This window comes from Nomascus leucogenys, chromosome X (genome assembly GCF_006542625.1).
Source record: "Nomascus leucogenys isolate Asia chromosome X, Asia_NLE_v1, whole genome shotgun sequence".
NCBI classification, from domain to species: Eukaryota; Metazoa; Chordata; class Mammalia; order Primates; family Hylobatidae; genus Nomascus; species Nomascus leucogenys.
In genome coordinates this window covers 96,134,781-96,278,959 of record NC_044406.1, presented here as the reverse complement: position 1 = coordinate 96,278,959, position 144,179 = coordinate 96,134,781, and the positions used below count along the sequence as shown (strand labels likewise).

The following is a 144,179-nucleotide window of genomic DNA, read 5'->3' as shown; positions in this document are numbered from 1 at the left end:
GAAAGATATTTAGAGATTTTGACCACTGATTTAGCAGAATGAGTTGGGAAGGTGGAAGAAATGCTCATGTATCAAAATAGGAAGTCACTAGATAATGCAAAAAACTGATAAAAACAGCAATATAAGCTTAGAGATTGCATATAGAAATATACAGATAAATAAAAGAAGAACCCAGCTGAAAGTGTTGAAAGTAGTTATCCCTGAGAAGTATACTGGGAGGTGAGGAGGAAAAATTACTGCTACTTTTCATTATGAACCTTTGAGTACTATTTTATATTTTTAGGTTTATTTATTTATTTATATCAGTACAGACTTATGTATTTCTATTTTGCTCATGGATTATAATCTCAACATAATTATTTATTTTTAATAAATCTTTTAATTTTGGCACACTTGTAGATTTACATGTAGTTTTAAGAAATAATACAGGCAGGCCGGGCACGGTGGCTCACGCCTGTAATCCCAGCACTTTGGAAGGCGGAGGCAGGTGGATCACGAGGTCAGGAGATGGAGACCATCCTGATTAACACAGTGAAACCCTGTTTCTACTAAAAATGCAAAAAATTAGCCGGGCATGGTGGTGGGCACCTGTAGTCCCAGCTACTCAGGAGGCTGAGGCAGGAGAATCACTTGAACCTGGGAGGCAGATGTTGCAGTGAGTCGAGATCACACAATTGCACTCCAGCCTGGGCGACAGAGTTAGACTCCATCTAAAAAAAAAAAAAAAAAAAAAAAAAAAGAAAGAATAGAGATTCCTTGCACACTGAACCCAGTTCCCACCAATAGTAACATTTTGCAAAACCACAGAACACTAGTTCCATTAGAAAATCGACATTGATACAGTCAAGATACAAAGCATTTCCATCACCACAAGGATCCTTCATGTCGCCCTTTTATACCCATACCCACTTTCTCCTCCACATCCAGCCCTTTTCTTAACCATTGGGAACCATTAAACTTCATACATACTGTATGGAATCATACAGTGTGCAACCTTTTGGGATTAGCTTTTCACATTTAGCATGATTCTTTGGAGATTCATCCAGTTTGTTGTGTGTACAAATAGTTCATTCCAGTTCATTTTTTTGTATTCCTGAGTAGTATTCCATGGAATAAATGTACCACAGATTGTTTAAACATTCACCCATTGAATGTTGTTTTCAGTATGGAGCTATTGTGAACAAAGCTGCTATAAACATTTATCTACATGTTTTTGTGTGAACAAAAGTCTTCATTTATCTGGGATAACTGCCCAGGAGTAAAATTGCTGGGTCATATGGTAGTTGCAATTTAGTTTATAAGAAAGTGTTTCCCAGTGGTTGTACCATTTTACATTCCCACTAGCAATACATGCATGATCCAGTCTCTCTATGTCCTCACCAGCATTTGGTGGTGTCACTATTTTTTGTTGTAACCATTCTGATAGGTATATAATGATATCTTATTGTGATTTTAATTTGCATTTCCCTAATGGCTAATGATGTTAAGCATCTTTTCATGTGCTTATTTACCATCTGTATAACCTACTTGGTGAAGTATCTGCTCATGTCTTTTGCTCATTTTTCAATTTTTTGATTTTTTTGCTGTTGAGATTGGAGAGTTCTTTATATATTCTAGATAGTAGGTCTTTGCCAGGTATGTGGTTTGCAACTATTTTCTCCTACTCTGTAGTTTGGTTCTACATCCTTTTCACAGAGTGTTTTACAGAATAAAAGTTTTTAGTTTTGATGAAGCCCAATTTAACAATTTTTCATTTTATGGATCATGCTTTTGGCGTGAAGTCTAACAGCTCTTTTCCTAGGCCTAGATCCCAAAGGTTTTCTCCTATGTTTTTTCCCCCTAAAAGCTTTTTTTTCCCTCCTTTAATCCTTCCCTGTCTATAGTATAATTGTCTTATATATTTTATCTACATACATTTAGAACCACATCAGAGAGTGCAAGATTTTTTGTTTCAACTGTCAAATATAATTCAGAAAACTTAACAGAAGAAAGATTTTTTTTCTATGTTAAACATACATATTATTATTATTATTGAGACAGAGTCTTGCTCTGTCACCCAGGCTAGAGTGCAATTACGTGATCTTGGCTCACTGCAAAGGGCGACACTGCAAACTCTGCCTCCTGGGTTCAAGCGATTCTCCTGTCTCAGCCTCCCAAGTAACTAAGATTACAGGGGTGCATCACCACACCCATCTAATTTTTGTATTTTTAGTAGAGATGGGGTTTCGCCATGTTGACCAGGCTGGTCTCGAACTCCTGACCTCAGGTGATCCACCTGCCTTGGCAGCCCGGAGTCCTGGGATTACAGACATGAGCCACCACACTTGGCTAATTTTTTGTATTTTTAGTAGAGAGGGGGTTTCACCGTGTTAGCCAGGATGGTCTCGATCTCCTGATCTCATGATCTGCCCGCCTCAGCCTCCCAAAGTGTTGGGATTACAGGCGTGAGCCACCGTGCCCGGCCACAAGGCAATTTTTAAAAAATCAAATTTGCCATGCCATAGCCCTCCAGGATCTTTAACTGAGCTCTTACATGGAAACTCAACTGAAAAATGTATTAAAGCAAGTTCAGTTGTATACTTGCAAATACTCTTTTGTCATATGGTTCTCAAACCAGTAAAATTTTTCTTTTTAATTTACTATCTAAGGATTCCTCATAGGAGATGATCAAAGATCAGCAGTAGTAAAGGTCAGTCTGAACAGTCTGAATTAATTTTTTGTTGTTGTTCAGAGCATTGAAATAAGTAAGCCTTAAGGATGCTGGTTCAGGTTTGTTTGTTTGTTTGCTTATTTTAAAGGCCCATCCTTCTGTCATGAGATTTGTGTGCTGAATTTGTCTCTTTCTTTCTTACTGGCTTTGAGAGCTAGCTTCTTGAGTGTGGCATGTGGTCACATTTCTATATGGAATTCTATTTAGTTTGGATTACATTTGTGCATCTTTCAGCTCTAGGAACCCAAGAAGGGCCTCATGTATTTCTTTTTTAAAAGTTTTAGTTTAGAGTCGGGGGGTACATGTGCATGTTTGTTACATGGGTATACTACGTACTGGTGGGGATTGGGCTTCCAGTGTTCCCATTACCCAAATAGTGACCATTGTGCCTGATAGGTAATTTTTCAACCCACATCCCCCATCACCTTCCTTACTGTCTATTATTTCCATCTTTATGTTTATGTGTACCCATCGTTTAGCTCTCACTTATAACTGAGAACTGAGGTACTTGATTTTCTGTTTCTGAGTTAGTTCACCCAGAACAATGGCCTCCAGCTCCATCCATGTTGCTGCAAAAGACATGATTTCATTCTTTTTTATGGCTGCAAAGAAGAAATTTTGTGTTTTCGTGTATTATTTTTGCTTACTGTATTCTTTCTTCCTTCCTGATACTTCATGCTTCCTTCTTTTGTCATTTCCTTTCTGTTCAGAGAACATCTATTAGCCATTCTTTTAGGGCATGTCTGCTAGCAACAAATTCTCTTAGTTTCCCCACATCTGAAAATGTCTTTAAAAAATTTTTTCAGAGATGGGGTCTCACTCTGTATTTTTAAGTTCTAATATTTCCATATGGTTCTGCTCTACGTTTTCTATTTTTTCTGAAATTTTCTATTTTTTCATTTGTTTCAAGCATGTTTATAATTGCATGTCACCCAGGCTGGAGTGCAGTGGCACAGTCTTAGCTCACTGCAGCCTTGAAATTCTGGCCTCAAGCGATCCTCCCACCTCAGCCTGCAGAGTGGCAGGAACTACAGGTGTGTACCACCATGCCCGGCTAATTAAAAAAAAAAATTAAAGATGGAGTCTTGCTATGTTTCCCAGTCTGGTCTCAAACTCCTGGCCTTGAGCATTCCTTTTGCCTCAACCTCCCAAGTAGCTGAGATTACAGGTGCAAGCCACCATGTCCAGTTGAAAACTTGATTCCCCTTCATTCCTAAAGGATTTTTTTTTTTTTTTTTGCTGAGTGTAGGATTCAGAGTTGACAATCCTTTTCTTTCAAAACGTGGAAAATATTGTTCCACTCTCTTCTGGTCTTTATAGTTTCTGATGAGAAACTGTCAGCTGTCATTAGAATTTTTTTTTTTTTGAGACAGAGTCTCGCTCTGTCGCCCAGGCTGGAGTGCAGCACAGTGGCGGGATCTCGGCTCACTGCAAGCTCTGCCTCCCGGGTTCACGCCATTCTCCTGCCTCAGCCTCCCGAGTAGCTGGGACTACAGGCGCCCGCCACCACGCCCGGCTAATTTTTTTGTATTTTTAGTAGAGACAGGGTTTCACCGTGGTCTCGATCTCCTGACCTCGTGATCCGCCCGCCTCGGCCTCCCAAAGTGCTGGGATTACAAGCGTGAGCCACCGCGCCCGGCCAGTTCATGCTTATTTTTATCTATCTATCTATCTATCTATCTATCTATCTATCTATCTATCTATCGAATGCCATCTAAGGAAGCTACACCTAAGATATTTTTCCCCTTTTGGAAGTGGAGATATTAGCAATCATTGCATTTACTTTAAAACTGTGCTCAACACTAAAGCAGGCACTTTGATGATAATGATGTGCTTCTCACTAAATTTAATTACTAAGGTACAAACTGACTAGTATTTCTGCTCTATATTCTCTCATGCTGTAAGATGTGGTTGGAGAAACAATAGTCCAGCTCATGTTGCTAAATGGTATCTGCAAAATACTAGACACATTGGATACGTACCTGAAGCTCTAATTTTGAAAAGAGATAGTATAAAAAGTGCACTGAAAACAATTTCTAGCTTTCATCAGATTGCACTGCTTATGTGTATACTAGTTTTGCTATAAGAAAATGATACCATTTATTTAATTGGAAAAAAAGGGACAGTCATATGTGTGGTATTTTTTACTGGGCAGCAAGTTCAAATGTTAGACTGTCTTTGTCAAAACCAGACAGCTGGCAACCCTGGAACCTCACCAGGGAGAGCCAGACCCACTGGAGCAGTGCAGGCAATCTGGGAAGGTTCCAGGAAGTTAAATTCAATACACATTTATTGTGCAAAGATAAGACATCTGGACCAGTAGATAGCACATTGGTAAAGTCTAACAACAGGCAATAGGTAAATAAATAATTGGCATCAGCAACATCTAACTAGAAATTGTAGGTGGGTCCTCAGTAGCCTGGAAGAGCTCATTGATAGAGGCATTTGGCTATACCCAAAGCACTGGAATAGATAGTGAGTATTAGGAAATAAGTAGAGGAGATTGAAGTTCAAGCAGAGACAACATCAGGACAGGTATGGCAGGGCCCCAGGCCCAGATGAATCAGGATTCTGAGATTACCAAGTCTGGTATGCAAGAATAAGGGAGCAAAGGGAGCACCAAGTTAAAAGAAACAAGGCAAGGGTCCAGTAATCAAAATCTGAGTACAAACAAAACAAAACAAGAAAAAAAACAGACTCTTCCCTCTACTCAAGCTGTTTTATATGATTTTTGTATACAAACCCACTTAAACTTGTGCTGTGGCTGGGTTAAGAAAAAATGTGGAAGGCTTCTGCACTCACTTTATCTCTGGAATTTCTTCATGTTTGATTTCATTCACCCAATTGTCCTTTGTTTATTACTTTCTGGCTGTTCTTTGTTTGTATTTACTTTGTTTTGTTTTACCCAATTCTGATTCCAGACTTTAGCTCTTGCACTCATATAATTTATTAGAATGTTGCCCCTGTGACTGTACATACTGTCCTTTTGTTCATGGGATCCTCTAGGGCACCTCGAAAGCCTGGATATGCTCTCTGGCTTTTCGCACTGTAGCCACAGAGAAATTGTACTCTGTTATGGTTCCATTAGAGTCATCCACTTGGTCCTACACTTTGTCCAGCCCCCATCTGATAGGGGAGAGGGATCCAGTACACACTAACACCACAGTTGGTTTAATGTTGAGACTCTAGAGCTACCAGCCTAGGATTCCTTGTCTCCTTGACGAGGAATACCTTTGGTCCCTGGGACTGAGATGGGATTGTCTGCAGGTAGGGTCTAAATGACCCAGTCAGGCAGGTCATTTCACTTACCTCCTATATTTGAAGCTCAATATCAAATTTAAATAAACATCTGTGGAAATAATAACTATTGTTGAATCACTCTTAAACATTTCTGACAGGATTCTATACTTCATAGAAAAACTATATATGACGATTACCAGATGGTGATGATGATGATGATGATGATGATGACGACGACTAGAGACGGAGTTTCGCTCTTGTCGCCCAGGCTGGAGTGAAATGGCACGATCTCGGCTCACTGCAACCTCCGCCGCTCAGGTTCAAATGATTCTCCTGCCTCAGCCTCCCGAGTAGCTGGGATTACAGGCACCCGCCACTAGGCCCAGCTAATTTTTGTACTTTTAGTAGAGTTGGGGTTTTGCCATGTTGGCCAGGCTGGTCTCGAACTCCTGACCTCAGGTGCTCCACCGGCCTTGGCCTCTCAAAGTGCTGGGATTACAGGCGTGAGCCAACATGCCCGGTCAATTATCAGATTATTAATGCAATGTTACAAAACGTTTCTCGTAGAATGCCCAAGACAGACATAAGACTGCATATGGGCTTTCGTCTTGGTATGTCCAAATGCTGGTAGTAAATGTTGGATGAATGAAGAAGGATAGCAAAAATTGAGGGGTGACTGTTTATTAGGAACACCAAATGAGCAAGCTAAAGTCTAAGAATCAGTGAATCAGTGAAAGGTAAATAATTAAAAGCCTGTGCTTTTAAATTCGCCTTCCTTGTCATGTTCCCTCAGCACCAAAGTGCCAGCCAGAATCTTGATTCAAGAAGCTATGCTTTATCTTGCCCACACACCCATATCTCAACTAGGGAGTCCCAAACAGCAACTCTCACCTACGGGACCTCAGTGAAATTTTCTGAGATTGATTCATGCCTTAAAAGGAATGTTAAGCTCTAAATCGCAGACATACTGGATCAGCATCAAGCTGTCATTTGTACCTTTTACCTGTTGCCAGGACCTCTTGCCTCTGTTCTAATCTTTGATCCCATGACTTCTAATCTGGTTTCTAATTCTCGTAACACACTCTTTGTCATAGTTCCAAGTTCATTCTGTCTGGTGGTGTTCCAGAACTGCTCTCTGTTCTAACCTTATACATTCCTAAACCTTCACTCTTGTCTGAATATCTTATTCTGGCCACCATCTTGCTCTGCCAACCTTGGTTATCTTGTCCTGATTCCAGACTTCCAATTTTGTCATAGCCATCTATTTCTGTGATCTTCATCAGATGTGAACCTCCTTGTGTATCCAGCTTTCCTGGACTTTGTAGCCTTGGCTTTCGTTTTCCAGTCCCAGACACTCATCCTGGTCCTTGATATTGTCAGCATTTATGTTCTTAGTTTTGACACAGGGCCAACCTGGATTTGGTTGTGCCATAGGTACATTGCATGTTTGGTACACTACTAAGCCCTTTCAGGATTCATATTGAAGACCTTTCCTCCTGTTCCAGGGAGTCTCACCTCACTCATACCTCACTGGTCCTTCCTGTGTCTGTACTCTTAGGGTATCCCTTGTTTCCAACTTTTCCAGATTGTTTTCTTCCAAAAAATTTTGTGTAGCTTCATGTCCTAATTTCTCACCTATACATTTTTATTCAATTAGTTCATATTAATAGTTACCTGACTATCCCTTTTCTCCCTGCAAATCTGTATGTAGTCTATAAGGGGACCTGATCTGGAAAATGCTTTTACTTGAAAGAGGAACTTTAATTGGATGTAGGGGGATTGTTAGGTACTAAAGTAGGTAGTTGTAGAGAGGCTGAGATGAGGCTTAGCAGATGGCTGAGGCTTTGGGGCCCCTACTTAATCATAGTAGCATATCTACTTTCTAAAAAATTAATTTAAACATTTTTAAGCTGAGCGCGGTGGCTCACGCCTGTAATCCCGGCACTTTGGGAGGCTGAGGCGGGAAAATCACTTGAGGTCAGGAGTTCGAGACCAGCCTGGCCAACATGGTGAAAGCCTGTCTCTACTAAAATACAAAAATTAGCTGGGTGTGGTGGTGCACACTTGTAATCCCAGCTACTCGGGAGGCTGAGGCAGGAGAATCACTTGAAACCGGGAGGCAGAGGTTGCAGTGAGCCGAGATCACACCACTGCACTGTAGGCTGGACAACAAGAGTGAAACTCTGTCTTAAAGAAAAAAAATGTATTGTGGTAAAAGAATACATAACAAATGTTAGCACCTTAACCATTTTAAGAGTACAGTTCAGTAGTGTTATGTATATTCACGTTGTTGTACCACACATCTCCAGAACTTTTTCATCTTGCAAAACAAACTCTGGCCAGGCGCGATGGCTCACGCCTGTAATCCCAGCACTTTGGGAGGCCAAGTCAGGCGGATCACCTGAGGTCGGGAGTTCGCGACCAGCCTGACCAACATGGAGAAACCCCGTCTCTACTAAAAATACAAAATTAGCTGGGCGTGTTGGCACATGCCTGTAATCCTGGCTACTTGGGAGGCTGAGGCAGGAGAGTTGCTTGAACCCGGAGGCAGAGGTTGTGATGAGCCAAGAATGCACCATTGCACTCCAGCCTGGGCAACAAGAGTGAAACTCTGTCTCAAAAACAACAACAACAACAACAACAACCAACAAAACAGAACTGAAACCATATAACCGTTAAACTGCAACTCCCCCTTTCCCCTTCCCCTAGCCCTGGGCAACCACCATTAGGAGTATACCTACTTTTGAATTGAGTTGGCCCTTGCTCACAAAAGGCTCAGTTGGGATATTAAAGGAAGACCACACTGTTTTTGTTGTTGTTGTTGTTGTTTTTCAACCCAAAATGATTGATAGGGTTTATGGTAGAGATCAGGGACCTGCTCTGCCAATTCTATTCCAACCGGCAGGAATGACCTAAGTAACCATGCCAGTTGGCAATAACTGAAATTTGATGAACTCTAGAGGCAAACATGAGTGCTGTGGAAGACCACTTAAAAAAAAAATGGTTCCCTTGGATCTTGCAAGTTCCATGATCTTTCTCTAAATTGTAATAATTCATGTAATTATCAACCCTGGTCTTCCTCTATTTACGTGGTTGGCATTTTCAGGATATAGATACAATAATAGGATTGACGGTGCTGAGTACATTTCAATAAGAGAAAATAACACAATTAAGTCTATTCAGTGATAGGCATTAACTTGATATAGCCTTTCTATAGGTATTTTTCAGTTGAATTAAAAAGAAGATAAATATCTCTTAATTAGTACATCAAATGCCTTCAGCATCAAGTAAAGAAGAAAATCCGAGAAGACCAGGGGAAGTTTGCTTGCCCAGAGGGCTTGGCTTTTGAAGCATTAATCTCCTGAAGGAAGCTCTGAATCACCTACCTGTGTGTTTTACCATCCCAGAGGAATGTGAGCACACCTCTAGAACCAAGAAAAGGCTTTAGGTCCATAGGTTTCACTTGCTCATACTTGCCTTGTGGTAGTCTGAAAAAAAGTCCTCTGTCAGGTGTGTTTGTTTTGTATCATTTAAAATAATACAGCTATGACTTGCCTATCATCCCAAGACAATTTTCAGCAATAAACTTCCATATATGATTCTTGTCCATATTAATTTTTCTACCAGCCCACACATTCTTCAAGAGGCTCATTCTGACTTCATCCAAAGCAAAGGCACAAGTGCACTCCAGTGTCTATTGTGTTTTCACCATGGAGTATTCAGAGACATGAAGACTGCCTCCCATGGCCTACGCTTTGGGGCATAGGTGGCATCAGGGCAGGGGTCATGCAGCAGAGCAGGAAGGTGAGGGATAAGATATTACAAGTCAACAGAGAGAATGGGTTAGAAGACCAAGAAGTTAGACAAGGTGTGAGGGCTTCAGCCATTCTTGGGGGAGAAAGTGGGGAGGGGTCCTAAATCCAGAAAGATGGAATTTAAAGAGCAGTGACTGTGGGAACTTCATGACCTTCTTGTGTCTCATTTTATTATCAGCAAAGTAAAAGAATTAATCAGTGTTATAGGTTAAGTTGTGCCCCCTCCCAAAATAATATGTTGAAGTCCTAACTACTAGCACTTCAGAATGTGACCTTATATGGGACTAAAGTCATTGCAGATGTAATTAGTTAAGATAAGGTCATACTGGAGTAGAGTGGGCCCTTAATTCAGTGTAACTGGTGTCTTTATTAGAAGAAAAGAGAAACACACAAAAAGAACTCCATGTAAAGCTAGACACAGAGATTGGAGTTACGCAGCTGCAAGCCAAGGAATGCCTGGTGTTACCAAGAGCTGGAAGAGGTAAGAAAAGATCTACCCCCAGAAGCTTCAAAAGGACTGTAGCCCGGCTGGCACCTTGATTTTGGACTTCTAGCCTCCAGAACTATGAGAGAATAAATTTCTGTTGTTTCAAGCCATCACAGTTTGTGGTGTTTTGTCATGATAGTGCTAAGAAACTAATACAGTCAACATCTAAGTTTTCTTTCTGCACTAACGCTTTCTGACCCTGATTTAGAAAAGAATTTCTGATGGATATTGCAGTTTAATTGTGCCAGGCGTATTTAATATTCAGTGAAATATAGATGACTATTCCAGGTAGCCTGATGAAATGTATGTTGACCATAAGTTCTCTTTTCTTTTCTTTTTTTTTGAGACAGAGTCTCGCTCTGTCACCCAGGCTGGAGTGCAGTGGTGTGATCTCAGCTCACTGCAACCTCCACATCCCAGGTTCAAGCAATTCTCCTGCATCAGCCTCCTGAGCAGCTGGGACTACAGGCGTGCACCACCATGCCTGGCTAATTTTTGTATTTTTAGTAGAGACAGGGTTTCACCATGTTGGCCAGGCTGGTCTCAAATTCCTGACCTCAAGTGATCTGCTCTCCTCAGCCTCCCAAAGTGCTGGGATTACAGACAATCATAAGTTTTCAAAGTTCATTCTGGAGAAAGCCACATCTTGCCTAAAAGGTGACATTTTATTTGGCTCCCTGTGGAAAAAGCAATGCTTCCAGTTGGAGATGTCATGCTGGAAGATAGCATGGTTGTTCTGGCTCCAAAAAATTAATGAGTTTTCAAAATGCCTATTGTAGTGGGGAAGAAAAAAGAGTAAAAGTCTATATGATGTCTCAGGCTGAAGTAAAATAGGAAGCAAGAGTGAGAGACGCCTCAGTCTGCAGTCAGGAAAAGGAAATCAGAAGCGGTAAGGGAAGAATAGTCTTTTTATTTGAGTCATTAGGTAATTCCTCAAAAGATCAATTCAGGGTCCAGAGAAAGAAGGTACAGCATGTAATGTGTGCAGATAGAAACAGGGACAAAAGATAAGTCATGTTTTACTCTGGTTCATAATAGTAGGTGATAATAATAACAGTTGTGAGAGGCAATCTGCCGTGGTCCCTGAACATCCCTGCACGCTTTTGTTGAGAATGCAAAGCCTTGCCTACTGTTTACCTGGGCCATTTCTTCTCTTTCCCTCTCCCCACCTGCTTCTCAAGTTTCCAAGGAAGGGCCATTTCTAAGACATTTGTTTCCAGTGTGCATCAGAGAGGAGACAAGATCTTAAGGGACAAAGAGCAGGCTTGCTAACTGCCCATTGTAAAAGCTATAAATTCTCCAAGCTCAGTGTTCTTCCACTCTGATGCAAACCCACTGTGTACTCAGCATCTACCTGGGTTCCCAAGTGTCAAGCCTCTGGAACTTGAGGGCAACGGGGAACCAATGCAAATATGCTAATGCTCATGTTACTTGCTGTGCTGTGAGTAAAATGCTTTACTCCTGAACTCTCATGTCTTCTGCCATCATCCATTAAACTGTGGAAAGCTAATTTGTTAGCTTGCCAGTGGCATAAAATCCCAGATCCTGACAACAATAAGTTGTCTTCATGTACTCTGATTAATAGTAGTAATAGGTAATAATAATTTCAAAAACAGTAATTATTCCATTTATTGAGGGCTTCCTATGTGCCAGGCACTGATTTATGCACATTACATAAATTACTCATGTCATACACAGGATAATTTTACTAAGAAGTTAGATGACTTTCCCAAGGTCACATACTCTCTTATTTATTTATTTATTTAGAGACAGAGTCATACTCTGTCACCCAGGCTGGAGTGCACTGGCATGATCTCGGCTCACTGCAACCTCCACCTCCTGGGTTCAAGCGATTCTCCTACCTCAGCCTCCCGGGTAGCTGGGACTGCAGGCGTGCACCACCACGCATGGCTAATTTTTGTATTTTTAGTAGAGACAGGGTTTCGCCATGTTGGCCAGACTGGTCTTGAGCTCCCAACCTCAGGTGATCCACCCACCTCAGCCTCCCAAAGTGTTGGGATTACAGGCGTGAGCCACCGCGCCCGAAGGTCACGTACTCTCAAGGCGTCCTGACCATTATCATTATTCTTTTTTCCTTGCCAACATCCTTTTTAATCCCTGAATTCTACCTTCTTCCTGTAATTCCTTGTTCACACAATCGAAATGATCATCATGTAAATGTAATGTAAAAATCACTGCCCCAGAGAACTCTTTTGTGTATTTCCTTTCTTCTTCTCAGCACGGTTGTTAATAGCCCAGACCCTGGAGCCAGACTTCACTCACTAGCTGGGTGACCTTGGGGCAAGTTATTTATTCTCTCTGTGTCTCAATTTCCTTATTTGTAAAATGAAGGATAATAACAGTACCTACCTTACAGGGTTCTTGCGAGGCTCAAGTGGGCCAATATATGTAAAGGTTTACAACAGTGTCAGTCACACAGTAATAATTGAATAAGAATTAGCTATTCTTCTTCTCACTTTTTTGAAGGTAGAATAGTCTTGAATCATCTTTTCTACCATATAAATGCCTGATTGATGGTGATGGTACCAATCATCTTGAACTTCATCATCATCATCTTCAATTGAGTGTGTACTATTTGCAAGGCAGGTGTTGTGTTTACAACAGAATAATCTATTTCGATCAGGTGCGGTGACTCATCACTGTAATCCTAGCACTTTGGGAGGTCAAGGCGGGTGGATTGCTTGAGCTCAGGAGTTCGAGACCAGCCTGGGCCACATGGCGAAACCCCATCTCTATAAAAAATGCAAGAAAAAAAAAGTAGCCAAGTATGGTGGCACATGCCTGTAGTTCCAGCTACTCAGGTGGCTGAGGCAAGAGGATCGCTTGAGCTCAGGAGGTTGAGGCTGCAGCGAACCGTGGTGGCGCCACTGCACCCCAGCCTGGGTAACAGAGTAAGACGTTGTCTCAAAAAGAAAAAGAAAAAAGAATAATGTTATATTTCAATCAAATAATCCCTCTTACCAGGGACCTAACATTGCCAGATATAACAAGGAATGCACGTGGTGACTCCACCTGTAATCCCAGCACCTTGGGAGGCTGTAGCCAGTGGATGATCTGAGGTCAGGAGTTCGAGACCAGCCTGGCCAACATGGCAAAACCCTGTCTCCACTAAAAATACAAAAATTAGCTGGGTGTGGTGGCAGGCACCTGTAATCCTAGCTGCTCAGGAGGCTGAGGCAGGAGAATTGCTTGAACCTGGGAGGAGGAGTTTGCAGTGAGTCGAGATTGCACCACTGCACTCCAGCCTGGGTGACAAGAGCAAAACTCTGTCTCAAACAAAACAAAACAAAACAAAAAGACAAATAACAAGGAATGCAAGGCAAGTTTAAGGCACTGCCCTAGCTCTAAAGAAGCTTATAATATACCTGAAGAGATGAAATTAACACACATGAAATCATAAATAATGATTGGTAGATATTGCTCATATAAACTTATATAAGTACAATATAAGTTCAGAGAAGGGTGACAGGAGTGTGGCTAAAGCAGGCAAATACACTTTCATATGGTAGAAGTTAAGAATGACACTGTCTTAAAGTGTGGGCAACATTTACTTCAGCAGAGGGGGAAAAGTTGAAGAGTCCACATTTGTTTAACACTTTCCAGCTTGTAGAATTCTTTTTTTTTCTTTTTTTTGAGATGGAGTTTCGCTCTTGTTGCCCAGGCTGGAATGGAGTGCAATGGCACAATCTCGGCTCATTGCAACCTCCACCTCCCGGGTTCAAGCAATTTTCCTGCCTTAGCCTCCCAATTAGCTGGGATTACAGGCATGCGCCACCATGCCCAGCTAATTTTGTATTTTTAGTAGAGATAGGGTTTCTCCATGTTGGTCAGGCTGGTCTCGAACTCCCAACCACAGGTGATCTGCGTGTCTCGGCCTACTAAAGTGCTGGGATTACAGGCGTGAGCCACCGTGCCCGGCAGCTTATAGAATTCTTTTCCATATATTTATCTTATGTCAAGCCCTTAGGGTAGACAGAGAGGGCATTATTCTAGCCCATAGGTGGACTCTGATGTACAGAATGGTTAAGTAACTTGCCCAAGGTCTACCACTCTGGCTCTGGCAAAGCCTCTGCCTGGAAGGAGCCTGCACCTGTTAATCATGACTCTGATACAGATATAAAATAAACATTTGTTAAAGATTTTATTAACTTATTATTAATGAGAGAGCTTGTAAGATGTTATAACCAGTTCAAAGGAGTAGTCAAAGGTACACATATTTATATGAGGTAATGTTGAAGTGAATTTACAAATGGATGGGAAACTGGCTTTTTCCATGGTGGGGGAGAGAAAAGTCAGATAATTGAACCCACACCAGACAGAGTTTATATGCATGTATATGGACAATAATTATTTTGCATTACTATCAGTTAACTATAACTTACAGAGTTTTAAAATAACTCAAAGAAAATAAAAGACTGGAATTGGATAACTCAGAAGAATCTGTTCTAAATAATGCATAGTTTCCACTGGGGACACTCAGTAATCTTTTTTGCTTTTTCCAAATTTCCCTATACACTTCAGTTAGACATAAACAGAATACAAACAAGGTAACAGCAAGTAGTACATAATCCCAGGGCTGAGGTGGGGGTTAGGAATACGTGACACCAAACTTTGTACTCCCAAGCTGGTCTGGAGCTTGTGAGGAACCTAATTAAGCACGAGGAAAGCAGTTTAATGTGACAAAGAGTCATTCAGAGAGAACTCCTCTAAGCCAGGCCAGTTTTGAGTTCAAGGAGGGTTCAAAGAAAGGTGAGGTTTCCAAGTTGCTAAGTGGTAGATGGTGGTGGGTGCATTTTAGGCTGGCCAATTATATACCACCCAGATTCAGATCACCATTTAATTAAATTTATATCTAGCACAGCTTTTTTTTAAAAAAAGAAAAAGAATAGGAAGAAAGTAGGCCAGGCGCGGTGGCTCTCACCTGTCATCCCAGCACTTTGGGAGGCCAAGGCAGGCAGATCACCTGAGGTCAGGAGTTCGAGACCAGCCTGACCAACATGGAGAAACCCCATCTCTACTAAAAATACAAAATTAGCTGGGCGTGGTGGTGCATACCTGTAATCCCAGCTACTTGGGAGGCTGAGGCAGGAGAATCACTTGAATCTGGGAGGTGGAGGTTGTGGTGAGCCGAGATCGTGCCATTGTACTGCAGCCTGGGCAACCAAAGTGAAACTCCATCTCAAAAAAGGAGAAAAAAAGAAAATAGTAATTAATTTTATGAGATTAACGTGGATACATTTTCCTTACTGCTAGAAACTGTAAGTACTAGGTAAGCAGAGAAGATGTTTTATTGAGGTCCTAATTAGTGGTTTGTACAAACATATACTTATGAAAATTGCATTCATATCCATATATATGAATAGGTAGCTCATCTTTTTAAATATAATTATGTACTTATATACGGTGATACAAATATTAATATATAGACTTGGCCTTCCATATAGGCAGCCAGCCACCTACATGGTGTGATCGTTAGGGTGATCAAAAGCCTCCCTACTTTCAGATGTCCCTTAGTGATCTGTTGTCATTTATGACATTCCCACCATTAATGTTACTTATTTGGGTTAAGAGTTAACTCCAGAAGGCATTTGTTAAAATGCAACAAGATTTTTTTTAAAGAAGATAACAAAAAAGTCGGGGGAAAATGTCTACAATGGGGGCAGAGAGGGCAGGCGTAAGAAGGATGCTACGTGGATAGCTCTGGAAAGCCCTGGAGGTGCCATGGGAGCCTCTAGGCACCTGGAAGGACTATCAGTGACAAGGAAGGCAGGAAATGAATGCTGGAAGCATAAGAAGAAAAACTTGAATGTACCACAAAGTTGTGATGTCCCTACAACAGTATCCAATAATACAAATACATTAAGAATTACTCCAGCCAGGCACCGTTGCTCACACCTATAATCCCAGCACCTTGGGTGGCTGAGGCAGGAGGATTGCTTGAACCCAGGAGTTCAAGACCAGCCTGGGCAAAATGACAAAACCCTGTCTCTACAAAAAATATGAAAATTAGCCAGGCCTGGTGACACATGACTGTAGTCCCAGCTACTTGGGAGGCTGAGGTGGGAGGATCTCTTGAGCCCAGGAGGTTGAGGCTGCAGTCAGGTGAGATTGCACTACTACACTGCAGCCTGGGTGACAGAGCGAGACCATGTCAAAAAAGAAAAAAAATTACTTCGTAGAATAACTGAGTTTCACAAAGCCAAGTCATGTATTGTATAAGAGACATTTAATTTTCCTAATATTAGTATGTTGTTGAAAAGCATTTGGCTGAGAACTGATGCTCTGGAACCAAAGTTGCAAATCAGGTATTACCAGAAAACAAGAGTGAAAGTGGGAAAACTGGTTTATCATCCAGGGTTAAGGAGCTAAACGCAAATAGCCAAGAGAGATGTTTTTACTGCCATTTGCATCTTCATCATCCTTGGGATTAAAGCAGTCATTAAATACCTATTGGTGCACTGAGCTGTAGCAAATGAGTAAACATGTGCACGATCTCCTGCCAACATGGGATTTATAATGGTGTAGACAATTCTGTGGTGGAAGTATAGTAAGCACATGTAGAATGTGAAAAATTAATAACTTACATTAATTTAGTAAATTACATATTTTCATTGAGTGCAAATAGGAGGGAAAGTGCATTTACTGGAGTTGAGCAAAGGAGCTAGAACAAGGAATTACTGCCACTTTTTCAAGGCTTGTCTTGTGGTGATAGATTTCAAGAGCTGTTTAAATGATGGGAGAAAAAGCTGGTAGAATTGGGTTGGGTGTGCTTTTGTAGAATATTCGGAGGTGGGAATTAAATAAATGGTTAAATGACAACTTAGGGGAACCAACATTCCCTTAGCCTTGCATGTCCTTGAGGGAATACACTAGAGGGACATAGTCTCTCTCAGTGCCCCTCCATTACATCCTACCGAGTGAAGAAAGACTTCTCTGAGTAATGAGTTTTTGAAAATAAATTGAGAATGCTCTGCCATTTTCATGTAGTCTTTCTAAGGATTTTATTGTGGTCCGCTGTTAGCTTGTGAAGCAGGCCTTAGCTTGTCTCTCTGTTTCCTAATTTTCTCAGAATCTTGTCCCAAATTTCTCAGAGATTAAATTTGGTGAATAGGTGTATGAGGCTCCCTAATTCAGAGGTGAGGGAGGTATTAGAAAGACTGTTGAGGTTGCACATTCTCAGCTATGTCCGCCAGTTCTGTTTTATAACTGACATTTTGAGCTGCTATCTGATTCTGGTGTTCTTGTCTCAGTTGCTTTTAAATTAGAAAGAGGAAAGGGGATGTTACTGATCTCTTACAGCCCAACAGAGAAATGAGTAGATTTATCAGAAAGAAGTGGAGACGGCTGATAAGAAAGACAGAAAACCCCCATGAACCTCATGAAGAAGATCAAACTTCACTATCTTCCATTTTCCTTTCTCCAATGGTCATCACTAAGATATATTATTTAGTCCAGTGCTTCCCAAACTATTTATAGTGAAGGAACAGTTTTCCTTTCTTTAAAATAAAATTCCAATCTGTCATAGACTGATACTGTATTTTAAAAATAATAAAAATAAGTTATTATAAAATATTTAATAAAAACCAAAGTTGTAAAAATACAAGCTCAATTTTTTTAAATAATTAGGTTCAACAGACAAGAATATTCTGTTACATTGCTATACATTTTTAAAAACTCTAACTCTCAGTCTCTGACTAATCTCGTCACCGATCTGCACTGGTCTGTAGCACACACTTTTAGTATGATTGATCTAGTTAATTTAAGTTCACAGAATCTTCATCACTATCCTCTAAAAATGGGACACAGTGGTTAAGAGTACAGGTTCTACTAACAGACTTTCAATTCCCAGGGAATGAGTGGTGAAGTCAATACTTGCCTCATAGGGTCGGTATAAGGATTAAATAGGAATTTGTCTAAAGCACTTGTCTATGTTGAGCCTCTTGTAAGTGTCAACAACTGTTATTATTATTCTGGACCAATATGCATATTGGGAGGTACACTTCTGCTTAATGTTTGTACCTCAATGGGTACAAATAAATATTTCCATACCCTGTTCTTTAAATGAGTCAGATAGTATTATCTTCTAATAATTGGGGCAATTGGTCTTTGTGTTTTCTTTCACCCAGAAGCTGACTAAATCTGTGCAAGTGAAGCAAGGGGCTTGAAGACTTTTGCTTTCAAGGCTCTATTGGTTCATCCTTGAGATACAAACATGACTTTTCCAGATAAGTTCTAGATCCCACATAAGCTAAATAGTCATAGTCAAAGGTCTAGCCTCAGTAAGATCACTGTCTATGTCTCTGTGAACATTTGCAAAGCTAGTGTTGCTAAATACTGCCTCCTAAAATCTCGGTTATGTTTCCTATAAGAGAAGAAGGCCTGGAAGGCATTCAAAGTACTGGAAAAACTTGGAGTTGGGAGGGGTGGGTTGGGGGTGCCCTGGAGCCCGGAATGTACCTGCTGAGTTGGATCAGGAAGCAAAGTGTGCCAAATGGCCTTGTAACAGGGTTAAGCAAAGATTTATACTTGTCAGAGACGTGGCTAACTGTTCTAACCTCCACCCCCATCTTGGCGTTTCCTATTATGCAATTTTCCAGTTCCAGCTAAATCCACTTCTTTTGATTATAAAAAAGTAATAATAAACCTACACCTGAATGGCACAGAACATTAACCGATTGTTTCCCCATATCAAGCAAACCTACTTTTCATTAAGGCAGAGCTCATAAAAATCCAATTCACTCTCACTGCTCTGGTCTGTTCAGGCTGTAGGGCCAAAACTGAGGCAGTTTGGGTCACGGGGGCTGTTTAGAGCATTGCCTCCGGCCTCACTAGGGTACTGAGTTTCATTCTCTGTGGTGAACCAAACTGACTTCATTTTTTTCCAGTTTAGTCTGGTAAAGCTACAAGTTTCATGTTCCAAATTTACTTCAAGTTGCTTCAAAGTCTATTCCTGTGTAGTTGTAAAGGGAATACTATCTATTGAGAAAGGCAAACCAAATTTCTCAGAGGTTCAATTCGGTTTTTAACAGAAGGAGTAGGCTCAACCACATTTGCAAGGGAGAGGGTGGTTGTAAATTCAGAGCATCAACCGATGATATATTATGTTCATCTCTGAATTTAACAATTATGAGGCCCCATGATTTCTCACCAGTGGTGGATGTGTGCGGGGCAGGGAAGAGGCCATAAAGGCTACTAGAACGGAAGGAGTTTTGTTAGACTGTTATATTAAAAAGTAAGCTGAGTGATGAGTAAGACATCCTTCCACCTCCAGAAACACGGCCATCTGGCAGGTCCTTGGCAGAATTGAAAATGAAACAAAGAATGTTAATTCTCAAGTCCTCGTTCAAAGTTAAAAGCTATTTTGTTCCTCATCTAATGAGTAAAAATGATGCATATTTACCTGGAATATAAACTGCAAATGCCTGTCTCACTGCCCTTGGATTTTTTGAAATGGGTAGGGAGGATTGCTATTTTAACAATTGAAATTCAATGACTCTGATGCTGCTCTGACCCTCTTGCTGTGTGGTTTATCATGCATTCACGTCGAAATGATCCACTTGTTGGTGGGAAGCCTCACCTGGGAAATTGTGCTCTCTGTAGTCACATAATCAAATGTAGTTACAGAGACAATGAGAAATGTTAGAAGATTCGTTTGAGGAGGAAGTCAGTCTATTGATAAGGCAGAACCAAAGAATGTTCCCCAGGAGGCATCACATTTCCTTGTGTCATTTTCTTTTTTTTTTTTTTTTTTTTTTGAGACTGAGTCTCGCTCTGTCACCCAGGCTGGAGTGCAGTGGCGCGATCTCGGCTCACTGCAAGCTCTGCCTCCCGGGTTCATGCCATTCTCCTGCCTCAGCCTCTGGGACTAGCTGGGACTACAGGCGCCCGCCACTAAGCCCGGCTAATTTTTTGTATTTTTAGTAGAGACGGGGTTTCACCGTGGTCTCGATCTCCTGACCTCGTGATCCGCCCGCCTCGGCCTCCCAAAGTGCTGGGATTACAAGCGTGAGCCACCGCGCCCGGCCCCTTGTGTCATTTTCTAAAACGGCACAGCGTAGCAAGCCTCTAGCGAATGAGAAAATCTTGGTTCTGATTCAGTAGTGTCCTTGGATAGCTTAGGCCGCAGTGAGAAAATACTTGGCTAAAATACCTTTGAAACCTAGAGCTGCTGAGTGCACTGTCAAAATCACTAATGCTCCCATGGCATTTAGCCCCCACCTACACCCCAAATTCCATATGCCACAGTGATGCACCTGGCTTTGTTTCTCCCACAACTTAGGTTTTTTTGCAGGGGAGATGGGGTTCATTCATTTATGCTTCGTAGTAAGTGGCATTTATTTGTGTAGGAATCCTTCTGGTTAACGTGTGACAATCCCCTGAAGTCTTTCTAGTCTTATTTATTTTTGGTTGTTTGAATCTTCTTAGTAAGGAAGAGTCAATGGTTTTAATACTCCTCTCTCTCTCTCCCTCCATACCCCCGCCGCCCCCACCCTGCCCCCTGCCTGCCACTTCTCTTTTGGGTCTGGATATTCTGAAGTTCTCTGAGAATTAATCCAAACCAAACTGCCTAGGTGCAGGGTGAGCCCTCCAGATAGGGTAACTATAGTAGAAAGTGTTCCTAAATCTAACTTGACTTCCAGAGGAAATTTAATGATTTTTTAAGCTATTCTTGGGCCCAAGGATTTGAGATGAGTATATTTAGCGCTCTAAAAACGATTGCTGGAAAACAGAGGCTAACCACCATATTACTTGGATGTAGAGAGAAAATATTTATTGTATGCAACACTTGTATAATGATTTCATTGTGTTTAAATATTGTATTATTAAATCCCCTCAACCTGTGTGGTGAGGGAGTTGATGATATTCTCACAAGGAAACTAAAGTCAGAGGATTAAATAAGTTCCTCAAATGTAGTATGCCAAACTCTTTCAACTAGAAGGGTGACTTTAGCACCAATGGGAATTTTTTCACATGACTGCATGATACCTGGCAGAACTGAACGGAGAAAGTGTTGCCAGAAACTTGGGGTTCAGAGATTTTAATAAGGATTCAAAATTGCCAGAACATTCTCTCTACTCATCTTTATTTTTTCTTGTCTCTGCTTGGATTCACTCTGTAGACAGTCTCCCTATATATGGTAAGAAAGATGGTGGGTGGTAGCCTACTCATGTACCCTTAGGATTCATGATCAAAGTGAGGGCTACCTTTACTTCAGACACTTTTGGGTAAGACTCAAATTCACTTAGCTTAGATCATGAAATCTCTCTCTTGGACCAATCACTGTTTCCCAGGAGGTGCAGTGCTACTATCACCGGAGGAGGGTGTCCAGGTTCTTGGTGTCTTGAACAAAAAATTGGACAAAACGCACAAAAAACCAAGGAAGGAATGAAGGGATTTATTGAAAATGAAAGTACACTCCACAGTGCGGGAGCTAGCCTAAGCATAGGGGCTCAAGGGCCCTGTTGCAGAATTTGTAAGAGTTTAAATACCCTCTCGAGGATTCCATTGGTTACTTGGGGTATGTCCTATGTAAATGAAGAGGATGAAGTAAAGTTACAAAGTTAACTCAGCCTACGCCCTGTGGAGAGGATATTTCCTGTCATAGCTGAAGTGTGAATTGGCCTTATGTTCCCTGCCTCCAGACCCTATTTTCCTGCCTCACTATGGTTGGGCCAGGCCTGAATCATGTGCCCACCCTTGTAGTCGGGTAAGGGCGGGTGCACCATGATTGCCAGCTTCACCTGGAAGACAACGAATGGGGAAAGAGTTCTTCAAAGGGAAAGGGATGATGTTACTGGACAAAGAAGAATGTATGTGAGGTAGACAAAAACACCAAGTATTGCAGCCCACTACACCCAAATTCTGGAAAGTCCAGGTGGCTCTTTCTAAAACACCGTGCTAAGAGAGAATGAGGTGCAACAAACTGGTCAAACACAAAGGATAGCATTTAAGGAGTTTTAGAAGTTTGTTTTAGAGGTCTTAGTCACTATTTTTGAGAAGTCACAAAGAATAGCTAGACCTAGTGAAATGAAAAGTCTGCATACAACCCATAATTGAAAAGAGTGATGTTTGGAAAACTAAGAGAGCAGTAGTTCTCAAACATTTTGGTCTAAGGAGTCCTTAGTACCCTTAAACATTATTAGAGACCCAAAAGATATTTTGTTTATGTGCTATAACTATATTTATCAAGTTAGAAATTAAAACTAAGACATTTAAAAATATTTAGTATATTATTTAAAAATGAAAAACAACCCATTGTGTGTTAAATAGCATTTTAATGAATAATAATTATAACTTCTTCTGCTTAATCAAGGACATTCTTAAGTGAGATGGCATTTCTTTTTCTGCCAATATGTGGTAATAAAGCACACAATAACCAGTAGTATAGTTTGGTACCCCTGCCTTAATCCATGCTACAGCACCAGCAGTTTTACCCACCATTGCTTTTTCACTATCAATACAATTACCAACACTCTGGAAAAGGCAAATAATATTTTAGTATTATTTTGAAAATAAGTTCGATCTCTTCAGCTCCCTAAAAGGGTCATAGGAACCCCCAGGCATTTGTGGACAACATGTCGAGAACCAGAACTGCCACAGTGGAGATCATCATGTAATTCATTTACCCATAGAGACTAGCATCAAGTACTGGATAGCAATCAGCCCAGGTTCATATAAAGCAAATAATCCTATGACTTTTTTTTTTTTTGAGATGGAGTTTCGCTTTTGTTGCCTAGGCTGGAGTTCAATGGCACGATCTCGGCTCACTGCAACCTCCGCCTCCCAGATTCAAGCGACTGTCTAGCCTCAGCCTCCCGAGTAGCTGGGATTGCAGGCGGCTGCCACCACGCCCAGCTGATTTTTGTATTTTTAGTAGAGACGGGGTTTCACCATGTTGGCCAGGCTGCTCTCAAACTCCTGACCTCAGGCGATCCGCCTGCCTTGGCCTACCAAAGTGCTGGGATTACAGGCGTGAGCCACTGCACCCGGCCCATCCTATGACATTTTAATTTTCTTCTTTGAAAGAAAAAATAGACCATGGAGTTAAGAGTGAAATAGTATCATTGTAACGAAATCAAAGCTGTTTAAAAGTCTTGTTAGGTTTTCACAATCAACATGGAAAAGCATTTGTTAATCTTGCAATTCCCCAGAAGAGTTTTCTGCCCCTTCTAAGAGTTTACAATGGGGCCGGGCGCGGTGGCTCACGCTTGTAATCCCAGCACTTTGGAGGGCCGAGGCGGGAGGATCACGAGGTCAGGAGATTGAGACCACGGTGAAACCCCGTCTCTACTAAAAAAAAATGCAAAAAAATTAGCTGGGCGTGGTGGCGGGCACCTGTAGTCCAGCTACTCGGAGAGGCTGAGGCAGGAGAATGGCGTGAACGCGGGAGGCAGAGCTTGCAGTGAGCCGAGATTGCGCCACTGCACTCCAGCCTGGGCGACAGAGCGAGACTCCGTCTCAAATAATAATAATAATAATAATCTGGCATGATGTTTTACAGGCTGAGTACTGGGGATCTTATATCAAATCCACTCATGATTGCCAAAAAGATATTGATAGAGTAATACATTTGAATGTAGTTTTATTGTTGTTGTTGCTGTTTTGTTTTTGTTTGTTTGTTTTTGAGACAGAGTTTCACTCTTGTCACCCAGGCTAGAGTGCAAGGGTGTGATCTCGGCTCACTGCAACCTCCACCTCCCGGGTTCAAGCGATTCTTCTGCCTCAGCACCCCCAGTAGCTGGGATCACAGGTGTGCGCCACCACGCCTGGCTAATTTTTGTATTATTAGTAGAGATGGGGGTTTCACCATGTTGGCCAGGCTGGCATCGAACTCCTGACCACAGGTGATCCACCCGCCTCGGCCTCCCAAAGTGCTGGGATTACAGGCATGAGCCACTGTGCCTGGCCTGAATGTGGTTCTAACGTGGGCACCTTGTTAAATTGGGACTGCATTGTGGAAACAAGCCAGGTAATTTTTTTAAAAAACAAATCAAGCCACTGGACAGAGTTTTGGGACATAAAACTTTTTTTTTTTTTTTTTTTTTTTTTTTTTTTTTTTTTTTTAACAGAGTCTTGCTCTGTCACCAGGCTGGAGTGTAGTGGTGCGATCTCAGCTCACTGCAACGTCTGCCTCCCGGGTTCAAGTGATTCTCCTGCCTCAGACTCCCGAGCAGCTGGGACTATAGGCGCCTGCCACCACACCTGGCTAATTTTTTGTATTTTTAATAGAGACATGGTTTCACCTTGTTAGTGAGGATAGTCTCAATCTCCTGACCTCGTGATCCGCCTGCCTCAGCCTCCCAAAGTGTTGGGATTACAGGCGTGAGCCACTGCGTCCAGCCAGGACATAGAACTTCTAAAGGCAGAACTTTGTAATTAAAGATTTGAGTGTTTATTTGTTTAATGTCTGCTTTTCTCATTCACCACAGTATCCACAGAGCCTGATGTAGAGTAGTGTTCAGTAAATATTTGCTGAATAAATAAAGCATTGATTGCTGCCATGGTCCTTTATAGTCTGACCTGTGCCTATCTTTCCAACCCCATCTCTCACCATACTCTGTCTGGATCTCTGGACTCCAATCATAGTGATCTTATTTTCACCCCTTGCATGCACCATCCTTTCTATTCTAAAAGAACATACGCTGTTCCCTTTGCTCCAAATAGTTATTCTATTGCCTAATAGAGCAATTTACTTGTCAGATCTCAGGTCAAGTTTTAGGTTCACATTTCTCAGGGAAGCCAACCATGAGCTCCGTAACTAGAGCCATCCTCCTCTTATAAGCTTTCGTAAGATCTAGCATAGGTACAGATTTAAGTTTGTTCGTGTGATTATTTGGCTGATGTTTATCCCTATCCCTATCTGATTAGATTGTAAGTTAGGTGAAGGCAGGGACTAGATCTGTTTTCACTCTGCATCATAGATCACAGCACAACGCCTGGGGCATAAGTGCTTCACAATTATGTGTTAAATGAAGGAGAGAATAAAGGAAGTTCACCGTTCCCTTGTCATCTAAGGCATCTACTACTATTTGGGATAGGAGAGTAAGGGCATTAAATGACCCATTGTTTATTCTTACATTTATTGAATTGTCCTCATTCCTTATATTCTCTTCCCTAATGTATTTGCTTTCTGTGATTACTCAGCCTAAGTGGCCTTTAGAATCCTGATAGACTAGGATCATCATTTGGAGCAGAGGTGGGCAAATAATGACCCACGGGCCAGCCCACTGCCTGTTTTTGTAAATAAAGTTTTATTAGCCATGCCCATTCATTTACACATTGCTGATGAGTGTTTTCGCCCCATGGCAGCAGAGTTGAGTCGTCACAACAGACATTGTCTGGTCCGTAAAGCCTAAAATATCTCCCATACGGTCCTTTATAGAAAAAGTTTGCCAACTCCTGATTTACAAAAATGTATGGGTTTTTTGAAAGCCTTGTATCTGTGTTTCCAGTATGTTTCTGGACTTCCTAGTTATAAACTTAAAATGGTCACTGTGTATGAGGGCTTGACACAAAATGATATTGAGTAACTGTTAGTCTTTCCACCATTTTCACATAAGAAGATGTTCTTTGATTTGCAGCCAGAGTTGCCTTTTTTAGACTCTGCAAATTTTGAGTCCCTTGTGCAATAATAGCTAACACTTATTGAGCATTTTCAATTCACCAGGTTCAGTTCTAAGCACCTTACATGAATTACCTCATTTATTCCTCAAAACTCCTCTGTGGTATACATTTATTATTATTGCTTTACACATGAAGACAGTAAGGAACAGAGAGGTTGTACAGCATGCCAGTGTCACACAGCTTGTGGAAGTTCCTGAGCAGGAATTTGATTTGAGCACTCTGACCTCTGACTCCAGACAAGACCTATGCTCTTAACCATTCCACTATCCAGTTTGCATGAAGCCTTTACTTCAAAAGTGCCATCTTATTTCTGATTTCTAAATACAAAGACAGTTTATGTGCCACTGTTTCCGAGTGAGACCACTTAAAGTTTTGCGGTTGGGGGTAAGATATAGAAAGGTTATTAAAATCTCAATGCTTGCCAGAGTGCCAGATACACACACAAAAAATCAATCAACAAATGTCTTTTTTGTTGTTAAAAGTGAGATGATGTCAAGGAGGAAGAGGATGAAGACAACGAAATCTCTTCCAGGAGTTTTGTCTCATCCTAGGTCATTGCCAATGAATGAGGACGTAGTTCTAGGTATTGGTTATAGTACTTAGGGATCTGGCTCCCTCTGAGCCTGGAAGAAGTAGTAGAAATATCTGAATATTTTAACTATTTATTCCTTGTAAACAAAAGAAGATAGAAGCAGGCAGTAATTAATTAACTATAGAAATAAATCAATAAGTTATACTCCATAGAGTTTAAAAAGAATAATACATTTCATGAAATGAAATGTGACTGCAAAATCTGACCTATTTTATTCAGTTTTCTGATGTAACAGACTTCATCAGAACAGTTCTATCACAACTACATCCACAACAATTGGTTAGCTCTATTTTTTTCTTTCTATGTTTTTTTCATTGTTCTTATGAGCTCTGGCTAGTTCAGTAGTATACTTATGTTCCGTCATTCTTTTATTCAACGGCTATTTATCATGTGCCTACTATGTGCCAGGCTATATTATAAGTGCTAAGTATACAGCAGAGGAACAAACCAAACAAAAATATCCTGTTCTTATAAAACTTACATTCTTGTTGGGAGGAAAACTGAAAAACAAATATTGGATGTCAGGTGGTGATTAGTGCTATGCAAAATAATAAAGCAAACCTAAGAGGAGGGCAACAGACACATGGGTGGCAAGCGTTAGGGGTATGTGCTACTTTAGATAGGAGTATTTAGGGTAGTTAAATAGGGTAGTTAGAGAAGGCCTCTGCATCGTATCTTAGGCCGCTGAGATTCAAATGAAATGAAGGATGTCAGGAGGAATTGATCGCACTCTAAGTGAATAGCAGCAATACAAAGGCCTTTGGGTAAGACAGTGCTTGGGTTATTCAAGGAACAGCAAGAAGTCCAAAAAGGCTAAAGCAGAGTGAGGGAAAGTCGAGGATGAGGTCAAAGACATAGTTGGGAACTAGATAATGTAGGGCCAAGTGGGCTAAGTCAAGACCTTTGAATTCACATTATGATAAAAAGTAATCTAGGTTTTTACATTTTTTGTTGCAGAGTTTCCATTTGTAAACTGAAACATTGATTAATATACTGCTTATTTAGACACTTTGATACTAACTTTGTAGTGGTAGAAGCAGCTAGCTAGAAAAATAGAACAGGAATTAATACATCAATCGTGTAACAAAGTTATATCAAGACAGACTAGCTCTTGGTAGATGGCTTCCTTTTTGGCATGATAATGTCGACATTTAAAAAATGCTTTCAGATCTGTGATCTCATCACACTCTCATAACAACCCCAAGAGATAGGGGGGACAGTTGGTATTACTGACATTGAAACGGAGGGAGTTTGCTGGCTTACCCAAAGGTCAATCAGCATATGAATCATTATCAGAGGCACAGACTCCTGACTCTGAATGCATTACCCCCTCATCGCCTGCTAAAAGGACTATTGGGTAATCTTTTGACTCAGAGGTCAGAAGGTTGAATCAACCAAATTATTAGCTCATTCCTCCCTTCCACTTCCCAAGGGCATAAAAGTATGCACTACAGAATGAAGTGAACAAAGGTGGAGGGGAAGCCCTTGCTTTTTTCTTTTCCTTTCTCGCTCTTTCTTCCAGAACAGCCTTTATACTTAGAAAGCATAGCTGTATTCTTAGAGAATGGCTAGGCATGCAGGACCACAACCATCTTGAAGACCATAACAGTTGAGGGGCCATCCTTCTTCCCACCACTCTAGAAGGGTACAGCAGTCACTGTGAGTCCTACTTGTTTTGCTCAATATTCTAATAAGTTAAACCTCTGTTGCCATATGCTCAATTTACAGTATATTTATGATCATCTTCCTAATGATATTTGGTAAAAAGCTAAAGTACTCCTCAAAAATGACACAGTTCCCTTTGACAACTGGAATGCTGATTTAAACAGAGGAGAGTTGTTTTTGGGGATGGTGCCAAGTAATTGAGTGGCCAAGCCAAAAAAAAAAAAAAATTCAGGGTTTCTGAATTCCAGAAGTAGAGAAATAACCCATGTATTGTTGCAACTTCTTTCCCATGACAAATGCTGGCTTTTCCTAAGGCCCAGTCCTCAGTTCTCTCCCATCTCACTCTATATTGTCTCCCTAGCAAGCTCACCCATAACCACAGTTTAACTACCACTGGCACACAGATGAGCCCAATCTATATTTCCATCTCGGACTGCTCCTCTGACCTTTAGGACTGTATATCCAACAGCCTACTTGATCTCTCCTGTAGGATGTCTTAAAGCCCCCTCAAACTCAACTCACTCCCCAAACCTGGTACTCTTCCAGCCTTCCTTATCTTAGTGGCTTGCCCTACCATTCCATCTAGTTGTGCTTAGGAGTCTTTTGATACCTCCCGTTCCTCCCCTCAACTTCACACTTGTGTTTTGCAAAATTCTGCTTATTCTACTTCCTAACAAAATTCAGAATGTATCCACTTCTTTCCATCTCCATTATCACTATTGTACTCACCTCTCACCTGGAGTACTGCAGCATTTCCTAATATCTACACAGATCTACTCTGGCTCCCCTCCAATCTATTCTGATTATAGTCAGGATGGTCTTTTTGTAAGAAATGCTTTATCATCTTCATACTTAAAACCTTTATGGCTTCCCACCACCCTTCAGTAAAACACAAAACTCCTTAATGTGGCCTACAAGGCCCTGTGTGATCTGGCACCTGTTTAGTTTCCAACGTCACCTGAAACGCCATTACTGTCCACACCACAGCTACATTTATCTCTAAGTTATTCATGTCACCATGCTTCCTCCTGATATGGGGACTTTGCATATTTTGAGTTTTCTTTTTTTTTTTCAGATGGAACCCTTTCTCCTTTTTTTCTCACCTAACATTTATTCATGCTTCAGATCACATTTTGAGCAATCTCTTCAGGGCAGCCTTCTTGATCCTCCTCACTAGGTCAATCCAGCTGTTATAAAGTATCATAGCACTGTGTGCTATGCCCTTGGCATAGCATTTGTCACAGTTGCTTTTTACATTTGTTAGTGTGATTACTTGATTATGTTTTTTCATGAAAAAAATATTTATTGATCAACACCAGGGAGTGGCAGCCTGCATGGAAAGTGCCCTAGCCCTCTTCCTTTTCAGGGGCCACAACACTGATTCCTTAGCAACCACCTCCCACCCCCACCCCCACACCCTATTTTATATAGTCAGGGTCTTGCTCTGTTGCTTACACTGGAATGCAGTGGTGCAAGCATGACTCACTGAGACTGGCTCACTGCAGCCTCTTACTCCTGGGCTCAAGTGATCCTCCTACCTCAGCCTCCTGAGCAGCTAGAACCACAGGTGCACACCACCACACCCCGCCCTTTTTTTTTTTTTTTTTTTGTAGAGGTCTCCTTATGTTGCTCAGGCAGGTCTCAAACTCCTGGCCTCAAATGATCCTCCTGCCTTAGCCTCCCAAATCACTGGAATTACAGGCATGAACCACAATGCTTAGCTTGAAGCCCTTCTTTCTATGTGGCTTTGGGCTTACTCTCTGGAAATATCCAAAGAACAGAGCAATGGGGTCCCTCTGTTATGAGGACTCCTTGCTGCCCCTCCAGCCTGCCTACCACTGAGGTCTTCTTGACTTCGGACAGTCAACCTCCCTTCGGAAGGGCTGACCTTCCAAGGGTATGCCAAGGAGCAGCTGACCTCAGAGACTGGCATCCAAGTTCCTGATTATTTGATTATCATCTGTCACTAAATTGTGAGTTCCTTGAGAGCAAGAACTCACCATGGTATTCCTAGTGTTTACCACAGTGCTCAGCACATAGTATGCTCTTTTTGTTTTTGAGATAGAGTCTCACTCTGTCGCCCAGTCTTGAGTGCAGTGGCACAATCTTGGCTCACTGCAACCTCCACCTCCTGGGTTCAAGCAATTCTCCTGCCTCAGCCTCCCGAGTAGCTGGGATTACAGGCACCTGCCACCTAACCCGGCTAATGTTTGTACTTTTAGTAGAGACGGGGTTTTGCCATGTTGGCCAGGCTGGTCTCAAACTCCTGAGCTCAGGTTACCTACCCACCTTGGCCTCCCAAAGTGCTGGAATTACAGGTGTGAGCCACCTCGCCCAGCCTGCACATAGTACACTGTTTAATAGATATATGTTGCATGAATGACTGAACATGTTTAAGGACATTAGGTCAGTAATTGTTTTCCTCTGGGAGCAAAGTACTAAACATTTTCAGTTTTCTCAACTTCTTTTTTCTTTTTCTTTCCTTCCTTCTTCCCTTCCTTCCTTCCTTCTTTCCTTTTTTTTTTTTTGACAGAGTCTCACTCTGTCACCCAGGCTGGAGAGCAGTGGTGTGATCTCGGCTCACTGCAACTCCGCCTCCCGGGTTCAAGTGATTCTCCTGCCTCAGCCTCCCAGGTTGCTGGGATTACAGGTGCCCGCCACCACACCTAGCTAATTTTTTGTATTTTTAGTAGAGATGGGTTTTTGCCATGTTGGCCAGGCTGGTCTCGAACTCCTGACCTCAAGTGATCCTTCCACCTGGGCCTCCCAAAGTGCTAGGATTACAGGCGTGAGCCATCGCGCCCAGCTATTTTCTCACCTTCTTTAAACCACTGACTGGATTCCATATCCATGCCCAAGTTCAAATAGTTGTATACATTTTATAACAGTATGTTCTATGATGGTAGAAAAATAGATCTAGTCATGGCTCCCATAAATTTAAATACCAGTTTAAAGAGAAGAATAAATAGAGTTTTGCAGCTGGAATTTCTGATGTGAATCTCTGAAACGAATGTCACCTTATAGTGCCACTAGAATAATTTAAATTTTAACATTTTTCCATTGTGTTTTGTTTTTTCCATTTTGGTTTCCTTTTTTTCTTTTTGGGAGTTTTGTTCTGTCTCCCAGGCTGGAGTGCAGTGGCTCAGTCATGGCTCAATGCAGCCTGGACCTCCCAGGCTCGAGCAATCCTCCCATCTCAGCCTCCCGAGTATCTGGGACCACAGATGCATGCCACCACGCCTGGCTAATATTTATTTGTAGAGATAGGGTCTCATTATGTTGTCTTGGCTAGGCTTAAACTCCTGGGCTCAAGCAATTCTCCTACTTCAGCCTCCCAAAGTACAGAGATTACAGGCATGAGCCACCACGTCTGGCATTTTTTTTCTGTTTTAAATAGATTTTATTGTTTAGGGCAATTTTAGGTTCTCAGAAAAATTAAGCCAGAAAGTACAGAGAGTTTCCATATCCCCCCTGACCACCCTAACCTCAGCCTCCCACTATCAACATCATGAGCCAGAGTGGTACATTCGTTACAATTGATAAAGCTATGCTGACACATCATTATCACCCAAGGTCCATAGTTTACATTAAGGTTCACTCTTGGTTTTGTACATTCTGTGAGTTTGGACAAAGGTATAATGACATGTACCCACCATTAGCATAGCATACAGAATAGCCTCACTGCTTAAAAATTCCCTGTGCTCTGCCTATTCTTTCCTTCCTCCTCACTATCCCCTGGCAACTATTGGTCTTTTTACCATGTCCATATTTTTTTTTTATTTTCCAAAATGTCATACAGTTGAAATCACACAGAATGTAACCTTTTCAGATTGGCTTCTTTCACTTAGCAATATGCATTTAAGTTTCCTCCATGCCTTTTCATGGCTTGATAGCTCATTAGTTTTTAGAGTCAAATAACATTTCATTGTCTAGATTTGCCACAATCCATTTATCCATTCACCTACTGAAGGGCATCTTGGTTGCTTTCAAGTTTTAGCAGTTGTGAATAAATCTGCTATAAACATCCATGTGCAGGTTTTATGTGGACAGAAGTTTTCAATCATTTGGGTAAAAGTCAAAGAGCACAAGTGCTGGATTTTATGGTAAGAATATGTTTAGTTTTGTAAGAAATCACCAGATTGTCTTCCAAAGTGGCTGTACAACTTAGCATTTCCATCAGCAATGATTGAGAGTTCCCGTTGCTCCACATCCTCACCAGCATTTAATGTCAGTGTTCTGGATTCTGGGGATTCCAATAGGAGTGTAGTGGTATCTCATTATTGTTTTAATTTGTATTTCCCTAATGATATAAGATGTGGAACATCTTTTCACATGCTTATTTGCCATCTGTATATCTTCTTTGACTAGGTGTCTGTTCGGGTCTTTTGCCCATTTTTCAACTGAATTGTTTGTTTTCTTATTGTTCTGTTTTGACAGTTATTTGCATATTTTGGATAACAGTTTTTAAATCAGATATGTTTTTTCCAAATATTTTCTCCTAGCCTGTGTTGTGTCTTGTCATTCTCTTAACAGTATCTTTTGAGGAGCGTATGTTTTTTATTTTAATGAAATCCCATTTATCAATTATTTCTTTCATGGACTGTACCTTTGGTATTGTATCTAAAAAGTCATCACCATACCCAAGGTCATCTTGATTTTCTCCTATGTCACCTTCTAGGAGTTTTACACTTTTGCATCTAACATTTAGCTCTATGATTCATTTTGTGTTAATCTTTGTGAAAGGTGTAAGTCGTGTCTAGATTTTGTTTTTTGCGTGTGGATGTTCAGTTGTTCAGGCACCATTTTTTTTCTTGTTTTTGTTTTTAAAGATGGGGTCTTGCTCTATTGCCCAGGCTTATCTCAAACTCCTGGGCTCAAGCAATCCTCCCTGCCATAGTGCTGGGATTACAGATGTGAGCCACCATGCCCAGCTGAAGCACCATTTGTTGAAAAGACTTTCTTTGCTCAATTGTATTGTCCTTGCTCCTTTGTGAAAGATCAGTTGACTATGTTTATCTGAATCTATTTCTATGCTCTTTAGTCTGTTTTATTCAATTAATCTATTTGTCTTTCTTTTACCAATACCATACCATCTTTTTTTTTATTTTTTATTTTATTTTTTATTTTTTGAGATGGAGTCTCTCTCTGTCGCCCAGGCTGGAGTGCAGTGGCGCGATCTCTGCTCACTGCAACCTCCGCTTCCCGGGTTGATGCCATTCTCCTGCCTCAGCCTCCTGAATAGCTGGGACTACAGGCACCCACCACCACTCCTGGCTAATTTTTTGTATTTTCAGTAGAGACGGGTTTTCACCGTGTTAACCAGGATGGTCTCGATCTCCTGACCTCATGATCCTCCTGCCTCGGCCTCCCAAAGTGCTGGGGTTACAGGCCTGAGCCACCGTGCCCAGCCTACCATACCATCTTAATTACCATTGCTTAATAGTAAGTCTTGAAGTTGGGTAGTGTCAGTACTCCAACTTTGCTCTTCTCCAATATTATGTTGGCTATTCTGGGACTTTTGTCTCTCTTTATAAACTTTAGAATCAATTTGCTAATATCCACAACATAATCTCTGGGATTTTGATTGGGATTGCATCGAATCTATTCATTAAGTTGTTGGGAAGAACTGATATCTTGACAATATTGAACATGGATTATCCCTCTTATTTAGTTCTCTGAATTTCCTTCATCAGAGTTTTTTTTTTTTTTTTTTTTTGACGGAGTCTTGCTCTGTCACCCAGGCTGAAGTGCAGTGGCACAATCTCAGCTCGCTGTAACCTCCGCCTCCTGAGTTCAAGCAATTCCCTGCCCCAGCCTCCTGAGTAGCTGGGATTACAAGCACCTGCCACCACACCCAGCTAATTTTTTTGTATTTTTGGTAGAGACGGGGTTTCACAATCTTGGCCGGGCTGGTCTGGAACTCCTGACCTCATGATCCACCTGCTTCGGCCTCCCAAAGTGCCGGGATTACAGACGTGAGCCATCGTGCCCAGCCTCATCAGAGTTCAATAGCTTTCCTCGTATAAATCTTGTACATATTTCACAAGATTTATACCTGCATATTTCATTTTTGAAAATGCTAATGTAAATGGTATTGTGTTTTTATTTCAAGCTCCACTTGTTTATTGCTGGTGTATGGGAAAGTGATTGACTCTTTTACATTAACCTCACATCCTACAACCTTGCTGTAATTGTTTATTAGTTCCAGGACTTTGTTTTGTTTTTGTAGTTTCTTAAGGATTTTCTACATAGATGATCATGTCATCTGCAAATAAAGTTTTATTTCTTCCTTTCCAACTTATGTATCTTTTATTTCTTTTTCTTGTTTTATTGCTTTAGCTAGGACTTCTGATACAATGTTGGAAATAAGTAGTGAGAAAAGATGTCTTTGTTCCATACCTTTGCAAACAAGCTTCTAGTTTCTCACCATAAACTCTGATGTTAGTTGTAGATGTTTTGTAAGATGTAGGTTTTTGTAGATGTCCTTTATCAAGCTGAGGAAGTTTTCCTCTATTCCTATTCTGCTCTGAGTTTTTTTTTTTAAATCATGAATGGGTGTTGGATTTTATTAATTGCTTTCTCTCCATTTGTTGATATAATTATGAGACTTTTCTTTTTTGCTTGTTGATGTAATGGATTATATTAATTGATTTTTCAAATGTTGAACCATCCCTGTACACCCGGTATATCCCACTTGTTTGTGGTGAATGGTTTTTCAAAAATTCTTTGTTGGATTTGATTTGGTAAAATTTTGTTGAGGATTTTTGCATCTATGTTCATGAGAGTTGTTGGTTTGTAGTTTTATTTTCTTTTAATGGCTTTGTCTGATTCTGGTATTAGGGAAGAGCTGGCTGAGTTAGGAACGAGTTAGGCAGTATTCCTTCTGCTTGTATATTCTGAAAGATATTGTAGATAATTTGTATAATTTCTTTCTTAAATGTTTGGTAGAATTCACCTTGATAGAATTTACCATCTGTGCCTGGTGCTTTCTGTTGTGGAAGGTTATTAATTATTGATTCAATTTATTTAATAGATTAAGAAATTCTCTATTCTTATTTAGATTGTCTATTTCTTCCTGTGTGAGTTTCAGCAGATTGTATCTTTCAAGGAATTGATCTGTTTCATCAAGGTTATCAAATATCTTTTTCGTAGTATTTCTTTATTATCTTTTTTTTTTTTTTTTTTGAGACAGTGTCTTACTCTTTCTGTCATTCAGGCCAGAGGGCAGTGGTGTGACCACAGCAGCCTTGAAATCCTGGGCTCAAGTGATCCTCCTGTCTTAGCCTCCTAGGTAGCTAGGACTACAGATGCATGCCACCACACCTGGCTTCTTCTTTTTTTCTTTCTTTCTCCTTTTTTTTTTTTTTTTTTTTTTTTTTTTTGTAGAAACAAGGTCTCTCTCTATTGCCCAGGCTGATCTCAAACTCCTGGCTTCAAGTGATTCTCCTGCCTTGGCCTCCCAAATGCTGTGATTACAGGTGTGAGCCACAACACTCGACCTCCTTTATTATCATTTTAATGTCCATGGGACCTTTAGTGATGGTTCCTCTTTCATTTCTGATCTTATTAATTTGTGTCATCTCTTTTTCCTTAGTTTACCTGGCAGGACGTTTATTAATTTTATTGATCTTTTCAATGAGCCAGCTTTTTGGTTTTGTTGATTTCTTTATTGATTTCCTGTTTTCAATGTTATTGATTTCTGGTCTAACTTTCATTATTTATTTTATTCTATGTACTTTGGATTTGATTTGCTCTTCATTTTCTAGTTTCCTTAGGTGGAAGCTTGGATAATTGCTTTTAGATTATTCTTTTTTTTCTTTTTTTTTTTTTTGAGACGAAGTCTCGCTCTGTCGCCCAGGCTGGAGTGCAGTGGCGCAATCTCGGCTCACTGCAAGCTCCGCTCCCCAGGTTCACGCCATTCTCCTGCCTCAGCCTCTCCGAGTAGCTGGCACTACAGGCGCCCACCACCACACCCGGCTAATTTTTTTTTTTTTTGTATTTTTAGTAGAGGCGGGGTTTCACCGAGGTCTCGATCTCCTGACCTCGTGATCCGCCCGCCTCGGCCTCCCAAAGTGCCGGGATTACAAGCGTGAGCCACCGCGCCCAGCCATCGAAGCTTTTTTTAGTGGTTGCCTTAGAGTTTTCAATATACCTTTACAATTAAATTCAAGTCACATTCAAATAACATTTCACTAATTCACATGTAGTGCAAGTACTTTATAATAAATTATCCCTAATTCTTCCCTCCTGTCCCTCGCATTATTACTATCGTTTATTTCACTAATACACAAGTGTACGTAACTATATATCTATATACACGTAAATGTGCATATGTAATCTAATCCTTGTTGCTCTTATTATTTTGAACAACTATTACCTGTTAAATCAATTAAAAATCAGTAAATAAAAGTTTTCCTTTACTTTTTTTTATTTCATCTCTAATGCTTTCTCTTTCCTTATATAGATCCAAGTTTCTGATCTATATAATTTTCCTTCCCTCTGAAGAACCTTTAAAACTTCATTTATTTATTTATTTTCTTTGAGACAGTATTGTGCTGTCACCCTGGCTGGAGTGCAGTATAGCGAGCTCGGCTCACTGCAACCTCCGCTTCCTCGGTTCAAGCAATTCTCGTGCCTCAGCCTCCCAATTAGCTGGGATTACAGCCATGAGCCACCACTCCCAGCCTAAACCTTTTTTTTTTTACAAAGCAAATCACTGTCAACAAATTTTCTCAATGTTTTCTTGTCTGCAAAAGTCATTATTTCTCCTGCACTTTTGAAGAAACTTTTTACAGGATACTTAATTCTAGCTTGGTTATTTTTTTTTTCTCTCAACACTTTAAATATTTAACTCCACTCTTCTTGCTTGCATAGTTTCTTAGAAAATCGGGCTGGGTGCGGGGGCTCACACCTGTAATCCCAGCACTTTGGGAGGCCGAGGCGGGAGGATCACGAGGTCAGGAGTTTAAGACCAGCCTGGCCAATATCGTGAAACCCCATCTCTACTAAAAAATACAAAAATTAGCTGCGCGTGGTGGTGTTCACCTGTAGTCCCAGCTACTCAGGAGGCTGAGGCAGGAGAATCACTTGAACCCAGGAGGCAGAGGTTGCAGTGAGCTGAGATCGTGCCACTGCACTGCATCCTGGGCACCAGAGTGAGACTCCATCAAAAAAAAAAAGAAAGAAAGAAAGAAAAAAGAAAATCAGATGTCATTCTTATCTTCACTCCTCTATAGGTAAGATGTTTTTCCCTCTGTCTTCTCTTAAGCATTTTTCTTTATCTTTGATTTCCTGATAATATATGCCTACATGTAGTTTTTTTTTTTTTTTTAATATTTATCCTGCCTGACGCTCTCTGAGCTTCCTGGGTCTGTGGGATGGAGTTTGACATTAATTTGGGAAAATTCTTTTTTTTTTTTTTTTTTTTTGAGATGGAGTCTCGCTCTGTCACCCAGGCTGGAGTGCAGTGGCGCGATCTCGGCTCACTGCAAGCTCTGCCTCCCGGGTTCACGCCATTCTCCCGCCTCAGCCTCCTGAGTAGCTGGGACTACAGGCGCCCGCCGCCGCGCCCAGCTAATTTTTTGTATTTTTAGTAGAGACGGGGTTTCACCGTGGTCTCGATCTCCTGACCTCGTGATCCGCCCGCCTCGGCCTCCCAAAGTGCTGGGATTACAAGCGTGAGCCACCGCGCCCAGCCCAATTTGGGAAAATTCTTAGTCATTATTCCCTCAAATATTTTCTGTTCCTTTCTCTTTTACTTCTCCTTGTTGTACAAAGGGTCTTCTAAAAGTTCATGGAAAGTGTGTATTATAAAAAACTATACATGACTTAAAAATTATTTGCACCAAAGTCACCCTAACTTGTTCTAACATGTCTGAACAGGTTCTAGTTTGAAGAACTAAGAAGCGTAAGACATCAGTTTGAAAACAGTCTTTATCAGAACAATACGAATTCTGCTAAAATTGAAGCAAGAACTAACATTACATTTGTGATGAAACTTGGGTGGAATAATGGTGATATAATTGATGTTTTATGAAAAGTTTACAGGGACAATGCCCCAAAGAAATCATCAGTTAACAAATGGATAACTCATTTTAAAAAGGGAGAAGATTATATTGAAGATGATCCTGCAGCAGCAGATCATACACATCAATTTGTGAGGAAAAAATTCATTTTTTCGTGCCCTAATTGAAGAGGACCAATGATTAACAGTAGAAACAATAGCCACACCATAGACATCTCAGTTGGTTCAACATACGCAATTCTGACTGAAAAATTAAAGGTGAGAAAACCTTCCACTTGATGAGTGTTGAAACCATTGCACCCAGATCAGCTTCAGACAAGAGCAGAGCTTTCGATGGAGATTGTATTACGTTTCTTTAAAATTATTTTTAATTATTGTAGGTACATAGTAGGTGTACATATTTCTAGGGTACATGAGATATTTTGATACAGGCATACAATGAGTAATAATCACATCATGGAGAATGGAGTATCCATCCTCTCAAGCTCAATGGAAATTTTTTTTTTGACATTTTCATCATATACTTTCATCCTTTCATTTTACTAATGAGGAGAATGCATTGCCTATGGTCTCATAGCAAAGTGAGGACTAGGTTGGGACTAGAACCAGTAAAGGTTGGGACTAGAACCAGGTGTTTCGACTAGTCTTGTATGCGTCCAAGTGCACCATACTTGGTGGTTTTGAATTCTTAGAGCTGAGTCTTGTGTGGTTAGGGGGTCATGTGCAACTTTGCTAGTAGGGAGTTCGCTTCTTAAAAAAATTTTTTTTCAGCTCCCCACACATCTAAATATTTTGTGAGGAGATACTTTGAAAGGGTAAGTCTGGCTCCATGAATGTCCCATCTGTATAGCTGTGAAGTATCCTGATTCAGAAGGGTCCTGGGCTCTGGCTCTGTTTACTTTTCTGTTTGTTTGCTTGTTTTTTTTTAAATTATACTTTAAGTTCTGGGGTACACGTGCAGAACGTGCAGTTTTGTTACATACGTATACACGTGTCATGGTGGTTTGCTGCATCCATCAACCCATCACTACATTAGGTATTTCTCCTAATGCTATCCCTCCCCTAGCCCCCCACCCCCCGACAGGCCCTGGTGTGTGATGTTCCCCTCCCTGTGTCCATGTGTTCTTATCGTTCAACTCCCACTTATGAGTGAGAACATGCATTGTTTGGTTTTCTGTTCTTGTGTTAGTTTGCTGTGAAATTTTAAATAAGTGGGATCAAGATCCTGAAGCATGTCTTTGAAGAATTGTAACAGGAGATGAAACATGGCTTTACCAGTATGATCCTGAAGACAAAGCACAATCATAGCAATGTCTACCAAGAAGTGGAAGTGGTTCAGTCAAAGCAAAAGCAGACTAGTCAAGAGCAAAGGTCATGGCAATGGGTTTTGGAGATGGTAAAAGCGTTTTGCTTGTTGACTTTTTGGAGGGCCAAAAGACAGTAACATCTACTTATTATGAGAGTGTTTTAAGAAAGTTAGCCTAAGCTTTGGCAGAAAAATTCCTGGGAAAGCTTCACCCGAGAGTCTTTCTTCACCAGAACAATGCTCCTGCTCATTCCTCTCATCAAATAAGGGCAATTTTGTGAGGGCTTTGATGGGAAATTATTAGGCATCCACCTTACAGCCCTGATTTGGCTCCTTCTGACTTCTTTTTGTTTCCTAATTTTAAAAATTCTTTAAATGGCACCTATTTTTTTCTTCCATTAGTTATATAAAAAAGACTACATTGACATAACTAAATTCCCAGGGCCCTCAGGGATAGACTAGATAGCTGGTATTATTGCTTACAAAAGTGTCTTGACATTGATGGAACTTGTATTGAGAAATAAAGTTTATGTGTTTTTATTTTTGTCTTAAAAATTGTTTTAGACAGGGTCTTGCTCTGTTGCCTAGGCTGGTGTGCAGTCGTGCATTCAAAGCTCAATTAAGCTTCAAACCCTTGGGCTCAAGCAAGTTCTCCTTCCTCAGCTTCCCGAGTAATTACTACTATAGGCATGCACCGTCACCCCTGGCTTTTTAAAAGAATTTCTTTTGTAGATATGAGTCTTGCTATGTTGCCTATTTTTATCTCTTAATTCTATTTTTTCCACAAACTTGTTGAAGTCTCCTTGTATTTATGTTATGCATGTGTTATGTCTTTGTTTCATAGTTCTTGGACATTCTGTTTCTTTTTTTCAGTGTTTTTTTTTCTCTTTGCTTTTCAGTTTTGAAAGTTTCTATTGACATATACTCAAGCTCAGAGACTCTTTTCTCAGCTGTGTGCAGTCTACAAATGTGTCCATTAAAAATATTCTTCATTTCTGTTAACAGTGTTTTGATCTTTACCATTTCTTTTTTTATTCTTTCTTAGAATTTCCATATCTCTGCTTACATTACTCAGCTGTTCTTGTGTATTATCTACTTTTTAAATTAGAGCCCTTACCACATTAACCATACATAGTTTCTTTCAATCTACCAACTGATAATTCCAACTTCCCTTCCATGTATGAGTCTGGTTCTAACGCTTGCTCTGTCTTTCAAAGTGTCTTTTTTTTTGTTTTTTAGTATGCCTTATAATTTTTTGTTGAAAGCTGGCCATGATGTACAGGTACTGCGTGAAAGAAACTGTTCAACAGGCCTTTAGTGACATGGTGCTAAGGTTTTGGGAGAGGGGAAGCATTCTATAATTTTATAATTAGGTCTCACTATTTTAGTGATGCTGTGCCCCTGGGCTGTAAACTTCCAAAGCGCCTCTCTGTGTCCTCCCTTCCCCCCACCTTAGATGGGATAGAATGGCTGGAGGGGACTGGAGCTGGAGTTGGGTATTTCCCTTCCTACAGGCAGAAGGGTAGAGCAGACTGGAGTTGGCCATTTCCCTTCAGCCAGGTCAGTTAGGCTCTGATGAAACCCCAATAGGTTAGGTTCCAGTAAAATAGATTCTCTTGATGGCAGGCCTTGTTAAGAACAGAATGCTCTGGCATATTTCAAAATAATTACTTTCCTCTCGCTACTTGAAACCCTAAGGAGTTCTTCTCTGATCTTTACTGTGAGAACCTGGTAGAACTCCCAGGAGGTAAAACAAAGAAGTTTTCAGCTCACAGGCTTGTCCACACTGAGCCTCCAGCAATTCATCAATTACATTCTAGGTTTTCCTACCCTGTGCTGGTTCCCGTGGATGTTTCTGCTCAGGTAAGTTGTGATTCTCTGGATTCCCCTGCCTGTCTCTCCAATTCTGGGGGCAGCAGTTTGCACTGTGGCCTTACTTCCCCGACAGATGTAAGAAGAGTTGTTGATTTTTCAGTTTGTTCCGTTTTTTACTCAGTTAGGATGGAATGGCAACTTTCAAGCTCCTTACATACTGGACAGGAAACCAGAAATGTCTGTTGGGTTTTTAATGCCACTTTTCAATGTAGATGTTATCTCTGCAACTCTTAGATAAACATTTAAAACACAAAAGACAGTAATCTGATCTGCGTTAAAATGTGAATTGCTTACTGAAATATTGGCAAGGTAGAAAGGTAGGCACTTAATTGTGTACTAACTGTACAATAGATTAAATAGCTATTATTCTCCACAGGCAAAGATTACATTTTTTTGTAAGAAAAGAATTTCAACCTCAATGGGTGGAGCATGCAATAGTGGTTTGCTTTCAGAATACAGAGACTACACCCCAAAACATTACTTTTTATGTTTACCCAATTTCGACATCATCATCTCTTCCTTTTGTATTATTCAAAGAGACACTATTGGCAGAGACCTCCGCATGTGAAAGAGTGACTTGAAGGGTCTCATTAGTGATGCAGCCCTCTCTATACCAGTGTGCGTAAGAACGTCTAGTAATCATTTCTGTGGTTTTTCAGGGTTTACAGCTCTGAAGTTCTATTTCAACTTGCAGACTGTCTCTCCCAAACTTCCTTATCATTCTTCCCTGACAAGAATCCTCTGCTCCTTTTAGTCTAGTTTCTGGACTCTTCCCAGTGTGCCCTCTTTATTCCCAGTCTCTATCCTTGCTCATATTGTTTCTTCTTCCAAGGATGCATTCTGCCCTACTCTGTGCCATCCAGCTCAAATCCAGACCTCTGTGAAACCCTCCACTATTCTGGCCTTTTTGGACTTATCTTGACTCTTCTAGTCTGCTCCACAGCATTCAGCCTTTTTGTTTTGTTGTATGGCTTCCTTTGTCTGATGTATTCAGAGCCTGTCTCCTCAATAAGAGATTATATCTTGTCTCTTTCATATGCCCCACAGCATTTAGTACAGTGGAAGGCACATAGCAGCTTTTGCTTGTTGATGACTTGCTTAATTGTTGTCTGACACATTGGAGTGTTTACTGCTATGGATGTCTGAAATTCTATAGTTATGAAAAAATTGTCAAAACTTTGCTTTACTTTGACTATATGGCATTTTCTTGGGAATAGGGGCTACCTGTATATAGTTACCCAGCTTGTGCTTGCTATGTGAAACCTGTTGGAATGGGTATCAAAACTATTATAATTCCACTTACCTTCATTCAAAGACTTTTCTGGTTTGTCATTTGATTTTTTTAAAATTATTTTTTATTTTTGTCGGGACATAGTAGGTGTATATACTTATGGGTTACGTGAGATATTTTGATATAGGCATGCAATCCATAATAATCACATCAGGATAAATGGGGTATCTGTAATGGTGTGAAGAGGCCTATTTTCTTTTTTTTTTTTTCTTTTTTTTTTTTGAGTCGGTGTCTCGCTCTGTTGCTCAGGCTGGAGTGCAGTGGCACGATCTCGGCTCACCGAAAGCTCCGCCTCCCAGGTTCACTTCATTTTTTTTTCTTTTTGTATTTTTAGTAGAGACAGTGTTTCACCATGTTAGCCGGGATGGTCTCGATCTCCTGACCTTGTGATCCGCCCACCTCAGCCTCCCAAAGTGCTGGGATTACAGGCATGAGCCACCGTGACCGGCCCGAAGAGGCCTATTTTTATTGAAAGAAACACTGGTTATTGAAAGGAGCATGTGGCTCCCTATAAGTGTTTTTAAAAGGATATTTAGAGGCTCCCAAGGAGGTTAAAGTAAAAATAAGCTACATTACTTTTCTGAAGGAGAAGTATCCTTGTTAACTTAGGTGACTGAGGAAGGCTAACTGTAGGGAACTTCCAGAGAATGAGACCTATAGCCAGTTACTATGCTGTTAGACAAGATTGTTCAAAGGATTCTCAGTGGAAACTATTATAGTGTGTCTTTAGACTTGGGAGGTAAATGATGGCTCAGGTATGGAGTAGTATTCTTCTAAGATGGAGACAGGTTTAAGAAATCTCAGATCTTATTAGAATTGAATCCTAGAAAACAAAAATTATATAACCTAAATATTCCAGATTTTTCCTGCTGGTAAAATGAGATCACATGTACACTTGTATCCAAATTTCATCAGCTGCAAGCCCTCACCTGCTCACAGAGGAATTTAAACCCCTTCTAAGGACTCTCTAGTTATTTCTGGCTGTTTTCAGAAGAGTTGTTTGCCACATGTGTTTGTAACAAGTTCACTTACATTCTTATACTCTAGTCTGCTAGGCAAAGCACCTTATCACTGCCTCTGCTGCAGATGCCCTTTGTGCAAACAGCATTGTCTGTGCCAAGGGTACTGGCTCCCTATTTTCACAAAGTTTCCAGTCCTTGAGGTACTGGGATCTAGGCCCCTCACCCAACTCTACAATAATTTTCTAACTTTGTACCTAAAAAGCATTATTTCAGCCCAGAATCACATAAAGTCCTTCAAGAAAATGACCTTCTCCTCTATCAAGCCTCAAATCCAAAGATTCAGCCATAGCACCAGCACTCTACCTTACCTTCTTTTCTTTCCAGCTTTCATTATCTTTTGCTGTGTGCTCCAGCAAATAACAACAAATGCAAATCAACTTATCACTCCTCCTTCAGCCCAAACCCCAGTCTCCATGCATATAAACTTATGCAAATAGATAAAAGAAGGGATGGGAGAAGTGTCATCTAATTTCTCTCAGACAAGGTTCTGGCACTACCTTCACCCCCAGCCAAGACACTGCTACACATATAATAAAACATAGGCTATGTTTCTATTAGAGCTGGGTGGGAATAGGAACAGCAATTCAGAGGAAGGAAATAGTGGTATAAAAGGAACCACCACCTCAGAAAGAGGATTACACTTTGAAAATGTTCGTGGTGGCCGGGCGCGGTGGCTCATGCCTATAATCCCTGCACTTTGGGAGGCCAAGGCGGGCTGATCACAAGGTCAGGAGTTTGAGACCAGCCTGACCAACATGGTGAAACCCTGCCTCTACTAAAAATACAAAAATTAGCCAGGCGTGGTGGTGCGTGCCTGTAATCCCAGCTACTCAGGAGGCTGAGGCAGGAGAATCGCTTGAACTCGGGAGGTGGAGGTTGCAGTGAGCTGAGATGGTGCCATTGCACTCCAGCCTGGGCGACAGAGTGAGACTCTGTCTCAAAAAATAAAAATAAAAATAAAAATAAATTACGTTAATGGCACCACCTGTCTTTCTTTTTACTGGTATCTTTAATTTTTTCAGGTTTAATTTCAATATTGGGTCAAACTCTTTTGTTTCTTCATATTTAGACCCGGAAGAAGGCAGAAATTCATATTCATGGCTGAACAACTACTAGGTAAAATTTTTTTAAAATCACAAAATGCTATGGAGAGTGACTGACAATGTTGGATTTGGCAGACCATTTTGCCTTAAAATAATTCTATTTCATATCTGCAGATGAAGCCTCTGTTCCATATATTGGTGGAATATCTTTTCAGGGCAAAGCAGTCTTAATATTAAGACAGTATCACTCTTGAACTGAAGTTTTTGCAACACTGATGAAGTGCAGGTAGCCCTTTCTAATGTAATCACAATGTGCAGATTTTCAAGCTGAAAAAAGTAGTTTAACTATTACCTTATGTCTTGAAGTAGAAGAATTTACAGACTTGATTTGTCAGATAGCATTACCTATGAGGGAAATGACATTGAACTCCACTTTAATTGGTATGTAGTGAATAGACAGACAAAAGTGGAGAGGAGGAAAGCTCTGGAAGCTGTGGGTGAGAACAAAGGAGATCTTAAAGTCATAAGAATTCTTGAATATTAAGAGTTGCTGACAACATAGAAGAGAGCTGGGAGTTAGTAAAAATATTATAAAAGGTGGAAAGTGTTATAATGATAAAGCAAATGACTAGATTGACCTAGAACAGCGATTCTTAACTGAAGGAGATTTTGCTCCCTAGGGGAAGTTTGGCAATATCTGAAGACTTTTAAAAAATAAACTTAAAAAGTTTTTACAGTAGTTTTAGAGTTACAAAAAAGGTTGCAAACATAGTACAAAGACTTGCATATATCTTCACTTAGTTTCCCCATTGTTAACGTCTTATATTGGTGTGATGTATTGTTACGACAAGAAAGAGATATTGACACATCATTATTAACTAAAGTTTATACTTTATTTCCGTGTCCTTATGAGAGGTGACAGCGTGCTGGCAGCCCTTGCAGCCCTCGCTTGCTCTCGGCGCCTCCTCTGCCTGGGCTCCCACTTTGGCGGCACTTGAGGAGCCCTTGAGCCCACTGCTGCACTGTGGGAGCCCCTTTCTAGGCTGGCCAAGGCCTGAGCCAGCTCCCTCAGCTTGTGGGGACGTGTGGAGGGAGAGGCGCAAGCGGGAACCGGGGCTGCGGGCGGCGCTTGCCGACCAGCTGGAGTTCTGGGTGGGCATGGGCTTGGCGGGCCCCACACTTGGAGCGGCTGGCCGGCCCCGGGCAATGAGGGGCTTAGCACCCGGGCCAGCGTCTGCGGAGGGTGTGCTGGGTCCCCCAGCAGTGCCAGCCCTCCGGTGCTGTGCTTGATTTCTTGTCAGGCCTTAGCTGCCTCCCCGCAGGGCAGGGCTCGGGACCTGCAGCCCACCATGTCTGAGCCTCCCCCACCTCCGTGGGCTCCTGTGCGGCCCAAGCCTCGCTGACGAGCGCCGCCCCCTGCTCCACAGTGCCCAGTCCCATCCTCACCCAGGGGCAGAGGAGTGTGGGCGCGCAGCGCGGGACTGGCAGGCAGCTCCACCTGCGGCCCCAGTGGGAGATCCACTGGGTGCAGCCAGCTGGGCTCCTGAGTCTGGTGGGGACTTGGAGAACCTTTATGTCTAGCTAGGGGATTGTAAATACACCAATCGGCACTCTGTATCTAGCTCAAGGTTTGTAAACACACCAATCAGCACCCTGTGTCTAGCTCAGGGTTTGTGAATGCACCAATCGACAGTCTGTATCTAGCTGATCTAGTGAGGAAGTGGAGAACTTTTTGTGTGGACACTCTGTATCTAGCTAATCTAGTGGGGATGTGGAGAACTTTTGTGTCTAGCTCAGGGATTGTAAACGCACCAATCACCACCACGGCCAGCTAGTTTTTGTATTTTTAGTAGAGACAGGGTTACGCCATGTTGGCCAGGCTGGTCTGGAACTCCTGACCTCAGGTGATCCGCCCGCCTCAGCCTCACAAAGTGCTGGGATTATAGGTGTGAGCCACCATGCCTGGCCAATTTATCTAATGTTATTCTGATATGGGATTTGAGGGGAGGCACCATAGAGGTGAAATGCCATTCTCATTATATCATATCTAAGACTATCAACATGACATCACTGATGATGTTAATCTTGGCCACTTATCCAAGGTAGTGTTTGTGAGATTTTTTTTTGGGGGGGAGGGACAGTGTCTTGCTGTGTCGACCAGGCTGGAGTGCAATGGTGTGATCTCGGCCCACTGCAACCTCTGTCTCCCAGGTTCAACCAATTCTCCTGTCTCAGCCTCCCCAGTAGCTGGGATTACAGATGTGTGCCACCACACCCGGCTAATTTTTGTATTTTTAGTAGAGGTGGGGTTTCACCATGTTGGCCAGGCTGGTCTCAAACTCCTGACCTCAGGTGATCTGCCCCCCTCAGCCTCCCAAAATGCTGGAATTACAGGCATGAGCCACTGCACCTGGCCGAAGTTTCTTCATTGTAAAGTTATTTTCCTGCCTTTCCATACTCCACTCTTTGAAAGCAAGTCACTATGTGCAGCCCTCACTCAAAGGGTGAGGAATTATGTACTACCTCCTTGAGGAAAGTGTATCTACATAAATTACTTAGAATTCTTCTCTGTGGGAAATTTGTATCTTCTCCCATATCTATTCATTTATCCATCATTTCTTTACATCAGTATGGACTCCTGGATATTCATTACAGTTTTTTTTTTTTTATTTTTGCAAAAGGACTGGGGTGGGTGCTTCTGGCATCCTGTGGGCAGAGACCAGGGATGCTGCTCAATATCCTATAATGTACAGGACAGATCCCCACAAAAATAATTATCTGGCCCCAAATGTCAATGGTACCGAGAATGGGAAACCCTGCCCGAGAGTCTCTGACTACTCTCTCTGCTACTCTCACAGTCTCATACTCTGTTAGGAGGTGCTGCTTATGGAAATGCAACTCTAAGTTTACAATTGAAGTCAGTGAATAAAAGTTGTGTTTTCAGAAAGCTTTGTTGGAATTTAAAAAGCAAATAATTATTTTGGTGTTCTGTAGACATCCAGTAGGAGATTTTGTCTCTTTAAGGCTCTATATAAACAAAATGAGCTGAAAAGTTGAGGCAGTTATCCAGACTACTCAAATCCAATGGTATCCTCCACCTACCACCCTGTTATTGAAGAAAAATTTTGGCTCAGTGTGTACAGATTGGCAGTCGGTATTGGCAGAATTTACTGAATATTTACTTAACACCAGCGTATGTGTTCCAGAGGCTGGGGAATCAGGAGAGGCTTTGGAATGAGGCTGGAGGTGGGAAAGGCGAAATTAAAAAGAAAATGCCGCCACCTTCAAAGTCTACCTCCCTACATGGCATCTATTCACTTTCCTGCCTTGCATTAGAACAGCTGTACCCTACCAAGATCAGTTTTGCTTCTATAAGACATTTGGCAATCTCTAGACATGTTTCTGGTGGTCACAGCCTCGGAGAGGGGTGCTACTAGTATTTAGCAGGTAGATATCAGGGATGCTCTTAAACATTCTGCAATGTACAGGGCAGCTCCTCCCAAAATTATCCAGCCCAAATGTCAATAGCGCTGAGTTTGAGAAATGCTGGGCTAGAAGGAAAAGAAAACAATCTTTCAGGTTGATCAAATTAATTTCTGACAACCAAAGGGAAGTATATGTTTTGGTATATCCCCTCTTAAATGTGTGTGTGTGTGTGTGTGTGTTGTTTGTGTTTCACCAATCCCTTTTATCTACTGCTTTGACCAGATTATTCTTGGTGTTGTAAACATTTCAGAGCATAGGTGAACTTAAATAAAATCAGACTTTTACCCTGGACTATACTACCCTGAAAAACCAGTTCCTCCTCACCTCTCTGACTTCTTTCCATGTCGCCTCTGCCCTTAGTTCTCTAGTTATCTACGATCCGTCCAGTTGTACAAGGCCCAAGCCCAGATTGCCAGATTGCCAGATTGGCTTTATGACTTTTGCTCTTGATGATGTTTTTGTTTTGTTTGTTTGTTTGTTTGTTTTTTGAGACAGAGTATCGGTCGGTCTTGCTGCTCAGGCTGGAGTGCAATGGCGTAATTTCGGCTCACTGCAACCTCTGCTTCCCAGGTTCAAGTGATTTTCCTGCCTCAGCCTCTTAAGTGGCTGGGATTATGGGCATGAGCCACCACACCTGGATAATTTTGTAATTTTAGTAGAGACAGGGTTTCACTATGTTGATCAGACTGATCTGGAACTACTGACCTCAGGTGATCCACCCACCTCAGCCTCCCAAAGTGCTGGGATTACAGGCGTGAGCCACCATGTCTGGCTCTTGATCCTTCTGACTAGACCATTCGTTCCTCGACCTGGGCCTGACTGGGTCCCTTTTATTATTCGCATCTTAGCTCAAATGTTGACTTCGCAGCTAGGCCTTTCTAAATCACCCTATTTAAAGTACACCTTAAGGCTAGGCGCAGTGGTTCATGCCTGTAATCCCAGCAGTTTGGGAGGCCGAGGCCGGTGGATCGCTTGAGGTCAGGAGGTGGAGACCAGCCTGGCCAACTTGGTGAAATCTCGTCTCTACTGAAAATACAAAAATTATCCGGGCATGGTGGCACATGCCTGTAATCCCAGCTACTTTGGAGGCTGAGGTGGGAGGATTGCTTGACCTGGGAGGTGGAGGTTGCAGTGAGCCAAGATTGCACCACTGCACTCCAGCCTGGGCGACAGAGCAAGACTGTGTCTCAAATAAATAAATAAATAAGTAAGTAAATAAAATGAATAAAAATAAAAAATATACCTTGAGGCTTGTCCAAAGGTAGTAATTTATCTCAATTGATTGTTCACAGTTAGTTACAGATCAAACTCCTTGTTCTACTCTTTCCCACCTTCTCACTACACTAGACTAAAAAAAAAAAAAAAGTACAGCTTTACACAAAAATGCACCTTTAATCTCATAGTCACGTTTTATGTTGTCTACGACACATCATTTTCTGAAGTTATCTCGTTTGGTTGTCTTATACATCAACATACAAGCTCCCTAAGGGAGGTGACCTGTCTCTTGAGTTTGGCACCATATCTGTGTTCCCCACTTCCAGTTGGTCACAAAGTCACAGTTAAATAAATATTTGTTGAATGACTGAATGACTGCATGAATGAGTTTGAGGTAAAGATTTAAAATTTCTTGAAATTCTAAATTTATGGAACACATTTTTTTGTTGTTGTTTCCTTAGCCTCTTAAAAATGGAAATTTGGGGGCCGGACACGGTGGCTCACGCCTGGCCAGAATATGGAATTTTTAAAAGAACCATTTATACTTTTAATGCCACACCATTTAGGAGCACATGACATAGTATGCAAATGTGGTTAGATCACAAAATGATGTATTTGTTTATATTGCATGTAAATAAAAATTTATTCAAATAATTATAAATTTAAAGTTGAATTAATAAAATAATTAAAATTTTATCCCTATATGTTGCCCATTAGAGAGAAGCAGAAAAACCCTTGAGGACAGATAAAAATATTGATGCTATAGTAAAACAAATTAAGATGTTATGTCTTAACACTTAGGGTTCTAAGCAGATATAGAAAATATTCATTCTGGCCTGGCGCGGTCGCTCACGCCTGTAATTCCAGCACTTTGGGAGGCCGAGGCGGGCGGATCACAAGGTCAGGAGATCAAGACCATGCTGGCTAACACGGTGAAACCCAGTCTCTACTAAAAATATAAAAAATTAGCCGGGCATGGTGGCGGGCGCCTGTAGTCCCAGCTACTCGGGAGGCTGAGGCAGGAGAATGGCGTGAACCTGGGAGGCGGAGCTTGCGGTGAGCCCAGATCGCGCCACTGCACTCCAGCCTGGGCGGCAGAGCGAGACTCCGTCTCAAAAAAAAAAAAAAATCATTCTTAGAAAATTAGTCAAGTTAAATGAGCGACAAAAACACCTCATAACTCTTCAAACCTAAATTTTACCCCAAGGGAACCTGGTCTACTCCGTTTTATTTTCTGAGATATTATTTTCTGCAGTATCTTCTCTAATGCTTCATTACATGAACTTTTGAATATTGAAAGTTTACAATCTTTTGCTTCATTCTTTCGATGCAGTTTATTTCTTTTTAATAATAATTTGAGGTGAAATTCAAATAACAAAATTAACCATTTTCAAGTGAATGATTTACTGGTATTTAGTACAGTCACAATGTTGTGCAATCACCACCTTTATCTAGTTTCAAAACATTTCTATCTCTCCAAAATGAAACTCCTTATCCACTAAGCAATGTCTTCCCTCTCCTTAGCTCCTGGCATCCACTATTCTGCGTTGTGTCTCTACGAATTTATTTTCGAGATTTTGTTTAAATGGAATAGTACAATAAGTGATGTTTTGTGTCTGACTTCTTTTACATAACATATTATTTCCTTTTTTTTTTTTTGAGAGAGAGTCTTGCTCTGTTGCTCAGGCTGGAGTGCAGTGGTGTGGTCTCAGCTCACTGCAGCCTCTGCCTCAGCCTCCTGAGTAGCTGGGATTACAGGCACGTGCCACCACACCTGGCTTTTTTTTTTTTTTTTTTTGCATTTTTAGTAGAGATGGGGTTTCGCCATGTTGGCCAGGCTGGTCTCGAACTTCTGACCTCAGGTGATCCACCTGCCTTGGCCTCCCAAAGTGCTGGGATTACAGGTGTGAGCCACTACGCCTGGCCTAATGTACTATTTTCAAGTTTCATCCATGCTGTAGCGTGTATCAGTACTTCATTCCTTTTTATGGATGAAAAATATTCCATTGTATAGATGTACCAAATTTCTTTGTCTAGTTATATGCTGATGGTCATTTGGAGTGTTCCACCTTTTGGCTTTTGTAAATAGTGCTGCTATGAACATGAGTGTACATATATTTGAGTACTTGTTTTCAATTTTTTTTTTTTTTTTGGACAGAGTCTTGCTCTGTCACCCAGGTTAGAGTGCAGTGGCACAATCTCAGCTCACTGCAACCTCTGCCTCCTGGATTCTCATGCCTCAGCCTTCTGAGCAGCTGGGATTACAGGCATGTGCCATCACACACAGCTTTTTAAAACATTTTTTTAAAAATTTTTAGTAGACATGGTGTCCGCCTTGTTGCCCAGGCTGGCCTCGAACTTCTGGTCTCAAGTAATCTACCTGCCTTGGCCTCTCAAAGTGCTGGGATTACAGGCATGATCCACCATGCCCAGCCTCAATTATTTTGGGTATATACTTAGGAGTAGAATTGTTGGGTTATTAGTAACTCTATGTTTAACTTTTTGAGGAACTGTTGAAGTGTTTTCCATAACAGCTGCACCACTCTGCATTCCCACCAGCAATGTAGGAGGATTCCAATTTCTCCATATTCTTGCTAACACTTGTTATTTTCCAGTGTTTTTTAAAAAAATTATCATTATAGCCATCTTAGTGGGTATGGAGTGATATTTGTGTTTTTGATTTGCCTTTCCCTAATGACTAGTAGTGCTGAGCATCTTTTCATGTGTTTCGTGGTCATTTTTAATGTAGCTTATTTCTTACATTTGGGTATTTCTGAACTTTTACAGCTTCTGTTATATAGTACAGAAGATGGAAAGATCAGAAGCAAACAAGAATGAGAAAGCTGTTTTTACAAAATTATATTTGTCAAATGCCCCAAATGGCTTCCTGGCCCTAACCCCTGAGAGTGTTACATTTTCTGCTACACTGGGAAGTTCCTTTCTGATATCAAGTCTACAGGCTTGGAAGATTTGCTCATATAGTTAAATGAAATAGCAAGAATGTCATAAAAGTGGCAGACAGGGGCTGGGTGCGGTGGTTCACGCCTGTAATCCCAGCACTTTAGGAGGCTGAGGCAGGTGAATCACCTGAGGTCAAGAGTTCGAAACCAGCTTGGCCAACAGGCGAAACCCCATCTCTACTAAAAATACAAAAATTAGCCAGGCATGGTGGCGCCTGTGATCCCAGCTACTCCGGAGGCTGAGGCAGGAGAATCGCTTGAACTCGAGAGGCAGAAGTTGCAGTGAGCCGAGATCACACCCTTGCACTCCAGCCTGGGCGACAGAGGGAGACTCCGTCTCAAAAAACAAACAAACAAACAAACAAAAAGTGGCAGATAGGAAATAAGAAAAGCAAGCTATCAACTCCATCAGCACGTTGTGTAAGGAGGAGTTTGCAACCTGGAGTGGACGTTTGTTGAGGGGTAGATTAAGCACATCCAGATGATAACAAATGTATTGGAAAAGTTTAGACTTTTTTCCATAACAAATTATGTAAAGGAGAAGAAATAATCTTTCTCTGCAAAAATTCCAGTTGCTTCCTCAGACATATTCCACATAAATCCAACAGATCATCTTTTTCTGTTTTCCTTAGATATTCCTGTTGATTTTTTAATCCAAGCAAATCAGGGCACTTTAGAAAGTGTGGTTATGAAATTTTGTTTATGGTTATATTGTAAAATCTCTAGGAAATAGTATGAGGTAGGCAACGTGGCAAAGTGGGGTGATCACTGAACTGAGAGTCAGGAGATCTGTATTCCAGTCCCCAGTTCTGAAATAACAAGTTTTGTAACCTTGGGTAAATTATTTAACCTCTTGGAGCCCCAGTTTCCTCATTTTTAAATAAATAAGTGACTGGACTTTTGATGATCTTTAAAGTTCTTTACTGCTCTATCATTCTATTTGAAAAGTTCTTGCGTTAGGTACTTTAAATTTCACAGGCACATGCATATCCTTTCTTTGTTTACATTTACAGAAAGTAAAACTGTTGCCTTGATCAAACCTGTATCACGAAAATAGTTTTTTTTTTTTTAAACAAACAGGCCCAAGGACACAGACTTCGAAGTGCTGAAGCCATGCACCTCTTTGTGTACTGGCCAAGTGCCTGGGTACACTTGTACGTGTGATGATCTGCCCTCTGCCCTGAGGTTTCTTAATCTAGGTTTTGCAATGTGTGTCATAGATGTTTGTTTTTCAAACATGGTGCAACGGGCTCAGACAGGACATAGCACTGTCTCCTATTCAGTAGCTAAAACACTTTTCATCTTCTGCATTTTTCCAGTCTTTCATGCTGTAAATTCTGTGATTATCTCAAATGAGGACACTTTGACTTTCACTTAATCTGATGATGCATTTTATTTTCTACAGGAAGGTACTGGGTTTTGAAACTCCCCCCCCCCTTTTTTTTTCCATTTGTAGGAAAAGTCATAAATAAATGGTGAGGTCATTCTGCCCTGCCACTATAGGGGTTTTCTTCTAACATAGGCCCCAGTGAGCTCTGGGTCATCTCATTGCCATAAGAGTACAACTGGCAACTTCAGTCTCTGATGGGGAGTCAGGAGTTTAAGATCTACCTGGGAAGGATTATGTTGCATTTAGGTACAGCACAGCATGAGTTTGTTCATAATCCTGGGATCAATACAAAACGCCAATGGAAAGGGAAAGGCTAGCAATCTCAGATGAATGTCGCTGACATGGTCAATACATTAGTATTTTTTTTTTCAATTTTAGAGGTTTTCTCATCTTGAACACTGTAGCAGATAAAGGCTCTATTAAATTTCACTGTCAGATAACTTTATCAGGGAATTGATCTGATCTGGATTATCTGAAAAAATGTTTTTGATGTTTTTATTACCCCATGGCTATTTCTTTTTTGTTAATTTACAAATGTACTTTGCATCAGTGCTTTCCTTGTGTATCTGTATGTAGTCTTTCTTTCAGCCTTAGGTTAACTTGTTTATTTTTTTAAAAAATAGCAGCTTCTGCAATGCTGGGAAACAAGGTATAGTATGGGGTGTGGGGAAGGGAGGTATGATTGAAGCTGAAGGGTCTTTTTTTTTTTCTTGAGACAGAGTCTCCCTCTGTCGCGCAGGCTGGAGTGCAATCTCGCTCACCCCAAGCTCCGCCTCCTGGGTTCACGCCATTCTCGTCTCAGCCTCCCCAGTAGCTGGGACTACAGGCGCCTGCCACCACACCTGGCTAATTTTGTTGTTGTTGTTGTTGTTTTTAAGACGGAGTCTCCCTCTGTCGCCCAGGCTGGAATGCAGTGGCGCAATCTCGGCTCACTGCAACCTCTGCCTCCCGGGTTCACGCCATTCTCCTGCCTCAGCCTCCCGAGTAGCTGGGACTACAGGCGCCGGCCACCACGCCCGGCTAATCTTTGTATTTTTAGTAGAGACGGGGTTTCACCGTGTTAGCCAGGATGGTCTCGATCTCCTGACCTCGTGATCTGCCCGCCTCGGCCTCCCAAAGTGCTGGGATTATAGGCCTGAGCCACCAAACCCGGCCAAAGCTGAAGGGTCTTTTAAGTTTAATGTGTTCTGTTCAATTAAGCTGTCTCTCCCCCCTCTTTTTTTCCCAATAGAATGTTAAAATATTGTTCTCCTGCAAAAAAAACCTCCCCAATTTCAAATACCAAACAAAAGAAATGACCTCTCTCTACCCAGAATCAAACCCAGGGTGAACTTCTCCCATGAGAAGACATTTATAGCAAATACCTTGAAGGTGAATCACAGATTTTAAGAAAATCATTTTTATCTATTATATGTATCTAATACAGACTGTCTCTATACAGACAGCTTCCAGAATCTGTGGCTAACTTCAGCTCTTTCTTTCCTTTCTTTTCTTTCTCTCTTCTCTTCTCCTCTTCTTCTCCCCCTCCCCCTCCTCCTCCTCCTCCTCTTCTTCTTCTTTTCTCTCTCTCTCTTTTGGAAAGGGTCTCACAGTGTTGCCCAGGCTGCTGCAGTGATAGGTCATTGTAACCTTGAACTCCTGGGCTCAAGGGATCTTCCTGCCTCAGCCTCCCAGAGTACCTGGGACTCCAGGTGCATGCCGCCACACCCAGTTAATAGATTTTTTTTTTTTTTTTTTTTAGAGATGACATATCACTATGTTGCCCAGGATGGTCTTGAACTCCTGGACTCAAGTGATCCTCCTGCCCCAGCCTCCCAAGTAGCTGGGATTTCAGGCATGGGCCACCACACCTGGTCTTAACCTCAACTTTTTACAAGCTTGTTTCAATGGTATCTTTGAAAGAGTTCAACAAATCTAATTTTGTTGCCAAAGGGCAAAAATTTAGGTATGATGATCTAGAACAGCTTAGGAACTGGTCCTCCCTAAGACTATACTCTCTTTATTGAGCCATGGTGTAAATAGGCCCTATGTGAAGGTTTCCAAATTCTCTGTAGCTGTACATCACTGTACATAAGCTAAACACATTCCAGAAAGGCTATTTGTAAAGCAAATTTTCATTCAGTAAGGCTCATTTTTCCACTGATTGTCTCTTTATTCTTATTTATATTACAAAAGAAGTGCCTGTTCACTTCACCTCTTTTGCTCAAATAGAAGTAAGTATATAAAGAAGTCTCTGATCCCTTTCTGTAGAGATAACAACTGTTCATTATCTGGTATAGATCTGGTATAGATCTTTCCAGATGTTTGCTCCACACACATACTGTGACATATACTTATTTTTTTCAAAATGAGAATGAATTATGTGTATCGAACTGCAAATTGCTCTTATTCACTTAATAATATATCACAAACATCATTTCATGTCATTATGTTTGCATATAGATATTTAAATAATTGTGCCTCATTCTTTTTTTTTTTTTTAACCTAACACAGTATTCCATAGTATGGATATACCATAAGGTATTAACCACATTCCTATTAATGAACACTTGGGATTTTTAATTAATTTTTCACTATTAAAATAATACTCTGGTTACTATTCCTGTGCGTATATCTTTGTGTATTTGTTCAAGTTTCTCTGTATAGTAGAGCCCTGTACATGAAAATGTCAAAGAGTATATGCATTTTAAAATTTAAAAGATACTGCCAAATTGTCTTTTAAAAAGGCCAGGCCGGGTGCAGTGGTTCACGCCTGTAATCTCAGCACTTTGGGAGGCCGAGGCAGGTGGATCACCTGAGTTCCGAGTTCGAGACCAGCCTGCCCAACGTGGTGAAACCTCATCTCTACTAAAAATACAAAAGTTAGCTGGACGTGGGGGCGGGCACCTGTAATCCCAGCTACTCAGGAGGCTGAGGCATGAGAATCTCCTGAACCTGGGAGGCAGAGGTTGCAGTGAGCTGAGGTTGTGCCACTGCACTCCAGCCTGGGTAACAGCGCAAGACTCTGTCTCAACAATAAATAAATAAAATAAAATAAAGGGGCCAAACCAATTTACACTCCTACTTAGAATATATGAGTGCAAGTTTCTTCATCTTCTTGCCAAAATTGAATATTATCAATCTAAAGATCTTACCAACTTGAAAAGAAAAATTAAAAATATTTAATAACCTTTTATATCTATTTCTAAAAGTAATAATTATTAATTCAAATGTATTGTTAAAAATGTTTTATTTGAATAACAGTAATTTGGCTTGTATCAGGTGCCATGTAGGGTCCAAGTGAAGCAGACCGTTTTATTACAGAATTTTGGTTTGAAGAGGGATGCTTTGAATAAATATCCAAAGGTTTAATCAGTCCAATAGTCCCAGTGGGGACTATTCACTCAGTTTCAGAGTGAAATAGTCCCATAATTATTTAATCATAATTATAGGGTTTGTCTATTTCATAGAAGGCATTAGCAATAGGAATATTTATAGGATTGATGGGAATGGAGATTAACTTGGAGGTCAGATAGTGATTTAGTGAATGAAGTGGCTGTAGACCACTTCTCAAGGAATTTGTCCTTAGTTGTAAAGAAAGTTACTGAATAAGTAGGAGAATCTGGAGAAAGATTGTTCTGGTTCTAGCTTCCTTTTTCTCACATGTGAAATGAAGAGGTTGAACTTGGTGATTAATAGCCATCATTTTATACACACTTGCCATAAATCAGGAATTTTATAGGCATGATTTCATTTAATCCTCCCTCAGAAGAGTCTTATGAATGAGGTACCATTATTATCCCCAATTTACAGAAGAGGCTGAGGCTCAGGAAAATGTTATATAACTTGGTCTAGGGTGGTTGGCTTAAGTCCAAACCCATATGGTTTCCATCCTGCTACTCTACATCTAAGTGGCTTCCCAGCACTAATAGTTGAAGAATTTGAGTAAGGGACACTTTAAAATTTTGTTATTTTACTGGTCTTTTAAGAATAGGACATATTGGAAGCTTTTTGTATGTTAAAGGGAAAGGATAATAAAAAGAGATTTAAGGCAAGTTATGATATTGATGACCTATCTTTTTTCGTAATATTACTGGGCTAGAATCACTACAGAGAGTGGGCAAAAATATACCAAAGGCAACTTTCTTATAGATTCAATGACAACCACAGCAGATTTTTCACATACTCATGGCCTTATGGATAATAAAAATATTTTGTTATTTTTGATTCTTTATGGGAAGGTTGCACAAACAATTTCAAGGATAACTGTGGAGGATTTTATTTAGAGGGTGTTGGAGTTATCTTTAAAAAGGACAAATAAGGAGTTTCATGAGAGAAACTGAAATTAAGTTCCATTAAAATCCTGCTGTGATTTTGATGTGGACCACACTGTCTTGATGGATTAATTTGTAAAGACTTGACTCCATACAATACTGTGTCTTCCTATCTGGGTGCACTAGATGTCTATTTGTTTTGGTGTTTCCATTAATTTAAAAACCTGAAAAATGTGCCAGAATGAAAAGAAATAGTTATTTTGAAAAAACAAATCATTTCTCAAAAATAACATTTAGATGTAGCTACTATGCCTTTGATCATTTTTGAAAGGAGTGGCTTAGGTTATTATGTATGTTCACAGTGAGATCATCTTCTACCTAGGTTTCTGATTTCACCGGTTGTTTAACACAAGCCACTAAAGACAATATTTGGCTTGGTTGTTGGGTCTGCAAAAAATAAGGTTTGTTAATGACAAAATCTAACACAACTTGTCAATGCAAATATTATTATGAAGTCCTGCTGCTTGTATTTAGACCACAGGAGAAAATTATTATTATTCCACAAACCCGTGAAGTTTAACACGCAAAGGCTTGTTCCACAGTCAATGAAGAACAGTTGTTTTCTGCCCTTCCATAAATAACTAATGCCAAGAGCAGCCTGGCTATCTGTTTCAGCTTCTTGTTACAGAATAATAAAAGAGGCAAGGCCTAAATATCAGTGCCTGTTAACAGAGCTGTCCTTTAAATTCTGTTTAGCTTCCAACAGACTAATTCTCATGATTTTAGTACTTATTACATTGTATTTTGAATCTGTTAATTGCATTGTACATTTGCCTAACTCTTCCATTTCCATACGTTTATCCATTCCATTTCTAATTGGGTTGGTAGTTCTGGGTAGGACTCATTACAGAGGCAGCTTGATGTAGCGGCAAGCACCCTGGTCTAGGAGTCATAAGCAGTGTAGTAGGAAATTCAGGCTGTTACTACTTAGTTGTGTGACTGGACAAGACACTTAACCTGCATCTATTTCTTCATCTGTGAAATAGGGATAATAATACCCTATCTTCCTAACTAATAAACAACGTTGCAAATGTTCTCTTTAAAATGTCAGACGGCTGCTTGGGAAATATTTTGCTCCTGGGCAGTAATTTCTGGAAGGTTTCTGATGACAAGAAATTAAGCAAGGTTTGTTTTGACTCCGAAAAAGGAAAGCTGGAAATAGCGTGGTTATACTTGGTTTCCTTTTTGGAGGTATAGTTCTTCTTTCCTCTTCAACTTGGGTGCAGTTAAATGTGGAAGAAGGTGAGATGTGGTAGGTGATGAAGACAGCCAGAACTGTACACACTAATGAATAGCTTAATAAGAGATCTTGAAAATCCAAGTAGTTTCTTGGTCTGATAAACATATCTATATGTATATCATACACACATTTGTATACCAAAAAACGGATAGTTTCAGGCTATAGTGATTTCTTTCCTTTATATCTTGTAGAGCTGGAGGAACTTCAGTAAGCTGAAGACTCTGTTCAGAGGAAATTACCTAATTGAAAATGTCTGGGCTAAGAGACTGACAATAAAGGAAGCTGGCAAAAGTACTCCTTAATTACAAGTTCTTTTTCATCTTCATCCAACACATTGATTTATGTGCTACACTGGGTTTGTATTATATCTATATTTTAATTCCACAACTAGACACTAAGTTTATTGAGAGCAGCGATATTCATTTCTTCAATTTCATTTGTGTTAACCCAACTGTAGGTGATAGTGCTCTGTACATCATAGTTACCCAGTGAATTACATACCTGACATATGATTGCTTATTTCTGGTATTCAAACAAGATTTCATAAAATAAACATGACAATTAAACTCGTTTGAAGTACTGAACTTTGTAGGTCAATCTTGAAAAAGGAAGCTACATGACTGTCTTAGCAATATTTATAGGTATATTATATATAAGTGGGTGGGTTTCTTGGAAATTGAATTAGTAATATGGCTTTAGTAACACAAAAACTATAGCTCTGTGCTCTCAGCTAACCACTTTTAGTGTCACCTGGGCTGTTTATTAAAAATTCAAATTTCTTATCCCTACCCAGATCAGAATCAAAATACCTGGGGGTTGTAGCTCCAGGTACCTACATTTTAACAAGCACCCCAGATAATTTTGATGCACACTGAAGTCTAAGAACTACTCTAGCCTGTAATCTCAGGTGGTAAGGCATTTTATATATACATATATATACACACACACACACATATATACACAGACAAGCACAAATGGTAATTCTATGGGAAAATGGAAATCAGCAAGTGAAGTGAAATGTCGATTACCATCAGGAACAGGAAGCTAGTTCACCATTACACATCAGGAAACTGGAAGAATTCTTGAGATTTATTTTTTTGGGTGATATATTCTTGGCAGTTTATCAGGCCTCATTTGCAATTATGATCTGTCCCTTTTGAAGCCCTCAGATAGTTCGCTGGCATTTTAATTTTAATGGCAATTTCTTGCATCTGTTGGAATAGCATTCGTATGACCGGCTTATAAGCAATGATCAGGGCTAGTAAGATGTCACAAAGCTGTGGTGACTTTTCCTTATCAGTTGGGGGTTCTTTTGCCATGAAACCATCGTGGAAATGAAAGACAACGTGAAAATCCTGCGTCCTTGTAATATTTCATCAGTGGGAGTGAGCGGGGATCTTAACGCAGTGAGAGGCAAGATAAATGGATGAGAGGCATTAGTTCAGGCTTACAGGAGCAAGATGCTTTTAGTCAAAGTGTTTAAGATAGCTCTCTAAACGAGGAGTAGTGAAACCCAAAAATGAGTGTCTTTTGAGGGCAGCCGGAAGATGACCCGAGGGGAACTTTTATCCTGGGGTGGAGTCCTGCGAAGCAAGCCGCAGGTGAGGGCGTGGGCCAATTCTGCGCCTCACTGCTGTTAGGCGCAAGGACCTTCGGAAAACACTCAACGGCTGACAGAAGCGGATCGCCAGCGGGAGCAACAACTTGAGGCGAGCCGTTAGCCGCCTCGCCTTCCCCGCAGCGCCCCTCCCGCGCCTCGGGAAGCCCGTTCGGCTCCGCCTTTTCGGCTGACGTCCCGGGCGAGCGGGGGCGGGCGCGTGGGTGGGCCGAGCAGTCTGCAGCCAGCGATTCGGCTGGCTCTGCCACACCACCGCGCGCCCCCGCTCCGCCCGCCCCTCCGGGCGCGTCTTTTCCGGGCTCGCGCTGAGCCCCGCCTCCGCCGGCTGTCCGGGTGCGCGCGCGCCGCTGCGGCTTTTTCTCTGGCCTCCGCGGCGCGCTCCTCCTCGTCCCAGCGCTAGCGGGCACGCGGTTCCTTTTTGCGAGCTTCCCGAGTGCCAGGCGCCGGCCGGCTGCGAAGACGCGGTGGGCCGCCCCTCCGGTGAGTATCCCTGGATGGGGAGGCTGCGGCCCCGGCACCCCTGCCATGTCGGTACCAGGGCCCCATTTCCAGGGGGGGACTGGCGTACCTCACCTGAGCCGGGAGGAGGTTGGGTGGGCATTCCAGCTCCTGGAGTCGGCTGGCTTTTTTCCTTGAGCCAGGGCTATCTATCCGCTCGCCTCCGCTGGGGTCGGGAAGATTCCCGAGGTCACTGTATCTGCCCCTGTGATGGAGTCTGGGGTCCTCGGAACCCCAGCCTGCCTCTTCCTGCCGCTCACCGCATCCCGAGGGCCAGAAGTCATCTTCCTGATCGGGGTACTAGGCTTTGCCACGGCCCTTTCCAGAGGAGACCATGAAGTGCTTGCTAGACCTCCAAACGACCTTTAGGGTGCCCCTAAACCTCAACTCCATTTTGTCCCCTCCCAGTCGCTCTGTAACTGAGGGCTAGGGAGCCTCTCTAGCCCTAGAGGCATCCGCCCTCTCGAATTTGAGGGATGCCCTCGCTTCCGATATCTTCCTTGCTTCCGATATCTTCCTAGCTTCCGTAGGCTTAGGTATGTTAGAAAACAGCTGGATCCTGGCGAAGCGTGCTTTCCTTCCTTCCCCCACCCCCGTTCTTTCTGTCTACATCCCTGCCTTCAGTGGGTGCTATATATTTAGTATGAGCTTTATTCACTTCCTCTTCCTCTCGTTTGAGTGCCCGAAAGAACTGTGGCTGATGTCTATAGACATAGAAAAATCTAGGAGAATATGATTCATTGTCTAACCCCATCAAGGGGTTACATATTTTAAATAAGACGTCATTTCTCCTCTTCACTCCAGCATCTCCTCCTTCAAAGGCATTTTTCACCCTCTTGAAATTAATTTGCTGTATTCGCTCTTTTCACCTAAAAAAAGGTCAATCGTCGCTCTGAGAAACAACAGTGAGATGCAGAATAAGGGTAAAATGGCATTGAAATGAATCCCTTTGAAAAAGTAAGCGGTTTGCTTTATCAGTTAATGGTCTCATCAGCGCTTCAGTTTCCTCTTCTGCAAAGATCAGTCTGTTGAACTAGAGCATATCAAAGGTTCCTTCTAGTGTTTTGATTCTAGGACCTCTAAATTCATGCAGGCTGCGTAATGCAAATTTAACCTGATTAAAGCCTTATTTCTCATAGTCGCTTGTCACCTTAGTTTTTCTTTTATTTTGTCTCTAACAAGAAAGACTTTTAAATGTTCTTGATACATAAGGCAGCAGGTGGAGATTCAATGATGGTACTGCCATTGAGCAGATCAGTCAAGATTTTAACAGTGTAAGGCCTCTTCCTTAAATTGTAAAATAGCTCATCTTTTGATTGAAACTGCTAAAGTGTAAGACATGTAAGACTCCTGTTAGAATTAACACTCTCTGCCATTTAGGTGGGGGATGAAACATTAAACCGTCAGTATACTTGTACCTTAGAATAAAGTACCTTATTGTCCTGATATAAGAAATAATTTGACAACTAAAAATCCATGGAAGGTGTAATACAGCAATTGAAAGCTTGAGTAAATTCAGTTTTGTGGGTTTTTTTTTTTTTTTTTTGGAAAACCCCCTATTTAAAAACACAAGTGATTTAGATTAAGATATTTCTTTCAGTATTTTTGATAGGGGTGAGATGGGTGAAGAAAGAAGAGTCTTGTTCAATTCAAAGACAAGAGAAATGAATTGGAACTCTGGAGAGGCTCAGGTTCTAGACCCAGCTCTAGATATATATATAACCTTGAACAAGTCACTTCACCTCTCTTAGTTTTTGCATCTGTAAAATAAGTGTCTTTATGGTTGTTGAAATGATCCACAAGTCCCCCAATTTGAATGATACATTCTTATAATGAATATATATGATAAATATGTATATACACATGTGTATATATATATGTATACACACATGTGTATATATATATATGTATACACACATGTGTATACATATATATGTATACACACGCACATATAATGCAATTTGCGTTAAGACTGTCATAAATCCTGTTATACCAGTTGACTAGAATGTTTTTCTCAAAGGTTTGTGTATAGTGGTTTCAATTTAGGTATACTTAGTTCTTAATTAATCCTGATTAAATAAATAATTATATGTGAAAATCTATAAACTCAGAAGCATTTTACAAATGTTGAGTATTATGTTAATTTCTGCTTGCAAGTGAAATGTGTGTTATACCGCACTATTTTTTAAACGTCCATGGCTTTTAGAAATTTATAAGGGAATGGCTGGGTGTGGTGGCTCACGCCTGTAATCCCAGCACTTTGGGAGGCCAAGGCTGGCGGATCATGAGGTCAGGAGATCGAGACCATCCTGGCTAACACGGTGGAACCCCGTCTCTACTAAAAATACAAAAAATTAGCCGGGCGTGGTGGTGGGTGACTGTAGTCCCAGCTACTTGGGAGGCTGAGGCAGGAGAATGGCGTGAACCCGGAAGGCGGAGCTTGCAGTGAGCCGAGATCGCGCCACTGCACTCACATACTGCCTTACAACTGTAATTGGCTAGGAACTTTAAAAGAATATGTGGACATCTCATTCATTTATTAATTCATTCAACTATCTTCTTCCTTCATCTGTCACATATGTCAGGCCCTCAGGACATGATGGTTAAGAAGACAAACCCTACTCTATGAGTTTATATTTGGGCTGATGGAGATGGTTGGGGGGCATGTGGAGAGACAGATGTACATCCAGTTTATTTTTATTAAAAACAACAACAATCAAATCAAGGACAAACAAAATTCTGGAGAAGTTAAGGCTCCATAGGGGAGGAAGAGATGATTCTATTAATTGTAGCCTGTAGACTCTTTGACATTACCTTTTTCTCCATCCTTTCACTTTCAATTGCTGGGCCTTTAGCAAAAATAAAAGCTTTGTTTTTCCACTTCTACCATTGGCTGGTCTTATATACTCTTTCTTTCCCTTATAACTTTTTATTTTGAGATAGTTGTAGATTCCACATATAGTTGTAAGAAATAATACGCTTTATCTAATTTCCCCCAATAGTAACCTCATGCATAAGTATAGTGTAACATCACAACTACAAAATTGAAATAGATACAATCCATCAACCTTACTCAGATTTCGTCAGCTTTAATGCAGTCATCTGCATGTGTGTATTTAGTTCTACATAATGTTATCACGTGTAGATTTATATAAGCACCACCACAGTCAAGATACAGAACAATTGCATCACCACAAGGATCCTTTTTGTTGTCTTTTTATAGATGTAGCCATCTCCCTTCATCCCTGACTCCTGGCAACCACTGATCTGTTTTTCATGTCTGTAATTTTGTCATTTCAAAAATGCTTATATAAATGGAATCACACAGTATATAACCTTTGGAGACTGGCTTTACTTCGCTCAGCCTAATTCCTTGGAGATTAGTGCAAGGAATATATCCTTTATCAATGGCTTGTTCCTTTCCATTGCTGAGTAGTATTCCATAATATGGATTTACTGCAGTTTGTTTAACCAGTCACCTGTTGAAGGGCATCTGATGTTTCCAGGGTTTTTTGTTTCACTTATTTATTTATTTATTTATTTATTTATTTTTTGCCTATTTTGAATAAAGCTCATATGAACAGTTGTCCACAGGATTTTGTGTGAACATAAATTTCTGTTTCTGAAATGCCCAAGAGTGTACTTCTTGGGTGGTATAGCACTTGCATGTTTAGTTTTCTAAGGAACTGCCAAACCATTTTCCAGAGTGGCTGTACCATTTTACATTCCCACCAGGAATGTGTGAATGCTCCTCATCCTTGACAGCATTTTATTTTTTATTTTAGCCATTCTCATAGGTGTGTAGTAATATATCCTCCTAGTTTTAATTTGCATTTTTCTGATGGCTAATGATGTTGATCATTTTTCCATGTGTTTATTTGCCATCTCTATCTTCAGTGAAATGTCAGTTCATGTCTTTTGTCCATTTTCTATTTGGATTTTTTTTAACCTGGTGAGTTTTAAGAGTTTTATTATTATTATTATTATTTGAGACGGAGTCTCGCTCTGTTGCCCAGGCTGGAGTACAGTGGTGCAATCTCACTGCAAGCTCCGCCTCCCAGATTCACGCCATTCTCCTGCCTCAGCCTCCCGAGTAGCTGGGACTACAGGCACCTGCCACCATGCCTGGCTAATTTTTTTTTTTTTGTATTTTTAGTAGAGACAGGGTTTCACCGTGTTAGCCAGGATGGTCTCGATCTCCTGACCTCGTGATCCACCCGCCTCGGCCTCCCAAGGTGCTGGGATTACAGGCGTGAGCCACCGCGCCCAACCTTTTTATTCTTAATACTAATCATTTGTCAGGTAGTGGTATGAAAATATGTTCTCCCAGTCTATAGCTTGTCTTTCCAACCTCTTCACAGGGAATTTCACAGAGCAAAAGGCTTTAATTTGGATGAGGTCCAGTTTATTAATTTTTCCTCTATGGACTGTGCTTTTGGTGTCAAGAAATCTTACAAACTTTTGTTATTTAATTTGATTCCTTTCTGTTCTGTATAACATCCATTATTTCTGTAAACTATTTGAGCATTTTCTCTTTCAACAATTTTAGAGCTCAAATATATTCTGTGAACAAGTGGCCTTAATGGCTTAGAATGTTAATACATATTCACATGTGCTCTCACTATATTAAAATGGCTGCCTTAAAAATATAATGTCTACCTCACCAGGCTGTCAAATGCAACATTAAAATTTGTATTTTAAAATTAAATAGACACATGATATGCTAAAGAGGTTTTTGGTTTCACTTTCCAAATTAAAAATATTTTGGCAAAACTGTATCATTTTCCATCAAGGATTTTGGTAAGTAATCCAAAAAACAAATTTGTGTTCTTATTTAAATGTACTTTGAAAGTCTACTTCTGCATTTTGAGTAGTGAAGTTATGATTCATGACCATGTATTTAGCAGACTTTTCTACTCACTGATTATGAGAATAATGAATAAAAGATCATTGTATTTGACTGTCTAGACTGCATTTTTCCTTTTATAGCAGCTACATGACACTCATTGTAACTATCTTTTGAAATAAATATTAGGTTCAAGGTGATGTTTACAGTTTTATATTTTGAAAAATGTATGTGCTCATATGAGAAGGACTTACAGGAAAAGGTTAGTGATTAATTTTGAGAATATTCATTTCTGTAAGGCAGTACTGAAATTATTATTTGTCCCTTCAGTGTTACTATATTTACTCAAATATGTGTGCAATGAGGGAAGTAGATTGTTATTTGAAAAAGATAAAACATTGGTATAAGGCAGGGGCTGGCAAAATATTGCCTGTGGCCAAATCCTGTCCACCACTGGTTTTTGTAAATAAACTTCTCTTGGAATATAGCCACATCCATTAATTTATGTGTTTTCTGGCCGCATTCACAATACAACATCAGAGCTGAAACAGAGCCCTTATGGCCCATGAAGCCAATTTTCTCTCTGGACCTTTACAGAAAAAGTTTGCTGACCCCAGAGATAAGGTAACCTTATAAATTGTTGATTACACACACACACACACACACACACACACACACACACACACACACAATTTAACAAACTACCCTGACTTTTTATACCTTCTGGTTACATTTCCAGGTGATATTGTGATTCAGGAGAGTGCATTCATTTTCTTTACTAAGTCTCCAAAGCACTGTGGTCTAGGAGCAGCAATAAGGAATGCATAGAGAGTTGAGATGGTTGATTTTGTTAAGTGTGGGTTATTTAAATGTGAATGTGAATTTACATGTGTGGCAATCAGTAAGCTGCAGATAGACTTCTATGCAGCCTATGATGTCTTTTGGAGACCCTGTTGTGAGCCGTAGCGGTAATAAGAGAGCCAGGCATGGTAGTGTTTTTGCTCCTGAAACTGCTATGTGATCTTTAAGTACATAGTAGTAAGAGCCTATCAAACTGAGCTTAGACTGTTGGTTTATTATTTTGTTTGTACAACTTCCTTTTTTATAATGAAGCAGTTGACACTTTAGTTCTTTTAAGTGTTCTAAGTGTGATGTTGAAAATGGAAATTGAGTAAAGACAGGTGGCTGTGTATTTAGAAAGTAATAAATCTCCATCTCTCATCATACCCAAAAATAAGAATACATTTTAAAAATCTAAGTATATATTTAAAAAAATCTTCTGGAAAGTGTAAGACATCATAACCCAGTTAAAAAGACAAGTGATGGCAGGGCACTGCGGCTCATGCCTATAATCCCAGCACTTTGGGAGGCCAAGGTGGGAAAATCTTCAAATAGAGTTGAGCCCAGGAGTTTGAGACCAGCCTGGACAACATAGTGAGACCCTGTCTCTACAAAAAAAAAAAAAGCCAGGCATGGTGGCATGTGCCTGTAGTCTTTGCTACTCCAAAGGCTGAAGTGGGAGGATCCCTTGAGCCTGGGAGGTTGAGGCTGCAGAGAGTTATGATTGCACCACTGCACTCTGGCCTGGGTGATAGAGTGAGACCCTGTCTCAAAAAATAAATAAATAAAATAAATAAAAATGAAAAAGCTTTTACATATGCATTAGAAGCTTTAATTGACCTCCACTTAATTGACTCACTACATTGAATAATTTTTATTTCCTTTGTAAAATACAGTGTACGCTGAATACTTGGTATTAGTTGGTTGATCTCCAGTTTTACAGTGTGCTTGTTTACCTACCAGTACAGTAAATGTTTTTTTATTACTAAACCTGTATGTGTTGGTTGTATTTTTTTTTTGTTTGTTTGTTTGTTTTCGAGATGGAGTTTTGCTCTTGTTGCCCAGGCTGGAGTGCAATGGTGCCATCTTGGCTCACTGCAACCTCTGCCTCCCGAGTTCAAGCAATTCTCCTGCCTTAGCCTCCCGAGTAGCTGGGATTATAGGTGCCCACCACCATGCCTGGCTAATTTTTTTTGTATTTTTAGTACAGACGGGGTTCTGCCATGTTGGCCAGGCTGGTCTTGAACTCCTGACCTCAGGTGATCCACGTGCCTCAGCCTCCCAAAATGCTGGGATTACAGGCATGAGCCACCGTGCCCAGCCTGGTTGGATTTGTTTTTAAAAGGTAATTTGTTTAATATGTTGTAACATGACAATATATGAGTGGGGGGAAATTGGAGTTCTTTTTACTGAAAATTTACAAATGAAATAATATGATGTCTGGGATTTGCTTAACATTATACAAGGGGTGAGGGATGGAAGTGGGTTGTGGGTAGTATGGAAGAAACACAATTCAGCACATATGAATAATTGTTGAAGCTGGGTGATGGTTACATTAGATTCATTATGATGAAACAAATTGTTTTGAGAAGAGTTAATGAAAAGTTGCAAAAAAAAATACTGTCCACTTAGATGTGGGTAAGATGACTACACAAGATATGTGGAAAAAATATAAAAATCTAAAAGGGTTTTATTTTATGTTATGTTATGTTATGTTATTTTATTAGTTTAGTTTAGTTTAGTTTTTAGTTTAGTTTAGTTTTTGAGACGGAGTCTCGCTCTGTCGCCCAGGCTGGAGTACAGTGGCGCGATCTCGGCTCACTGTAAGCTCCACCTCCCGGGTTCACACCATTCTCCTGACTACAGGTGCCCGCCACCACACCTGGCTAATTTTTTTTGTATTTTTGGTAGAGACAGGGTTTCACCGTGTTAGCCAGGATGGTCTCGATCTCCTGACCTCGTGATCTGCCTGCCTCGGCCTCCCAGAGTGCTGGGATTATAGGCGTGAGCCACTGCACTGGCCATCTAAAAGGGTTTTATACTCACATTACTTGTCAAATGTAAAATCAATGGGCCTGGAGTTAGAGAAAAAGATCTTGGCCTCTTGGCCCCATATAGAAAGTTTGAGGCTGCCATGGTGGCTCATGCCTGTAATCCCAACATTTTGGGGGGCCAAAGCAGGAGGATTGCTTGAAGCCAGTTCAAGACCAGCCTGAGCAACATAGCAAGACCCTGTCTTAAAAAAAAAAAAAAATAGCTGGGTGTGGTGGCACACACCTGTAGTCCCCAGTCACTCAGGAGGCTGAGACAGGAAGATTGCTTGAGGCCAGGAGTTCAAGGTTGCAGTGAGTCATGATCACACCACTGCATTCCAGCCTGGGAGACAGAGTGAGATCCCGTCTTTAAATAAAACAAAACAAAACAAAACAAAAAATAAACCCAGGTCAGGTACAGTGGGTCATGCCTATAATCCCAGCACTTTGGAAGGCCAAGGCAGGCAGATCTCTTGAGGCCAGGAGTTTGAGACCAGCCTGGGCAACATGGTGAAACCCCATCTCTACAGAGAATTATTATTATTATTATTATTGAGACGGAATCTCGCTCTGTCGCCCAGGCTGGAGTGCAGTGGCATGATCTTGGCTCACTACAACCTCCGCCTCACAGATTCAAGCAATTCTCCTGCCTCAGCCACCCGAGTAGCTGGGATTACAGGTGCCCACCACCACACCCGGCTAATTTTTGTATTTTTAGTAGAGATGAGGTTTCGCCATGTTGGCCAGGCTGGTCTCAAACTCCTGACCTCAAGTGATCTGCCTGCCTCAGCTTCCCAAAGTGCTGAGACTACAGGCGTGAGCCACCACGCCCAGCTCAAAAAATACAAAAAATTAGTTGGGCATGGTGGCATGTGCCTATGGTTCCAACTACTGGGGAAGCAGAGGTGGGAGGATTGCTTGAGCCCAGTAGGTGGAGGTTGTAGTGAACCATGATCACTCACGTCACTGCATTCCACCCTGGGTGACAGAGTGAGACCTTGTCTCAAAAAAACAAAAACAAAAATTAGCCAGGCATGGTAATGCACACCTGTAGTCCCAGATACTTGGGAGGCTGAGGCAGGAGGATAGCTTGTGCCTGGGAGGCAGAGGTTGTAGCGAGCCATACCAGCCTGGGCATCAGAGCAAAACCCTGTCTCAGAAACAAAAAAAATCCAAACAAAAAAGCCCCCCCAGAATAAATCAAAACCACACACACAAAAAGTTTGTTGAATGAGTATATATATACCACTGATGAAAGGAAGGTGAAATGTTTGCCGTACATATTTTTATTATCATTTACCTGAAATTAACCTTTTAAATTATGTAACCAATTGTTCCAAATCACATTAAAGGGTTTCTACTGCATAATATCCATAATATATAAAGAGCTCCTACAGATCAATAAGAGAAAGGTATCCACTACAAAAAGCAAAAAGTGGCAGAAGATTATACATGGGCATTTCCCAGGAAAAGAAGTACTGGTGAATAAAAAAGAAAAGATGTTCAAATTCACTCTGGTTATTAGGGAAATGTAAACCATTTTTCACCAGACAGATTGGCAAGAACTTAATATCCACTTTTAACAAATAGGCATTTGCATACACTGTTAATGAGAGTTCACATGTATAACTCTTTGCTGAAGAATACCAAAATCATCTCATTTTTAAATGTGCATACATTTTGACCCAATAGTTTTATTAGAAATCAATTCTAGGGAAATATTACATGTGTATAAAACTATGTATAAGTTTTCGCTGCAGTGAAACTGTTTGTAGCTGAAAATTTGGCAGTGTCCTAAATACCCATCAGTAGGGGAATGATTTAAATAATGATAAGTTATACTGTGGAATACCATTGAGTTATTACATAAAAAAAGAAGAAAAGCCTCTCGGTTAGACGTATATACACTGACATAGGAGTTCCAAAGTATGCTGTTAAGCAGGGGAAGAGAGGGGGAGGGAGTCAAAGAACAGTTGTATACCATAATTCCACTTATCTAAAAATAAACCCTTATCATGTGTATGGGTAATACAAAACAATCTGATTGATACACATCAAGAGTAATTATCCCTAGAGGAAAAGAGAGTGGTGTTAGAGGAGGACAGTATAGTTTTACTTTTTCCCTATACAATTCTATATTATATGTTATAATTTACAATTACAATTTTGATAGTAGGTATGCAGATTACTATTATAGCAAAATACAATTACTGTTTTGATCGTAGGTATGCAGATTACTCATATGAAACATTTGCACACTGGAGGATGCTTATAATAGGATTCCTTCATTCTACAACAACACTCTACTATAAATGTAATTAATGCCTTGTACTGAACACTCAGGTTTTTTAAAAATGATGTTTTCTGCTATCGATGAAGTATTATTGGTATTTTCTAAATTTTTGACACCAAAAATATAAGTATAAAAAAGAATAAGAGCAGTAATTTCATACCCAGAAACATCCATTGTCAACTTTTTGGTATATATGCTTGTGTTTATATGTATGGACACTTGCATGCACATGTGCACACATATATCACCTTTCTACAAAAATGTGTTTTTACTGTACATACTGATTTGTAACTTGCTTCTTTAACTCGACACTACATTGTGAGCATCTTGCAGGATCAGTAACTCCAAGTAAGTGAAAAAGACATCTGGTGGGAAAAGGCCAACATCGTGCCATGTAAATACAGTGTTTTAGTTAAAATAACTGGTTCCTAGGACAAACCATAATTAAAAAAAAAAAAAGTCATGGTCACCAAAGTAAATAACCAAGGAATTTTAAAGTCTTTAATGTTGAATCAGTTCAGTTCTGTTTTGAATTTAACTATGAACATGTTATTTACATTGTAGTTATCAATGACGATGTAAAAGTGCAATATATTAAAATATCATTAGGAAGCTTTTTTGGGTGGAGTTTGATTTTAATGAAGAATTAAACACTGAACCTGAATGGTTATTTTTGTTCAAAGAAAAACCAACTGCTGTGGCTAGTTTTTGGTAGAGGTGTGTGTAGTTGTGTTCTTTTACAACTTATAAAAGTAAAAATCTAGGTATCTGTGCCAACATTAACCTTTTTCTATGATATCTCAGTTTGTAGTTTATCAAATTGATTATTAGGAGAACTGTGTCAGAGAATTAAGTTTGATTTGGACAAGTATGTGTGTATGCTACTTTCTCTTGTCATCTAGAAGTATTTCTTAAACAAATTTGCTGAAGACCCATTATAATTTCCTCTGGGTTTATGCTGTAGGACTTAGAGGTGAAAATATCTTACTTTTTTTGAAGGGTTTTCAAACGTTACTTACTATTTTCCATGAATTCAACAGTGCATTTTACAAAACAAGATTCTACCTGGTAGACAATGGTGTTAATGTGAAGGCCCAACATAGCTATACTCAGGTTTTTGTTATGATTGAAGAAACAGTGTCCCTATTCTCCAAAGCCATTTAAGCCTTTTTGGAATTGATTTCACAGTACAGAGGATTTTAGGTGCTATCAGGTTAGCAGATTTTAAAGGGAATCAAGATAGATTTTCTCTATTTCTCACTTGGTTAATGAGAGGGCATGTGAGATTGAACTTTTACAGAGGCATTGAAAATGTTAATGGTGGATTCTTGTGGTAGTTAATGAGGTTAATACAGTGGGGAGGTATGGTGAAATACCTGTTTTTTCTTTTTTCTTTTCTTTTTCTTTTTTTTTTTTTTTGACTGAGTCTTACTCTGTCACCCAGGCTGGAGTGCAGTGGCGGGATCTCGCCTCACTGCAACCTCTGCCTCCCAGGTTCAAGCTATTCTCCTGCCTCAGCCTCCCAAGTAGCTGGAACTACAGGCATGCACTACCACGCCTGGCTAATTTTTGTATTTTTAGTAGAGATGGGGTTTCACCATGTTGGCCCGGCTGGTCTTGAACTCCTGACCTCAGGTGATCCTCCTGCCTTGGTCTCCCAAAGTGCTGGGATTATAGGCATGAGCCACCACGCCTGGCCCCTGTTTTTACTTAGGTATTCTGTTTTATTACCTTTAATGTGGACTTAAAGTATTTTAATACTATAAATAATGATAGGGTTTTGAAGGACCACCTCTCCTGGGGAATACCTGAATGATGTTTTATCAAAGAAAACCTGGAGAAATAGGCAGAGCTGCCCTGCTAAGATGGTGAAAATTCACTGTGCTCAGGATATGTTAGTAATTTCTGCTTTTCAGATGAACTGAAAACTGAAAACTCCCTCAGTCAGGAGACAGGAACTTGGTGAATGAGCATAAGATTCAGTCATGGTTTTGAGAAGAAGAAGAACTAGCACTAATACCACATGGGATGAATCCAAGTAAAAGATCCTATGTTCCACATGACGACTGAAGATACTAAATTGAGAAGCAGCTTCAAAGAATAGTTGAAAAATCACAACTTTACTGAAGGGTAGAACTGGGCAGAAGTAGCTGTAGCAATTGTTAGATGAATATGTTCCAGACAAACAGAGCAGAAAAGAGAAGATAAGGCCTAGGATAATGATATTTCTTCACCTGGAACCATGGAAACTTTCCTAATTTGGTCAACAGTCAATTGCAAGGTTAGTCTAGGATGGTTTAAAGTCTTTAGTGGAATATTTCGGGTTCAGAAAGTGTCAGGAACCAAGGCAAAGACCCATTTTGGAAGGCACTAGGGTCCCTTCTGTACCTAGACAATTCCTTATAGGAGTAGGTTAGAATTTCTGTGAAGCAAGTTGTTTTTCCATAACCTGGAAACTACAAAAGGCAGGGCTCAGGCACACAGTATTGGTGAATTATAGCAACCTGTAGATGGGAAGCTATGTAGTTTTTTTATTTCCTCAAGTAGAAATGTGAGTATTAGCATATTCATTCAAACAGAGTTACATGTTATAAATTTTTAAGCAAAATAACTGACCTAAGTATGTTATACAGCTCAAATTTCCCCCCAGAAAATTTTGGACTGTTTTACTAAGATTTTATTTTTTAGTGTCAAGTATTAAGGCCAGGATTTTTTTGTGGAAGCAGGTTTTTAAAAATTTATATACACATTGATTTAATTTTAATATCCTCTTGATCATCAAGAGATTAAGTATTAAAATGTTTGTAGGAAAGTAGCTTTTTTTTTTGAGTCTCGCTCTGTTGCCTAGGCAGGAGTGCAGTGGCGCGATCTCGGCTCACTGCAATCTCTGCCTCCTGGGTTCAAGGGATTCTCCTGCCTCAGCCTCCCGAGTAGCTGGGATTACAGGCCTGTGCCACCACGCCCCGCTAATTTTTGTATTTTTAGTAGAAGAGGGGTTTCACCATGTTGGCCAGGCTGGTCACAAACTCCTGACCTCAGGTGATCTACCTGCCTTGGCCTTCCAAAGTGCTGGGATTACAAGCCTGTGCCACCATGCCTGGCCAGGAAACTAGCTTTTTTGTTTTTGTTGTTTGCTTGTTTTTTGTGAGACGGATTTTTGCTCGTTTCCCAGGCTGGAGTGCAATGGCACGATCAAAGCTCATCTGAACCTCCGCCTCCCAGGTTCAAGCGATTCTCTTGCCTCAGCCTTCTTAGTAGCTGGGATTACAGGCATGAGCCATCACGCCCGGCTAATTTTGTATTTTTAGTAGAGACAGGGTTTCTCCATGTTGGTCAGGCTGGTCTCGAACTCCCGACCTCAGGTGATCCGCCCACGTCAGCCTCCCAAAGTGCTGGGATTACAGGCGTGAGCCACCATGCCTGGCGGAAAGTAGCTTTTTAAAGGAAACATTCCCCCAAAGAATTGACTTTATTATAGGTGGTATCCCTTAAAATACAGACTTGTTTCAGAAGAGACAGTAGCAGAATGAAAACTTTCATGGTGAATTCCCCACCTTTTTTTTATTCCTGTTTTGAAATGGAGTTCCCCAACATCACCATTACAGCTCAGCCATATCTTTGCATTTCTTTGTGGACTTAGTTAGAACTGAATGATTGATGATTTTCAGCGCGAGGAGTACAAAATAGGGGAGTTGACACTTGCACCAGCCCTGCCAGCTGCCTTGAATCCTAGCTCAGTAGGGGTCACTCTTAAGCTGCCACAGGCATAACAACTTTTACATAGGTGGCACTTCTGGCACTTTGGAGAACATTCTAGTGGTGGGATAGTTCCCTAACCCCTGTCTTATCTCTGTGGTACCCTGCATCTATGCCATTGTTGTTTGGTTACATAAAACGTTTCTGTGGAGTGATTGGCCTATGATTGCAGCGATAACATTTAGTAAAACAGAAGATTTGTTCCTAACACGTTTTACAGAGCTGATCTTTTTATTGAAAAGTCCCTAACCCTAAAGACCATAGTTTTTTGTTTGTTTGTTTGTTTTGTTTTGTTTGTTAGCCTCATAGGGATAAAGTGCTTCCTTATAATCTTGTTTCCAATTGTCTTCAACTGAGGAAGTCTGTTGACTGTCTCCCTGCAGCCCCTCTGATTGAAGGATCACCTTGCTTAGGGCACTGCCAGCTTAAAAGAGGAGGTGGATGCCACACTAGGACATTACCAAAGATGAGGAGGAGTGGCAGTGAACTTACAGTCTATAGCCAGAGTGTACATTGAGTTTTAAAAACCAAGAATCTGAGATCTAGTCTGTACTTAAGAGACATATTTAAACAACAAATTGTAGACTATGGGATTTCTTTTCTTTCTTTTTTTTTTTTTTTTTTCTTGAGACAGGGTTTCACTTCTATCACCCAAGTGCAGTGGTGTGACCTCGGCTCACTGCAACCTCCACCTTCTGGGCTCAAGCGATTCTCCCACATAAGCATCCTAAGTACTGGGACCACAAGCTCATGCCACCATGCCCAGTTAATTTTTGTATATTTTGTAGAGACGGGGTTTTGCCATGTTGCTCAGGCAGGTCTCCAACTCGTGAGCTCAAGCAGTTCGCCTGCCTCAGTCTCCCAAAATGTTGGGATTACAAGAGTAAGCCACTGTGCCTGGCTGACTATGGGATTTCTTAAGCTAAGTAGTATATTGAGAAGTCTGCGGTATTTCATTTGATGATCAGTCTCCAGTGAAAATCTGCAAAATTGAGTCAAAACTGAATTTGTCTTTCTTTTTCAAAGTTGAGATTATTGTTATATAATACTTACATGGTACTTAATGACTTCAGTGAGATGTAAGTAACACATTTTGAAGCAGCTGACTTCGGTTGAAAGAATTATTTTTCAACCTAGAGTTGATTTCTTCAATTTCGCATCATTCCTAGCAAATTGTAACATTAAGGTCATATTATTTGTCCAGTCTTTTCTAAATGCTGTAATGTTTTGTCATGAAATCATGGGAAAATGTTACTTTTGCATTGTGAGGAGTGAGTAGGAATTTGTTTAGGACAGAAAACCAGATCTTAGAATTGTGGACTTTGCTTATGACCTCTACCTCTTTAGTTAAAATCAAAGTTGCACAGTTACCTGTTTGAGTTGCATAAAACAGTTCTGTGGAATGATCCTCTAAACCATGGTTATCCAACCTTTTGGCTTCCCTGGACCATGTTGGAAGAAGAATTGTCTTGGGATACACATAAAATATGCTAACACTAATGATAACTCATGAGCTAAAAAAAAAATTAAAGGTGTGTACATAATTTTCATGATATCTACCACCAGACATAAGCAAAAATGTCCTCACATTCAAAGGGTTGGACACGGCTGTGAGTATAAACTATTGGAATTTGTGTTGAGTTTGATTTTTGGCCAGGACTGGGGCCATGTCCTGCTATTGCCAGACCATTTTTTTCCCTTGCTCTTACCGGCACTGCCCCATTGCTGCTGAAAGACCAGGATGCTGTCTGGGCTTGGCACAAGGCTCTGAACCTCAATGTCATTTCCTTCTACTTCAGGCATTAGCAGCCCTGAAAACCATGAGATGGGGCTGTTGAAAGCATTTTGAAATTAATCTTTTCTTGTTCTTTTTTTTTGTTTTGAGATGGAGTTTTGTTCTTGTCACCCAGGCTGGAGTGCAATGGCGCTATCTCGGCTCACTGCAACCTCCACCTCCTGAGTTCAAGCAATTCTCCTGCCTCAGCCTCCCTAGTAGGTGGGATTACAGGTGCCCACCACCACGCCCAGATAATTTTTTGTATTTTTAGTAGAGATGGGGTTTCACCATGTTGGTCAGGCTGGTCTTGAACTACTGACCTTAGGTGATCCACCCGCCTCGGCCTTCCAAAGTGCTGAGATCACAGGCGTGAGCCAATCTTTTCTTATTCTTAAAAAAAAATCTGGCTTGTAAGACACGGTCACATAGCCATCAATCAGAGTTAAAGATGTATGGTAAGAGAGAACAAGTTTGTTTTCAAAACTGTCCTCTGTGTTGGCCTTAGTTTTGGCTTTGATGAAAAAGCAAACTACCCTCTTATATTTTATTGCTATTCATATTGGTTGCAGATGCTTCAAGGAGGATTGAATTACTGCCTAGTTTAAAGGTGATATATCTTAAATAATCATAGAAATAACTGCAAAAGGATATCTTAAAGGTACATTACATTGCAGATGCAACAGAAGCTAAATGCATTAGGGATACATGGGCAATATCTACTAGTAGGAAATATCAACACTGTTAGGATTACAGCCATTTTCTTGGCTGACCTTTGTATGGGGATACGTAACTCTCCTTCCTTAAATAGTATTTCATTGAGATGGGAAAAAAGACTCCTGCTCTGCTTGGGCTTTTTTAGTGCTCTGGCTCTTCTCTTTAAATCTGTTCTTAGAGTTCTTGTTTTGGCACTGTGCAAAAGTGCCTTATACTGAGGCATTTTAAGTACTTAAAGAATGAAACCTCCATTGGCTGTGTTCCACAGTGGAACTAACCTATTCCAAACTTTACGCTTGCGGGAGTATTATAACCAGACAGCAGTGTTGTTTGTAACAGCTGGCTAGTCTGTAGATGAAATTGATCAAGATGTTTTAGTTTCTCAGTTGGTGCTTTTCGACTCTGCATTTTTCTTCCTCTATTCTTTCAGAACCTCACTTTCATCCTTTGGCTTTGCATACTTTTCCTTGCCCCAATATTTGAAGGAAGTTTTTAATAATATTCATTTTCAAAGCAAGCCAGGTGATACTTAAGTAGTAACAGGTATAACTGGTTAATTCCAGAGGGTAACTATTATTTTTAACTTTTAAAAAGCATATAATTGTCAGGCTGGGCAATTATAGGGTTGAGGATTGCCTCATGTGTGACCTTCCTTTCCTATTCTACCTACATGTCTAGTTCTCTGTGTTAGTCTGCTGTCCACTTAAAATATCAGTTGAACAGTAAGCTCCACAAAGGCAGGGCATAGTATATACTTACTGAGTATTTCTTGAACAAATGCATGCACATGTACCTGTAACTACCCAGGGTTTGGGAAACTAGGTTTTAAAAAATATTTTGAAGGAAAAGGGTTGTTACTGGCTATACTTAACTTTTAATTATCTCCCTCCTTAAATCAACATGTTATTCTTCAGCAATGATGTTTACAAAACCAAATAAAATGAGAATTAACCATTTGTTTCCCACTTCAGTGAGTCCGTACCCAGTGGGGTGACGTCACCGTCATATTTAGGAGAGGCTAGATGATATAATTGCCTTTATAACTTTCTGTTGCAATTTAAAAGAGCATAGTGACTTATTACCAGAAAAGCTTTATACCATCATATTCTTGTTTATATGTAGGGACCACTTAACCAAGTGGATACTTTTGTTTAGATTTTTAAAAGTTTTAGTTTCATGCCTTCTAGATTTTTAAAATATCATCTTATTATATGATTTATTGTTTTGATCTCTTTCTCTCTCTATATATATATTTTATTTTATTTTTTTGAGATGCAGTCGGAGTGCAGTGGCATGATCTCATCTCACTGCAACCTCCGCCTCCCGGGTTCAAGCGATCCTCCTGCCTCAGCCTCCCAAGTATCTGGGATTACAGGTGTGCACCACCATGCCTGGCTAATTTTTGTATTTTTTGTAGAGACAGGGTTTCACCTTGTTGACCAGGCTGGTCTCGAACTCCTGACCTCAGGTGATCCTCCCACCTCAGCCTCCCAAAATGCTGGGATTACAAGCATGAGCCACTGTGCCTGGCCTGTTTTATAATTTTAAATTACAGAAAATTTGTTTAAGATAGTTCAGAGGTCCTGTGTAATGTGCACCCAGCTTCCCCTAATGTTAACATTTTATATAACACTAGTGTGATACTATTAACTAAACTAAGGAATTTATTTGGATTTCCCTTGTTTTTCTACCAAAATCTTTTTCTTTGGTTTCAGAATTCAAAATTATTATACATGTTTATTTTAGAAAACGTATGTATATAAAAACATAAAACAAAATACAGTAATCTTCCTACCCAGAGACAACTACTGATATTTTTAGTATACATCCCTCATTCCTGGTCTCAAACTCCTGAGCTCAAGGGATCCCCCCTACCTCAGCCTCCCAAAGTGCTAGGATTAGAGGCATGAGCCACTGCACCTGACCCACATTTTGCTTTTTTTATACTTAATATAGCATTTACTTTTTTTGTGAACCTTTTGCCATGTTTGCTGTTTTTAATACATGTAAGTTACATAGTCATAGGTTGCTTAATGACAGGGACATGTTCTGAGAAATGGGTCGTTAGGCAATTTCATCATTGTGAACATTGTAGAGTGTACTTACAGAAACCTAGATGGTATAGCCAACTATGCACCAAGACCGTATGGTACAGCCTATTGCTCTTAGGCTACAAACCTGTACAGCATGTGACTGTGTTGAATACTGTAGGCAGTTGTAACACAGTGCTCAGTATTAATGTATCTAAATATATCTAAACTAGAAAAGGTACTGTAAAAAAAAACGGTATAAAAGATTATAAAATGGTTCAGCTGTATAGGGTGCTTACCATAAATGGAGCTTGCAGGACTGGAAGTTGCTCTGGGTGAGTCAGTGAATGAGTGGTGACTGACTGTGAATGCCTAAGACATTACTGTACACCACTGTCCACTTTATAAATACTGTACACTTAGGCTACACTAAATCTATAAAAATATTTTTATTGCTTCAGTAATAAATTAACTTTAGCTTACTATAACCTTTTTAGTTTATAAACTTTTAAAATTTTTTGGCTTTTTGATTCTTTTATAACATTTAGCTTAAAACACAAACACACTGTACAGCTGTACAAAAATATTTTTTCTTTGTCCTTATTCTATAAGCTTTTATATATATATATATATATATATTTTTTTTTTTTTTTTTTTTTTTTTTTTTTTTTTTTTTTGAGACGGAGTCTCGCTCTGTCACCCAGCCTGGAGTGCAGTGGCGCGATCTCGGCTCACTGCAAGCTCTGCCTCCCGGGTTCATGCCATTCTCCTGCCTCAGCCTCCCGAGTAGCTGGGACTACAGGCACCCGCCACTACGCCTGGCTAATTTTTTTGTGTGTTTTTAGTAGAGACGGGGTTTCACCATGTTAGCCAGGATGGTCTCGATCTCCTGACCTCGTGATCCGCCCGCCTCGGCCTCTCAAAGTGCTGGGATTACAGGCGTGAGCCACCGCGCCCGGCCGCTTTTTTATATTTTTAAAATTGATTTTTTTCTCTTTAAACTTCTGTGTTAAAACTAAGACACAGTCTCAAAACAAAAACAAAAACAAAAAACTAAGCCACAATCACAAACATTAGCCGAGGCCTACACAGGGTCAGGATCATCAGTATCGTTGTCTTTCACCTCCACATCTTGTCCCACTGGAAGGTCTTTAAGGGCAGTAACATGCATGCAGCTATCATCTCCTGTAAGAGTGTCTTCTTGGCCGGGCGCGGTGGCTCAAGCCTGTAATCCCAGCACTTTGGGAGGCCGAGGCGGGTGGATCACGAGGTCAGGAGATCGAGACCATCCTGGCTAACACAGTGAAACCCCGTCTCTACTAAAAATACAAAAAATTAGCCGGGTGTGTTGGCGGGCGCCTGTAGTCCCAGCTACTCGGGAGGCTGAGGCAGGAGAATGGCGTGAACCCGGGAGGCGGAGCTTGCAGTGAGCCGAGATCGCGCCACTGCACTCCAGCCTGGGGCACAGAGCAAGACTCCGTCTCAAAAAAAAAAAAAAAAAAAGAGTGTCTTCTTCTGGAATACCTCCTAAAGGACCTGCCTGAGGCGCTTCTTGAGAAGGTGTCATTCTTTTTAGAAATATTGATATGTCCATGGTGGTTTGCTAGTATTCATGAATAATGTGCCCTGCTGTGATTTCACTAGTCTACAGGAATTTTTCAGCTCCGTTATATTCTTATGGGACGACTGTATATGCAGTCCGTCATTGACTGAAATGTTATGTGGTTCATGACTGTAGTTTATTCCCTATTTTTAGATATTTTGTTGTTTCCATCTCTTTGCTCAGTTAATTCTTCATGATTTTAAGTAAAAGGCCAACTGTGTGTGTCTTCTCAATCTTTTCCCCCCTAACAAATGAGAAATATGACACTCTCATCATTACAGTGGCCCAATAAGCCAGTGATTCTAAATGTATGTATATTATGTTGAACCACTTCACTTGAAATTGCCTTTTTTTTTTTTGTCTATAGCAAATTTTTTACTATTGGCAATTTTATGTGGTTCAACCTAATAGCTTGAAAAAGCCTTCTAGGTTATTCTGACCACCCTGCATCCCTGTCCCATCTCTCACTTCCCTGAGAATCTGCATTTAGAATAGTGAGCTGTTTCTGAAGCCTTTGGACTAAGCAACAATGTTGACAAACTCACCTTCCAGGAGTCTCTGATAAACACAACGTCCTGAAGACATATCCTTGTGTTGATGACATATGCAGAGAACTTTAACTATAGTGACTTGCATCTGTGTGTCAATACAATAGAGATAGACTTGTGAGTTTTCACCTAAGCTCTGCAAGAGAGCCTGATGGTCCTCTATCCTGGTTCCATATCTGTAGTGACTAGCTAAGGACAGTGGTGCCACCCAGTGGCACGTTATAGACAAGCTGCTGATGTTGCTCTAGCATTCTTCACCGTATCAAATTCTTTCCCATCCCTTTCCTTTCCCCTTCCCTTCTTCCCTTCTTCCCTCCCTCCCTCCCTCCCTCCCTCCCTCCCTTCCTTCCTTCCTTCCTCTCTCCCTTTCTTCCCTTCCCTTCTCTCTTCTCTCCTCCTTCCCTCCCTCCCTTCTTCCTTTCTTTTTGTTTTCTTTCTTTTCTCAGGGTCTCACTCTGTCGCCCAGGCTGGAGTGCAGTGACGCAATCTCGGCTCACTGCACCCTCCACCTCCCAGGCTCAAGCGATCCTCCCACCTCAGCCTCTGGAGTAGCTGAGACTACAGTCGTGTGCCACCACGGCCTGCAAATTTTTGTACAGATAAGGTTTCCCCATGTTGCCCAGGCTGGTCTGAAACCCCTGGGCTCAAATGATCCGCCCACCTCAACCTCTTGAGTAGCTGGGACTACAGGCACATGCCATGGCACCTGGCTTTCTTTTTCTTTCTTGTATGCTCTTCCACATTCATGGTCTCATTTTCTTTTTATTTTCCCCACCTATGCCACTGGCACTTATGAGCTTCATTTCGGCCAGCTGATAATATTCAGGGACACTAGCCATATAATTTTGCTGTGATACCCTTATTTTAATAAAGCTTTGGAATATAGGATGTGAAATAGTAAGTGTAAACACACTGAACACACTGTCACTTACTCTGCTTATGAAGTCATGGTTCTTACCCAGAATTGGCATCAAGTTTGTACTTGGTCAGAATATGGCACTTCTTGGCCAGGCATGGTGGCTCACCTCTGTAATCCCAGCACTTTGGGAGGCTGAGGTGGGAGGGTCGCTTGAGCCCAGAAGTTTTGAGACCAGCCTGGGCAAGATGGTGAGACCCTGTCTCTACAAAATTTTTAAAAATGAACCAGGCATGATGGCGAGTGCCTGTAGTCCTATCTACTCAGGAGGCTGAGGTGGGAAGCTTGCTTGATCCCAGGAATTTGAGGCTGCAGTGAGCTGCGATTGTGCCACTGCACTACAGCTTGGGCGACAGAGCAGGACCCCATCTCTTAAAAAATGCCACTTCTCCTGTTCAATGATGAGACTCCTAATATATGAGAGGAGGCCCTCCTATGTATTTCAAATGTGGAGAGGCATATACTTCTACTCAGATTGAAAGATTTATCTTGGAAATCCTGTTTTGGTTTCCTTTCTACATAATATGATTTATTTCATTCCAACTTAATTCCAAAAATATTTATCCAGCACCTACTGTGAACCAGTACCGTGCTAGGCCCCAGGTATTACAGTGGTTATCAACACAGACATGACCTCTGCCTCTAAGGAGCTTACAGCCTAGCAGGGGAACAGAAACTTAGACAAATTTAAGTGCTGTCCTGTAGGGTACTTTGAGGTCAAATAGTAGAGGCACCTCACATAACATAGGAGGTCAAGGAAGGCTTTCTACACATTTCATTTAAATGAAAACCTAAAGGGAAGCAAGAAAAGGCAGAAGAGAATGTTACTGGCAAAGGGAAAAGCAAGTGCTAGAAGCAGAGATGAGAGATTAAGCTTGATGCTTTTGAGAAATTAAAAGAAGTTCAAGTTCGTAATGGCTACAGCTGTAAGATCAACTCTTTTAAGCCTCATGACAGTACCTGTAAATAATAATATTATCCCCTCCATTTTTATGGTTGTGGCAAATGAGGAAAAGATGTTAAATATTTTGCCCTAGGTCATCCATCTCTAGTAAGTGGCACAGCCAGGAATTGAACCCAGGTCATTTTGGCTGTAGCATATTGGCTCCTAACTACCATACTGGATTGCCTCTCAGCTGGGGCATAGTCTTCCTTAGTAAATGGAAAGGTCTGTGTCTGGTACTACCTACCATGAAAAGAGCTGGAGCTTATAGGATCTGGATTAGTTTAGAAATACAGGTTTGCTTTAGTCTTTTATTCTTGATTGGGAATGAAATGCTTCATTTGATATGCAACTCTGAGGCTGTTGACACATATTTTCCAGAAAATCAGAGATGGGAAATTATAACTGGTTACATATTTTATTACAAAAATAAAATTAGTGTGAAATATGTATTTCCTGCAAGGCCAGGGTTTTTGTTTGATTGTTAAAGTTAACTTGGCAATATCCTTTTCTCTGATTTTTAAAGTTAGGCTGAGTGCAGTGGCTCATGCCTGTAATCCCAACCCTTTGGGCAACCAAAGCCGGAGGATCACTTGAGCCCAGAAGTTTAATACCAGCCTGGTTAAGATAGCGAGATGCATACTCTACAAAAATAAAAAAATAAGTTAGCCGGATGCAGTGGTGAGTTCCTAAGTCCTAGTTATAGGAGGCTAAGGCAGGAGGATCCCCTGAGCCCAGAAGTTCAAGGCAGCAGTGAGCTATGATTGCACCACCGTACTCCAGCCTGGGTGACAAAGCAACACCCCATCTCTAAACAAAAAAAATTAAAAATTAAAAAATAAAGTTAGTTAAAGGGTGAACATAACTTATTAAATAGGACTATAATTTTTTAAAGTCACAAATTAAATACCTATACACGGAGATATTTTCTTACAATGCATCTGATTTATCCTATATGTGTTTAAGATACAAGTGTGTTTTTTGTGAGATGAGAAATTGACTTCAGTTTGAAGTCATCAGTTAAGGTGTTAATCTAGATTCTAAAAATTGGATTATAAATGTTGCACATAAACTAAGATTGTAGTGATTTGATATCATTGAAACACTTGGAATAAAGAGTCTTGTGTGTTTGTGTGATTAATGGTGTGCAGCTGGTGCTTTCATTTACTTGCCCATTGTATATGACTGTGGATCCAAACAGGAGTTTTTACTTGGAAGTGTTTTTCCAGGAGTGAAGGTTGGCTTCTGCTAATATACCCATACATTCTTGCCTTGTTCTCTGGGGGACGAAAGTTAGAATACAACTAGGGTCATCATTAGGATATTTTTGCAAAAGAAAGAGGGGTTTGATAATTATACTGGGACAACCACAGGACAGTCCTCAGAAAGCTGGGAAATGTGTTCACCTTCATTTTATTTTATTTTTTGAGACAGAGTTTCACTCTTGTTGCCCAGGCTGGAGTGCAATGGCGTGATCTTGGCTCACTGCAACCTCCGCCTCCCGGGTTCAAGCGATTCTCCTGCCTCAGCCTTCTGAGTAGAGGGGATTACAGGCATGCACCACCAGGCCCGGCTAATTTTGTGTTTTTAGTAGAGAGGTTTTCTCCGTGTTGGTCAGGTTGGTCTTGAACTACCGACCTCAGATGATCCGCCTGCTGCAGCCTCCCAAAGTGCTGGGATTACAGGTGTGAGCCACCGCACCCGGCCTTGCCTTCATTTTAACCAGTTTATCTGGGGATCAAGTTTGTGACTCTAGCTTCAGAAGTACTGGTTCAACCCAGTTTAGCGAACCATCAATGACAGAGAGATTTCCCTTTACTTTGGAGTAAAAATGTTAATTTTTGAGAAAATATTCTATTCTATTATTATACTGGAATTGTCTGTGTAGCAGCTGTATTCTTTTTATACTTTTTAGCATTGTGAACTCCATGCTGCCAGACCCTGTTGGGGTTATTGCAGGACATATTTGTAGATGTGTGGGCCTTACAGGAAGTGAAATTACTTAATGATACTTTACCACTGCTTGAAACATTTTGAAATAAAAACTTTGAGAGAAAGAAATGATTCAGCCTTTTCTGCCTCCTACTTTTTGAAGTCAGCTAGTACACATTTGTAATGTGATAGCACAGTTGTTTGGAATGTCTGAAGCTAGACAGGTAAGATGATATCCTCTGAAGTTTGAGTATTTGGTCCCAGAACCAGGTTGTAAAGAAGAAAGTACTGATGGAAAGCTCACTTCTGAAATCCCCTCCTTTCACAGGCCCTCTGATCACCCATGTGGAAAGTAGCCCTCTGGGTCTACTAATCACAGACATCAAAGGAATGATATTCATTTGGTTCCTTTTGCTTGAGTTACCTTCTCCTGGGGCAGGCTTCGTTTCCTGTAGGGGACTGATTCTGGTCAGTTGAGTTGAAAAACATTTTCATTATGGGGCAGAAGGTTGCAAGTATGGCATGGTACCTATTCTATTTCATGCAGATATAATCTGGCATTTGAGTTCCCATTTGTTTGAATAGGATAAGTAAGCAGAACTCTTAGCTTTAAAGAAATTATTTCTACTTTCATTTGTGCAGAACCCCTCATGATTGTCTGGCTTTTTGATATTGTCTGTTCACTTGCTGTTACAGGTTGAGTATCTCTTATCCAAAATGCCTGGGGCTAGAAGTGTTTGGATTTTGGAATTTTTCAGGTTTTGGAATATTTGCATTATATACTGACTGGTTGAGCATCCTTAATCCAAAAATCTGAAATATTCCAGTGAGAATGTCCTTTGTGTGTCATGTTGGTGCTCACAACGTTTCAGATTTTGGAGCATTTCAGATTTTGGATTTTCAGATTAGGGAGACTCAGCTTGTACTAGTCAATTTTTGTTAGTCACGTTTTGACATAGGAAACACCAGAAGGTTGCTTAGCTTCAGAAAACAGTTAACCATGGTAGTTATAGTAAGGAAGAAAACCCTCATTTCATTTAGCTTATAGGTTATATTACATGAGCAAAAGAAGAGTTTATTTTGCTTTAAGCCTAATTTAAAAACAGAAGATCTAACCTGCTTTCCTTAGGACAAATAAAGCCAACTTTTAGCTCCTTTTACAGTGTTACTTTGCCACTTGAGTAGGGCTAAACACCTTTTGGACCATATTCATTGTTACTATCAATACTTAGACACACATTAGAATTAATTGAAAGGCTGGTGCTATATTTTCTACTTTATTATTAAATGATAAAAGTAACATTCACTGTAGAAGTTTTAGAAAATGTAGGGAAATTGTAAGGATAAAACTAAAAATAACCTCTAGGTGGGTGCAGTGGCTCATGCCTATAATCCCAGCACTTTGGGAGGCTGAGGCAGATGGATCGCTTGAGCCCAGGAGTTGGAGACCAGCCTGGGCAATATGGCGAAACCCTGTCTCTACCAAAAATACAAAAAATTAGCCTGGTGTGGTGGCGCATGCATGTAGTCCCAGCTACTCAAGAGGCTGAGGTGGAAGGATGGCTTGAGCCCAAGAGGTCGAGGCTGCAGTGAGCCAAGATTGCACCACTGCATTCCTGCCTGGGTAACAGAGCAAGACCTTGTCTCAATTAAAAAAAAAAAATCACCTGTAATTCTACAACCTAGAGATTAACATTTTGGTTTATAGCCTACATAAATTTGAGGAAGTTGATCTTGAGTATGAAGTTTCATCTTAAACCAATTTCACTTCATATATCTTAAACATTTTCTCATACTCTTAAATACTCTGGCAATGCTGCATTTGATGGCCGCATAGTATTTGATCACATGGATACATTATTTTACCAATCTCCTATTGGGCATTTGAAGTTGTTCCTATTTTCTTTTTCTGTTATCTGTACCACCATGATGACTGTCCTCTATTTTTTTGTCTGAATCTCTAATGATTTCCTTTAAGATAGGGGTCCCCAACTCCCAGACCATGGACCACTACTGGTCCATGGCCTGTTAGGAGCTGCACTGCACAGCAGGAGGTGATCGACAAGTGAGCATTTCTGCCTGAGCTCCACCTCTGGTCTCTGGTGCCCAAAAGTTTGAGAACTGCAGCTTTAGGATATTCCCAGAAATAGAAAGTGAAATTACAAGTGCAGGAAGTATAACTGAAGGCCTGCTGTCACATATTGCCAAGTTGTTTTCTATTTAGCATGTACTAATTTCTACTTCTGTCAACAGTATATAAAGTGCCTTTTTGTATACTTTTGGCAGCACTGAATAATTTCTTTATTCTTAATTGGCACTAGTTTTTATGGACCCCCAGTGCATTGCTATCTGTTTTAGTAAATAAAAGTTATTCATGGCAGGAATGAAAGTAAGGATGCAATATTATAAGTAGTAGTACTGCAAGGAGCTGGTAACTCCAGCTGGTACTTTGAGAATTGTCTAAACGGACCATATTTTAACTCTAAGGGTCTATGTTTCTAAAAATATATTTTTCCTTTCTGAAATACCTTATCAGTCTCTAATGTAGAGGAAAGTGCTATTTTTTTATCCTAAAGTTATAATTCCAAATGTACTTTCTGCTCATTACGTTAGGCATTTCTCTGTGTGTAAGACTTATGTTTTTGCCACTTTAGAAAACAAAAACAAAACATACCTTCTGGCAAAAATTGTACAAATTTTGTGGGAAGTCTTGATCGTTACACAGAAGTACTTTCTGGTTAAGAACACTTAAGGTAACAAACACTTTCTTCAAGTATTGTTCAGGTCTCTAGTATTTTAATGAATGCCTTGTAAATTCAGATTCATCCATGTATCAACACACTTTTTAACTAAACTTGGAAGGGAGAGTTGTGGTAAGGTCAGTGTTTGCTGTTATGTAATCTATTTGTCCAAAATATTTAAAAATCAGTAACGTAAGATTCTTGATTCAGAGTCAAGAATTATCAGTGTGACAGCAATTTTCACATATTGAAAGTTTTTTTCCCCAGTAGTTGTTTCATAATAATCAAACTGTGTCTTAGGTGTGGCCCTCAAAAAGTATGATCTGTTGATTTTTATGACTTTGAAAAATTCTAACTTAAATGCAATTGATATATTGAGAGTTCATAAAGAGAATGTGCTTTCCCTGTTGATACTACTGCTAATTTAATTCTAGGTAACTGAAAGAAAACGAATGGTGTACTTTCTTGTTGTTTTTTCACATTCTCACATTCATCTTTTATCTAGTCTCAAGATGATCTTAAGAGTAAAGCTGTAATTACAACTGATTAGAAAGAATTTCCTAACTTTAGTATAGAGGGAAGCACATAGGGTGCTTTCTTAATGTTCTAGAAAGCAGACCCTATTTTAGCTTCTTAGTCATGGAGTGGGGGGAACTGTTTCTTTCTTTTTAAAATTATTTTATAGTTATCATTATATTCAATTTTTAAAATTCTTACAACCTCTGTGAGGAAGGTAAAGAGTAGATGAATAAATTTTAATGTCAACCTAGAACTTCACTCCATAATTTATTTGTGTTATAGTAAGTTATTTTAAGCTAGTATATACCCCTATTCAAAAGTCAAGACTTAAACATTGTTGCTAAAAAGTAAATGGGGCCTGGCGCCGTGGCTTACGCCTGTAATCCTAGCGCTTTGGGAGGCTGAGGTGGGTGGATCACCTGAGGTCGGGAGTTCGAGACCAGCCTGACCAACATGGAGAAACCCCATCTCTACTAAAAATACAAAATTAGCCAGGCGTGGTGGTGCATTCCTGTAATCCTAGCTACTCGGGAGGCTGAGGGAGGAGAATCACTTGAACCCGGGAGGTGGAGGTTGCGGTGAGCCAAGATCATGCCATTGCACTCCAACCTGGGCAACAAGAGCAAAACTCCACCTCTCAAAGGAATTTTCTGGCATTTAAAAAAGCTTTCATTGGATCAGATATTGAAAATCCCTCTAGTGTTTTAATAGCTTCTATTTGTCACTAAATATGAGGGATGGGTGGGTTTGTGGTTAAAAAAATAAATAGCAACGATTTCCCAAAAGGTACATATTTAAACTGAATTTCAAAGCTGAGATTAAAAGTATGGTTCAGAAACTGGAGATTTCAATTAAGCCTCAGGTAAAGGAAGCAAATAGGCAGAATAAACCACACAGACAAAATGTCAAACCAGGCAATGTTTGTCTTTGAGCATCTTCCATTTTTTATTTTAGTAGGCATCTCACTGGCTCCCTGTGTCTTTTACCCTGCTCTCTGTCACTGGTAGCAGAACAAGCTAAACTTCCTTAAGCAAAACTGTCCTAAGAGACGTACACTGCAGAGACTTCCTAAAGACAGATGGATGGATTCATTTGGAAACCTTTGTGTGCACACTCTAATTTGTATTCATTTTTCCCTAGAGAATGATTACACCTATATAATTAAAAAGTTGCCTTTGAAAACTATTGGCACCAAAAATGGACAATAATTAACGACCCATCCCTCATTTTTTCAAACCATTTTATTGTGGTATGATTGACATACAAAAAGCTGTAAAGATGGAATGTATACAACTCAATGAGTTCGGAGAGAATCATCACCACAATCTATGCCATAAACCCATCCATCACCTCCAAAAGTTTCCTCCTGCCCTCTTATGTATTGTTATTTGTGTGTGTGTGTGATGAAAACACTTAATGTAAGATATACCCTATTAGCATATTTTAAAACACACAATGCAGTATTGTTAACTATAGGCACCATGCTGTACAGTAGATCTCTGGGAGTTTTTCATCTTTCATAACTGAAACATTTGACTAATACCATCCTGTTTCTCCCCCTACCCAGCCCCTGGTCACCACCATTCTGCTCTCTGCTACTAGGAGTTTGACTATTTTAGTTTCCTCCTATAAATGATGTAATGTAGTATTTGTTCTACTAATTGGGATTACAGGTGCTCGCCACCATGCCCAGCTAATTTTTGTATTTTTAGTAGAGACAAGGTTTTACCATGTTGGTTGGGCTGGTCTCGAACTCCTGACCTCATGATCCACCTGCCTCAGCCTCCCAAAGTGCTGGGATTATAGGCATGAGCCACCGTGCCCAGCCCTGAATATTTTAAAAAACTTTTTTAAAAAGTTATCTAACTTTTCCATGAAGCAACATACCTAGTTCATTCTGTACATTGCACAGGCTAGATTTTGGGTAGTTATACTTATGTTATAACATTTATTTAATATGTTTTAATATTTACGAATCAAGTGACTCAATCTTATGACCACTTAGTCCTCCTGTGCTACACATTCACATGTATTCTTTTTTTTATTTTTATTTTTTTTATGAGACAGAGTCTCACTGTGTCACCCAGGCTGGAGTGCAGTGATGCAATCGTGGCTCACTGCAACCTCCGTCTCCCAGGTTCAAGCAATTCTCATGTCTCAGCCTTCTGAGTAGCTGGGGTTACAGGTACGCACCATGGTGCCCGGCTAATTTATTTTTGTTATTTCTAGTGGAGAGGGGGTTTTTCACCATGTTGGCCAGGCAGGTCTTGAACTCCTGACCTCAGGTGATCTGCCCGCTTTGGCCTCCCAGAGTGCTTGGATTACAGGTGTGAGCCACCGTGCCCGGCCACATTCACATACATATATATACATATACATATATATATATACACACATATACATATATACACATATATATACATATACATATATATACATATACATATACATATATACATATACATATATACATATACATATCTATACATATACATATATATACATATACATATATATACACATATACATATATATATACATATACATATATATATATATTTTTTTTTGAGACGGAGTCTCAGTCACCTAGGCTGGAGTGCAATGGTGTGATCTCAGCTCACTGCAACCTCTGCCTCCCGGGTTCAAGTAGTTCTCCTGCCTCAGCCTCCTGAGTAGCTAGGATTACAGGCATCCATCACCATGCCTGGCTAATTTTTGTATTTTTAGTAGTGACAGGGTTTCACCATGTTGGTCAGGCTGGTCTCGAACTCCTGACCTTGTGATCTGCCCCCCCTCAGCCTCCCATAGTGCTGGGATTACAGGTGTGAGCCACTGTGCCTGGCTCACATATATTCTTAAGGGGAAAAGAAAATATTCTCCCACAGCTTAGCATGTGAGTGATACCTTCCAGTAGTTTGACTGGCTTACAACAGTTTTTTAGTACTGTTTTTAATGAGACATTTTCTTGTTCCTTTATGATTTTTAAAATAAATTTTAAGTATACAATTTTTATTTTTGAAAATTTTGGAAGACACTAAATCAGCAGGAAAAAAACAAAATATATGCAAATATTAAAACAATTCACCTCTAATCCTACCACCCAGCAATAACTGTTAGTATTTGAAGTACATTTTGCTAATTTTTCTATGAATATGTAACACTCAAATATATGTACATATTTAGAATGCAGTCATACATACTGTTTTTGACCTGTATTATTTCTTGATAACAACATTTCTAAACATTGAAATGTATTTTAGTATGGCAGTTTTAATCTACTATTTACCAATATGTGATTTATGTATACTTATCTAAAATAAGACCTATCAAGTACCATTGCTTAGGGAATTGTTTTGAAAAGGACTTGGCCAGAATTTGCTTTTAGATTTGAACATTAAATGCTAAAAACTTTCTTAATGTTTTTCTTTTTTTCTTTTTGTTTTTGAGACCGAGTCTCACTCTGTCACCCAGGCTGGAGTGCAGTGGCGTGATCTTGACTCCCGGGTTCAAGCGATTCTCTTGCCGCAGCCTCCCCAGTAGCTGGGTTAATAGGCATGCACCACCACACCCAGCTAATTTTTGTATTTTTAGTAGAGATGGGGTTTCGCCATGTTGGCCACACTGGTCTCAAACTCCTGAACTCAGGTCATCTGCTCACCTCAGCCTCCCAAAGTACTGGGATAACAGGCATGAGCCACCGCACCCGGTCAAAAGCTTTCTTAATATTTTTCCACTGTTTTCTGAAACATTCTATTTTAAACTTATTAAGATCGATTTTTGAGACATTAAGTACAGGACGATGATTTTTCGTGCTTGAAACATTTCCAACAGATGCTATCACAAGTTTAGTATGGACTTTACTTGTGGAAGAATGTTTTCAAAATATTGCTTAACAGACCAACTTATTTGCAGAGAGGGCTAGAGCCAAACACATTAATGATTTGTTTTAAAGTCTGTCCCCAAATATGAGGGTAGTCTGAAATTGAATGACACTGCCTTGTATTTGTATCAGTTTTTACTTTTTTTATATCACTTTTTGCTCTCCTACTAGCTGCATGGACTTTGTTTTGCTCACTGGCATTTGGTGAGTTGGGCTTTCTCAGTGCTGCCTTCTTTTCTAATTGTAAGATGATAAACCCTTGATGCTGTATTACCTCTTTTGTCTTTTTTTAATGCCACCAGGTTACTGTTAGTTCGAAACAAACAATATTATATGCTTCAGTCTGTTAAAAATTTGCTAGGCTAAGACTTTCTAACTTTCTTATATTACAAAAACCTTGCATATATCTGAAGTGAAAGAGTCTAAAGTTTGTTTTACAATTTTAGCTAAATCATCCCAATTCCTGATCATCTGTAAATGCAGCCCACATGGTGGTAATCTGCTTAGTTTTTTATATTAAATTCTTTCTTCAATTTGTTTTAATATAATGACTTTAACAGGGAGATGCTATTTTGTAGGAGGAGACTAGGAGAGAGGAGAGTGCAGGATCAGTTTTTCTGTTGTATAGAACTAAATTAGGATAGGTTACAAAATGTGATTTGGTTTCCTTTTCTTTCCTGGGTAGCTGCTACTTTCATTTTTTTTTGTGATGAAAGAAATGGCTTTTAAGGTGATAGGCATTGAGAAAAATTACTTCCTTTGCATTAGAGAACCTCTGAGAGTTGCTTCTCCTGCTCAGCCAATTTGGGGCTACGAGAATGGAGACGAGTAGAAGGTTTAAACTGGGGCTCTCATCCAGCTTGGACAATTCCCTGACACTCTCTAGTACCAAGGGTCACGAGTTGACTGTCCTTTGCAAATATTTATTTATGGAGTTATTTTCCAAATTAAGCAAACTAGCGGATAGTTTTGTATTTTCCCCTGTCCCTCTCCCCTGCAACTTCCACCTTTAGATCTTTAGATGATTTTATAGAAGGATGGGTTTTTTTTTTGGTCATTTTTAAGTTATTGGAATTATCTATGGGGGAAATGTGTATGTTTTTATATAGAAGTATGAAGATTTTCTTCTCCATTCTCCTCGTGAGCTCTTTGGATCTTATTTTAATATCTATATGCAAGTTCCCTGCCCCCCCCTTCATGTTAATAGCAAATGTTGGCCTTCTGGAAGAAAAATAAGAACATATGAAATAACCTGACTTCTGTTTATAAGTAATCTTAACCATTTGTGTTAAGACATATACTGATACTGTCCCTGGTAACCCCTCAACGAAAGTAGATTGTGGATATTAACATAAAGTTGAAAGTAGTTCACTATTAGTAACCAGCCTTTGTTAGTAATAGGCTTGGGTATAAATCATTCTTTCCTTCATCTCTTTAATGGTAGCAAGGAGAAAATTAACTGTCTGAATTAACACCAGCTAGTTAGTGTGATGATTAGTTATGTGGATGTTCGTTTTTATGACTTCCATGGGGGCATCTAGACTAAAAAAACAAAACAAAACAAAACAAAAAACCCAAAAAACTCGAAGGGTTATTCTCGTAACATAATCATATGCAAGTAGTAGTGAATACTGCTGGATGGAATAAAGCCTCAGTTCTTCAGAATATAGCATCATGCCCAGGGGGCCCCAGCTCTGTAGAAAGCACTATCAAATTACTGAAGGGCCTTATTTTACTATTCCAAGTATTCAGATGGTAACTAGTTTACTCCTGCATTGTCCAAAATAGGTCAAACCCTCAACCCTAAACTGACAAACATTTCTGGTGTATATATTTTTTTTCTTTTTCTTTCTTTTTTCTTTTCTTTTCTTTCTTTTTTTTTTTTTTTTTAGACAGGATCTCACTCTGGTTGCACAGGCTGGAGTGCAGTGGCGCAATCTTGGCTCATTGCAGCCTTGACCTCCCAGACTCAGGTGATCCTCTCACTTCAGCCTCCTGAATAGTTGGGACTACAGGCATGCACCACCATGTTCGGCTAATGTTTTGTATTTTTAGTAGAGATGGGGTTTTGCCATTTTTCCCAGAGTGGTTTTGAACTCCTGGATTCAAGGTATCTGCCTGCCTTGGTCTCCCAGGGTGCTGGGATTACAGGCATGAGTCACCATTACCTGGTCCTTTTGGTGTCTATCTTGAAAAATGTCACAAAAATGATGTGTTTACAAATTGAAAGAAGATGGAAATATATTTAGGTTTCTACTTAGACCAATGTCATATTTGTATTTGGGAAGAAACCTCGTGTTGTTTCAAGGAACTTACTCGTTTTTGGTTTTGATGGGAGGATAGATGCCTACAGTCATCTGTGTGTGGGGATGGCTGTCTTGTGTGACTGACTAGTTTGCTGTGGTCAGACATTGTCTCTGTCTGAACATGGCTTTGGTCCTGACCATGGGGGATTCAGAGATACAAATAAAACTGTTAAGAACATGGCTCTTGCTTCTTGTCATTTTTCCATAGAGTTTCAACTACTGTCACTTTTAGAGTCTGGCTCAGTTACTTTCTGAGATCCTAATAGCACTAATTCTAGTCAGACACTCATCTCTAGTCATTTCTTGCTTTTCCTTTAGTACCTGGCTTATGAGCTAAGGTGCACAGATAATGTGAACAAGCACTCGATATTTCTTTTAAAGGAAGGGGCACTTTTCTCATGTCACTGTACTCATAAATGCTGTCTCTTACTGCAGATTGAAATCACAGAAGATATTCGTGTTCTTCTTAAGAGAAAAAGAGGACATTTGTAAGTATTTGTCCTTTAGAAATTCTAAATGTGTAATTTTATTAGCTTTTTGAGAAAATTAAGTAACCATACTAATAGGCATCTTGACCCTTTTTATAGAGGAAAAACTCTACCAATATTTATGATTGTGTTTAAAAAGGCACTATTTTATAGAGCAAAATAGGAAAACATTTTACCCTGTGCAGCTTCTAAAATTTAAACCATTTGCCACTCATTTGTAAAAGAACAAGTGGTAATTAAAATTCAAACAACGTCTTTCTATTTGAGTCGTACCCAAAACTGGAGTCAGAGATTGGAGTTCCAATTCTGACTACTGAGGCTTATAGAATATGTGTCTTTGGTAAACTACTTAGTCTCTCATTATCTCAGTTTCCTTATCTTTAAAATGGGTTTAACAGTAAGTACACAATCAGGGGTTCATTATTATTATTATTATTATTGTTGTTGTTGAGACAGTCTCGCTCTGTCTTCCAGGCTTGAGTGTAGTGGTGCCATCTCAGCTCACTGCAACCTCCACCTCCGCCTCCCCCTCCCGAGTAGTTGGGGTTACCGGCACGTGCCACCGTGCCCAGCTATTTTTTTGTGTTTTCAGTAGAGACGGGGTTTCACCATGTTGCCCAGGCTGGTCTTGAACTCCTGGCCTCAAGTGATTCTCCTGCCTCGGCCTTCCAAAGTGCTGGATTACAGGCGTGAACCACCGTGCCCGTCCTCAGTGGTTGATTATTATTGATGAAGTTAAATCCATAGCAGTTTATGCTTGCCCCGATACGTTGAAGCTTATTCTTTTTTTTTTTTTTGCCCCAAGATGGAGTCTTGCTCTGTCACCCAGAATGGAGTGCAGTGGTGTGATCTTGGCTCACTGCAACCTCTGCCTCCCGGGTTTAAGCAATTCTCCTGCCTTAGCCTCCTGAATAGCTGGGATTATAGGTGCCCACCACGGCCCCTGGCTAATTTTTGTATTTTTACTAGAGAAGGGGTTTCACCATGTTGGCCAGGCTGGTCTCAAACTCCTGACCTCGTGATTCACCCACGTTGGCCTCCCAAAGTGCTGGGATTACAGGCATGAGCCACCATACCAGCCTGAAGCTTATTCTTTGAGAGACAGCCACAATGTGTACTTGCGCCGAAGCTTATTGAAGAATAAGCTTCAAATGTATCGGGGCAAGTATACATTGAGGCTGTCTCTCAAACTGATCTGCGTATATTTCTGATCTTCATAAATTTTTAAGTATATATTTCACTGAAGCATCTATTCTAGACTGCAATATGGAGTAAAAGAAATACAACAGAGCACCTAAAATTAAAATCATAGTGTTTGAGGCTTGGACTTTGAAATTTACCTAGTCCTATAGTCCCCAGTTTTTGATTTTTAGACCAGTGCTGGTTAGTGAAAACGTTTTTACTGGTCCATGGTGAAGTGAGAAAAATAAGGACAGCAGATCATGAGTTTTTAAAATCTAAACATTTTCAGTTTAAAGGATTGCTTCTTATAGAATATATCTTTCTAATTTAGGGGAATTAAACATGTTGTTTATCTCATGAAATTATGGTGATAGTAAATGGTAGGGCTTTCAAAAAATTCATGCCTGGCAAAACAACGACGACAACTTGGTAGCTCTGTGTCATTTCCCCCCACTATTCTTTCTTTTACATTTTTTACTGTTTTGTGATATCTTAAAATGTGAACCCAACTTTCTCATTTTACAGATGAGGAAACAGACATTGAGAGGTTAATTTGTTCCAGGTCTTACCGCTCAGCAGCTTGTGAACCAGGACTAAAACCCTGTATCTGATACTGTCTCTCTAGAATTTCTGGTCTTCTGAAAATTGCTTTTATTTTAATAGGTTATAAATTTGAAACTGAAGATATAGTAGTTCTTATGTGCTAATAACTATTTTTGATTTCCAAGTATAAAGAAATTCAAAAGGCCATGTTTTTGTATAGCTAAGTGCTGAAGTCCACTGATTAGCCTGCATTAGAAGAATCTTAAACATGGCCAAAGATTTGTATCAGCAGATCAGAATTAGCTGTCACCGAATTCAGCTACTTAGGTGTTAAACGCTACCCAGTGGCTGACAAAGAAGTTAAAATATCAGCAAAGTTATTACTTCCTTTTGGAAGTTGACAGACTATACTGCCACTGTGAAGAGTGGTAGTATTCAAACTTCTATAGTTAATTTAACTACAGAAAGTACTGTTTTCTCTCTCGCAGATACACACCTACACACACACGTACATATTTATAGCAATCAATCTGCAGCCCATCTAGATTTGGAAGGGAAAAAAACTACCAAGGTGAAGAGTAGGAGTTACCAGAAGCATTGGCATGAACATATCTGGCCAGTTGTGTTCAGGAGATTGCAGATAGTACTCTGTGACACTTTGGAGGCCCCCCATCAATTGCCTTTGTCTGAACTTTCCCAAAATATGTTTCAAAATGGAAATAATTAGCTCCATTATCACCCTTGTCTCACTCATCTTACTGAAGCATAAGCCAGAAAAACAAATGAATGTGGAGGGAGAGAACAGAATGGAATGTATTCCCAATCCTAATGTGGAGATATTAACTCTAGGGGTACTTTTCCATGGCTTCTTATATTTGGCTTTGTGTGACTTCCTTCTTTAGGTAGGAATTCTTTAATTTCTGAAATGTCAGACATACTCAAAATGAAATGCTAATAAGGATAAAATGCATTTTTGAATTATCTGCTGTCTTTAGAATATGTGCCCTTCTCTTCTTTACTACGGCTAATATGTGAGCATTGACTATATGGCCATAAGATTTCAATATTCAACAGTTTTATCAGTCTTTGAGTTATTTAATTAGAATCACTTCTAAGATCTATTTAATACTGAAAAGCAGAATGAGTTTTTTTTTTAAATTACGATACAATTTTGTATTATGGTCGTCAGGCAGCTGAATTATAGTCATTTATTTGGCCATTTTATAAGAAATGGTTTAAGACTGCATTGTTGCATAATTTATTAACAGTCTGACATATTGAAAAGAACATTGGCAAACTAACCTATTAAACTGTTTCCTTCTCTGGCAGATGGGGAGGGCAGATCATGTGGCAAAAAAGGCATAGTTGTAAAATTCTCCCTGTAACATGAATATATTCCTATGGGAACTATTACTGCTGCTTAAAGACTTTTTTGGAACCTACACTCATGGTTGAAAGCCCTAAGTTGTATTACTTTATTATAATAAATATGTAAGATGACAGGAGATAGAGTATAACCTATAGATATTTTGTATATTCTTCACTTGAACAAAACACATTTATTATAAAAGTTAACTTTAAAGTTAAATTCTATAACCCAATTACTTTTGGTTACCTTATGTTAAAATCATCTATATATCCCAACAGAGAAAAAGCACCCAGGAAATCGAAGACTTTGTAGATAAAATAAAAGTGCACTGTGGTACAATGGGCAGTTTAATTTAGCGGCAAGGTTTTGTGTACAGGGACCTGCAGCAGTTACTCTTCAGCATCAGTTGTGCAACATTGACATTGTCATTATGCTATCTGCTGCCCTTCTACAGCAATGAACCATTTGTATTGCTCTCTAAACACATATCACCCAGAACTTAGTTTTTCTCCCTTTTTCATTATGTTTATTAATAAAGTTTGATTATAGCATCATGCTTAGCCAGTAGGTGCCACTTCTAGCCTGATTTATCCTCAAGATTCCTTAAATGTAAGCTTTGGATTAAATTATTTACAACCAATTATTGGATTAAATTATATACAACCAATTCCCAGCTTTAGAAAGCTACGTTTTTAAAAATCAAGTGTATCTTGATCACTTAAAATGAGGAATAGATGTATAATTATACACAGTGTATGTGAAGTGTGTAGGCAGCAACATTGACTCCTAGAGCTCCTCATTTTAACATAGATAGGATACCGATTATAACATCCTATGACCTAGAAACAACATTATCTGATGCATGCTGGGGATCTTCTTAAGGCATGATGGGAGGGAACTCACTCTAGAGCATTAAAAGTATCTTCAACATGGCAGCTGAGGTGCTTTCTTTGCTGGGAAAAACTGCAAAGAGACTGGCAGAATGGCGACTTCAGGAGTTAATACCTCTCCAGGTGATGAAGTAAACAGGTTCAGTTTATCTTGTGAGAGACGCACCCAAAGATCAGTCATAATTGTGAAAAGCTTTCAGTCATACTATCCAGGCACAGGTGTAATGTGTTGGTATATGGCATCTATATAGTCATCTTAGGTTTTGTTTTGCTTTTCTTGGTTTTAAAATGTATTTATTATAATTACTGTATATTTGAGCTTAAGGTTTGATTGCACAAGTTATTTCATATTGAGTAGACTACTTGTTATTTGCAATATAACAATTTGAATCAGATGAGACAAGTGCCGTAATGATACATATATTTTACCTGATTATTTCGTCTTGCAGACTGATGAAAGATCTTGTTAGCAACTCTTAACGCTTTTATTTTCTTAAGGTATTGGCATTCTCTAAGTTTTAATGTTAAAGTATAAAGTTAATTGTAATGTCTCTTGTAAAGTTTGATTTCATTTACAAAGTGAAACCATTCTGACTTAACCTAGTTGAGCTTTCTCTTGTATGTTTTACAATCATTTGGAAGTTTTTAATAGTGTATGAAAGAAAATAAGATTTTAAGGAAGCACTCCACCCCTTTACAAAAGTCTTTGTGATGCAACATCTATTTAGAAATAGGATCTTTTAAAGTACAGCAGGTATTCTTATCTGTTTAATCTCTTGGAACTTTTATAATTGTTTTCTGATTTAATGTTTACTAGTTACAACTAATCTTTTTCAGAAGGCAAATTGTCTCTTTATTTGGTGTTTAAATTACTCTTAAATAATGTGTAACTTGAAAACGAGACTTCTAAAAAAGTAGCACTTATATAGTTAATTGTTGATTTTCAAATTGATTTAAAAACTATTTTTGTAAGATCTTATGTCAAGGACAAAGTTAATTTGTCACTAGTGTATGTTTCAACTTGGCAGATGCATGGATCCTTGCTTGGTTTAGTTCATTTTCTAAAACTTTTGAAAAAAATATTTTGGCATTAACCAACTGCAGTTCAGTAGTTTTTCTCTGTCATTCTCAAATTGGTGTTGTGTCACATGCTTCTGGGTAAGACGATTTCTTCTTTTAAATTCAGACTTTAATTAATATGTAGTGTTTGTTTACTTTGTGTACTAGAGCTTAATGTATCACTAATGCTTTCTGTATTTAACCTATCTCGGAGTGTTTGAAGTAACTGGAATGAAATACTTACTAAATCTCACCTCAGAACAAAAAAATAAAATAAAATTGAATCTAATTTTTCACTAAAACTTCTAGTACTTACTGGACATCTAGAGAGCAACCCCCCCCCCCGCCACAAAATGTCTTAGGATGTAGGACAGATCAGTGCTCAAAATTGTTGCCAGCATTTCTTCATACCCAAAGTTTGTCACTCTCACTTATTTAGGATTATACCATTATGACTAGGATCACAGACAATTGAGCTAAAAACATGGACTTTAAAATCAAATCGACCTGGATTTGAATCTCTACTCAGCTGTGCTATCTTGGGCAACTTAATCTCTCTGAGTCTGTTATATCTTTAAAATGAAGGTACTACCTCAAAGGAGTTTTCTGAAAGATTAAATGAGATAATATATCTGAAGGACTTAGCACAGTACCTTGCCTGTAGTAAATGCTCAATACCTGGTTATTACTATGATTCCCATATGGAATGGTAAAGTTCAACAGGAGCAATTAACTATCCAATGACTGAAGATAATGCCCTGCCTTTTTCTGGCTGACATACAAATACATGATCTCAAGGAAGCACCACTCAAAGTTCATGTCCTTCTAATGGTGGGATAGCAGTATCACTCTTCATACATGGAAGGACAGCATACCTTTGTGAAAAGTACCAGTGAAAATGCACATAGTGCAAATTGTGTAACCTTCATGCTTTTATAATACAAATCTTTTCCAACTCCGTGCAACAGGCAGTTTTTCCAGTTTCATATTTTCTATTAAGCAACTAACAACATGTTCAAGTTTATTTTAATTACCAGGGATTTTAAGAGTATAGTATTTCCTAGGATGTTGACATGGACAAATGATTGTTTTTTAAGATGATTAAAGTTAGCTACCTTCACGTTATTGTACTTGCATATATTTTTACCTTAGAGATTCAGAATAATTCCAGTACATTCTTAATTCAGTAAACAATTTGATTGAAGCCAACACACGAAGGCACTGTTCCAGTCACAGATTCAGCAGCAAATGAGACAAACTCTCTGCCTTGTGAAGCTTATATTCTACTGGGAGCATAGATAGTAAACATGAAAAATAAAACATGGTATATTAGTGAAAAGTACTCAGGAAAAAAATAATGCAAGTAAGGGATAGAAAGTGTGGGGAGTACAATTTTAAAAGAAGGTGGCTGGAGAAATGCCTCATTGAGAAGGTGTTCTTTGAGTACAGAAAAAAAAAAAAGAGGCAAGAGAATAAGCTACGTAGGTGTCTTGGAAGAACATTCCAGGCAGAGAGAACATCAAGTACAAAGGCCATGGGCAGGAACAAATGGGATTGCAGAATAATGTTCCAGGGAAAGCGTACTAGGAGGTGAAGTCAGAACCTTGGGGTAGGAGAAAGATTCTATAGTCTTGTAGGTTATAGTAAGTACTTTAGCTTATATTCTGGGTGAGTCATATGGGAATTCTTTGAAAGATTTTGAGCAGAGGAATGGTATGATCTAACTTACATTTTGAGAATAGTACTCTGGCTTCTGAGTTTAGAATTTATTGTACGGGTATGAGGTGGAAGCAGGGAGACTAGATCAGCTATCCCATTTATCCACTTGAGAGATGATATTGGCTTAAACCAGGAATGTAACAGTGGAGGTGGTGAGAAGTAGTTGAATTAGATTCACCTTTTTCGTAAGTCAAACCATTAGGATTTGCTGGTGAATTGCCTGTGGAATGTGTGAGAAAGAGAGGGGGGTAAAAGGGTGAATCTAAGGTTTTTGGTCAAAGCAAGTGGAATATATAGAGATGGGCAAGACTGGGTGAGATAGGATTGTGGAAGGATGATCTCAGTTTTGAGCATGCTAAGTTTGAGGTATTTAACTGACACCTAAGTGGATCTGTTGAGGAAACAGTTGGATATACAAATCTAGTGTTTAAGGCAGACTTCCAGGCTTGAGGGAGAAATTTGGAAGTCATCACGACATATATGTGGTATTTAAAATTGTGAGGTTCAAGGACCAAGCCCCATACCATTTAGAGGCCAGGAATATGAGGAAGAAGCAGAAAAAAAAAAAAAAGACTGAAAAGGAATAGCCAGGGAAGTAGGAAGAAAACCTGAAGAATATGGTCTCCTGGAAGCTAAGTGAGGAAGTTTAAAGCAGAAGAGGGCTCAGCTGTGTTAAAGGCTGCCAGTGGGTCAAGGAAGAAGAGAACTGAGCTTTAATTGACCTTTGGATCTAATAGCATGGAAGTCATTGGAGACCCTGATGAGGAGAACAAGTTTATAGAGTGGTAGGAGACATAAGCCTGATTGTAGTGGGTTCAAGAGAAAATAGGAGAGAACTGGGAGACAGAGAGCCATAGACACCTCTTTCAAGGAGTGCCAAAGAGATAGAAAATAAATGGGCTATAGCTGAAAAGAAGATGCAAGGGAGGGAATGTTTTTTAAGATGAAAGAAATAACAGCTGGTTATGATGCTGAAGAGAATAGTTCAGAAGAGCAGGGGAAATTAATGAGGAAGGATGAGAGGGAAGAATTGGTAGAGGAGCACTTCTGTGTCCTTATAAAGACAGGGTGTAATGCATAAGTGAAGGGGTTGGCCTCAGCTTGGAGCATCAACAGTTCATCCATAGTCACAGGAGAGAAAACAGCATGTGGCCACAGATTTGATTAGGTGGGTAGATGTAGCAGTGAGAGTCTGTGGAAATTATCTTTGGATTGTTGCTGTTTTGTCTGCAAAATAGGTCAGCTGCTGAGAATGAGTCTGGATGAGGAATGTTGGTCTGAAGAGAGTAAAGTATGAAATCCAGAGGAGTGGGCCAGTGAGTGGACTAGTGCAGTGTGGTCTCTCTGCATCAGGGAGAGTCCATTTGAGGTAGCAATCACAAGTTTAAAGTGAGACATTCAACACAGTTGTGTGTTTCTCACAGCAAATTCAGCTGCATAGGTACAGGTACAGATTAGGTGGAGAATTGGATAGGACAGAACCAGGCTGTGGTTGAGATGATTAAGTACAACCAAGTGAGACAACCAAGAGGGACTGAGTATGATTGCCTATGGAATTTAAGAGGAAGAAGACAAAGGTTTCTCCCAAAAGCACTATAAAGTAGGTAATATAAGCAGTATTCCTGTTTTACAGATGAAGCCACTAATATAGAGCTTTCTTTTTTAAATTATGCTTTAAATTCTGGGATACATGTGCAGAATGTGCAGGTTTGTTACATAGGTATACACGTGCCATGGTGGTTTGCTGCACCCATCAACCCGTCATCTACATTAGGTATTTCTCCTAATACTATCCCTCCCCTAGCCCCCCACCCCCCGACAGGCCCCTGTGTGTGATGTAACCCTCCCTGTGTCCGTGTGTTCTCATTGTTCAACTTCCACTTGTGAGTAAGAATATGCAGTGTTTGGTTTTCTGTTCCTGTGTTAGTTTGCTGAGAATGATGGTTTCCAGCTTCATCCATCTCCATGCAAAGGACATGAACTCATTGTTTTTTATGGCTGCATAGAACCGCATTTTAAACCCAGATCTGTTAGCCTAGAAAATTTCTGTTGTTTCTCTTATGAGACATTATATTCTGCCTAATGATGGGTACGATGCTCAGCATCATACCCTTACCACCAACTCTTTTTTTTTTGAAGTGAAATGAAATGTTTCAATCTTTTTTGAAATGAATTTATCAATAGACTGAGTATAACCCCTGACAAGGAAGTATTATAGTTGAAGATGATAGGCAAAACTGGGCAGAGGCTGGCTAGTGTACTTGAAAGAGCACTGGGTGCTCAATTTGTGCTCTACCATTCATTTGCTTCTCTGTAAGATGAGGGATCAGACAATATCAGTGGTTCAAATATTCAGCTCAACTGGAAGTTCCAAGGAGTCCCTTCAGGGGCTGTCATAGCCTCCCCTACCAGAGCAGCTATGCTTTTTGCTTTCATCTACGCTTGTGTTTTTATATCTATATAAGATTTTATTCAAATGGATGACCCATGACCCCCTCGCTACCTGCAGAAAGAATTTGAAAACCTCTAGACTAAATGATCTCTCTGGTTTCTTCTCACCTGAATGTTCTTTGAGCCTTGCCTACTCTGTGTGTGTGTGTATGTGTGTGTGCATGTGTGTGCATGCATGTGTGTGTGTCTGTACTAAGCACTATGAGGATTACCTAGAAAGCATTTCTCTTTCTCCAAGACTTACGGCAAATATGTATAAAAGATTAAATTTATGTAACATCAATAACTAAAAAACATACAATGCATTTTAAATCCAACTAAAGTATAGGCTCTTCAAAAGCTATTTTCTATTTCTTTATATATCTTCAGCCTTAAGTCTGAAGATTTCTCAATTGAGGGTAAGGTGGTACTCACCCCTTAGGGGCATTTTATAAATCTGAAGACATGCTTTTATGTCTGCTAATATTGTCTCTGAGAATGTATGTATTGAAACAAATATTTTGTTAAATTTTAAATTAGTTTCTTTATGGTATTCTTTTATATTACTAGTAAGAAATCATTTTTTAAGATGGTGTGTTGGTAGATTATGACTATCCTTTGATGTTTATGAAGAGGTATCACAAAATATTTGTCATAAGAAAGAGGTACTGGGTTTGATATGGTTGAGAACTACTGGTCCATGTTCTATACTGAGGTACCCAGAAGTTTGGAAGTGATGGTAGTATAATCATGTATCAGATTGAGTGGTAGATATTGCTAATGATATGTGAAATTAGAAAAAGTAAAGATTGTTCTGGACTTGGGTAGCCATGAAATCTTCAGTGGGAGGAGAGGATTGTTAGAGGGGATCTTACATTCAGCATTATGATAAACCCTTGACCTGACATACCTTATCTTGAAGAAATGAACGACCTGACTTGTCCAAGAGACAGAGAAGGAACTTTCCAGGTAGGGTAAATCATAGAATTTAAAGCTGGAAAGGCCCTAAGAATCACCTAGGCCAGACATTTTTAGTTCAGGATGGATTTCAAGGAACTTGTGAATCACTTGAAATTGTGTGTATCATTTAGCATGTCTTTCTGAGGGGAATTGGGTTCCTCATTCTCATTCTCAAAAAGGCCCATCATCTCTAAGAGGTTAAGGCCTACTGATCTAGTGTGGTTCCAGACTAAGGCAGATGGTTTGCTCAAGGTTACACAGCCAGTTAGGGGCAGAGATGAGGATTTTGACACCCAGTGACTTCCAGTTTCTTGCTCATTTCACTGTACTCAACTAAATTACATGAACAAAGGCACAGGCAGGATTAAGCTACCATTTTATATTAGATGGTATAACAACAATCAACTAGCCTGGGGTCAATTGAATTAAGTCTGTCAGTCTGTTTCTACAAAAGTTGCAGAAGGATGGGCTTCAGTTTGTCTCTTCAAAGTGAACTAGTATTTTGATTTTTCTTGTTGAAATATGCTACAACTCACCAAAATAGCTTTCTCAGTTGAAGGTAAGCTCCTTGAAAAATATTACTATTCTTGGGCCGAGTGTGGTGGCCCCCGCCTGTAATCCCAGCACTTTGGGAGGCCATCGAGGGCAGATAGCTTGAGCCCAGGATTTTGAGAACAGCCTGAGCAACATGGGAAAACCCCATCTCTACAAAAAATGCAAAAAAAACTAGCCAGGCATGGTGATGCACATCTGTGTTCCCAGCTACTCAGGAGGCTGAGGTGGGAGGATCTTTTGAGTCCGGGAGGCAGAGGTTGCAGTGAGCTGAGATCACGCCACTGCACTCCGGCCTGTGTGACAATGTGAGACCTTGTCTCAAAAAAAAAAAAAAAAAAAAAGAAAAAGAAAAGAAATACTACTATTCTTGAGCCTGTTTCTGCAGTTTCTTTCCAATGGCACTGTTTTTCTAACCTGCAGCAGCCCCCAGCTTTCCGTGTAATCCTATCAAAATTACTTTGCCTGATTTGTTAGATTTTGTAACTACCGTAGCGTATTTAGTCAAGCATATTTAGCGTATTTAGTGTACGCTGTGCCCCAGTCAGACTAGTGTCCTTGCTATTGGTACTTCCTATTCTCCCAAAGTCCTTTCATTCCCACCTTCGTATCTTTTTTCATATGGGCCCTGAGCCTGGAATACCTTCCATTCCTCTTTCATTTCTAGATGCCCAACATAAGGTCCAGCTTAAATCTAATCTCCACAAAGCCTCTCCTAGTTACTCTTGGCCATTGTGCACTTCCTCTGAACTCCTTTTGCATTTATTGCTTATACTACTGCCTACACTGCACGTGGTAGTTATGTATTACCACAAGGCTTTTCAGTGGAAATGCTTTAGTGGTCACCTTGGGAGTTGGGATTCCGGGAATTCTGGGGCAGGACTCTGGACATCCCCAAACCCTGTTTTGGCCAGAGCAACTCCACTTTAGTGTTATATATGGGCAGTCTGCAGTAGTGTTTATTAGAAGAGATGGTTTAATTGCACCCCCTGTCCCCATTCCCCCAGTTTCCAAAATACTGGATCTATCTTGTGTGATAGTTGACTCATAAGTGTTAACTTATAATGGCCAAGGGCCAGGAATTAATACTACTTCAGACTTGTATTACCACTCCTAGGCAACTGGTGCAGTTTTGAGCACAAAGTGAACATGTAGGAAATGATTTTACAATTGTATTGCTCCCATATGGGAAAGAGTAGATAGCAAATAGCATTACCTGAGAAATTTACCTTAATGAAGAACTCAGAATAATGTTTCTGGGTTGACCTTTGAGAAATAAATCTAAGTTGATAGTTTCTGCCCCACCCCCCACCCTTTGGATATAAACCTAACACTATTTAAAGATGTCTAGTTTACATGCACATGTTTAAGAGAAATCTCATTGTTGGCATACCCTATTCTACCAAAGTTTTGACAAACTTAAATATCATATTCATGCATTTGTGTAAGCATTAAGGTTGTTATTCAACTCACAGAATGATATGCAGAGTACCAGTACACCTAGAAACCTAGAAAAAATTAAATTCAGAAGTTGATGTGCTCAAAGACATTTACGTCAATAATGATTACAAATGGAAAATGCCAGCCTTTCAGACCAGTTATTTCAGCTTTCTGTAATTAACTGTGTAAACTAATAAAGACCTGAGTATTTAAATCAATTGTGCTATCAACTTGTTAATACTCTTTTGTTTTTGTTTTTTGTTTTTTTGTTTTTGTTTTTCCTGCTCTCTGCTTGGTTCATTGTCATCACCTACAGGCATACTTTATTGTCGGCTTCCAAAGATTACTAACTTTTATCTGTATCACTAAGATTGAACTGCCTTGGCTCTACTGCTATTCTTACTGCTGCTTCTATTATTGCCTTCTTCAGCACAATAAGGCTTTCAAAAGCCAAAGAATAACAAGAAATAAGTACCATTTTAGAAGCCTTTCCACTATGAAACTTAAGCTAAATGTGCTCACCATTATTTTGCTGCCTGTCCACTTGTTAATAACAATATACAGTGCCCTTATATTTATTCCATGGTATTTTCTTACCAATGCCAAGAAGAAAAACGCTATGGCAAAGAGAATAAAAGCTAAGCCCACTTCAGACAAACCTGGAAGTCCATATCGCTCTGTCACACACTTCGACTCACTAGCTGTAATAGACATCCCTGGAGCAGATACTCTGGATAAATTATTTGACCATGCTGTATCCAAGTTTGGGAAGAAGGACAGCCTTGGGACCAGGGAAATCCTAAGTGAAGAAAATGAAATGCAGCCAAATGGAAAAGTTTTTAAGAAGGTAAAGTATTTTGGTGCTTTTCATTTATGTTTTAAAGAGGAAGACACATTTGTTTTTATCATAAATCAAGTGTGTTTTAAATATGCTGGCATTCTATTATAGTGCTGTGTAAAACTACTCAGAAGCCGCTCGTAGCTTCTGTATGTTCACTTAAGAGCATTTTTAGAGTTTTATGCTTTGGATAGTATTTTAATTGCTTATTTGAATATACTAATATTAGAGAATGTATCACTTTAACAGTTAATTCTTGGGAATTATAAATGGATGAACTATCTTGAAGTGAACTGCAGAGTGAATAACTTTGGTAGTGGACTCACTGCACTGGGACTAAAACCAAAGAACACCATTGCCATCTTCTGTGAGACCAGGGCCGAATGGATGATTGCAGCACAGACCTGCTTTAAGTACAACTTTCCTCGTAAGTGCCTTGTGTTTTTGGAGGTGGGGAGAGAAGGGTCTTTGCTTGCATGTGAAAATTGTTTTGAGATGCTCTTGTTTTCAAAGTAGGTGTTGTTTAGGCATTTTACACATAAATTATGTCCATAATACGGTATGTAATATTGTGGCTAAAAGATATCCGATAACTCCTGTTAAATACGGTAACTTGTAAGAACTAATATGGGAATTGGCAGCTTTAAGGGATGTGATTTACGCTTTTATTTTCCCATTGGAAATGAATTGTAACTGAAAGAGTTGGAGTTTGGGGGTATTTTGTGGGGGGGATGTACAAAGAGTAATGATTAAAACAAAAAAACCATTTCTCAGGATAATTCAAGTTCATCGCTTCACTTTGAGACCTCTTATTTGACTTATTCCATTTTATGTGTGAAATATGCATGTGACAGCTGGAATTGGCATTAGATATGTTAGAAAGTAAAATTGAGTATATTTCTAATACTCAAGCATTTGTCGTTGCCATTGTTTAAAAAATAAACAATATATTGTCACATACTAAGTACTCTGTTGTTTGCTGAATGAAATATAACACTGTAAGGTAGGATTATAGAGTTTAAATTTCAAACAAAAAATAGATAATATGAAAATGATCCCCTATGTACCCATTACCCACTTTCAACGATGAACAGCTTGTGAAAAGTGGCTATTTTTAACTACATTGTTTCTGGTTACCAATCTAGAGCTGAATTTTCAGTTCTTTCTAAGTTTAGCAGATGTCCTTTGATTCTAACTGATCTTGGTTTATGTTATCTCTGGTGGCTCCTAAGGAGTAGATCTCCTTGATCTCTCTAATTAAGGTGTGGAGGTCACCAATCACATTGGACATTGGACTCACTAAAACAGCTTCTTAGAAGGAGTAAGAACATTATCTGTGGCTGATCTTATGACTTAAGATCCTCAAGATTTTCAAGGACTTATCCATTCTTTGGAGGCTATGGCCAGTGAAAGTGTATCAAGAAGAAGCCCTAGCTGGGCCAGTCTGACCTGAATTAAGAGTTCAGCCAGTAGCTATTGGCCTTGAGCATCTAAATTGACAGATTTTTGATCAGCTGTGGCAGTGCGAGTGTTTCTGGGTTTCTTCAGGTTTAGGAAGTGAAAGTTCTGGGAATTTGTAAGGAAAACTTTGGGCTCCCAGGGAGTTTGAAGCAAGGTTGAAGGATGGTAACAGAGACTATGAAATCAAATTAAAATATACAATGTCTTTGCGTCTCTAAGTGTACCTATTATTAAAGACTGACTTCAATAATATCCATTTCTAATGGATGTTTATTACTTAATATTTGTGTTTATTTTTATTATGTAGTTGTGACTTTATATGCCACACTTGGCAAAGAAGCAGTAGTTCATGGGCTAAATGAATCTGAGGCTTCCTATCTGATTACCAGTGTTGAACTTCTGGAAAGTAAACTTAAGGTAAATATGAAATTTTCTTTTAATTCATGGTTGCATTGTCTGGCAGGACAGAAAAGTATTCAGTAAGTGAATTTTTGTTGCAGGCTCAAATTTAATAGCTGGTTTTTTTCTTTCTGTTCAACAGACTGCATTGTTAGATATCAATTGTGTTAAACATATCATTTACGTGGACAATAAGACTATCAATAAAGCAGAGTACCCTGAAGGATTTGAGATTCACAGCATGCAATCAGTAGAAGAGTTGGGATCCAACCCAGAAAACTGTAAGTAAAGCAGTAAAAACAATTTTATTTACCTATTCCAAGTTTGTTATTTCGGTAGGTTAGGGAAACAAATGACATGAGTAAATCCACAAAAGTTCTTTGACTGAAAAAAAAAGTTTAAAAATCTTTAAAAACCATCAAGACCATATATGATTAAGATTTTCCCTCCATTTCTCCTCAAAAAAAGTAAGTTAGTAAATTTCACTAAATGGTTGCGATGTAATCTGTGGTTCAGACTTTATGGCAGTTGCTGCCAAATGTTTCTTCATTTTTTAAATAACCCACTATAACCTTCCAATTTGGGCCTCATAAAAGAAAAATATTTCAGGCCTTCCATTCAGTAAACTTTCTGAAATAAATGCTTAATGCTAGTTATCTTAAGGATGTTTCAGAGGATGCAAAGCTGTTTACCAAGATTAATGCTTGGATTTATTTTACCACTGAGGTGGTAGTTGGTATTTCATTTGAAACAAGTAAGTGTACCTTGTAGCAAAATGTCAGTTGGCCATCAGGGCAGAGAGTTGAGGAAATTAATACTCCATTTGAAGAGTTTTCTTATTATGTTTAACGCGATGGTCATAATACCATACTATAATGAGGAAAGGATTCATTTTTGCAGGAGAAAATGTTGGTCGAACCTCTACTCAGCTTCTGAACATTTTACCATTAGAGAATGAGCATGCGTTTATAATAACAGGTGTAGATTATAGCTTTCTGCCATGTGTCCAGAATGGCAGAGAGTCAGATTTTACCCTGCTTGCCGGCAAACAGATGAGCCTGCAAAACTTCCTGGGGCCATAGACTTTTGGGTCTGAGATGAGGGACAGTTTTTTACTCACAACAATAGCAGTAGCCAGAGTATCATATCAGCATTTGTGTCATAAGAGAGGAACTCTGAGCTTAAAGAGCCTGAATGTCTTATTATCTTATTGTACTGGACAGTAAACATGCCTGCTGTTTGCTCTGGGGAGAGACACTATCTCTGCGCAAATATCCTTGTAAAGATAGTCTGGCACAAAGTCAATGTCTCTGCTTGCAAGATGTGCGGAACATGAGACCCGTAGAGAATTGTTTTTCTACACTAGGTTGACCCTGTAAGATTGGGATAAACTTGACTGAGAAGTCCTGATTGGTAGGGATGAGTTACAGTTCTGCTGATTCACCAAAGGGTGTTGGCAGCAAGCTAAGGGGTCAGCAGTCTTCATAATTTTGTGTGAGCAATAACGTAATAGGCCACATATCCCACTTAGTTCTACTCATCTCTGCAATAGATAGGATACATATGTTTTTGTGGTACAGACAGTTATTATGATGCCACTTTTTTGCATATTTACTTAAAAGTGGGCAGAAGCAAAGTATCACATTATGTGCTTAGATTAAGAAGAATTTAGCTACTGCTGTTGCTTTGGTTAATCATCAGAGGAAATGTGCAGTACTTATTTGCTTGGTTTATAAACTATATCTTTAAAAAGCATTAAAATTAGCCAGTTTAAGTATAACTATCTTTGTTTCAGTGGTATAGCTCACTGTTTTAAAAAAATGTTATTTTAACTGGTGTATAAAAATGTAAGTAATTTGTGTAAAGATTTTTAAATGTGATAATCCTGTTAAACTTGTATTTAATTCTGATGATATATCTGTGGCTTCTTAGCCATTCTGGTATATTCTTGGAAGAAAAAGTGGTTACTAGGTTAGCACTATACACTGTCTTGAAAGTGGAAGCTCAGGGTGCTGTTTAAAACTTATCACCTTTGGATTTTAGCATTGGAGTCACCTTAAAGATCAGTTCCAGTGGCTTTCAATCAGGGCCATATATGAGAATCACTTGTGGAGCTTTGTTCTATCCCAGACATATTGAATCTGAATTTTCAGAAAGGGGGTTCAGAAATAGTATTTTATTTAAGTTCTGCAGGTGATTCTGATACCCACTAGTGGTTAGTAACCACAATCTGTCCAGCTGTCTTGTTTTAGAGATGAGAAACTGAGGCCTAAGAAGTTTATACGTGATACTCTGTCCTCCTGATACTCCAAAGTCCCAGAAATCTTTCCACAACATTGCTCTGTATACAACACTGTGGAGAGGCAATGCACAGACAGGGATTAGGTTATACATCCAGAAAATGGGCCAAATTGAGTCCAAAATGCTCACTGTAACCAGAATTTGATAAACATTTTTGTTTTCTAGCCCAGGCTGGAGCACAGTGGTATGATCATAGCTCACCATAGCCTCAACCTGCTAGGCTCACCCAGTCCTCCTGCCTTATCCTCTTGAGTAGCAAGGACTGCAGGTGCATGCCACTGCATCCGGCTAACTTTTTTAGTTTTTGTAGAGACAGAGTCTTGCTATGTTGGCCAGGCTGGTCTCGAAATCCAGGGCTCAAGTGATCCTCCCACCTTGGCCTCTCAAAGTACTAGGATTACAGGCATGAGCCACCTCACCCAGCTCGTTTTGATGATTTAAAGCAAATACTGTCTATTGATAGTTTATCATTATGCAAAATCTAAATATCCTATTATTGTTTAGTAATTTAACTTTTGAACTGAAGTAAATGTGGTGTTTTTCATTCATTCATTTAGTGGGCATTCCTCCAAGTAGACCAACGCCTTCAGACATGGCCATTGTTATGTATACTAGTGGTTCTACTGGCCGACCTAAGGGAGTGATGATGCATCATAGCAATTTGATAGCTGGAATGACAGGCCAATGTGAAAGAATACCTGGACTGGGGTAAGATAATTCTTTAACTTTCTTCTTAGAAATCAGAGTTCATGTTCAGCATTCTCTAAACTCAATCTATATTAAAATGATAAAGTTCTTGGTATTTCTAACTTCAAATGCCTTTTCAAGAATGGTTAAAATATTTTATTTTGTTTTAGACCAAAGGACACATATATTGGCTACTTGCCTTTGGCTCATGTGCTAGAACTGACAGCAGAGATATCTTGCTTCACCTATGGCTGCAGGATTGGATATTCTTCTCCGCTTACACTCTCTGACCAGGTGACAAACTTTTCAGTATATTGGCATAATCATATGATGCTGCGTAGTTTGGCTGAGAACATATTACTAGGACTCAAGATATTTTAATTCAGCTAAAGCTTTCTCCTTGACCTCAAAATAGCTTCCATGAACAATATGTAGCTATAGGAGATTACCCTAGATTTGTTAGCATTGCTTTAGCTATATATTTTTAAATTATTTCTTTTTTCTTTTCTTTTGCTCTGTCACCCAGACTGGAGTGCAATGGTATGATCTTGGCTCACTGTAACCTTTGCCTCTCAGGTTCAAGCAATTCTCCTGCCTCAGCCTCCGGAGTAGCTGGGATTACAGGCGCCCGCCACCATGCCCTGCTATTTTTTTTTGTATTTTTAGTAGAGATGGGGTTTCACCATGTTGGCCAGGCTAGTCTCGAACTCCTGACCTCCAGTGATCTGTCTGCCTTGGCCTCCCAAAGTGCTGGGATTACAGGTGTGAGCCACTGCGCCCGGCCTTAAAATTATTTAAAAATAAATAATTACTTTTATCTTTTTCTACTAGATTTTTACTCTTGAGAACTACGATAGAGAATATAAATACAATAAGCCTTTTTGACACACTACCTGTGAGCATTGGTGGGTTTCTGGGAGGACATATGTTAGGGTTTTGGCCCAGTTTTCCCGAGATTTTTCTAGAGCAGTACCGTCTGATACAGTAGCCACTAGGCAGATATTTAAATAAAAATTAAGGGCCGGGCGCGGTGGCTCATGCCTGTAATCCCAGCACTTTGGGAGGCCGAGGCGGGTGGATCACGAGGTCAGGAGATCGAGACCATCCTGGCTAACACGGTGAAACCCTGTCTCTACTAAAAAAATACAAAAGAATTAGCTGGGCGAGGTGGTGGGCGCCTGTAGTCCCAGCTACTCGGGAGGCTGAGGCAGGAGAATGGTGTGAACCTGGGAGGTGGAGCTTGCAGTGAGCCAAGATTGTGCCACTGCACTCCAGCCTGGGCGACAGAGTGAGACTCCATCTCAAAAAAAACCAAATTAAGTAAAATTGAAAAACTTTTTTTTTATTTGCTTTAGCCACATTTCAAGCTCTCAATAGCTACGTGTGACCAATGGCTACCATATTAGGCAGCGAAGATAAAGAATATTTTTATCATCACAGAAAGTTCTATTGGTAAGGGCTGAGGCGTCTCCAAAGGTAGTCTCAGCTCACCATACTAAGTTAGGATTCTTCCTTCTCTCTGCAGTTCATAGCAGAAATCCCAACAATGGGTGGGGCTAACTCATATATGTTATACCCATTTGAAATTACACACCTAATACTATTGTCCACAGTTCTGTTTTATGTCTTCTTTGGAATAGTTGCTATAGAAAAGCTTCAACCAGGCATAGGGGGAAAAAAAAATAAGAGCCACTAAGGAAGCTGTGGGGTTCTGGATGCTGAAAGATAAAGTGAGTATAGGTAGGAATGACTTGTCTATATGTGGCTCTGCTCCTCCAACACTGGGGGCCCAGCTGTTGTTTTTCAGACCACCTCCCACCAGGCAATGCTGCCTTTTGTTTGAGAGTCTCCATGGAGCATGTAGTTGGTAAGATATGTCCTCAGTGTTCACAGTTGGAAATTGTAATACTTTATTTGTAGAAATACCATTTTAGGGAGAGGCTAGATAGGTTGTATACTATTAAAACAAAAAAAGTTAGTTTTTTTTTTGGACTTGAGATTCCAATCACCTTTTTTTGTGTTTTTTTTTGATATATGACTTAAAGTGCACAAATATTAAGTGTACTGCTTGATGAGATTTAATAAGCATATACACATATAGACCTCTGTGATCATCACCATCTAGATTAGGAAAACAAAGAACATTTTCAGCACCCGTGAATGTCCCTTGTGTCCCCTCCTGGTCATTACCACATTGGGTTCTCTTTGAAAGAAGAATCCAGCCTTCTTTTAAAGTGGCTTTTTCTGTGAGAAAGCATTCTGTTCCAAACAACTCCTAGCTTTGTACTTTAAGAAACACAATCTTTGTATGACGGGGTGCTGCTGTGTTTGACTATACCACTCAGCTATAAATTCACACTTAAAATCTGCTAGAATAGTAATGGAATGAATAAATACACTATCCAATTGATAACAGAACTTGACCTAGTAAAATCAAAGTAGACCTATCAATAAGACTGAGGCTTAAACTCTAAAAAAAATTTAGTAAAATATCTGATTATTATGTTTTGTTGTCATGGGTTTTTCTTATGCTCAGAGGCATTATCAAAATGTAGAAAACATTTCAGTAAACTTTGAGTATAATTTTTTTTTCCCTTTGTGAATTTGGAAGCCAGGACCAGCCACTCTTTGATTTTTCACTGCCTTTCTGAGAACAATAGCCTCAGTGTGGGAAAGGAGGGACAGTTGGAGTCTGTTGCTGGTCTGACTTAATTCTTGCTGTCTCTTAGGCTAAGCTAGTATATTAGAAGCCTGTTCAGTAAAATTCACACCTACTTTTTAAATGAACTTTACTGTAAAGACTCTCAATCTTACTAGGAATCTAAAACACAGGAACTTGCTTCACATCGGAAATCAGAAGGATGCCAGAGACTAGAAGCACCACATTTGGAGCCAACTGATGATAGCAATATTGTTATAACCAGGATTACTATGATCACAAGAAGACAAAATAACTGATAAAATTACTGAGAGTAAAAAAAAACAAAGAAGGGCTTCTTGTGGCTTCTGCTATCCTGGAACTGCTCTTTGTAGCAAGAACTGGTCAATAGCATGCAGAGGGCAACTCCGACCTGAAGGACATGAGAGCCCATTTTGTCCCTGCAGAGCAGCCCTCCTGTGTGTGGTGTACATGGTTTCTGTGTAGGTTTCCACTTGCAAATGTGCACATCCTTGCACATACGTAAAACAAGTTATTTTATCTCCTTTATCCATATTAAAGAAAAGTAGGAGAAAGGCAACTTAGTTCTGTCAGGAGAACCATCCTCTATATGGCCATTTGTGCACATTTATGTGTATCTCTACTTCGTCCCTGGCAGTGTTCTCTGTATCTTACCAACTAGAATATTACCAAATTAGAGTTTCAGTATGATGTTAATTGATGTTCATAGTGGTATCTTTAAGATGTGGCTTTGCCTATTGGTTAATCAAAGAAAGTTAAAATCACCTTCGATTTTGTTTTAGTGTTATATCTGTCTTAATCAAGTTTTTTTGAAAATATACTAGTAGTCTGTGCTATATTTGATAGTATGTTATTAATAAGAATGTTTGATTCATCAAAATATCTCATTCTCTTGTTATCCTGGATCAAGGTTTCTCCTCTAATGAAGGTGAAATGTGCTAGAAGCAGTTATGTGTAGCACTGAAGTACTTACACTTGAGACTTGTAGGTTATAATAGTTGTTAACAGATAATCACAGAGCAATAAAAGCTCAAATTCCAAGTGTAACTTCTGTATTTGTTATTAATACTCGAATTACAACATGTTTTAAGGTTGGTTTTCCTGATCATATTTATTTTTTCTTTAATATAGTCCAGCAAAATTAAAAAAGGAAGCAAAGGAGACTGTACTGTACTGAAGCCCACACTTATGGCTGCTGTTCCGGTGAGTACAGAATATGAATATGAACATAAGAGGATCGTTTATATAATTTATTGATCGTACTTGGACCTTTTAAAAAGTAATACTCTTAGATATGTCTACATTTTAAAATAATTTTACCTTATTGAAATCACAGCAGATGTGTTCATTAAAATCTTAGGTACCATACTGGGGAAGACAAAATGGCAAGATTTTGAAATGTACGCCTGTTTGAGTTTGCTGATACATGAAAATTAGGTGATGAAAATGACCTAGTTCAGATTACCTACTGTGAGAATTGGTCAGACCATTTTAAGGTAGAATATATTTTAAAGATCATCTTGTTTAATCTCTTAATTAAAAAAATGAGGAAACTTTAGGCCATCCTAGGGAGCTGAAGAATCGTATACAGGGTCGAGGATCTAAGCCCTCGCAACCCTCTTATGGTGATTAAGTAAACTGAAAATTGGAGAGAGCTCCCAAAGGAAAAAAGTTTAATTCTATATATTCGGAATCCTCATGTGAAATACTGCTTTTAAAAAAAAAAGATGTTACATTTTATAGCCTTGTAATGATGAATTTTGAAACATTTAACACCATGTTTCAGATTTGTGTAATCAAATATGTTCTAGCTTTTTTATGCTTCAGAAACTCCAGAAAGACTATGTATCACTACTGCTTATATTATGATCAGACTTGAAATCTTACCCCAATATCTTTCACAGAATTACTTTTGTATATGGAAAGTCTGAGATTAGATAAGAAAGTATTCAGTCCAAGTTTTTCTGAGAATTACAGATGGAAGATACTTTATGGTCCTTTTAGCTTCTAATTGCAAAATTACCAAATAACAAAGAAGTAGAATACGTCAGAGAAGACTTTGCCTTTTTATTTAGAGGTTCTGTATAATTCATAAAGTTTTCAAACAGAAAGAAGAGGCATCTGACTAAAACCATAAAAAAAGTTGCTAATAATAGCTAGTGCAGTGCTTCCTATGTGCTAGGTAGGCACTGTGCAAAATGCCTTAGATAAATTATCTCACTTAATTCTAAGACTACAAGGTGGGCCCTGTTACCCTATCTTATAAAGAAGGAAAGTTGCCCCAAAGCCACGCAGCTCATAGGTGATGGAATCAAAGTTTGAACTCTACCAATCTGATACTGGTGGAGTATCAGTCTACCAGTCTTCTTAACCACTATGGCTGTCTATTTAGGACTGTTTTACATACAGAATTCCCTAGCAAACCGTATCGGATAACATAGGAAGAGGTAAGGCTGAGGTGTTAAAGAAGTAATCTCCGATTTTAGGCCTGAAGTTAGATAAGCACAGTTAGCACATAGGCTGCTTATCCTCTAATTGCCCATTGTCCATTCTTCCCTGCTTTACTTTGTGTCTTGGGGGGCTATGTTCTGTGCACAAATTACCAGTGCGTCCTTGCCTTATGACTTCTGGTTGGGTTCAGCCAATTGGAGGGCGGGCCTCATGAGAGATCAGAGGGCAGAAAGATAGAGAGTCTGCACACTTATCACCTTTGCTCCTTTCCTGCTGGGCTGCAAATTTTAGCAGTTGTCAGGAGACCCTGCTGGGTAGTCTCCTTCCCGTTGGTTGTAACCAGGTCTTTCCCATGGCTAGAGTCCTCATCCAGGTTCCAATGACATTTTTCTTATTTCTTGACGCCTTGAGATAGTAATGGTCTCCTATGTTGCTAGTCCATTGGCACCTCATCAAATATTATTGGGTTTCCTTTTTAGCCTCTCCTGTTTCTCCAGAAATAGGCCATTTAAAAAAAAAACTCTTTTTATTGAAAATTATTTTTGGTAGAGTCTGTTTTTTGAGTTTGTTTCTTTCCTGGGTCAGAATGAAAAATTGATTGAATACTATAACATTCACAATGAAAATTCAGAATAAGTCACTACTTATCAGCTGTGGCTCCATTGAACATCATGTAATGTTAGGTTGAGATAAAGGGTGACTTAATGTGCTAACAATAAACTCTGCCAATGTGTTACAACTGTATTATGTTCCTTACTCATCAAGGCCTTGCCGACGTCTGTGATTAGTATCCAGTGCTGGAAGGAGGAGTAGACATGGTTCTCACACATCTGTCTCATTCCCAAGCCCCTACCCCCCTCCCCTCCGCACCCCCGCTTTTTTTTTAAGATCTCATATGCTTTTTAGGAAGGATAGTTATAGGATGTTCAAGTCCTGCTGGGGAATGATTGGGGATTCTGTCACAGATGTAGAGAAATATTTCAGTTATATAATAGTGATTCCTTTTATGGAAATGGAGAAAACAACATTGTACCATGCTTGAGTGCTATGGTAACCTTTCTTTTTTTTTTTTTTTTGAGACGGAGTCTTGTTGTGTCACCTAGGCTAGAGTACAGTGGTGTGATGTCGGCTCACTGCCTCACTGCAACCTCCACCTCCCGGGTTCAAGCGATTCTCCTGCCTCAGCCTCCCGAGTAGCTGGGATTATAGGCGCCTGCCACCGCGCCCGGCTGATTTTTGTATTTTTAGTAGAGACGGGGTTTCACCATCTTGGCCAGGCTGGTCTTGAACTCCTGACCTCGCAATCCACCCGCCTCAGCCTCCCAAAGTGCTGGGATTACAGGCGTGAGCCACCGTGCCCGGCCTGTGGTAACCTTTTTAAGGGATGGTTCTGCTGTCTTCATTTGTGAGTGGCTCTATTCCAATATTGAAAGAACTGCCCATTAAGTTATTCATTATAGCATACCTTAATTTGTACTGATAATTGATATTTTAAGTATTTGGAAACACGTATTTATAAACAGATGTGCTTTATGTAATAATTCTTAATTTGTGTTAAGTAATTTCAAGAAAACATCATTTAGTGGTAGTCTGGGCTGTTTGTTTTTTTTTGTTTATTTTGTATTAACCTTGGAGTTAACCTGGTCCTACCTCCAGTTTTCCAAGTTTGTGTGAGCAAGAATCGTGTTCTTTGCTTCTGTTAAAGTGTAATAGAAATGCTTAAACTATAGAAACTTAGGATTTTAAGAAACTAATGCTTTCTGCCATGCTGTAAGAAGGTCACAAAGTTGTAGTAAAAAAAGAGAAAAGCATCATGAATAGATTCAACATAGTCAGATATTTTGGTACTGTTTGAGAATAAGTGAATATATTGTAACAGAGATTAATTTTTTTTTCTGTGACAGCTGAGTGAATTCTCTAAACTCGAGCGAACATTTCTTAAAAATTTAGATTAACTTGGCTGGGCACGGTGGCTCACGCCTGTAATCCCAGCACTTTGGGAGGCCGAGGTGGGTGGATCACGAGGTCAGGAGATCGAGACCAGCCTGGCTAACACATTGAAACCCTGTCTCTACTAAAAATACAAAAAATTAGCCGGGTGTGGTGGCGGGCGCCTGTAGTCCCAGCTACTGGGGAGGCTGAGGCAGGAGAATGGGATGAACCCAGGAGGTGGAGCTTGCAGTGAGCCGAGATCCCACCACTGCACTCCAGCCTGGGCAACAGAGTGAGACTCCGTCTCAAAAAAAAAAAAAAAACAAAATTTAGATTAACTTAATGTATAGAACTGAAGAAACCCCTATACCTGTCCTTAGTCTTTTTGAAGTAGTGAACAAGTAGTCAGTGAAATTAATTATATAATTAAAGAAACAAATATGTCCATTATGCTAAAGACTTTTACCCAAGATGTTGCAAGTAAGGTATCTTCAACTAAAGACTGTCTCCATTCTTTTCAGATTATTGAATGTTTTGTTTAACTTTCAGGAAATTATGGATAGAATTTATAAGAATGTTATGAGCAAAGTCCAAGAGATGAATTATATTCAGAAAACTCTTTTCAAGATAGGGTATGATTACAAATTGGAACAGATCAAAAAGGGATATGATGCACCTCTTTGCAATCTGTAAGTACATTTCATAGGCTCTGTGGTTTGAGTCTTTAAATTTTTTTATGCTTTTAAATCCAGAAGATGAATAAATAAATGACAAGTTAATTCATTTGAATATCACCACCATGATCATAAGGTTGAATTTCTCTTTTATTCTAAGTCTTATTGTTTATACAGCAAGCAGAGGACTCTGATCTTGGCAATTTAACAAATTTTAATAATTGAGTTTATATTTAAGATTTATTTATAAAATTTAGTCTCATGAAGAAAAACTAAAACAGACTTTTGAATCAAGACACTTGAGCTTAAAAAATGTCATTTCTAACTAAAAAAAGTGATCTTCATTGCATGAAGTTTTCTGATTTATTGTATTCATAAAATCGTGTAGTAAGTATATGAATATAACTTATTTTAAATGTGATGCTGAGGAGTGGGGATGGGGAAGCATTTTTTATTGGAAGTGAGATAAGATAGGTGATTAAATGTTCCAAAGATAATTAAAAATTTTTTTCCTCTGACGTCTGTTTTCTTTCATTTACTTGTGTCAGCATAGTTTCCCGATACTACACATTATCTTTCTTCATTTTTAAAGAGTTTTTTCTGGCAGTTTTTCAAGGCGTTACTAGTTGTTGCCTTGTTAACCTCTCATTCTCACTGTGATTCTGACATTGAGATGTTCAACCAGTTGAGGAATCTTTCCCAGAGCTTATAAATTAGTGTGTTGCCAAGAATAATGTATGCGTACATTAAAATCATTTATCCTTCCTTTATTAAGGTTACTGTTTAAAAAGGTGAAGGCTCTGCTGGGAGGGAATGTCCGCATGATGCTGTCTGGAGGGGCCCCGCTATCTCCTCAGACACACCGATTCATGAATGTCTGCTTCTGCTGCCCAATTGGCCAGGGTTATGGACTGACAGAATCATGTGGTGCTGGGACAGTTACTGAAGGTAAGCATTATTAATGTGGTAAATATTCTGTATCAGCTGCTACTAATGAAATATATTTGCATTACCTTTGGAAACCATGGTAACTTTAAAATACCTCTTAACCAATATCAGATTCATTGCAACTTTAAAATACCTCTTAACTAATATCAGATTCATTGCAAATCAGTGTAGTTTTAGTTTATGAATTCTTAATTAAGTATCATGTGGACCCTTTAATTTTAAGCCTTACAATTTTTTTTTTTTTTGAGATGGAGTTTTACTCTTGTTGCCCAGGCTGGAGTGCAATAGCATAATCTCAGCTCACTGCAACCTCCACCTCCTGGGTTCAAACAATTCTCCTGCCTCAGCCTCCCAAGTAGCTGGGATTACAGGCGTGTGCCACCATGCCTGACTAATTTTTGTATTTTTAGTAGAGATAGGGTTTCTCCATGTTGGTCAGGCTGGTCTTGAACTCCTGACCTCAGGTGATCTGCCCACCTCGGCCTGCCAAAGTGCTGGGATTACAGGCGGTGAGCCACCACGCCCAGTCGCCTTATAAATATTTATGCCACACAGTCAGTCCTCAAAATCCTGTCACCCTGGTCCTTTAGTCTTCTTTCTCTAAATGATCACTTCTTTGGAGAACTGTACTATTAAAAATGAAGTATCACTTTTATGCTCCCTCTTAAATCTGTGTTCCTGTCCTGACTTCTTCTTTGCTTTCCCTTTTGTTATTTTCAATAGCCTAAAGCGAGGTTTCCCAACCCTGACACTGTTCAAATTTTGAATCTGATAATTCTTTGTTGTTGAGGGCTGTTGTATGCATTGCAGGATATTTAGTTGCCAAAGCAGATGTTTGTGGGCTCACCCTAGCTGTGACAATGAAACATATCCCCAAACATTACCAGATATCCCCTGGGGGGCAAAATCACTTTAGGTTGAGAAACACTGGGGTATAGGAATTGTTTTTTTGGATAATCTTATTTTCGCTTTAAACTCATTGTGTCCAAAATCAATGCCATTATTCTAAACTGTCTCTCTATTGACAAATTATTTGTTTGTGTCAATGGTAATACCATCCTTAAAGTCATTCCAGGTATGAGCTTTGAAGTCATCTGAGTGTTTATTTTAAAATATCTTTAAATGTCATCAGATCATTCCTTCATTAGGTTTCTCCTTTCCCTCCATACCACCTTTGTCGTCCAACTTTTTATTGCTCCATTCTGCTCCGACCTAACAGCCTTTTTATTTTTGAGACAGTCTTGCTCTGTTGCCCAGGCTGGAGTGCAGTGGCACAATCTCAGCTCACTGCAACCTCCGCCTCCCAGGTTCAAGCAATTTTCTTCCCTTAGCCTCCTGAGTAGCTGGGACTACAGGTGTGCGCCACCACACCTGACTAATTTTTGTATTTTTAGTAGAGGCGGGGGTTTCACCATGTTGGCCAGGCTGGTCTCGAACTCCTGACCTCAGGTGATCCACCCACCTCAGCTTCCCAGAGTATTAGGATTACAGGCGTGAGCCACTGCGCCTGGCCTGACCTAATAGCCTTTTAACAGCTGTGTCTGCCTACATTACATCACCTCTAGTTTATCCTGTATCCTTCTATTAGATACATCCACCTCACCCACTGCTTGATACCTCATGTATCAAATCTAAACACCTCTTTACCTAGCTTTGACATCTTTAATCTGATGCTAGTGTACTTATCCAACATCATTTTCCATTATTCCCCACATATACATATGCCTGGCTGTTCTCTCCAGACCCGCCAATCTTCTTACTGTTTCTCATAAAGGCATTCTTGGTCTCACCTCTCTGTATTTTCTTTTCCCTTCTCTTGGAATGTCCTTTTTGCTAATTGATCACAACCATCTTTTAATGCCCACTTTTCAATAATGTCTTTCCCAACTACTTCATTTTACATTCATTTTTGAGTCTCTAAGCTACTATTGTGCTTACCTTCAGTGCCATGCAGTTTAGTATTTAAATGTTCTCTGAATTGTTTCACATGCATTTCTTCCCAGTTCATTTGTAAGGTCATTGAGTGCAGAGTCTCCTTATCTCTCATGTGTTTTCTTCACAATAGTTAATATGCTGTTTACATAATAGGCTGTCCATAAATATTTGTTTATTGCTAGCAATAATCACAAATTGCAAAGGGATATCATCATCATGATGATGTTTGACAACAGCAGCTAACATCTTTTGAAGGCTTAGCTTGTGCCAAGAAGTGTTAAGCATTGTCCATGTATCATCTCATTTAATCCTCACAGCATATCCGTGTATGAAGTAGCTTTTGTTACTATCTCCATTTCATAGATGAGGAAATGGAGGCTTAGAGAGGCTAAGTTACTTGTCCATGTTACACAGCCAATGAGTGGTAGAGCAGGAATTCCAATCAAAATCTATCTTATGACAATCTTAGGTAGATAACGGTGGAGCCATCTCTCCTCCTTTAACAGATATTTTTGTACTTAATTACATAAAATATAGCCATGAAAAGCAAAAATGATGTAACAACAATGGAATCCATTGCACTATTGAAAAGGAGTTGAAATACTGAAAAATGATCACACTTTGCACTCCTTCTTTTGTCATTTTTCTGACTCTGGCTCTAACTCTAATATTCCCAGTACATTGGTACAAATCTGGAATGTGGTATGCTAATATCTCTGTTACTTTTTCCCTCACAGTAACTGACTATACTACTGGTAGAGTTGGAGCCCCTCTTATTTGCTGTGAAATTAAGCTAAAAGACTGGCAAGAAGGTAAGAATTTTATGAAAAGCTCTAGTGATTCAAGATGTGCTGAAAACTACTGTCAGCTTTATGACTTTCATTTCTTTAAAGTCTGGGGAAGCAAATAATTCTCTGCTGTTTTGCTGTTGCCTGTCCCCATGCATTCTTTTTTTCCTCAGTGATATCTTTAGGTTCCCAAGAGGTAAATAAAATCTCTAGAATCTAGGATTAATGATTCTGAACTTGACAATACTTGAAGGTAAAGAGAAAAAAAACTCTTACTGGAGCTTTCTGGGTTTGGAGAAGGTGAGGATCCTTGAAACTTGACTTTACTAGTGAGAATATTTGGGCTGAGAAAGAAACCCCAGATTTTTAGGGGATAGAATGATGGGTTGCACACATACACACACCAACTTCTTAGATCTTGACCCCAGAAAAGATTTTCATAGTTGAGACTCAACTGTCCAGCTATTTGTATAGTTGAATTTTTATATGTACCTGCAGAGACAAGCCACTTAGAAGAAACCTAGAGACATTGATGGTCATCCTTTCTACAAATTAGCAGAAGGCAAATATCAACCAGTCTTCTTAATGAAAGATACTAAACATACACAGTAACTACAATAAAGTAGATTGTTAAATAAAACAAATAATTAACAGCCTAGCCATGTCAGATAAAGGAAGAATAATTAAAATGCTTAAGATTTTACAAGAGAATATTTACCTTAGGATGGAACCATGGACTAAAAATTTAAAGTACAAGTTACCTTGTAGGACACAACCCTTAGGTTGTCCAAACCCTAAGAAAATGAATGCGTTTTTATCTAACATAAAGTTTCTAAAGCATTTTTTATTATGTGTGTTATTGTCAGTGCTCTATGAGCAAATGACTATTTCTTTTTTAAAAACACATTTTAAAAAGCCAGTTGCATTCCCAAGAGTTTTACACCTTGGGACTTAGTCTTCCCTTCTTCCATGGTAGTGGCATTCCAATTTTACCGTGAAAATCTGAAGAAAATAGTATGTGTGTATGTGTTTTGGACATCAACATCAGAATTATTTTATTAGGTAAGTTTTTATTTGTTAGGCAGTGGAATCAGAGAAATGTTTAAAGGCAGAAATCTCCTTACCAAGTTTTACTATAATTTTTATTTTCTGATTTCCTGGTACTGGGCCCTAATGTCAGTTTTGGGGAGTAGGTTCCTTGTTGAACATGTATTTGGAGTTTTCCTTGCTGTGAAGACTCTTTGGCTTTATACTGTATGAATGATCTCAGTTTTTTTTTAACATACAATGGGTTTTATCATGTTGAAATTTTGAATATTTTTAAGTTTATCAGAGCAGCTAACAGCTGAAAGGAACCCTGATTTTAATCCTTTTATGACACAAAATCTAATCTGTATCTTATTTTGCAAATTTAGATTTTTGTATATTTTCCTTAAAGTAGCTTCCTTCAGTAATACAGAGGTAATGAGTAGTGATAAAATATATTAGTAGTTATTGTCAATTAGTTTAGCGTTTGAACTTCTAAAGTCATGACTGGCCACAGGCAAAATTAATACAATTTTCTTCCTGTTTCCCATAGTCCCCCCCGCCTTTCCCTCTCACTTTATGGTGCTACCATTTTTGGGTACTTATTGCACGTTCTTTTTGGTTAAAACCTCCTTAGAAAAAATTTGAAATGCATTGATATCAGTATGTCAGTAATTTACTTATAACAGCTTCAAGTGTTACTCTTCCTGGGGGTGATTTTATCTTAACAGAACTCTGAACACTAAGCTCTAATGGTGTTCTAAGTGTGAAATGTTGTAGTATGGGAAGGTTTGAGATGGATGATTGTTGGTGGTGATTATCATTGAGCCTTTCTTGGTGTTTTTAAAATCACAGTCACCCAGTATCCTCATGTAAATTTTAGTAAATATAAACTAATGTTCTCTCATAACGTGATATAAAATTTGATCAGCAGAAAAATACTAACATACATATAAACTTTAAGAATTAATGAAATTTGTTGTAGAACAATAACTAATTTACTTTTATGATTTCCAGGCGGTTATACAATTAATGACAAGCCAAACCCCAGAGGTGAAATCGTAATTGGTGGACAGAACATCTCCATGGGATATTTTAAAAATGAAGAGAAAACAGCAGAAGATTATTCTGTGGATGAAAATGGACAAAGGTGGTTTTGCACTGGTGATATTGGAGAATTCCATCCCGATGGATGTTTACAGATTATAGGTCAGAATGTTTTCTTTTTATGGTTTTCTTTAGTTTTTATAACTTCAGTATATATGAAAGGTAATATTGATCAGTCATTAATAAAGTTGATGGTTCCATTAGTTCAAACTCTGGACAAGTTATTTAACTTACTTATGTATGAGCTTCTCCATCAGCAAAACAACGACAATACCAACCTCATAGGGCTGTTGTTAAGATTAAATGAGTTGATATATGTAAAATATTCTAAACAGAGCCTGAACCTTAGTGTAAGTACTAGCAGCACTAGCAACAGCAGCATTGAGTGTAGAGAGAATGGGCAGGGAAATAGCAAATTGGTAATGAGAAAACAAAAAGAGCTCAGAGGACGTCTTTCTTGGTCAACCACATGTGATTTTATATAACTATTTCCTATAACATACTCTATGCTAGGCCTTCCTCACTGTTTACCTCTCCACCCAAGGGGCAGCATGGGCACATATATTTTTTTTTTACTGTTGGCTATTTATATGGGTCTAACGAGGCCTGAACCTTAGAAAATTAATATCAATCCTTAGCACTAGTTGGTTCTGAGAATGTCAGTTACTTTGGCATTGTCGTCATTGAGTCTACTGAAGTGGACCTTTATGTTCAAAAAATGACTCCAAAATGGGCCCTTGTGCTATTCAATTGGATGAGGCAAAAGTTAAAACTTGCTGATGAGGACCCCTCAGCAAGTCTTTTTTAAGACATAGAGTTTCCTCACCTATATCTAGTGACTGATTTCAATCCGTCGCTGGACCTCATGATATCTGACCTGAATATAGTTAGAGATTTCCTGGGAAAATTGGTTCTTCATCTAGAAATTTGAACCAGGAACCGTGGTTCAGTTGAGAAACAATAAGCTTTTTTCCCCCTTGTTCCTTAATTGCACTGGAATCAAAGGTTATTTCTGTAGAGTGGGTTCCCAGGCTACGGGTAGGCAAATTAGCCCTCATACGAAGGTTGCAAGGCCATGTGATGATTATTCAAGCTGTGCCATCCTGTGCTAGCACTTTCTTAGAGAACTGTCATTTTAACAAGATAATATCAAAAGTGGAAAAGGAGAATTAACATGTGTTAAATGTGTTCTATATGCCAGACATTGTGGGATATGTCTGTATGAGGTAGGCATCATTATCCTGATAAAACTTGAGGATTAGGAGGTTAACTGACATGCCCAGGATCACTTAGCTAGTAGCAGGCAGAGTTACCATTCAAATCGAAGGTTCCAAAGTCCTAGTTCCCTCTGTTAAATTGATTATAATATTTAAGATTATAATAAGATGCTTAAGCTTTGGGTATAAGGTGTAACTTTTAGCCAATACTTATTTAACTAGGCATTTTCTTTTTAACTGGTGTGTATGGGCAAGCATTATATATATGCAGTTTTTGCCATTTTAAAAGTAATGGCAAAAACCACAATTACTTTTGCACCAACCTAATAATAATTTTAGAAGAAGTAGTTTTGTAAATAATGATTAAGGCAATGATATTGAAAGAAGACAGTCAGAATTGCATATACCTTAGTTAAACAGACTATGGATGACTTAACATTCTTTATGACTTACAGATCGTAAGAAAGATCTAGTGAAGTTACAAGCAGGAGAATATGTATCTCTTGGGAAAGTAGAAGCTGCGCTGAAGAATTGTCCACTTATTGACAACATCTGTGCTTTTGCCAAAAGGTAACTTTCCAAAGTTGTATTTTTTGTTTCATAAGTCAAAAGATATTTAGAAAATAATGTGATTACATATTATCATAAGGGTAACATAGACTTCTCTTAAAATTTTCATCAGATCTGGGGAATTGTACATTTATGAAAGTTAGTGAATTCAACAGCTTGAAGATCATTTTAGATAACTCAGACGTGTTAACTATTTATTGGACACCTGCATCTTGCTAAATACTTAGCTATGCGACAAGTTATTTCATTTAACATCCATGACAACTGAGACTTAGCATAAGTAATTTTCCCAAAAATGTAACACAACTACTACATGTTGAGATGAATTTTGAACCCAAGTTTTTCTAAATCAAAAGCCTAAGAGACTGAGCCATTTTCTTTATATGTTGATATGTCTTATTTTTATGGGTTTTATTCTTTTTAAAAAATTGTAATTGTGGTAAAAAGCATATAACGTAAGATTTACCATCTGAACCATTTCTAAATGTACAGTTCAGTAGTGTTGTGTATATTTACATTGGTGTGCAGCCAATCTCCAGATCTTTTTTTCTTGCAAAATGGAAACTCTATACCCATTAAACAACAACTCCTATTCCTCCTCCCTCCTTCCCCTGGGAACCACCATTCTACTTTCTGTTTCTATGAATTTGACTTCTCTAGAAATCTCACTTAAGTAGAATTATATAGTTTTTGCCTTTTTGTGATTGGCTTAATTCCCTTAGTATAATGTCCTCAAGGATTATCCATGTTGTAGCATATGTCAGAATTTCCTTCATTTTGAAGGCTTAACAATATCCCATTGTATCCATATAATGTATTTTGTTTATATATTCATTGTCAGTGCACATTTTGGTTGCTTCCTCCTCTTGGCTGTTGTGAATAATGCTCCTAGGAAAATGGGTATGCATATATCTCTTTGAGATCCTGCTTTCAATTATGTGGATAGATACCTAGATTTGGAATTGCTGGATCATATGACAGTTCTATTTTTAATTTTTTAAGGAACTGCAATACTGTTTTCCATAGCAACAGCACCATTTTTACATTCCTACAACAGTACACAAACATTCTAGTTCCTCCACTTCTTCACTAGCGCTTGTTTGTTTTATATAATAGTCATCCTCATGGATGTGAGGGGATATTTTGTTTTGGTTTTGATTTGTATTTTCCTAATGATTAGTGCCACTGAGCACCTTTTCCTATGATTATCGCTGGAGAAATGTCTATTCAAGTTCTTTGTTCATTATTTAATTGAGCTATTTGGTTTTTTGTTATTGAGTTGTGGAAATTATATATTCTGTTTATTAACCCCTTATCAGATATATGATTTGCAAATTTTTTTTTCTATTCCATAGATTGCCTTTTTACTCTGCCAATTGAATCTTTTGATACACACAAGTTTTTAATTTTGATGTAGTCCCAGTTATCTGTTTTTTACTTTTGTTGCCTTTGCTTTTGGTGTCACGTCCAAGAAATATTGCCAAATCTATTCTCATAAAGTGTTTCTTCTGTTTTTTTTTTCTAGCAGTTTTATAGTTTTATTAGATTGGTGCAAAAATAATTTCGGTTTTTGCCATTAATGTCAATTACTTTTGCACCGACTTAATAGCTCTTCAATGTTTAGATTTTTGATCCATTTTGAGCTAATTTTTGTATATGTTGTAAGGTAAAGGTCCACCTTCATTCATTGCATGTGGATATCCAGTTTTCCTAGTACCATTTGTTGACGAGACTGTCCTTTCCTCATTGAGTGGTCTTAACACCCTTGTCAAAGATCATTTCTCCATAGATACAAGGGTTTACTTCTAGTTTCTCTATTCCATTGGTCTATATGTCCTTCTTTATGCTGGTACTATGGGTTTTATTATTTCCTAATGAAACTTTAATAAATAAGAGAAATATATATTTGGAATTATCTGTACTGTACTGTTTCATTGACTAGTTTATGAATAACTTTTCTCAATGTTTTCATTTCTATTTTATTTTCCATTTTTTAGTGATCAGTCCTATGTGATCAGTTTTGTGGTTCCTAACCAGAAAAGGTTGACACTTTTGGCACAACAGAAAGGGGTAGAAGGAACTTGGGTTGATATCTGCAATAATCCTGCTATGGAAGCTGAAATACTGAAAGAAATTCGAGAAGCTGCAAATGCCAGTAAGTAGGAAATTGCTAGACTGGTATAGTCACTAAAAGTCATCTAATGATGTCTTTTGCATTAGGCTCTTCAAGACGTTTGCTTTAACAATAAAATACAGGATTTTAAGAAACCTATTTCTTAAATATGTATAATGGATTTCCATGTTGGAAGGATCCTTCAATGTCATATAGTAGAATAACCTATCTAGTTCTTTATTGCATGTTTCAACATCTTTCCCAAAGTGGTCATCTAGCCTGTGTTTGGAATGGTCCATCTTTGGGTAGATCTGTTATATAAATCTACTTTGTGTCTGTAAAGCAGAAATTAGTAACTCTAAGTTTAGTAAATAGTGTTATAACCATGATTATGCTTTGTGTGTATACTTTGGCTCTGTAAATGGACTATCTCAGATGGTACATTAATAACCAGTTGGAGAAAATCTGCTTATATAGTATATGCCAGGAATTGTGTTACACACTAGGAATACAGAAAGTAGTAAGACTCATTTCTTGCTCTCATGTAGTTCATTATCAGGTGAGAGGGGCACATGAGAGAGACAACAATCTTAACAGCAATAGAGAGATGAACAGAGAATCATGGTACCACAGATGAGGGTACCTAACCTACTTGGGAGGACATGGAAGAGATGTCACTTAAGCTCATTCTTAAGGGTTAATTAGAAGTTAACTAGGTTGGGCATTCTAGGCCAAGAAGCAACATGAGAAAGGCAAATAGGTATGAAAAGGATGATGTGTGCGGGGAACTACAAGGAGTCTGGTGTTACCAGTACAGTGCAAAGTATGAGGTAAGGCTGTAGAGGTTAGCAGCGGCCAAGTTGTGTAGTACCTTCTATGCTGTGTTCAGAAATTTGGATGTAATCCTGTAGACAGTGAGGAGCCATTGGCAGGTGTTACTAGGTTAGTGATGTGGCCAGGTTTGCATTTTGGAGAGATGCAGTCACTCTGGAGGCCATGCTGAAGATGAATTTGAAGGGGACTGGACTGAGGCAGAAGGCTAGTTGAAGAAGACTGTAGGAGATACCTAGACTGGGGGTAGTGAGTAATGAGGGCCTGAAGCAGGGAATCAGGAAACGTTTATGAAGCAAAATTGGCATACTTCAGTGATTAATTGGATAACATAGATAAGGGAAAAGAGGAGTCTAGGATAGCCCCCAGATTTGTAGCTGAAGCGACAAGGTAAATACTACTACTCATTGAGCTAGAAAATACAAGAGGAAGAGCTGGCATATACAAGAAGATGATGAGGTCAGTATGGGACACATGTAGTTTGAAACACGTTTTGACAACCCCATCAAAAAGTGGGCAAAGGATATGAACAGACACTTCTCAAAAGAAGACATTTATGCAGCCAACAGACACATGAAAAAATGCTCATCATCACTGGCCATCAGAGAAATGCAAATCAAAACCACAGTGAGGTACCATCTCACACCAGTTAGAATGGCCATCATTAAAAAGTCAGGAAACAACAGGTGCTGGAGAGGATGTGGAGAAATAGGAACACTTCTACACTGTTGGTGGGACTGTGAACTAGTTCAACCATTGTGGAAGACAGTGTGGCGATTCCTCAAGGATCTAGAAGTAGAAATACCATTTGACCCAGCCATCCCATTACTGGGTATATACCCAAAGGATTATAAATCATGCTGCTATAAAGACACATTCACACGTATGTTTATTGCGGCAGTATTCACAAGAGCAAAGACTTGGAACCAACCCAAATGTCCATCAATAATAGACCAGATTAAGAAAATGTGGCACATACACACCATGGAATACTATGCAGCCATAAAAAAGGATGAATTCATGTCCTTTGTGGGGACATGGATGAAGCTGGAAACCATTATTCTCAGCAAACTATCGCAAGGACAGAAAACCAAACACCGCATGTTCTCACTCATAGGTGGGAATTGAACAATGAGAACACTTGGGCACAGGAAGGGGAACATCACACACTGGGGCCTGTCGTGGGGTGGGGGGAGGGATAGCATTAGGAGATATACCTAATGTACATGATGAGTTAATGGGTGCAGCACACCAACATGGCACATGTATACATATGTAACAAACCTGCACGTTGTGCACATGTACCCTAGAACTTAAAGTATAAAACAAACAAAAAAACACGTTTTGGATAATCAAAGTTAAAATGTCTAGCAGGCGGTTGTGTATAGTCCAAATCTTATTGGGAAAGGCCTGGACTCTACTGTAGACTCGGGGATAATTGAAACCATGAAAGTAGATGGGCCAACCTTGGGTGAGATTGTAAAGGGAGAACAGGAGGCTGTGGATGGGTCTCTGGATAACACCAGCATATAAGGAATGGATGAAGAAAGAGATGTATGTGGGAAGCATGATTGGCAAGATGCCAGGAGAGCAATGCCCATGCAGACCACTGCTAAGAGAGTTTCAGGAAAGAGAGTAATCAACAGTTTTACATTAGCAGAAAGGACTGACAAAGCTTATTGGAACATTGATTGGAAAATTAAAGAGATTAAAAATTAATGCTCAAGTTCAATAGTAGGCTTTTTTTCTTTTTTCCCAACGAGGGATTCCATGTGGGTGGCTGATTTTACAACCTTTTTTTAAGTTTAAATTTTATCAATATAACAACTATATATAGTTTAAAAAATGTCAGTATTATGGACTTGCAACAAAAAGCAGCCCATATTGTATCCCTCTTTTCCCTAAGTCTCATCTGTCTTCAACTTTAGTTGTTTTTTTTAAGTTTCTGGCATTCGTCTCCATTTTTCTAAAGAAAATGGTTATATTGCCCCTTCTTGAATTTTTCATATGTGATGTTACGGACTTTTATGGACCTCTAACCATAGAAGATGATTTAGCTTTCTTATAACCATTCTCCTCGCCTTCCCCACCACACTTTTTCTTTTCCAATAGATAGTACAATTTGCATTTTATACCCATGTTTCCGTTATGACTATGAAAATATTCACAGCTGAACTACATAGTGTTTTATGATTGTATTTCCTTTCTTGGACAATTTTTTGTGTTTCCCTGGATCTTAAAATTTCCTCTCTTCATTAGTTTTTTGTATACCTATTCTTAACTCTTCCTCTAAACTCTGATAAAATTGTAAAAATTCTCCCTAATACAGGAAAGGATAGCATGTCTGTATTTTTGTTCTCGGAGACATACTTCTTAGAGCCCTTTATCCTCGTGCTGAAATTTAGACTATTTGCTCCCCAGGGCTTCCCTTTACTATCATCCTGGGAATTTCCTTTGCTTCTCTCCTATGTTGGATCCTGTTTGCTGGATCTCATATCTGTCTTTTTCCTGGTTTACTCGCCGGTTTGGGTAGAGCACATCCTTCAGCAGCTTCCTGAGAAAGGTGCATGGGAGGTAAATTTTTGAGACGGTGCTTGCATGTCTGAATATGTTTTTATTCTGTCCTCACCCTTGAGATGTGTCTTGGCATATTTTAGAGTGATAAATTCTAAATCATTTTTCCTGAACACTTTGCAGACTTGGCTTTGTTATCTTCCAACTCCAGTGTTGCATCCTGATTCCCATTCCTTTGTGTATGATCTATTTTATCTCTCCTAGCTTTCAGAGTCATTATGTTAATTTCTGGTGTTTTGATAGTTCATAATGATGTATCTTAGTGTGGGTCTTTGATCATTTATCATTGTGCATACTTGTTGTGGGCCCTTTCAGTATGGAGATCTCTGCCCTTCAGTTCTGGGAAATGTTAATTTATCTTTTGTTTGTTCATTTGCTTTTTTTCCCCATAATTCCCCCCACCCTGTGTGTCTGTTTCTGGGACTACTTTAATATGGCTGTTGGACTTCAGCTTTCATCCTCTAATTTTATTATCCTTTTTAAAATTTTCTATTTCTCTTTTTGTTTTATATTCTGGCAGAGTCTCTCAACTTTATCATCTCTTCTGTCTACTGAATTCCAATTTCCACTATCAGAATTTTAATTTTCAAGAGCTTGTTCCTGTTCTCTCAGTGTTCCTTTTAATAGCACCCTGTTGCTCTTTCATGGATGCAGTCAATGCATTGTCTCTTATTCCTCTGAGGATATTTAAAGGAATCCTTTTTATGTAGTTTTCTTCTCCTGTTATTGTCTCTTACCTCCAAGTTGCCCTTTATGCTTGCCTTGGTTGTTGAGTCCCAAGTGTCTGCTGATCCTTGTATGTCCATATTTAAGAACCAGGTACTAAAAAACTGTTTGGAAAGCTTACTGGGCTTCACTGAAAAGGCATTCCAATGTTAGTGTCTTTTTCTCTTAAGTCATTCTGTTTCTCCAAAGGAGATTTCTCCAGTCTCTTGCCCGGGCGATACTAGCCTGACTGCCAGAATTCTGGTAGCTGAAAGAGGTAAAGGAGTTACTTGGGGGATGGGAGAGCAGTGGATCTCACCCTCACTGAATCCTTCTCTTTTCAGCCTTACTCCCTCCTTCTGTTGTACCTAATGTCCATGAGTCCCGAGTCTCTGCTTCAGTTTTTCCAAAAAGTAGACCTGCCTACAAATGGCTTTGAGAAGAGCAGCATAGGGTGAGGAAGAACTATTCTCTAAACAGGCTGGAGCCCAGTGCTGCTGTTTCCAGCTTTACCCCTCATCTCTATCTTCAGAGGCACAGGCTTAAGGGGCACTTGCCTGGGCTCTACTGTGAGGGCAGTTTGCTGCTTGTTGGCACCCTCTTTTGTTGGTAGTTGCTTTGGCTTCCTCAGCCCTAAATTAATTACCACGAATTCCTTTGCTTTTTGTCTTCTAAGATTTTGTTGCACTTTCTCATTCAATGCCCTTTTTCTCTTGTTTCACTTTTTGCCTTGTGGTTAATACCTTTTTCATTTTTAAATTATTCTAAACAATTTAAATTCTTTTTTAGGTAGAACAGAGAAAAACTATATACTCTTCGTGTTTTGTTGGAAGCTGTTAACCTAATTTTAACCCATTGTTTTTCTCTTACAAATAAAAATATCATTTTTCTGATTATAGGTTATCTATACTCATTATAAAATATTGGACAACAGAATATTACAAAGAAGGAAGTAAAAATCACTTGAGAGTAGTTTATCTTTGGGTGGCGAGATTACATTTTGGTATATATACTTAACCTGTCAACATAATTGAAGTTTTTCTATGTCTGTAAATAGAAAATTACAGTATCATTTTAAATACTAAACAGTCCCAGTGCATGAACAGCCATTTAAGTCCCTATTAGATTTTTAGGTGAGTTTCACCTTCTTCCCCATCACTGTAAACAAATATAACACGAATCTTGTATACTCAATTATTTTCTTATGTGATTATTTTCTTAGTGTGAATTCCTAGAAACAGAGTTTCTGAGTCAAAGAGAATATATATTTTAAAGACTTTTCCTCATTGCCAAATTGCTGCCTCTCCCCAGGAAAACTGAACCGGCTTATATTCCTATCAGAGATACATGAATATACCTATTTCTCTAACTGGGCTTCTATTATTTCTATTTATTAAAAATATTAACTACTTAGGTTACATTTTGGTTTAAAAATATAGTTTATAATAATAGTTTTTCTACCTGAAAACTAATTTCTCCCCAAGAATAATTTTCTGAATTCTAGACACTGTAAACTTTTAAATAACAATTGCCTGTTAACATAATCAGATTGAAAAAGCTTATTTATTTTATGCCTATAAAAACAGTGTGACGTAATATTTCCTTCTTCAAGGTGGTTTTGTTATAATATTACTGATATAACACACTTTTATATTAATGACACCAGGCTCCCAGAACCTTTTTTGATACAAAGCCTGATTTGCTTTCAATATAGTATTTCCAAAAATATACAGTATTTTCTTTAGGTATTTAAGTATAGCATTTCAAATATAGTATTTTCTTTAAATATAGTATTTCAAGAAATATATAGTATTTCAACCAAAAGGCTAATCATCAGAGGTGCACTGTAGTTATTCTTATTCATCCTCTGAATATATTAATGGATTAGAATGTGACTTGAATAATTTTCCATTGCATATTTAATTGTGTAGAAGCAACAATGGGGGAAGTCAAACTGTATCTCACTTTGTTAGAAGACAGAATAAAATCCTAGGACCCACTAGGTCCTCATAACTTCCCTGTGCTTAGAGTGAGGCATGTAACTCATGATCTGGATAATGAATGGTAATCATGAGCTAAATGTATAAATCATAAACCTTTTGTGCCACAAAGGATTTATCTTGCCAACATTGTGCAAATTATAATTTCAGAGACTTATGCAAAAAAGTGTAAAATAGTTTTGATTGTATTCAGCAAATCTGTCAGAAATTATACATCTTTCATAGCAGGCCTCTTCATATTTTAAGTGTAATTGTGAGGTATACATAGTATCATAAGAATGCAAAATACTTGTTTTTGGGTGATTTGAGCAACTACTAATGGCTATGAAAATCGATATTTGCTGCCACCTGCAGGTCACATTTCATAATGTTCTAGTTAATTCAGATAAAAATGCCACGTTTTTGTTTGTTTTTCCTTCCCCTAACCTTTCTCACTTGTTGGCAATTTATTCTGTTTACAGGAAACTGTGATAGTCCATTGCTTCCTATGGCTTGGGGTATTAGATAATGTTTAGGAGTTTTCAAGATGAAACTTCTATAGCAGTCTTTATTTTTTTGGCTTTAAAGTAGGAATTTAACTAAATAGATTGTTTTCAGCCTGCTTTCATTTGCTTGTGTGCAACTGAAATAATGTGTTTGCCTTGTCCCAATTTTGTCAGTGTTTCTGGACCAGGACCTATGTATGTAAGAAAAGTAAAATGAAATAAAAAATTTGGGGGCCAAATCTGTAGCTGAGAATTTAACTGTTTCCTTGAGTTCCAAATGTGACCTTGGGAGCAGATAAGCTTATTTTATGAACCTCTGTGTAACTGAGCTGTACTTTAATAACAGAGTAGACCTGGTTAATTCAAGCAAGTTTTATGTTCCTTTACGACCCATTCAGGCATTATTCTTAGGAAGTTGGTTCTAATTTATATTTAATTTTTCATACTCAACTTTATATTTTTCTGTCATTTTAGTGAGAAACTCGCTAGTTCAATCAGGCTTTCATAAAACGTAGACTAGTACTAGAAAAGAACTTTGGTGAATGTGAGTTCTTTGGGCTTGCCACTGAAACCAAATCATTTTTAAACTCAGCTAGGCTATTTTGTAGTAGTTTTTAAAAATGTGCGAATGTTTGCTTCTTGGCAATTGCTGTTTTAAATAATCACATAAAATAACATTTTATGTTGATTAACATAACATCTGTTGATTAACATTACTGTTAATAGGCCTCCATAATTTAAATAATTACCCTTGTAGTCATAATCAATAACTTGATGGCATATAATTTATGGAATTTAAAAGTATTAATACTGTATTAATTACCTTTATGTCCTTCCGTATATTTTTTCCAATATGTATTAAGTTATCTAACTCAAATACAATATTCATTGCATCAGTTTTTATACCATTTAAAGATATGAAATTCACAATCCCCTTTTTAATCTGCATTTAAATACGTAGTAAAGTTTATAAAGAGTATTTGTCTAGAGACTTTTCTGTAGAATGAATTAATAAACTTGTATGTATTTATGGAGGGCTCTCAACCGTATGGATGGCAGTGAAAAAAATCAAAGACCTTGCTTTTATGGAGCTCGCATTTTAGCTCCATGGTAAAACAAATATATAATATGTTGGGTGGTGATAACTACTTTGAACAAAGCATAGTGTTAAGAAGATATAGAGAGACAAAGGGACTTCTCTTTGGTTATGAGTGGTCAGGGAAGTCCTCTCCGGGGAGGTGGCATTTGAGCAGACATATAGATAAAGTATGGAAGTGACACACAACTGTATTGAGAAAGACCATCTCAGGCAGATACAAAGTCTCTGAAGAGGAAGATGTGTGTGTATGTGTATGTGTGTGTGTGTGTGTGTGTGTGTGTATAAATAATGTATATGTATGTATATTTTAATAACCACATAGACTAAAACTATCCAACTGAAACAACTTATGTATACTTTGAGAAATATAAAATGAAATTGTAAGGTAGAGGTAGCATTAATAAACTATCTAGCATACCATTAAATAAGTTTGTGGTGATTGGTGATTCAACACCCGAATCATCTAGGTAAATCTTGAAAAACTCATATTTTATTAATTGCTTCTCCTTCCCCTTCTTTCCCTGTCCCCACTCCTTTCTCCTGTCTTTCCCCCCCTCTCTTTTTCTCCCATCTTTCACTTCTAATTTCAGTGAAATTGGAGCGATTTGAAATTCCAATCAAGGTTCGATTAAGCCCAGAGCCATGGACCCCTGAAACTGGTTTGGTAACTGATGCTTTCAAACTGAAAAGGAAGGAGCTGAAGAACCATTACCTCAAAGACATTGAACGAATGTATGGGGGCAAATAAAATGTTGCTCTCTTATTGACAGTTGTGCGGGAGGTAGCCTGGTGGTTTTCAACTTCTAGAATTTTAAGCCTTTGTTGAGCTGTTAGAATGTAAAGTATATCATTCTAAAGATAGAGTAAAAAGAAAACAAAACCAAAAGTTATTAAAATTGTTGTCCGGTTTACTTTAACTTAGTTTTGCATAGTTCTAGTGCAGCTGAAATTGAAAAGTCATTTCCCTTTAGCTGTGTTATTATAGAGCAGAAATTCTGTTTTTAAAAATTAGCCTAAGATATACTTGTTTTTGTAAAGAAAAATATTTAATGTTGAACAAAATAAATTGGAGTTGGAGTAGAATGTAGTTTGAGGAAATTTGCAGCTTCCAATGCCTCTTGTCTTCCTATTTCAGAAGTTTAAATATTAAGCATGACAGAAAATATGTATTAACACTACTCAAAGCAAAAGTGCTGCAGGGCTTTAAAATTCTCTTCCAACCATTTATCTTGGAGGAAAAATTCAATAGTAATATAATACACAAAATCAAATAATACCTTAGAAGGTATTAAGATTATAATGGTTGCATAGGTTAGATATAGAGTCATTGTAATGTTGTGAATAATTACAGTGCCTAAAATAAGAATAAAACAACATATACAACACCAAAAAATATCTAGTAATATGTTTAAAGGGAAATTGAGCTGCTTTTTTGAAACTTTGAGATCTAAAAATAACTGTAATTATTTGAATGACTTAAGAGGAAAGTACATTTTTTGAAATGCTGAAAATTGCCTTTCTGTGTTTATTCAAACTGAAAAGCTGAGACCAAGAGCAAAACGACAGGAAGGTAAAAAGTTAACTGGCAAACATTTTCTCTTAGAAAAGATGATAAAATCGTAAGTATTTGGAATTAGAACCCTTGCACAGCACTGAACCTGGGAAAGAGATTTAAACTCTGAATTTATCTTTGATAACAGGGATTGATTTTAAAATGTACATGTATTAAATTACATTTGTAATTTAAGGTCTGTTTGCTGTTCCTGATTTGATTCTTGATCAGTAGTTTGCATTTCAGAAAGCCTTTCATTTTGCTTTAATGTTAGCAAAGCGGGTTATAATGAATGACTTCCCCAATATCTTGCTCGAACTTACGGGTGATTAACTTGGATGAGTTTTGGGAAGTTAAAGGGAAGAAAACACTGTTATCATTTTTTCCTGTTTGGGAAGAGCTTAGAAACTGGAAATACTAGATTTGGGAGAAGGGCAGAGTTACTTGATAAGGGACTGATGTTTGTGCAGTAACTTGGGAGTGTGGTTTCTTTTTGAATCTTTAATTAAAACCTGGGATTATATATCCCTGATAAATATTCACACTTGAACCATAGTTACTGTAAAATGCAAAAAATCTTAATACTGTTATTCTTTGCACTTTTTCTTAATCATTTTTTATATATATGCATATGTATGTGTGTGTGTGTGTGTGTTGCTTATGTTGTTTTGTACAGATGTGGGCCACCATTGCAACAAAATACATTCTTTTTGCTCTAAAATATTTATAAAGAAAATACTTAAATGTTATGTATATGGTGGTAATAAGGGAAAAATCAAGTATTATAAACAAGAATGAAGGTTTTTGTAAAGATTTCTGTTCAGTGTTTTGCAAGGTAAAATTTTAGGCAAGTTTTCCCTGAAGTTATGTGTATGTGAGTATTCTCATTCTTCCCAACTTGCCTTTGAAGAGTGAAATACCATTATTATCAAGTAGACTACTGTTCAGCTTTTATTCCTGCCCTGCTGTTTATCCCTTAAGAATGAGTTTCTTAGACTTTTCCAATATGTGATTTTTTTTTCCCATTTAGAATGGTGATTTTAAATGTGTGAGTGCATGTACTATCTTATCTCAGATATTTGCACCCCCAATCTGCCCCCAACTCCCAAAAGCTAGAACACTGCCAACTGATCTGTTATAGGTCCTTTAGAAACACATAATTAACACTTAAGGTTGGGTGCTGCTAATTCTTTGCAAAAATCCAAATATTGTTAAGGGACCAGGGAGATGCCACTACCCCTTGATTTTCCATCTAAAAATATACATGTTTATGTAAACAAATCTTTCCATATCCATAGTGACTTTTCAAGTATTTAAACCTAAAGATTTTGATCTCACATTTTTATACCTGTTTAAATTGCTCACAATTATTACATACACGTCAGCCATCAACTAAAGTTGTACTTTAAAAATTTACTACAATATGTACATTTCTAAGTCAAACACTTGTGACTTTTGCTTTAATTCCATGGATGTTCCTGCCTCCTTGATATTTGTATTTATTCTTTTTTTCTCTAGAGTAGAGGTATAATTGTGTGATATTTCAGAAATACAGATAAATGATTCAAAAAGTCACAGTTAAGGAGAATCATGTTTCTTTGATCATGAATAACTGATTAGTAATTCTTGCCTATATTTTCCCGATAGCATATGACAAATGTTTCTAAGGTAACAAGATGAAAACAGATAAAGATTGTGTGGTGTTTTGGATTTGGAGAGAAATATTTTAATTTTTAAATGCAGTTGCAAATTGTATTCATATTTGTACTTTCTGTTAAAATGCACGATTGCAGAATTGTTTAGATTTTGTGTTTATTCTTGATGAAAAGCTTTGTTTGTTCTTGTTTTTAAGTTTGCACTCAAATCTTAAGAAATAAATTCACCCATGTTATCAAGCCAATTTGTACTTCATTATGCATTGAGATAAAATCTCTAAGTTTGAAGATTATTAACCAAACTTTTAAACACATATTTTTAAAGTACTCATCTCCAGGTTTATGGAATTGCATTAAGCAGTTAAACCGGCTTGTATAGTCCCATCCATTAGTTCAGAGTATTTGAATCCCAAACTGTTACTTTGGTCCAGTCAATAGAGTAAAACCCCTTTGTAACACTGATACTTTGGGACAAAACATGGATTGTTAGTAGGTGCTACCAAATTGTAACTGCTACTTTTAGGCTAATTAATATTTTAGAGAAAAATTAATTTGAGTTATATGAGGGTGTGTATAAAATGGCATTAAGAGCTCTATTTCCTGGCTTTGCCACTGTAGTTGTGTAACTTTCGGCAAATTAATTAACATTTTGGAGCTGCATTTCTTCATCTGGAAAAATTGGGTTGATGGATAATAGGATCTGCCTAATAGGATTGTTGTGAGAGTTAAAATGTAAAGTGTTTAGAACAATAGCTTATGTTAGCTATTATTATAATAATTATTATTGTATCTATACACTATTCATCAGTCAGTTGTTTAAAGTATTGACTAGCATACTCAGGACCTTAAAGAACTGACTGCCCCTGAAGATTTTGTGAAAAAAGTTCTAGATCTAGAGGTCAGGAGACCTGGGCTTATTGACACTAGCTTTGTAACCATGGGCCAATCTCATAACCTTAGCCATAGCCTTAGTTTCTTCTTCCCATTAAAAAACAAAAAAACTTCAAAAATGATGCCTTTTGCAAAAAGGGAAAGACAAATGACAGAAGAAATAGGGAACATGATAGTCCTTATGGTCCATCATGTCTAGCTTTAGTGTTGTGATATTACTGTTCCAAGCTCTATTTTCTTAAATGATGCCCTAGGTTCTGAGTTTCCTATAGGGCTATGAGGCTATGGATCACAAGAAGTTGAGGATTCTACTAGGTGTAAGGAATCTGTGACTCTTTCTTTTTTATTATTTATGTATTTTTGTCTTGAGATAGGGTCTCACTCTGTCACCCAGGCTGGAGTACAGTGGCTTCATCATAGCTCACTGCAGCCTTGAACTCCTGGGCTCAAGCGATCCTTTCTCACTTTAGCCGCCCAAGTATTTGGGACTACAAGCACGCACCAGCATGCCCAGCTAATTATTATTATTTTTTTTTGTAGAGATGGGGACTCGCTATGTTGCCCAGGCTGGTCTTGAACTCCTGTCATCAAGCAATCCTCCCACCTCAGCCACCCAAAGCGCTGGGATTACAAATGTGAGCCACAGTGCCTGACCCTTATGTTTTTTTAAATTTTAATCAGAGTTTTGCAAACATAATGTAAAGGAGTGCTTCCAAACTTCTTCTTATTGTGATCCACAATACTGTGCACACATATTTTATGAAAATATTTTGTGAAAAAACAATACTAATGAGATGCACACTGGTTTTCTATTCTATTTCATTTATTTAAATGTTGGCTGTTACTCACTAAATTTATTTAATTACCCTGTAAAATAGTGCTGTTCAGTAGAACTTTCTGTGAAGTTGAAAATATTCAGTATCTGCACTATCCACTGTAGTAGCTGCCAGCCACGTGTGGCCGTGGATGATTTAAAATGTGGTTATTGTTGGCCAGGCCCGGTGGCTCACACCTACAATCCCAGTACTTTGGAAGGCTAAGATGGGAGGATCGCTTGAGGCCAAGAGTTTGAGACAAGCCTGGTTAACGTAGTGGGACCCCAGCTCTAAAAAAATAAAAATAAAAATAAAATAACAAAAATTTAAAAGATCTTTAAAAAATAAAATGTGGTTAGTATGAGGAACTGGATTTTTATTTTTATGTCCATATTGGACAGCATCACTCCAGAGAGATTGTAAGTCACGGTTTGAAAAGCACAGGTTTAAAGGCAGCTATTCTACAAAGTCTCTGAAAAACAGCTATCCACTGCCTTCATCCTCCCCATTTCCTCTGCCTCAGAGGCAACCACTTTTAACTCTTAATTGATTGTTTTGGTGTTTACCGTCTTGTATCTAAATAACATGCTTGTATCCCTGCTTCTTGATTTTATCAACTTTTCAGTGTACACAGGGACACTTCTCATCCTCTCAATATAAATGCATAGTTAGATCAATAAGTCTTTACATTATAATAACTG

General features: G+C 39.1%; 2 protein-coding genes across 8 annotated transcripts; one reads left to right on the top strand and one right to left on the bottom strand.

The window, feature by feature from the left end:
- Positions 1 to 60,884: 60,884 nt before the first annotated feature.
- On the bottom strand, positions 60,885 to 61,538 carry LOC115833219. Its single transcript, XM_030806515.1, has one exon. It carries the CDS (start codon positions 61,536 to 61,538, stop codon positions 60,885 to 60,887), a length of 654 nt encoding a protein of 217 aa, XP_030662375.1.
- On the top strand, positions 61,153 to 142,012 carry ACSL4 (acyl-CoA synthetase long chain family member 4). Of its 7 annotated transcripts, none has more exons than XM_030806724.1 (17): positions 61,337 to 61,417; positions 95,548 to 95,600; positions 104,061 to 104,082; positions 108,061 to 108,591; positions 108,832 to 109,009; positions 110,351 to 110,460; positions 110,585 to 110,723; positions 113,301 to 113,451; positions 113,601 to 113,724; positions 117,242 to 117,313; positions 121,043 to 121,182; positions 121,943 to 122,115; positions 124,788 to 124,862; positions 126,882 to 127,073; positions 128,644 to 128,758; positions 130,756 to 130,913; positions 139,156 to 142,012. In XM_030806724.1, exons 4-17 carry the CDS (start codon positions 108,241 to 108,243, stop codon positions 139,311 to 139,313), a joined length of 2,136 nt encoding a protein of 711 aa, XP_030662584.1. In that variant the 5' UTR covers positions 61,337 to 61,417; positions 95,548 to 95,600; positions 104,061 to 104,082; positions 108,061 to 108,240; the 3' UTR covers positions 139,314 to 142,012. The 7 variants fall into 7 exon arrangements, with proteins under 7 accessions (XP_030662588.1, XP_030662583.1, XP_030662585.1 ...); XM_030806729.1 differs by lacking the exon at positions 104,061 to 104,082 and adding an exon at positions 100,034 to 100,082 and having other exon boundaries at positions 108,352 to 108,591; XM_030806728.1 differs by lacking the exon at positions 104,061 to 104,082 and having other exon boundaries at positions 61,153 to 61,417; positions 108,352 to 108,591; positions 139,156 to 141,648.
- Positions 142,013 to 144,179: the final 2,167 nt, after the last annotated feature.

What these genes read in the sequence shown, in the direction of transcription:
- LOC115833219 (XM_030806515.1), bottom strand. Translation starts at nt 61,538, where the DNA reads ATGCCCACCCAACCTCCTCCCGGCTCAGGTGAGGTACGCCAGTCCCCC.
- ACSL4 (XM_030806723.1), top strand. Translation starts at nt 108,241, where the DNA reads ATGAAACTTAAGCTAAATGTGCTCACCATTATTTTGCTGCCTGTCCAC. An exon ending in CTTTAAGTACAACTTTCCTC is followed by an intron (nt 109,010 to 110,350) that starts GTAAGTGCCTTG and finishes TTTATTATGTAG; the next exon opens with TTGTGACTTTATATGCCACA. An exon ending in TGGATGTTTACAGATTATAG is followed by an intron (nt 127,074 to 128,643) that starts GTCAGAATGTTT and finishes TATGACTTACAG; the next exon opens with ATCGTAAGAAAGATCTAGTG.